The sequence below is a fragment of the Diceros bicornis genome, chromosome 3 (genome assembly GCF_020826845.1).
Source record: "Diceros bicornis minor isolate mBicDic1 chromosome 3, mDicBic1.mat.cur, whole genome shotgun sequence".
NCBI lineage: Eukaryota > Metazoa > Chordata > Mammalia > Perissodactyla > Rhinocerotidae > Diceros > Diceros bicornis.
Window position 1 is genome coordinate 84,367,134 of NC_080742.1, and position 144,179 is coordinate 84,511,312.

The 144,179-nt window shown below is 38.4% G+C and overlaps 1 protein-coding gene across 2 annotated transcripts; it reads right to left on the reverse strand.

The window, feature by feature from the left end:
• Positions 1 to 49,230: 49,230 nt before the first annotated feature.
• MTPN (myotrophin) lies at positions 49,231 to 110,971 on the reverse strand. 2 transcript variants are annotated; one of them, XM_058530870.1, is made up of 4 exons: positions 110,660 to 110,971; positions 72,938 to 73,051; positions 71,958 to 72,041; positions 49,231 to 52,449 (listed from the first exon to the last, which is right to left on the reverse strand). In XM_058530870.1, exons 1-4 carry the CDS (start codon positions 110,729 to 110,731, stop codon positions 52,363 to 52,365), a joined length of 357 nt encoding a protein of 118 aa, XP_058386853.1. In that variant the 5' UTR covers positions 110,732 to 110,971; the 3' UTR covers positions 49,231 to 52,362. The 2 variants fall into 2 exon arrangements, with proteins under 2 accessions (XP_058386853.1, XP_058386844.1); XM_058530861.1 differs by lacking the exon at positions 110,660 to 110,971 and adding an exon at positions 109,220 to 109,276.
• Positions 110,972 to 144,179: the final 33,208 nt, after the last annotated feature.

Below are 144,179 nucleotides of genomic sequence, written 5' to 3' on the forward strand. Positions count from 1 at the left end.
TTCCTCCTATAAGTGGGATTATATAGTATTTGTCTTTTATGACTGGCTTATTTCACTTAGCATAATGTCCTCAAGGTTCGTCCATGTTGTCACATGTGTCAGAATTTCCTTCCTTTGAAATAATATGCTTTTTTATGTGTGCACCACATTTTGTTTATCCATTCATCTGTTGATGGACATTTGTTCCACCTCTTGGCTGTTGTGAGTAATGCTGTTATGAACATGGGTGTACAAATATCTCTTTGAGACTCTGCTTTTGATTCTTTTGGGTATATTCCCAGAAGTGGAATTGCCGGATCATATGGTAATTCTATGTTTAATTTTTTGAGGAACTGCCAAACTGTTTTCCACAGCAGCTCTTGCATTAATTTTGATTTTTAAAAATATTGCATTAGAGTATTATTTATCTTGATTACTGAAATTTTCAGGACCTCCCTCAACCTAGTCCCTGCCCTGGCACACAATCCTTGACGCGCAGCAGCTCATCCATGACACTGTGCCAAATGGAGCCACAGAGCTCTCTTTCAGAACCACGGCAAGACCCCTTGGTTGGACCTTATTTGGGAAGATGATGCTTTGGGTTGTTTTTCTAGTTGTGAGACCAGGTTACTCAGACCCACCTTGTGACGCTGGCACAGATCTGTGAAGGAGTTGCCAGGGTTGGGGTCTGTGACAAAGAGATACCATTCTGATTGATGGGATGCTAATTGTTCTGAGCAGGAATTGCACCTGCTGGCACTCTTGATCCTAAATTTCATTAGCAGCACTTAATTCCACATGGTCCCCTTGGTTCTCTTATCTTTGCCAGCGAGTTTCTCTTTCATAAAACAAACCGATAAGATTTTGATCACTTTCTCCAATCTTTATTTTTTTTTGTTTCGTTTTTATTATCAGTAAAAAGAGAGTGGCCCCAGCCCTGGAATAAAACATGACCTGCATTCTGACACAACACATTTGGACAGCCTGAGCACATTCTGGAATTACAGAAACAAGCTCACCTGAGAAACAAAACACTTCTTTTCTATTTGTTGTTCCCAAAAGAAAAGTGAAAGTGCTCATTGATGCCCATGGTGGTCGCCAAGCACCCTCTGGGAGTGGAAGGTGCCTTTGAAGACTGACACATTTGGAGGCCCCAGACTAGTGCTCACCATTCACTTCTTGGGATTTCTCCCCAACAGGGCAATTCATCCCTTGGCTTTTTAGGTTAAATATGGGATTCCCAGATTGTAATTTCCACCCCCATTTCAGAATGTCTTATCCTCACGATGAAGGTCTGTGCTCCATGAAGCTTGGTGAATGGTCTCCTTTGTTCTTATGCTCATCCTAGGGCATAGGAGCTATCTGTTTACTCCTCATCTCACATGCAGGGATTTTCTATTCTTTTCTCACTTGGTTGGAAACTGGGTCGGGAATGGATATGGGAGCACAGAATGACATTTTGCCATTGACTTGAGGGTGGATGAGCCACTTAACAGCTTTGTGCCTTAATTTCTCCAATGGCTCAACGTTAACATCGACTTCTCACAGCCATTTGTCTCTATTGGGAAGAGTACCTTTGATATGAGAAGAGGAGATGCTGATTAAATGTAAGCGTATAAGGCTGGCAGTCTGCATATATAAATGCTACAAATAATTATGGGAGTCCCACTTGGAACCCAGCACCATTTTAGGCACAAAAAGTACAGGATTGCTAAAATATGATTAGGGTACAGTTGGGGACACAGACAAGAAAAAGGGTTTGATAAGAGTATATGTTTAGTACAGTGTCTGGTGCAGCTCAACAAAGGGTGGTCCTTATTTCTATCTTCCTCCTCCCCATCCCTCCTTCTCCTTATCATCACCACCATGCACTGTGCTAGGTCTTGGGGATACAAAGATGAGCTATAATTCCTTCACTTAATTTGCTAATAATCTATAGGGTGAGATAGCCATATTAACTACAAGTTATGTGCATATGAGTTAGAAGCTATCATACCCATCTCCTCCTCAGTTACCCCCCACAACACCCCTTTTACAGATTAGGAAACAAGGCCTTATAATAGTCATGTGATTTCTTTCAGACGTGCAAATAGTAAAATAAAAGTCAACATTCAAACTCTGGGCATTCTGATGCCAAAGCCTGAGCTGTTCCCTCTTGTGGAGACATTGGCCAATGTTTGTCAAATGAATATTCATTCCCAGAATGCACGTGAAAACGCCCAGAACAGGCAGAGCAGGGGACATAAAAGATGCTTGAAAGATTTAAAAAGAATATCTGCAATTTTTTTTCTCCTACAATGTGTACATATAAAGGAAAGAGAGTGAGAGGAAACAGCAACCAAGAATATCTTCTATGAATCAGTAGCAGAGAAAGACACAGTTAAAGACGTCAGATTTCGCAAAGCATTAGATTACGGGAGGAAGATTTCAGAATTGACAGCTGAACACTCTGCTAGGAGGATTTGGGTCTATTGTCCTTACGTTTACCCTGTTCTCTACAGGATAATCACCTCTTCTTTGTTCTTGTAAGATTTCAGAATTGACAGCTGAACACTCTGCTAGGAGGATTTGGGTCTATTGTCCTTACGTTTACCCTGTTCTCTACAGGATAATCACCTCTTCTTTGTTCTTGTAGCAGGGAACAAATTCTGGTGAGTGGCAGGGAAGCAGAGGTGGGCAGACAGCTGAGAGGAGAGGTGAGGCTGGTGGTTACTTTCCTTTCTTTGGAGTATCTGATGAAAGCTTTGCACTCTCTGGCTGTCAGGTCTGTCCAGGGCCTCAGAAATTACGTTAGCATATTCTGAAGTGACAATTTTTTCACCTAAAGGAAAATTGCTTTTTTTTTAAATTATAAAAGTAATACATGTTCATTGAAGAAAAAAGCACACAGAAAAGTATAAAAGAAAGTGAACATCCTTCATTATTCCATCACCGTGAGATGCACACATACACATACCCATACATATCATATTACAAAAATGAGATCATACAGGTAATAGATACCTCCTGGTATCTACATGCACAATAAATTTTCTTACTCTGGGAACATTCCAATAATCAGAGTCTAGTGGGTCTTCAGAACCATGTTTATGTTATTTGATGAACCAAAGTTGATTGGTTTTGGTGTAGACATCTGATCCAGCCCAGACGAATTCAAAACAAATTTGGAATTTTTTTTCTGCTGAGGTCCCTGAAACTATGCTGGTTTCTACCCTTTCCTCATTTTTAGTTGCTTTGTTCTTTCTTTAATTACATGAAATAGCCCAGCATTTTTCCAGTAAATCCATCCCTTTCCTCTCCTTCTTTTCCTCCTCTTCTTTCTTCTGTCTCTGTTTATGCTAGCCAGAATCAATTCCTCTTGTTTACAACCTGAAGAAACTTAATGAATACAATATTATGTTTACTGCTTTGTAAACTTTTTCTGCTTAATAATGTGTTATGGGCATTTTCTCATGTCAATAAATACAGAGTCACAGGTTCATGTGTACTGGCTGCATAGTATTGTACTGTATGGAGGTACCATAACTTACATAACTAGAAGAGAGCAGTTTTCAGCTGTCAATTCTGAATCCATTGCCTGGTAATTAAAAGCTATTTTTTGGCTTTTATAGACATTCCTGCAGCAAACATGATTGTATATGCATCTGTTTGTACTTGTTTTATTATTTCCTTATGACAAATTTCCAGAAGTGAAGTAAATAGGTCAAAGGGTTTATACATTTCAAAATTTTATGTATGCTACCAGATTGCTTTCCAGAAAAATCCCACCAATTTACATTACCAATAATAGAGTATGAGCACCTAGGTATTATATCTTTCCATTTATTGACAATCTGATGAGAAATCACTCAGAAAACGACAGTATGTTTTTATTTTCCTTATAAAAAGAAGTTTGAAGAACTTGAAAGAAGTTTCAAGGAGTATATACTATATACAGTATAGATATATAGTATATACTTGAAGAAGTATATACTTGAAGAAACTTGAAGAAGTTTCAAGGAGTATATACTATATAAAGAAGGCAGAAACCATCCCAAATCCACTACCCTTTTGGGTTAACTTCCTTTCAGATGTATATTTATGCACAGATAAATAGAACATATATGTATATGAAATTTTAGGTAAATAAGAGTTATTTTTTAAGAAATAAAATATAGTAGACACAACAGAAACACAGTGTGGATAACCCTTCCCACACCCTCTTTTAGAGGCAGCCAGTATCTTCAATGTGGTTTATACTTTTAATGCATGTTTCCATATCATAATTATAGGTGTGTGTAAATAACATATACTGTATTTTACCTATTTTAAACTTTATATAAATTACATACTGTGTTATGTGGCAACTTGTTTTTTCCACCCAACATTATGTTTTTGAGATTTATCCATGTTGACGGATGATGATCTGATTGATTGATTTTAACTCTTTTTGATTATTCTGTTGCTTTAACTTACTCCAAGTTTTAATTGTTGGTTATTTGTGTTGCAAATGTCTTCCTCCAGTGTACAGCTTATCTGTTCACTATATTTTGTCTTTATTTAAACAAATTCTTTTCGTTTTAATGTAAAATTTATTAATATTTTCCTTTATGGTTTATTTTGTGTGTCTTGTTTTCCTCTAAGTTCTAAAGACATGATGCTGTATTTTCTTCTGAGAGTTTTAAAGTTTTGTTTTTCACACGTAGGTCTTTAATCCATCTGAAGTTGATTTTTGTGAATGGTATCAGGTACCATTTGGACAACTAATTGTCACAACTCCTATTGATTAGTCCAACTTCTCCCTATGGATTGCTAAGGCCATGCCTATCATATATCAGAGTCTATTTCTGCACTTCATCTATTTTGTTCTATCAGTCTAGTTTTCCTTCTGCTCATATCACACTGTCTTAATTACTATAATTTTGTACATCTCATATCTGATAGAGTAAATCTTCTCAACTATTTTCTTTAACTAATCTTAACTATACTGGTCCTTTGTATTTTCTTATGAATTTTAGGATCAACTTGTCAAATCTATGAAAAAGCCTGTTGTGATTTTGATTGAACTGTGTTAGATAGAATTGACATCTTTAAGATATTGAGTCTTTCCATCCATAAACGTGATATTTCTCTCTGTTTAATTAGGAATTTTATGTTTGTCAACAATGCATCATAATTTTTCTCCCAGTAGGTTTTATATGTATTTTGTTATATTTCTCCCCCCTGAGAATCTTACCATTTTTATAGCTGTTTTGTATGGAATCCTTTTTTGAATGAATATTTTCTAATTTGTTGTTTGTGTATCTATCAGAAGGCTGTAGATTTTTCTATGTTAATCTTGCATCCAACATCTTATTGAATTCTCTTATTAGATATCATAGAATATAAATAGATTCTATTTTATTTTTTATGTAAACTATTTTAACACCTGCAAACAAAGATAGTTTTCTCTTCCTTTCCAGTTCTTATTTTTTTGTTGTTTCTTTTAAGAATGCCTTTTAAGGATACTTTATTACATTAGTTAGAACCTACAGACAATACTAAATAACAGAAGGGATAATGGGATTATTGTGCTATTCCTGACTTTAGTTGAAACGTTTCTAATATTTTACCGTGAAATATGATGTTTACTGTAGGTTTTTTGTTGTTAGTTGAATTGTGTTTCCCCAAAAGATACGTGGAAGTCCTAACTTCTGGTGCCTATGAATGTGACCTTCTTTGGAAATAGAATTTTTGCAGATGTAGTCAAGTTAACAGTTGGCTGTGCTGGGTTAGGGTGGGCCCAAATCCGATGACTAGTGTCCTTAGAAGAGAGAAATCTGGACACGGGGAGAAGGTCATGTGACTATGGAGGCAGAGATTGGAGTGATGCATCTACAAGCCAAGGAATGCTAAGGATTGCCAGCAACCACCAGAAGCTGGAATTGGCAAGGAAGGATTCTCCCTAGAGCCTTCAGAGAGAACCTGGACCTGTGACATCTTGATTTGGACTTCTAGCCTCCAGAACTGGGAGACAATAAATTTCTGTTGTGTTAAGTCATCCAGTTTGCGGTAATTTGTTATGGCTGCCCTAGGCAACTGGTACATTTTTGCTATATACTCGGCGTTAGATTAAAGATGTTTTCCTCTATTCCTAATTTGTAAAGGGTTTTATTTGTTCATGAATGAATGTCAAAAGATATGCTTTTTGATCATATTGTTTTCCACCTTTCAGTATTAATTAAGTATATTTTGTTAATTTGTTTTCTGATATTGAATGATTCTTGTATTACTGGGATACACTAATGAATTAAACATGATCATGGTATTTTTGTTGTTTAATATTGATATTTATGAATTTCATTTTCCCTATCTTTTGTTTAGGATTTTTGCACCCATATTCCAAGTGAGAATGGTCTTCCATTCTAATTGCTTACAATATTTTGGATCAAAATAATATGGTTAGATTTTGTCTTTTTCTATTTTCCTATACAGTTTGTATAAAATAGGGATTATCTGTTTCTCAAAGGAGGGTAAATTTGACTATAAAACCATATGGGCTTGGGGTCTTTTTTTTCTTTCAAAAATTGAGGGATATAGGGAGACTTATGATTACTAATTTGATTTATTTAATAATTATTGCTTTTGTGAGTCTTCTCTCTATTCTTGAGTCAATTTTATCATTCTGTTTTCTTTAGAAAATCACCTATTTTACCCTAGCTTTCAAATTTTTTTTGTATCAAAATTTCCATAGTATTTTCTTAGGATTTAAAAAAATCTCTACTGTAGCTTTTTTTGATGTGTTCTTTTTTCCTAATATTTTTTATTTGTGCAACTTTATTTTTCTTAATCATTTTTCAGGTTTTTCTGTTTTTAAAGAAACAGTTCTTGGATTATCTTCTCTAATGTCTCTTTGTTTTCTATTTTATTATTTTCCGCTCTTATCTTGATTATTTACTTACTTCTACTTTCTTAAGGCTTACTCTGGTATTCTTTTCTCAGCTCCTTGAGTTGAATTTTTTTCATTTTCAATCTTTTTCTCACTTATTTTTAATTTTGATGAATTTATTTAAAGCTCTCAATTGCCCTCTAAGTACAACCTAAACTGTACCCAGAAATTTTAATATGCACTATTTTCATTGCAGTTCAGGTCAAAATGTTTTACAGTTTCATTGGTGATTATCTCTTTAATCTATGCATGATTTAAAAGTGCATTGTAGGGGCCGACCCGGTGCCTTAGCGGTTAAGTGCGCACGCTTTGCTGCTGGTGGCCCGGGTTCAGATCCCGGGCGCGCACCGAGGCACCGCTTATCCGGCCATGCTGAGGCCGCGTCCCACATACAGCAACTAGAAGGACGTGCAACTATGACGTACAACTATCTATGGGAGCTTTGGGGGGGGGAAAAAAAAAGGAGGAGGATTGGCAATAGATGTTAGCTCAGAGCCGGTCTTCCTCAGCAAAAAAAGAGGAGGATTAGCATGGATGTTAGCTCAGGGCTGATCTTCCTCACAAAAAAATAAATAAATAGATAAAAGTGCATTGTAAGTTTTCAAACATATGAGCTGTTGATTGTTAGAACTGTGTCTTGGGTCCTCAAAGGAGTCTCAGCACATTTAAGAGTGTTGAGATCATACAGAACATGCCTTCCAATCCAGTATAATTAGGCTACAAATCAACAACAACCTCAAAAAAGGACTCAAAGTCCCTTTTATTTGGAAATCAAGAATCCTCTCATAAATCACTCATGCATCAAAGAAAAAAATAACAATAAAAATTTAAAAATATTTTTAACCGGATCATAATGAAAATATGACAGATCAAAACTTGTGGATTCAGTTTAAGCCTTGCTTCAAGGGAGACTTGTAGCACTAAAATGCACATAATTAAAAAGAAGACTGAAAATCAATAAGCTAAGCACCATCTCAAGAAGTTAAAAGCAGCAGTGGTGGCAACAAATAAAAACATTCATTTAAGATGCCTGTAGGGTCATCTTCAATGAAGATTGGTGTTGATTTATTTTCTCTCTGTCGTAATATCTAGAGTGAGTTTTGTTATTTTTGCTGCTACTTCCATCTGGCCTCTCAGGCTCCTAGCCCAGAATCAAGTCTTAACAGTGGTATTTTGGAGTTTCTGCTCCATGGAAATATTGGGGATGATACAGATCGGTAGCTTAATTCCTGATCCTGGGGCTCTCGCTTTGTCCCAGGCAGCATGTCCATAGCCTTGTTCTCAGCCTCTTTTCACAAGGCAGGAAACTCTCATCTTTCCCATCCCCAAGTCCGCTCCTTACACCAGGTTCCAACAGAAGGACTGAACATTTGTGTCCCCTCCAAATTCATATGTTGAAGCTTAACCCACAGTGTGGCTGTGTTTGGAGATGAGCCTCCAAGGAAATAGGTTAAATGAAGTCATAAGGGTGATGTCCTTATAAAGAGACATCAAAAAACTCTCTGTCTCTTTCTCTGCACAGAGGAAAGGCCATGTGAGGACCTAGTGAGAACTGGTGTGAGGAAGAGAACTCTCACACCAGAAACTGAACCCTGCTGGACCTTGATGTGGGACTTCCAGCCCCTAGGACTGTAAGAAAATAAACTTCTATAGTTCAAGCCATCCAGTCTATGGTATTTTGTTATAGCAGCCTGAGCTGACTGATACACTTTCTGCGGGAATGACTCAACCATTTGCTGCCCCTGTCAGCTTTGAGGCTCAGTGGCCTATATCCTTTGTCTTCACTCCTGATCAGTTTGCTTTGCAACTGCTTCACAGAGGTGTTTATCTTATTTTTGAGTCCAACTATGACTTTTAATTTTTCTTTTTTTTACGTATTTTGTGTACTGTGAGGTGAGCTAGGAAGCACATCAAAGTGTGAGCATACTGTTTAAGACCCTTTGTGTTTTCTAGTGAGAAAAGAGATAAGAACGAAGCTAGAGTTGATGGGATGGTTACCATGACCACCTCAAGGCTGAACTATGGGCAGAAATAAAAAATTACATTTTAACCTTGACTATCCCCAGATGGCCAGAGAACAATGCAGTCTTTCCCTGCCGTTAGGACATTTAGAAAGCCCCAGGCACATGTTACCCTGTAGCTGAAAAGGGCGACCAATGAGAACTGGACTCAGCCTTAACTTTGTGGACTCTGCACTTTTTGCCTTTAAAAACCAGCCACCCCAAGACCGAGGAGGGGCTCACCTATCAACTTGTGGGTTGAGGTGTACTTCCCCAGTTTGAAAAACTTTAATAAAGCCTCTATTTTCTTTAAAACTTATCTTTCCCTCGTAAAGCTGCTCATTTCGGTTAACACTAGTAAGACAAGATCACAAAGAGAGAGGTGTACCATTTAATTTTGCCCTAGAAATCAGTAAGAGTCAATGGCCTTACTAAATTGCTCTTTTTTATTGTGGGCACAAGTGTTTGGAATCAACTGGTTACTGCTTCATAGTTACTAATTAGTCCAAGCCTTCACTATGAGCCAATATTTTCCAGACCATCCTGGGGGAGGGCTTGTCAACCATTCCTTTCCCTTTTTTCATCCTCCTGGTCTACTGATCATGGCATCTCTCCAACCATAGCTCAATCTAGCTTCTTGTGTTTCTTTCTCACATTACCACCAACTCCAGGCTTCATCCTCCCAAGCGAAAATGGCAAAGTTGCATCTTTTTTTGTACCTAAGTGAGATGCAAGTTGGGAAATTAAGCTATGGGGTGTATTTTTTTGTGAATGTGAACATTTGTATGTGCCTGTGTGTTTACTTAAGACCACTGCTTTTGAAGTGTTAGATGATGGTATTGATTCTGCCCGCATAAGGAAGATGCACCTGGCCATGATTTGTGACTGTTGGTCCCCTCCCTCTGCTCACCCATTGGTGCTTCTTAGCTTGCGGATACAAACTGTTACTTACAGGCTCCATAGCCATTTGTGATCTGCCTCACAGACTTAAAGCAGAACTGGAGACTCTTCTTAACATTAACCTCTTTCTTTCTCAGTGCCCCAAGATTACACAGTTGTGTCTGTGGTTTTCAGCATGTGGTGTTAAAGTTGGACAACCAAGAATCAAATGGAACAAATGGCTTCAGATGCAATTCTTGTGAGTTCCAGGGGGGCTGTATAGTAAGGTGGAAATGTGATGGACTTTTGTGTTGCTCAAATCTTATTCATCCATCCATCAGCTGTGACCTTGGGCAAGGTCTGTGAGCTTAACCTCTGTGAGTTCACCTGTAAAATGGGCATGAGAATGCATACTCCACAAGGTTCGTGTGAGTGTTAAATATACGTAGAGCACCCAGCCTGTGCCTGGAGGTGCTCAAAATGTAATACTTTTCTTCTACCACCCCTAATCCTTCGATAGCTAGCTGCCAGACCTTAGCAGTCATCCCACCCCACCGCTCCTCGTCTTTCTAGGCGCCAGTGTAAGACGTGACCCTGTGGTTTGACCACCCTGATGTCCTTCTATTTCCACAATGTGTGACTCTGTGATACACAACTGTTATTTAGGCTCCTTAGGTGGTTTGTCTGGTTTGTCCCCCCACCCCCACCATGATTAATTCGTTGGCGAAGGAGCTATGCAGTTGTTTATGATTATATCAATTAGGGGAAAAGTAGAGATCATTTTTAAAAAGGCTTACAGAGGGCTTAGCGGTTCAGTGCGCGCGCTCCGCTACAGGCGGCCCGGGTTTGGATCCCGGGTGCGCACCGACGCACCACTTGTCAGGCCATCCTGAGGCCGCGTCCCACATACAGCAACTAGAAGGATGTGCAACTATGGCACAACTATCTACTGGGGCTTTGGGGAAAAAAAGGAGGAGGATTGGCAATAGATGTTAGCTCAGAGCCGGTCTTCCTCAGCAAAAAGAGGAGGATTAGCACGGATGTTAGCTCAGGGCTGATCTTCCTCACAAAAACAAAACAAAACAAAACAAAACAAAAATAAAAAGGCTTACAGGAAAGATGGGGGTGGACTAGAACCTGCCAGAAGAGAGTATAAAACTTGAAATTGCTGAACATAGCAATGGGAACAATCCGTTCCCTATGTGAGAAGGCTGACTATGTGACTCAATTTCTGTTCCTAGAGAATTCACTGGAAGGAAAGGGGAAAGGAACAAGCTTGCTGTTTTTGGCAATTCTAAACCCTGGGAAAACTACAGAAAAGTTGAACTCTGTCCTTGACACAATCCCATCTCCTCTTTTTGTGTGCTTCCTCCCTCCCCTTCATTCTGTGCTCTGTGGTACTCCAATAGGCCTGGCTTCCTCAGTTCTCACAAAATTTACTGCTTTTTCCCTCAAACTGAATATTCTCTTGGTGCCCAATTGTCAGACTTCCCACAGAGGAGAGAGATCCGAGAAATCAATTCACATCAAGGGTTCTCTCTATGGTCTTATATGTGAACTCTTCCAGAGGCATTTGCATTTTAAAAGAATTGCTTCTTAGTGGAATGATATATTTAATTGGGCTATTCTATACTAATTGTACAAAGACTTAAAAGTATTATGTGACTGACTTAAGAAGCTAATATGATTTCAGGCTGCCGTAGTATGAACACAATATCAAACACGAAAGAGGTGCAAATCCCAATCTGACTCCATGGAGATCAGACTTCCCTTGAGTTTTTACATATAATTTTGGACTCCCTGTTTAAGAAACTCCTACACATAATGGGATACATTTGGATCAGTGAAGAGTAAAGAGCAGATTCAGCAAGGCCTGGAGAGCTGCCTTGCACGCTCCAGGGGGATGTATTTTAGGAACGGGATAGACCTATTCAATATCATGGTGCCAAGAGGTAGAACTACGATCAGTGGATGAAAAGTACACAGAGAGATTCCCCCCCAGTATGAAGGTGGCAGCTGTTTGAATCAGAGCTGACCAGAGATGCAGTGGGCTGTCAGAAGGGCAGCCCTCAGGGGATTCCAGCCCAGATGAGTGACCTGACCCGTTCTCCTTCCCACCTCTTCCAGCTCGAGTCAACAAGGCTCTCCATGAGTGAAATCCCAGAGACCAGCCTGTGGGTGGAGCACATATTTGGAGTGGGGAAAGATTCCTTCCCAGAGATTTATATCATATTCCCTAGGCAAGTGTAAGGGTAAACCTTGAACAGGGCTGGTGTTATCTAGATGAGAGGAAAGAAGTGACTGCCGGGGGCAAGGCTTTTATTTCTAGTATTCACATAATGACCCAGCTGTGGGAAATGGACATTTCATTTACTTGCTGTAGTGGCAACTCTCTGCAGGCTCCTAAATGTTTATGAGTATGAATCATTTTAATTTTATCTCGGTGGACTGAGTCCCTAGCAAGATAAGGAGGCATCTTGCAAAATCTAGATATGCTGTTTAGGTGATGGAATGAATTTAAATTTTTTGAGGATCAAATTTTTACTTTTGACCCCAGACAACCTCTCTCTTCCAAAGGAAACTAATCTGAAAGATTTATATAAGGTATTCAAGGTTCTTCGGATCTTATGCAAGCCTGACTCGATCTTACTTAGATGAGATTTTAGGTATAGTGGCGCTCTGAGAATTAAATTTTCTATGAACTAGCAAGAAGTGAGAGAAAGCAGTACTTGATATGCCCTGGGGACTCTCTCACAGTCCAGGAACTTACAGAACAGTACAGTTTTGTGGGCAATATCTCTTAAGCTCTGTATATCCAATTGTGTTCTTTTCCTGTTTCTCCCTTATCAGAATTCTTTCTTTCAAGGATCTAAATTGGTATTAATAAACCATTATTTACCAGAATTCTATACAAAACTTTCTAAAGGGCTTATGACTCAAACAAACCAGACAATACAGCAATCAATCACATGAAATCAAATATATGCATGTTAAGTTACAACTTTGAAATTTCCACTTGACATTTCTGCTGTTGCTAGGTCCTGTAAATAATATTGACAATCCGGAAAATATCTTCTTTTACTGAAGTATAGTTGACATACAATATTGTGTTAGTTTCAGATGTACAACATAGTGATTCAACATTTGTATACATTATGAAATGATCCCCCTGATAAAACTAGTAACCATCTGTCATCATACAAAGTTATTATAATATTGTTGGGTATTAAGTATTTTTTTTGAGTAACAGAAATCCTTCCTAATAAAATTTTTATGGCGTTTTACTTATGGAAATTGTATAATTAGTATTGTGAATAACAAAATACATAACGATAAAAAGATAGATGCATGAAACCAATTCCATTATAATAAAAACTTGTAGCAAACCAAGAATAGAAGAGAACTTCCTCAATCTAATAAAAAACGTATACATCTACAGAAAGCCTATAGCAACATCATACTTAATGGTGAAAGACTGAATGCTTTCTCCTTAAGATAGGGAACCAGGCAGAGATGTCTGCTCTCACCATTCCTATTCAATGTACTGGAGGTTCTAGTTTGTGCAGTAAGGCAAGTAAAAGAAATAAAAGGCATACAGATTAGAAGAAGTAAAACTGCCTTTACTCACAGGTACATGATCTTTTATGTAGGAAATCCCAGGAATCTACAAAAAAAGCTACTAGAACTAATATCTTGCATTTACAGGATACAAGATTGATATAAAAAGTAATTATATTTCTATATACTGCAATTGGACATTGGAATTAAAAAATAATATTTATAATAGCATAAAAATATGAAATTTTTAGGAACAAATTTGATAAAAGATATGAAAGAACTGTATACTGAAAACTATAAAACATTGCTGCAAAAAATTAAAGAATGCCTAAGTAAATGGAGAGATATGTCATTTTCATGAATTAGAAGAACCAATATTGTTAAGATGTCAATTCTCTTGAAATTGATCTATAGATCCAAAGCAAACCTAATTAAAATCCCAGCAGGCGTTTTTTTTTTTTTTTTTTTTGTAGAAATTGACATGTCAATTCTAAAACTTATAAGGAAGTTCAAAGAACACAGAATAGCCAAAACAACTTTTACAAAGAACAAAGTTGGAGGACTTACACTACCTGATTTCAAGACTTATTACAAAGTATAGGAATCAAGACAGTGTGGTATTGGCATAAAGATAGACATATAGATCAATGCAACAGAATCAAGAGTCCAGAAAGAGACTCACATATATATGGTCAATTATTTTCAACAAAGGTGCCTTAGTTGGGAAAGAAGAAGCTTTTCAACAAATAGTGCTGGAAAAATTAGATAGCCATATGCAAAAACCAAAACCAAACAATCAAAAAACACCTTAACCCCTACCTCACACCATCTACAAAAGTAACTTGACATGCATCATAAACCCAAATATAAGAACTGAAACTATAAAATCTCCAGAAGAAAACATATGAGAAGGTCTTAGTATCCTTGAGTTTGGCAAAGATTTCTTAAATAGGACACACATAAAAAAATCAATTAATTGAACATATTCAAGAGATGTTTGTTTTTCAAAAGATACTGTTATGAAAATGAAAAGGTTCTTCATATACAGGGAGATACTCATAAAACATATACAAAGAATATGTATTTAGAATATTTATATATGTTTAAAAAACTTCTTACAACTCAATAATAAAGAGACAAATGACCCAATTTGAAAATAGATAAAAAATGTAAACAGATACTTCACAAAAGAAGATATATAGATGGCAAATAGGCACAGGAAAGATACTCAATATCATTAGTTACTATAGAAATACAAATTATAACCACAAAGAGATCCCCTTATATATCCACTAGAATGGTTAAAATTAAAAAAATTGAATATACCTAGTGTTGGCAAGGATGTGGAGCACCTGGAGTTCTCATACAGTGCTAGAGGCAATGGAAAATAGTACAGCCACTTTGGAAAACAGTTTGGCAGTTTCTTAAACAGTAAAACACATCTACTAAAAGACACAGCCAGGTATTTGTTTTCACTCCTAGATACCTATTCAAGAGAAATGAAAGCATATGTCCACCCAAAGACTTGTACACAAATATTCATAGTAGCTTTATTTATATTAGCCAAGAACTAGAAACAACCCAAATGTCTATCAACAGGTGAATAGATAAACAGTATCCACACAACGGAATACTACTCAGCATTAAAAATAATGAACTATTGATAACATGCAACAATGTGAATGAATCTCAAAATAATTGTGTCGAGTGAAGGAAATCAGACAGAAAATATCTATAGTGATAGAAGGCAGATCAGTGGTTGCCTGTGGATGAGGGGTAGAGGTAGGAAGTAAAGCATGGATTACAAAGGGGCAAGAGACAACTTTCGAGAGTGATGTTTATTGTCTTGATGGTGGGGATGATTTCACAAATATGTCCATATATCAAATCTCATCAAATTGCACACTTTATGTGTTGTTTATTGTACATCAATTTATGTTTCAGTAAAGCTATTTAAATCTAATAAAGATATACAGAGAGAAAGAAAGGAAAAAAGATAAGCCACACATACAAAAGGAAAATACGTAAGGATAAAACAAAACTTGCTGTCTTAGCTCACGCTGACATAACAAATACCATTAACCAGGTGGTTTAAACAACGGAAATTTAGTTTCTCACAGTTCTGGAGGCTGGAAGTCCGAGATCAGGGTAAAAGCACAATCAGATTCTGGTGAGGTCTCTTTTCAGGGCTTGCAGACGGGGCTGCCTTCTCACTGTGTGCTCACGTGACCTCTTTGTGCGTGTATGGGGAGAGAGGGAGAGAGAGCAAGCTCTCTGGTGTCTCTTCTTATACGGACACTAATCCCTTCAGACCAGAGCCCCACCCTCATGACCTCGTCTAACCCTAATTACATCCCAAAGGCCCTTTCTCCAAATATCACCACTTTGGGGGTTAGGGCTTCAACAAATGAGTTTTGGGGAGGCACAAACATTCAGTCTATAGCACTTGGTATTCAGTAGTGCTTTTAAATGGAATATATGTTTAGCAATGAGAACAGAGTAACCATACCTTTAAAAAGACCTATGTATAAGGTATCTTATTCCATCTAAAGATATTGTTTGGTGCACAAATGGATTTTGAATAACTCCCTGGACTTAGGTCAAGACCAGATGTTGGGAGCCACTACTCTATTTGTCTGTCCCACTCCATCAATGGAGCAGCACCCAGTCAGCGTGTACCTACTCAGTGCTGGGGCATTGAGTATTACACACCAGGGATACAAAGGTGAATACGCCATGGCTGCTGCCCTTATGGGGTTCACATCCTGGACCCCTGGGAGGCAGGGATGGTGTCTGGTTGATCTCTGTGCCTCGACAGAGCCTCAGCACAGTGCCTCACACCGAGTTGCTGCTCTGTAGACATTTAGTGAATGAATAAGTCTAAAATATGACAGTTTATACTGTTTGAGCAAGACCTCTTTCCCAAGCGAATGAAGAGGCCTCTTCCAATCTCTTGTGATTCCTCTCTTGCTTAAGGTACATTTTGTGAGTCAAATAATCTAGAAAATTTGGGAATAAGCCTCAAAATCCAGGCTGAGGCAAATGTGTACGTGGGAAAAGTTTGTCTCTGACTTCCATCTCCTTTTCTCTGTCCTATTCTGCAGAACTTTAATCTGTTCATCTAAGGTATGCATTACCAAGTGTTTTTTAGAAAGGGCCAGGTAGTAAATATTTTAGAGTTTCCAGACAATTGGGTCTCTTTTGAAACCCTTCAGCCCTGCTGTTCTTGTGCCACAGCAGCCTTGGACACTATGTAAACAAATGGGCATGGCTGTGTTCTAATAAAACTTTATTTATAAGGACAAGCATTGGGCTGAGTTTGGCCTGTGGGCCATAGCTTGCTGACTCCTGCTCTAGGGTTTGAATTCATTAGTCAGCATTCATCAAAGTCATGGGCACTACACTTCAGCTTCACTAAAGCTCACCTGCTTTTCTGAAGAAACTGCTCGAGACATATTTTGAATTGTACATGAGTGTACATGATCCAGAAGGTTGGAAAGCCATGCTGGGACTGACCACACTGACACTCATGACATATCTATGGTAGCCCGACTCACACAACTCATGTAGTGTTTGATAGAGATCTCCTCGGTAAGCACTGTTCCAGAGGAGCAGTACGGGTGGAAGCTGGATTGTATTTGGTGGCGGAGTAAATGGGAGGTGACACCAAAGTGAGAGGCAGATACAGACCATGCATCAGGGGTCCCCAAGTCCCCCACGTTCAGAGATGTGTTAGAAGCACTCACGAGACTCAGCATATAATTGCACTCGTTGCTAAGATTTATGACAGTAATGTAATAAGAATACACATCTAATCATAAGGGGAAAAGACACAGGCAGAATCTGGAGGAATCCATATGCAGGCTTCTTCATGCTCTCTCCCTCCCAGGAGGGGCCACAAAATGCTCACTTTTCCCCCATCAGTGAAGTGCAGATGTGTATGTGATGTTTCTGCCTAGGGAATTCCTTTACAGGCTCAGGGCCCAAGGCGGCTGGTCACATAGGTACCCACTGCGTAGCACGTACCAAAGTTCCAGGCTCGCAGAAGGAGAGCAGGTGTTTAGCATAAACCACATTGTTTGCACAAACAGTCCAGGCACTGTAAACCACCCTTATCCTTTAGGGAACTGTGTGAGTGTCTAGTTCCCAGATGCCAACCTTGCAAGCAGACTTTCTGAGGGTAGCGGTCTCAGATCTGGTATGTTAACTCTTTTCTACACATACCCCTACTCTGAGACGTTTGAATAAATAAAGGAAGAAGAATGATAGGGCAAGACATAGAGGCAAGGGTTGTTTGTGTCTTGTACGAATTTCGAGTCTGCATGATATCATAGAGTACATGCCCCACTGAGAGGGTGAGATGGTGCCACACCATCTCCCACACAACATTGTGAGTCTTCTTATTTACTGCTGTTCACACTGTTTTATTTGCCCTTAAGTTTTTTTTTTACTTTTTTTACTTTTTTCCACCAAAGCCCCAATGCGTAGTTGTGTATCCTAGTTGTACGTCTTGCTAGCTCTTCTATATGGGATGCTGCCTCAGCATGGCTTGATGAGCTGTGCATAGCTGCATGCCCAGGATGCGAACCGGCAAACCCTGGACCGCTGAAGCAGAGCGCCCGAACTTAACCGCTACGCCGCCGGGCCGGCCCGTGTTCACACTGTTTTAAAACAACCTCCTCCCAGGTCTCCCTGCCTCCGGCTCACTTGCTACAGTACCTTATGCACAGACCACCAGGACATGACTTCTTGGCTCCCATTTTTCTTATGATACTGCTTGTGTTAAAAAATCTAAACTGCCTATCTAGTGCCTATTTTATTGAGAAAGTTGAGGCCATTGTGTTTACTTAGTCTCATTTACTTATCTTGCTCCACCTTTCCCTTCTTCTCTCTTGACTCAGAGAATAAAGTCTCCCTCTTTCTGCCGAAGACTGACGCCACCATCCGTGTCCTGGACCCCACCCTCCATCCCTCCCCTCCCACCTCTAGGATCTTGCTCCATTCCTTATCTCTCTCTTCCATATTCAACAACCCCCTCTTTACTGGCTTTTCACCCTTAGCACACAAACATATTGTATTTAAGTCTTTTCCATCATTAAAAAAAATGCTCAAACAAAACCTTCCTGTGACCTCTTTTGCTGCTATTCTTTCTCATTCCATTCAAACTTCTTTAAAAACTTATTTTTTAATCATCTCCTCACCTCCACTTCAATCTTCATTACACTGCAATTTGACTTCCACCTACACGGTTCTGTTGAATGTTAGGAGCCTTTGAGCACCTAATTACTGAATCCAGTGGGCACTTTCTATTCATTATCTTCCTTGACCTCTGCTAAATCTAACACCATTAATCACTCCTGTTTCCTGAAAACTTGTATGTTCCCTTGGCTTCCATGACACACAGAAAAATGTCCTGGTTGTCCTCATCCCTATTTGACTATTCCATCATGAGCTCCACTTTCTTCACCCACCATCTAATTGTTGGTGTACTCCAAGATTCTCTCTGTTGTACATTCATCTTCTTATTATATGTATTCTCTCTGAGCAGTATAACCACTATCTAGATACTGATAACTCCCCAATTTATATCTTCAGCACAGACATCTCTCCCAAGCTGCAGACCCATATATTCATCTCCATCTGGATGTTCCGGAAGAACCTCAAATTCATCATATCCATAACTAAATTCATCATTTTCTACTTCTGGGATTCTCTATCTTGTTTAGTGGCACTGCCACTCACTAGATGTGCAAGATAGCAGCCATCAAGTCATCTTTATTTCATCCTTCATTCACATGTTCCATCTCTCTTCAATCGCCAAGTCCTATTGATTCTAATTCCTAAATATTTCTCAACCTATTATCTCTCCATCTCTGTTACCAATAGCTTAGTTTAGGCTTCCTCTTTTCTTGCCTGGATGACTCTAAAACCTTTATAATAGGTCTCATTGGCACCCATCTTGTCTCCAACAAATCCATTCATTCAACACATATTTATAAATCACCTACCATATGCACTGTTCTAAGGGCTGCAGATATAGTGGTAAATAGAATCGACATGGCCTCTGCTGTTACTGAGCTTATACTATGGTGATGTGTGAGTGTGCGAGTGTGTGTGTATGTGTGTGTGTGTGATGTATAAATGACTCAATAATTAAATCTTCATTAATTAAATCTAGATTAAATAAGATAATTCCAGATACCAATAAGTGCTCCGAAGACAAGATAATAGGATAGAAGCTGACTGATAGGGTGGATTAAATTTGGATATTCAGAGCAGGCTTGGCTGAGCAGGTGACATCTGAGCAGAGACCTGAATGATGAAAAAGAGCCAGTCTCTGGCAGATCTGCAGGATGAGCATTCTGGGCAGGGAGAACAGTAAGCAGGGGGGGCTCTAAGGCACGCCTGTGAACAGCAAGCAGAGGGGCTGGAGGGTAGCAGAGGAAGGGAAGAATATTCTGGGATGAAGTAGGATTGTCTTGGGCCTTATAGGCCATGGAATGGGTTTGGGAATTTAAACTGTAAGGGGAGCCACTGGAAGATTTTCTTCAGGAGAGTGACGTGATCTGATTTACCTTCAAAGCAGATTACTCTGGTTGCTGCACGGAAAATGGGTTGTAGCAGTGCAATTGGAAGTAGTTAGGAGGTGATGGCATTATTCCAGGTAAGAAATGATGGTGGCTGGCCTAAGGGGGCAGCAGTGGAGATGAAAAGAAGTGGATGGAATTGGAATATAATTTGGATGCAGTATCAATAAGACTTGAAAAGAATCAAGGATTTCTCCTCCAACCTCCACCAGTGGCTCCAGAGTGATTTTCTAAATACAGCTCAAGCCCTATTGCTTCCATGATTCAACAATAACCCTCAGTGATTCCTCACTGCTTATCAAACAAATTCTAAGCACTGTAGCTAGAGAAAGAAGGCCATCCCTAGTTTGTTCCTGCTTTTCTCTCCAGAAGACTTCGTTGGCACCCCTCCCTCCCTAGCTTTTAGATGTCTCTTCATTGTGCCCCAGCATATGGGCATTTTGGTCTCTATCACAACACTAACATTCTATTGCAATTGCCTGTGTATGTGTCTATAAGATCCTAATGTGTGAAGGCTTCTTGTTGATCATTTTGTTTTCATTGTCTAGACCCTTGCTACTTGAAGGTCAGTCTTTGGACCAGCAGCATAGGCATCACCTGGGAGTTTGATTGAATCTGCATTTTAGCAGCCAGATCCCAAGGGGACTCATATGCACCTTACAGTTTGAGAAGCTGGCTCATTTCGTGGATACAGTAGGCACTCACTGAATGCTGAATCAGCAGTAGAACCAATCCACACTTCTCAGAGTGCAACCGTAATTTCCTTTCGCTGAAATAGATCCAAGTCACAAAGTTTCTTTGAGGTGGATTAAACCCTACCAGATGCTATGGATGTGTTGAAAGTGTCTGTCATCACGTGGCTGGTGACATCTGTTTAAAGTAACATAGGACCAGTGGTTACATTTATTTCAAGCACAGGAACTAGAGTATCAGCAGTTTCAGACTGAATTGACTCAGATGTATTTTTCTTACGGAATACTCTGTAATTTTTTGTAAAGTCACCCATATAATCTAACACCTAACTTTTTTCTTTGAATAGTTAATACTCTATTTAATTAAGTGTTGAGAACAAACTTTTAAGCACCGAAGGCAGGTACTCTGTTCATAAGTGTTGAGAACGTATGAACTATTAGCAAAAAACGCACAAGTGCTAATTAGCTCATTTGCACTTCATTGTTGTTCTCTGAGATGTTCTCAATTATTTTTCAGCCTAAATAAATCCATAAGGTCAAAAGTATTCAGTTTTGCCTTGTCTTTCTTATAAATTGCGACAAATTGCTGTACCTCCTCTCCCACAAACCACAAAATGAGAGTAACAGTCCATTCACCACCCAGCTCCCAAAGCACTCAGGGTGATGAAGATTTAGGGCTCTCACATGCAGGAATTCTGATGTGCTTCCCAGGTCCCCAACACTCTGGTCACTCAGTGTCCCTCAGGACACTAAAGCCCAAGGCTAGCTGTGCCAGGTAGGCTTGTAGCAGAAGACCGGGCAGGGACATCATCTCCTTAGCATCTGCAGGTGCTCAGAGGATTCAGTGCTCTTGAACTCAGGGGTATCGCCTTGATATTAACTCTTAAGACTCCAGCAACCTTGACTAGCCCTGAAATGAACTGGATGTTTGTGTTCCCCTAAAATCCATACATTGAAATCCTAACAGCAATGCAGTGGTATTTGGAGGTAGGGCATTTGGGAGGTGATTAAGTCATGAGGGTGGAGCCCTCATAAATGGGATTAGTGCCCTTATAAAATGACCCCAGGGGCTGGCTCTGTGGCCTAGTGGTTAAGTTTGGCACTCTCCACTTGGGTGGCCTGGGTTCGGATCCCGGGCATAGACCTACATCACTCAACAGCGGCCATGCTGTAGTGGTGACCCACATACAAAATAGAGGAAGACTAGCACAGATGATAACTCAGGGTGACTCTTCCTCAGCAAGAAAAAGAAAAAAGACCCCAGAAAGCTCTCAGGCCCCCTTTCCACCATGTGAGGATACAATGGGAAGTCAGCAGTCTGCAACCTGGAAGAGGGCCCTCACCAGCACCCGATCATGCTGGCACTCCCATCTCAGACTCGCAGCCTCCAAAACTGTGAGAAATAAATTTCCCTAGTTTATAAGCCACCCAGCCTGTGGTACTTCGTCATAGCAGCCTGAACGACTAAGACAGGTTTGTTGTCTGCAGGCAGATGCTTCAGCCGCTCAGGGGCTTCCTGCTCAGAACAGCTCTCACTGCCCACCTGGAAATCTTAAGGGAAGCAGGAAGTGGCTCTCTTCCACAAAATGTTTGGGAAATTCTTGAGCCACCTGCTTCTCAGGTTGAGGAAAATTATGGTGAACCTCAAATGTTTCATTTTTCAGATGGGAAAATTTACTCCCAGAACAATGGAGTGAAAGCAGTTATTGTCTTCTGTTATTATTGTTTTTGTAGTGTCTTTGTGGAACATTGCAAAGGACAGTGACATGGAGACAAAGGACCTGGGTCTCCTCCTCTTCATCCATAACTGGCAGTGCGACATTCTTGTCATCTCCCTTGGCCATGGTATTTCCACCAGCTGACCTCTAGCATCTCTTCTAATCCCAACATTTTAGGACTTTCCATTTCTATCTTTCCTGTTCTTTTCTGGGGAGAATTAAGAAGTGAAATATCTCAAGCTCTGACCTCTGAGTGTTGATGAAATCCCAGGGATTCAGGAGCAAGCAGTGGTGTGCTGCTAAATGTTTAACAGCTGGCACAGATTTGTAGTATTTGCCAATTTCTGTGATGTCAATAATCTCACCATGGCTGATTTCCAGCTGTGAAGGTGATGTCACGGTGCTCACAAACTGCTGAACATTTAACAGTCAGCTTTCACGAGCTGTTTTGAGCTGGCTCCAGCAAACCATTGTGAACAAGCCTCCTCGTCCATTATTCTGAGTGGCAGGACTTTACATGGTAAGGGGCAGAGATGCTTGCTCATTATCTTGGCTCTATCCCTGGCTACTTGGAAAAGTCAGTGTGGACATCAGAAAATTGTAGAGGATTGGCACTGAAATGTGCGTCAAACACTGGGAAGAGGGATGATTCCTATTTATCAGGATGTCTGACAACTCTCCCAGGGCCTTCTGCCAGAAAGTCATCATTCCTTTATGCTTGTAGAAGGGCACACAATGACACTCAGAAATTGGGTTGCCAATAAGAATTGTTCCAAGTAGAGAGATAGAGTCTTTTCCCATGTGCCAGATGGAAGAAAGTGGGGAGTGGAGTGGCGCTCAATATTGTGTTCTGTGGAGTTTCTCTTATTTAGTCTTATACCCATAACTGAGATCAACTTTTCATTCTGGGCTGGCATCTCTTTTCCTACAGGTATGCATTCATCTCTTGTTGCTATTTCTGAGGGCTAGTACTCTAACTTTTCTGCCTTTGTTGACAAAATATTAGTTCTCAGGATACGCTCAGAGAGGGACTCATATTTCACTCTTATTTAACTGTAACTGAAAGCATAATGAAAGGTCACAGGTTCAATTCTGCAGCAGCTGGTGAGTTATACTGAGAACAATTTTCTCCCCTGGCCATGAACTGTGTGCTGTTTAACTGTAAGAACTTGAAGTTGAAAAGGTGTTCCTACATATTCTGTCTGCTTTGGGGGACACCAGTGTCAGGTGGAGCCCAGTCCTCAGTGAAGTTGAAGTATTGGCGGACCCAGAGCTTAGCAGGCCTGTAATGTCAAGATGACGCCCAGTGTGCAGACGCCGAGCACTGCCATGAGAGTTTTGGTGAAGACTGGGCAGGAAGTCTGGTATAATGCATAGCCCTGCAGTTCTTTGTCCCCTTCCCAGGACAGCATGGAGCAGCCATTAAAGTTCATGGTCAAGGCATATTAGAAACTAGGCAGGTGAACTAGGGGTCCATGTCTAGGTTAAGTAGGAGACAAGGGACAGAGACACTTACCCAAAAGTAAGAAAACCTTGACATAACCTCAACCATCCATCTTACAAATAAATGTTGTTGGGCTCAAGGGATGTATGGTAAGACTAAGTAAACTGGCTCAGTGAGTCCCATCTTCTTACTGGACAGACACACACACACCCCTCAAACAAAAGCATTCATTCTATCTTTTCCGGAGTGTGGATGAAAACTCCAGGAATAATCTGTGCAGAAAGGATAGTACATTAATGAGGATTTGCCTGAGAGATGGAGATGAAAATTAGCTTATGTGTGAAGAGGTGTTTTAATGAGAAGGAGAGTCTACAAAATGGTGCCTATGTTAAGATTACATTTATTGCAAATACGTATACATATGGATAAAATTTGGAAGAGGGTACAGAGAAATAAATTTAAAGTAGGCTGGTAGGATTATGGGTGAGTATTTTACAAACTTTTCTTTCCTGATTTTGTAATGTTGTTTGAATATATTTAAATCTTTTGTGAAAGTGTTTTTCCATTTTCATGGAGAACAAAATGAGCTGGAATTTCCCTGGAGAAATTGAAGTCAGATATAAGGAAGAATTTCTTTGTGGGATGATTAGACCCTGGGAATGCTTATAGGAGAGCTGAGAAACCACGTTCCAGAATGGTATCCCTCCTTCACCATGTGGAGATCTTTGGTGGCCCCTGGAATGATAAACCAGATTGCTGCTGGAGGATTCTCACATCTGGAGATTCTTATATTATTCCCATGTCACAGATGGGTGTCCTGATACATGGCAGTAACTGAGATGCAAATGTGACTTGGAAAATTGAGGGAAGAGCTGTAAACAGGCAAAGTGATGAAGTAGGGAAAGACTAACTTTGATGACTGCATCAGATCTCCTCAAGATGTGTTCCCCCATTCCTGCAATCGATCTATGTCCTCCCAGCAGCCACAGCAAGTACGAACCAGATTAATCCATCCCTGCCCTGGGTTGGTCTGACACGAGAAATTTACAGAGACTCCTGCCATCACAAACATCTTAAACAACCTAAAGGAACCCCTCCTTGGGCGCAGGGAAAGACCTCAGGAGTAGCTTTCTCGAGTGGGAAAGAATTTTCTTGCCACCACAGGGGGGCACTGCCTCTGCACCCCCCCACCTAGCCCATAGGTCTGCTCAAAGTTCAGTGCTTTCCAATATAAATGCACTCCATTTTTCCACACAGGAAAGTTGTTTTGCTGTTGTCATTTTGGTAACTTGAACGGTACTGTGGACGGGTCCAGTTAGAAAGATGTTACTTTCCTGACATACGAAGTTCTCTTAGAGTTAAAGGGCTCTTGTCTTCCTGTAAGGCACATTCGTGTAGCAGAAAGTTCACGTCTGAGCTTACACTATAGACAGGTTGGATTGGAAGCTAGGTGTCACCATTTGCAAGCTCTCAGAGCCTCCATTTTCTCATTTGCAGAGCGAGGATAGCAATACCTCCTTCACAAGGTTATGGAGGTGAAGTCCACCCATAAAGCGCCTGGCATATAATAGACCCTCATTAATCATTCGTACCCTTTGAAATTTTAAGAGTCAACAAGTTAAGATACACACTTGGTGTTCCTGCACTGCTTCCTGTACCCTGACATGACTCATTCTCACTGTTGACCAACACACAGAAGGTGTCAAACAACAGATCTCACCAGCTCTGAAAAGCCACACATATTTTGGTGACTGGCACCCCTTGCCATGACACTTGGGTGTAGCCACAAGATTGTTTCAAAATAACTGTGGGGGCCTCCTCCCCCAGAGCCACTTTGAAGTCCTGTGAATACATCTGTTCCTGGCCCTTAGTCAGTCTCCACTGGGGCCTGGTGTTGGCTCTGAGTGCTGGGCACGCCCTTGAGACAAGATGGCTGTTCTAGACTTCAGGGCCAGAGCTCACCAGCCCTCGCCTGCCAGTGGATGAGGACTGGCAGCATCAACGCTGCTTACCTCTGCCCAGGAGCCCAGAGTGTGGAGGCTGGTGCAGAGGAGAGAATGGGAGTTGTATTCCCGGAGTTGAAGCTCAGCTGGATCTCCTCCTTGTTGGGTTGGGAAGGACAAAAGAGTCCATCAGAGCAGAATACCCAAGGACAGCCCAAGGGGTTGACTATTCCAGATTGATGTAAGACCCGAAACAGTCACATCTTTCTAGAACAGTGGTTAAAAGCACAGAACAAATGGACTCCAGTTTAATAGTTGGCTTGGCCATTTCCTAGATATGTGACCTTGAACAGGCTACTTAGCCATTTAAACTGTGAGACTGGATGAGACCATGAGACTGGATGATATGACAAGGGAGGGAGCATAAATGGAAAAGATGACAGACTGCCTAAGGATGAACTCCAGGGTTCTCCAGCATTTATGGAAAAAAATCCAGATGAAAGAGGGCTCAAGGGGTCACACTCCTCTGGGGCCTCCAAGTTATAAGCTTTAGCCGAGGCAGTTGTTGTTTTTAGTTAGGCCAAGAGTAATTTTTTTATTTCTTGTTGATTTAAACCACAACTTGTAGAACCTCTCCTCAGTCTTTTGACTCCTAGGTCTTGTTTGTACCTGTCTCATGGCTGGAGTGGATCCTGGAAGGCAGACAGTGCAGGCCACACAGAATCTTGGACTCTGAGACCTGGCTTAGCCTTGCCGGAGAGTATGCTGAGCACACATAGTTATGAAGCAGCCTGTCTCTGTCAGGAACCAGCAAGTCTTTATGTCTCTGGAGACCAGCCTCAGTGGTTGTGTTAACAGAGAGGAAAACCACAAGTATCACTAGGGGCCTGGAGAGGACCATGAAGCTACCATTTACATGTAGCCCAACCCTGCAGGGAGAGGGCCCAGGGAGGCCACTCTGTGATGTGACAAATTGAGATGATTGAAGTAAACTTGGAGATGCAGATGGGGGATGGTTGGGGGGGGTGGTTTGGCCCACAAGATGATACCTGCCTGATTGCAGGAAGGGCCCTCTTTGGTTTCAGAGCTTTGAAGAGCAGAGACAGACAGGTTTTAAAAACCAAAACAGAGTTTAGTGTGCTTGTCTGGTCTTAGCTGTTGAGCCTGGTGGAGTCTAAAGGCCCTTAGCACTTTTCTATACATAGGCGCAGGCCACCTTGTCATTCCTAAGACTTGCTGGCAAGTGGGACGTGGCCTCTGTGTGTCCTTTCTGTGCAGCATTTCCAAGACGAGGAGCTGGTGGAATGGCTGGGGGCGTGGAGCTGTAGGTGGTGCACTGAGGCGGCATTATATAACGTTGACTCATAGGGACAATTAGTCCTTTCAGATCTCTTTCAATCTTTTTGGGTACATCAAACGACATAGCAGGGGGTCAGCCTGGTGGCGTAGTGGTTAAGGTCGTGTGCTCCGCTTCGGCAGTCTGGGGTTTGCAGGTTCAGATCCCAGGTGTGGACCTGCACACCGCTCATTAAGCCATGCTGTGTCAGTGTCCCACATACAAAATAGAGGAAGGTTGGCACAGATGTTAGCTCAGGGACAATCTTCCTCAAGCAAAAAGAGGAGGATTGGCAATGGATGTTAGCTGAGGGCCAAACTTCCTCACCAGAAAACAAAGACGTATCAGGATGCTAGTCTTTAACATCTCTCTGATCCTTGCTAATCTTTTCTCATGCAGAGAAAGACTCTAGGCTCAGAGCCTTGGGAAGCCAACAGGAGCTAGTTAGAACTTGAAATCATTGCTTTTATTTTTTAAATTTATTTTATTTTCATATTTGCTTTTTAATTATCATAAGTGATAGCTGATTTTCCATAAATAATTTATTTAAGCACAAAAAGTAACTCAATTTAAGAAAAAAATTAATGAAAAATAATACAAGCTGCTTGTGGTTATGGCAAAAATCATAAAGGTTGTATGTGAATGACTGAATTTTTGGGAAAACACTGCCACAGTGAAATCTCACATCTGGCTGCGTGGAGTACAAGTGCCTTTATAACAGTAGAGATTTCCAGGTCAGAAATCATTGTCCCTAAGAATTTCAAAGACATGACTCCATTATCTTCTAGCTTCCAGAGTTGCTAGGGAGAAACCAGGAGTCATCCTAACTCCAGACCCTTTATAGGTGGTTTTGTTTTCCTCTCTCTGGAAGCTTGCAGGATCTTCTGTTGGTCCCCAGTGTGCTGAAGTCCCATGGTGACGTGCCTTGGTGTGGGCCCCATTTCATCCTTTGTGCTGGACATGTGGTGGGCCTTCTCACCTGTGTCAGCTCAGCTCTGGGAAACTTTCTTTACTTTTTTTTTTTTTTTTGAGATATATTTGATATACAACATTGTGTAAGTTTAAGCTATACAACATATTGATTTGGTACATTTATATTACAATATGATTGCCACTGTAATGTTAGCTAACGCTAACGCCTCTACCACGTCACATAATTATCATTTCTTCTAGTGTTGGGAACAATTAGGATCTAGTCTCTTAGCAAGTTTAATGATTATAATACAGTTTTGTTGTCTATAATCGCTGTACTGTGTTTTTGGTCTCCAGGACTTATTTATCTACTAGTTGCAAGTACATACTCTTAACCAACATCTCTCCCATTCCTCCATCCCCCAGCCCCTGGTAACTACCATTTTATTCTCTGCTTTTACAATTTCAGGTTTTTTTAGATTCCGCATATAAGAGATATCAGACAGTATTTGTTTGATTTATTTCTGATTTATCTCACTTAGCATAATGTCCTCAAGGTCCATCCACCTTGTTGCAAACAGTAAGATTTCCTTCTTTCTCATGGTTGAGTAACATTCCATTGTGTATATCTATATATCACATCTTTTTTATCCATCTGGCATTGTTGGACACTTAGGTTGTTTCCATGTCTTGGCTATCGTGAATAATGCTGCAATAAACGTGGGAGAGCAGATATATCTCTTTGGTAATCTGTTTTCATTTCCTTTGGATGTATACCCAGAAGTGGGATTGCTGGATCATATGGTAGTTCTATTTTTAATTTTTTTGAGGAACTTCGATGCTGTTCTCCATGGTGGCTGCACCAGTTTATAATCTCACCAACAGTGTGCAAGGTTCTGGGAAATTTTCTTATGATAATAATAATTTATTTTCTGTTATGTATTTTATCATTATTTTCCGTTTTGTCTCTTTTCTATAGAGCTTTTATTTATTCAGATGCTAGCTCTCCTCTTCAGGATTTTTATTCTCTTTTCCCTCCTAGTTTTCATTTCCTTGTCTTCCTATTTTTTGAGTGATTTCCTCAACTCTTAACATGTTTGTTTATTGAGATTTTTATTTCTGCTCTCATACATTTATTTTCTTAGAACTACTTTTTTGTTCTCTGAAAGTTACATCTTTAGAGCATACTGTTCTCATTTTATACATGTAATATCTTCTTTTTTCTGTCTTAGGATATTCATTATTTTTGTTTTGCTTGTTTTCATCTTTCTGGATATTCTTTGTTTCCTCCAAGTTGACTTTTTTCTGTTTGTGTTTTGTCTTTCATTATAGGTGCTTTCCTCAAATGTCTGGTGATTCTTGGTTGTCATTCATTATTATGAAGAATTAAAAAGTGATTGGAATACTCCCCAAAAATTGAGAAGAGGAACTCAGATACTTGTACACCAATGTCCATTGATGCATTGTTCACAACAGCCAAAAGCTGGAAACAACCTAAGTTTCTGTCAACAGATGAATGGATAACCAAAATGTGGTCTATCCATGTAATGGAATATTATTTAGCCATAAAGGGAATGAAATTCTCATACATGCTACAACATGGATGAATCTTGAATATATTATGCTAAGTGAAATAAGCCAGGCACAAAAGGACAAATATTGTATGATTCCACTTATATGAAATATTTAGAATAGGCAAATTCATAGAGACAGAAAGTAGATTAGAGGTTACCAGGAGGGTGGAGGTGGGGGAGAAAGGAGTGGGAGTTATTGCTTAATGTTTACAGAGTTTGTGTTTGGGGTGATGAAAAGTTGTGGAAATAGATAGTGGTAGTGGTTGCACAACATTGTGAATGTACTTAATGCCACTGAGCTGTAAACTTAAAAATGGTTCAAATGGCATGTTCTATGTAATGTATATTTTACCACAATAGGAAAAAAAGAAAGGTGATTGGAAGCCCTGAGCCCATAGGTAGGGCTTATTGACCATGAGGGTCTCTGTGAGGAGTTGTGGCTGGGCCACTTCATGGGGGACCCTAGATTTCAGAATCCTTAGATTGAGATTCCCCAGTGAAGCTTTTTTCGAGCTGTCATCTGAAACATACAAACCTGGTTGCTGGGGTTCTGAGAGTAAGTCGGGGAAGAAGGCTGGGAGGAGGGGGTGTCAATATTCCATTAAGTTTCCACCAAATCTGCTGTTTTCAGTATGGTTAAAACCCTCAACTACGCCTGGTGTTCCCTGCACCAGAGACCCCCCTGCCTTACTTTCTCCAGAAAATGCATGTCCAGGCTGCATGGAGGGGAGAACGGCGGAGTGGGGGGTCACCTGGCTGTGCAAAGGGGAAGGCGCCCTGAGGTACACATGCTTCCTAAACCAATTTCCAGCCAATCCTCCTATTTTCAGAACTTTCTCCATCCTTGCTTCCAGAGCTTCCTGGTTCCTATAATGTCCAGATCTTTTGGGAGTCCTGAAGTAAAAGATAGGCTGATTCTCAGTTTTCCCTCCTGCAGCTTAGGAATAGATTTTGTGAATTTATATCTTAAAAAAAATCAGTTTGTCATTTTAATGAGACTTACTTTCTCTGACCCATGACTTATTTATGAGCACATTAAACTTCTTTTTTTTTTTTTGGTGAGGAAGAGTGGCCTTGAGCTAACAGCTAACATCTGTTGCTAATCTTCCTCATTTTTTTTTTTTTTTGCTTGAGGAAGATTAGCCCTGAGCTAACATCTGTGCCAATCTTCTTCCATTTTGTATGTGGGATGCTGCCACAGCATGGCCTGACATGTGGTGTGTAGGTCTGCGCCTGGGATCTGAACACACAAACCCCAGGCTGCTGAAGCTGAGCATGCAAACCTAACCACCACACCACTAGGCCAGCCCAGCATGTTAGTTTAAAACCAGTTTCATCTATCTTTTTTACAGCTGATTTCTGATTTAATTGCATTCTGGTCAAAGATGTAGTCTCTGTAGAGAGTCCCTGAAATTTTAGGGAACTTCTTTTGCGATCTACTATATATTCAACTTTGGTTAATGTTCTCTTGTGTAATTGACCCTTTGAAGTACACAAGATGGGATTATTGTCCCATACTATAGGCAGGTAATCAGGGGCTCAGAGAATTTTAAAGACTTGCCCAAATTCCCACAGTTAAGCTGGACCAGCACTGAGGAATGTGAAAGGGGTGGAGAGTGAGGGTTAAGAGCGTAGACTCCAGCCCAGTCGCTTGGGCTGCATCCAGGCTGTGCCATTTACTTACCAGCCATCTGCAAACCGGGGAGTATAATAGTTCCTACTTCACAGGGTTGTTGGGAGGTTTACATACAAGGCACATAGTAAACACTCAATAAAAGTTGACTATTATCATTATTTCTATTTTTACTTTTTATCCAGAGTTCATGGTGCATCTTGTACAGAGGAGTCGTTTCCTTAAAGACTGTCTTCAGAAACTCTTACAGCTACTCCTCAGCCCAGCAATTTATATTATATTCTGGCCACTGTGCATAGGAGAGATTATGGCCAGAAATACCACAGTCTAAGAATGCTGTCTGGATGTAACCCATAGAGGACCTTCAAGTCAATTCAGCAAGCTCTTGAGCGAGAGCCTGCTATGCGTTAGTGCTCTCTTCGTATCCAAGAGTTATTCTCTATCTTCTGGGGCTTATGTATGCCTGAAACAAGACAGGTACTCAAAAACACCTTTGTAAAATAAAACAACAGCAAACATGCTCAGAACCACAAAGATGGAAGATGGTTGGGAGAGTAGGGGGGGTGGATGAGGGGATTGGCCATCCACTTTATTGTGGATTGTCCTAAATAAGAGGAATTATCTGTGGTGCCCAGACTGTCAGTGGCTAATCCCTGCAATAATCAGCCTCCAGGCTCTCAGAGCCGCAGAATCGACTAGCTGGGAGGGAGAATGGTCAGCGGTAGACGTCCATTGGGCTGTTCGTGCGGAAGCAGAGTCCTCGCTTTCTCTTTTGTGGACACAAACAGCTGACAGTCTTAAAATAAAGGAGCTTGGTCTGCCTCTGAGCTGGACACCTGGAAATAGGCCAACTCCTGTCTCCCTTATTGCAGATTCTGTGCTCCACATCTGTCTCCACAAAACCAGCTTTTAAAATCTGTCTTTCGCTTTGAATCTTCCCAGCTACTGGCTCTCTCTTTCTTCCTGCAGGGTGGAGAAATGATGCAGTTACCCCTCCCCGCCAAAAAAGAAAACATGGTCGAGGATTTACTTCTCTACTCCCACCACTATTGCAAGGAGTGCGATATGAAGGGACATTTTAAAAAAGCTTTTTATTTTGGAATAATTTTAGACCTTGAGGAACATTGCAAAAATAGCACAGAACATTTCAGTATATCCTTCACCCAGCTGCCCTAATGTTAACATCTTACATAACCATAGTACAATGATCAAAACCAAGAAATTAACACTGATACAATACTCATAACTAAACTATAGACCTTATTCATATTTAACCCGTTTCCCTATTAATATCCTTTTTCTGTTAGAGAATCCAATCCCAGATCCTGTGTTGCATTTAAGGGTCATGCCTCCTAGTATCCTTCAATCTATGACAGTTCCTCAGTCTTTCTTTGTCTTTCATGACCTTGACACTTTTGAAGATTACTGGTCAGTTGTTTCATAGACGATTTGGGTTTGTCTAATATTTTTTCATGATTAGATTGTGGTTATGTATTTTTGGCAAGTTGCTAGACTGAATTGCATTCCCTTCAAGTTCCTATGTTGAAGCCCTGAACGCCAGTGTGACTGTATTTGGAGATAAGACTTTTAGGAGGTAATGAAGATTAAACGAGGTCATAAGAGTGGGGCCACAAATACCAGGGGGTACGTGGTATCAATATGTCTTATTACTGGTTCTTTTTCCTTGATCATTGGGTTAAGGTATATCTGAAGGTTTTTTTCCGCTGTAAAATTACTAAATTTCCTTTTGTAATAAATACATACCTTAGGGGAGATACTTTTAGAGTATGCAAATACTCTGTTTTTCCTCAAGTTTTTGCCCACTAATTTTAGCATCCATTGGTGGATTTGTTGCCAGCAGTAACTATTACTGTGGAGTTCTAATGGTGATTTTATATTTCCTTCTTTCCTTCTACATTTATTAATTGGATTTTTTTGTAAGGAAGAGCTATGCCTTATTGTCAATTTACTTATTTGTTCAATTATTTTAAAATATCAGAATAGACTCATATATATTTACTTTATTCTATGGATTACAATTAAATATTGTTGTTTATTTTATTCTCAAATTGTTCCAGCTTTGACCATTGGGAGCTCTTTCAGGTTGGTCCTCATCCTTCCTCACTTTCTGGCACCACAAGCACTTCGTCACTTTCTGGCACCACAAGCTACTCCAGGATCATCTTGTGTTTTTCTTGCCCAGACCTGGACTCAACTACTTCTTCAAGAAGCCCTGGCTTCTTTTGTTGGACAATGGTATTTAGAAACCAAGATCTGGGTGCTGTGTGTGCTTGTTGCTACTGGGGTGCCAGTGATAGAGAGATATTTTTTTTTTCCTTCCCAAAATAGTTTTCCTTGCTGCCATTTGCAATAGTGCCTGGAATTCTGAGACTTCTAGAAACCAGTGTGATTGAAAATAAGTCTACCTGCTACACTCCAGCTGCCTTAGAGATGGTCTGTTGGGTCTGCAAGGTTGTTCAGTCCCCAGTTAAAATGCAACATCCATGGATTGTAGGATGATGTGATGATGTAACACCAAGTGAAAGCAGGTTCCTTGTGAAAGAGGCCTAGGAGTAGCTGAGAACAACCATGACACTGGTGACAGGGAGGGACATTGAAGAGGAAGTGGGTGTTCACCTGTGGCTGTTATAGCTTACTCAAGCAGTACTCTAAGGCTAAACCTACCCTTCATCCCACCTTTTCACATTCCTAAAACAGAGAGTAGGCCTTCTTCACTGTCTATTTTGGGAAAGTACAAAGTATTTCGAGTATTTTGGGTCAGAAAGTTGCTGAGAACTGGCAAAAATATCTAGGGAATAACTTCAATAACTTATTTCAAGCCACCATAGGCCTAGACATTCACTTTCTAAAATGTTCCCTTGCAAAATTCTGTCCTTTATTTGCCCTACTCATATAATTCTGGTCCTTTAATTGATCTTTACTTCTGTCTTCTCTCTCAAGTGCATTTGATCAACTATAAACTCTTCTGATAATCTATACTTCCTTTCTTCTTAGTGTTAGCCTGGTATATTTTTCTCCATCCATTTACTTTTAATCTATATGTGCATTTACAGTTAAAGTGGGTTTCATGTAGACAACATATAGTTGGGTCTTGTGTTTTGATCCACTCTGACAATCACTGCATTTTTCTTGTCCTTTTTTTTTTGTGAGGGGGATTAGCCCTTGAGCTAACATCTGTTGCCAATCCTCCTCTTTTTGCTGAGGAAGATTGGCCCTGGGCTAACATCTGTGTCTGTCTTCCACTACTTTATATGGGACGTTGCCACAACGTGGCTTGATAAGCGGTGTGTAAGTCAGTGCCTGGGATCCAAACCTGTGAACCCTGGGCCACCGAAGTGTAGCACGCAATCTTAACCACTATGCCACTGGGCCGGCCCCCTGACAATCTCTGCCTTTTAATTGATGCGTTTAGACCATTGACATTCAAAGTGATTATTGATCTAGTTGGATTAATATGGACCATATTCCTTACTGTTTTCTAATTGTTGCCCTGTTCTTTATTCCTATTTTGGTGTTCCACTCTTTTTCTGTCTTTTGTGGTTTTAATTGGCATTTTATATGATCCCATTTTCTCTCCTCTCTTAGCATATCAGTTATACTTCTTCTTCTTCTTTTTTTTTTTTTACTTTTTAGTGGTTACTCTAGAGTTTGCAATATTCATTTACAACTAATCCAAGTCCACTTTCAAATAACAACATACCACTTTATGGGTAGTGTGAGTGCATTACAATAACCAAAGGACCCTACTTCCTTCCTCCCATCCCTTGTACCATTTCTGTTATTCATTTCACTTATATGTAAGCATACATAAGCATATATACAAATACATAAGATATATACATAAGTATACATAATTGAATACATTGTTGCTTTTATTATTTTGAATGAATTGTTGGATCAATTAAGAATAAGAAAAATGATAGTTTTTATTTTACCTTCACTTATTTCTTCTTTGATGCTCTTCCTTTCTTTATGTATATCCAAGTTTCTGTCTATATTATTTTCCTTCTCTCTAAAGAAGTTCTTTTAACATTTCTTGCAAGGCAGGTCTACTGGTAACAAATTTTCTCAATTTTTGTTTGTCTGAGAGAGTCTTTATTTTTCCTTCACTTTTGAAGCATAATTTCTCAGTGTACAGAATTCTAGGTTGGTGTTTTGTTTCTCTCATAAGTTTAAATATTTCACCTCTCTTCTTGCTTGCATGGTTTCTGAGGAGAAATCAGATGTAATTCTTATCTTTTTCCTCTATTGGTAAGTTGTTTTTTTCCCCTCTGGCTTCTTTCAGAATTTTTTCTTTATTTTTGATTCTCTGTAATTTGAAAATGATATGCTTAGGTGTCATTTTTTTTTGGCATTTTCCTGCTTGGTATTCTCTGAGCTGTCTGCATCTGTGGGTTGATGTCTGATATTAATTTGGGGAAATCCTCAGTCATTACTGTTTCAAATATTTCTTCTGTTCCTTTCTCTCTTCTCCTGATATTCCCATTATGCATGTATTACACCTTTTGTAGTTGTCCCACAGCCTTTGGATATTTCGTTGTTTTTTTCAGTCTTCGTTCTCTTTGCTTTTTGAGGATTCTATGGATATATCCTCTAGCTCAGAGATTCTTTCCTCAGCCATGTCCATTCTACTAATGAGTCCATCAAAGTAATTCTTTATTTCTGTTACAGTTTTTTATCTCTAGCATTTCTTTTTGATTCTTCTTAGAGTTTCCATCTCTCTGCTTACATGGCCCGTCTGTTCTTGCACACTGAGTATTTTATCCATTAAAGCCCTTAGCATATTAATCACAGTTGTTTTAAATTCCCAGTCTGATCATTCCAACATCCTTGCCATGTCTGGTTCTGATGCTTGCTCTGTCTATTCAAATTGTGTTTTTTGCCTTTTGGTATGCCTTATAATTTTTTCTTGGTAGCTGGGCAGGATGTACCTGCAAATAGGCCTTTAGTAATGTGGTGGTGAAGTGTGGGGAAGAGGAAGTGTTCTATAGTCCTGTGATTAGGTCTCAGTCTCTTAGTGAGCCTATAACTCTAGACTGTGAACTTCACAAGTGTTTCTCTCTTGTCCTCATCTGAGGACAGGCCTTGCTGAGAAGAACAACATGCTCTGGTGTATCTAAAAATGGTTCCTTTTCTCCCACCCCTGCTAGAAGCTCACGGGAATTTTTCTCAGATATTTGCTGCGGGAATCTCACAATATTGTGGGAGCTCTCCCGTGACCCAGTCCTCCTGGAGTTCAACTGTCAGAGTTGTCCACACTGAGGCTCCAGCAATTTGCATCAATTACTGTTCAAGTTTTCCTACCCCGGCACTGGTTTTCACAGAGGTTTCTGCTCCTAGTCTCTGTTCTGATAAATCGTGACTCCCTGTATTTGCCTGTCTCTCCAATCTTGGGGGCAGCAGTTTGTCCTGTGGCTGCCTCTCTCTTACAGATCCAAGAAGAATTGTTGATTTTTCAGTATGTTCAGCTTTTTACTTGTTGTCAGCATGGAGTGGCGACTTTCCTCTCCTTCCCTGGGGAACTGGAAACTGGAAGTCCCTCTTTTTCTTCCTTGGCTTCTAACTACCTTCCAAGGTGGGACTCCCCCACCCTGTACCTCTCCTCCCCCATCCTAACCCTCTAAACATCCAGTGGATGGTCAGAGGATTTGTTTTCTGAGAGTCAAGGTCAAGGCCAAGGGAATAGCTATCTATCAGGGAGGCTAATTCACATGCTTTGGAGATTGTGGCTAGAAAAGGTGAGGCTGCGGTGGGGAAGGGGCAATGGCAGGCAGAGTTGAAACAACAACAACCTTCCTCTGGGCTCCTTCCCCAGCTCTGACCCTAGAGTCACACGCTGGCCCCTCCAGGCTCTCTGGGTTTGGCATCCTGGAGATCTGAATGACTTACATGCCGAGCAACGGTATTCCACCCTGTGAAGGCTAGGGCTATTTGAAAAGCCCACTGCACAGCTCTGTCACCTGGAGACCTGTGACAGCACATTAGTCTGTCTGGCTCTGTTGGAAGGAGTCGGCACTTTGCATTATCAAGCATCTCTAAGAATAGGAGAGGACCAGAGCACTTGGCGTTTGTAGTGGCAAATCATGTCTTGGAAAGCTGTCAGGAGTCTCAGCAGCGACAAAATCCTGGGGAAAGGGGACCAGCCAGCTATCATTTATTTATGCTTCTAAAGGGCTCTGGAAACACAGGTAACAATGGGGTGGAAGAACAAGCCCTGTCATGTATTAATAAACAGGGAGCCTGAGAACTGGGTGGCGGCTGGGTCAGAGGGGACTAATAAGGCTCCCTGGGGCTCCGGGCTGGGGCCCTTCTAATGACCTATTAGTGAGGCTGCTGGAGAAAGAGAAGGGCATTTTTTTTCCTCTTCAGCCACTTTTGTCTGAAGAACTTTAATGTATCTCATTAGCAAGTTCTTTAAAAGAAGGCAGATGCTGCTTTACCTGGGATGGACCCAGAACAGATAGACCTGGAGGCTGGATTTTTTAAATGAACTAAGAAAAACATTTATCGAAAGTCTGTGAAATGCCAGACACTGTGCTGGGCACTGGGGACACAAAGGTTAAAGCAACGGTCCCTGGCACATAACTCACAGCCTACCTGGGTAATCCAGGTCAAGGGCAAAGCATATGCAAAGGCTACTAGATCAGTTAATCTACAAGTACTTCTAGAGTCTTTGTGTGCTGAGGGGAGATTAAAAAAAGTCATAGCCCGTTTCTCAAGGGGCTTGTGGACTGATAGGGAAGGCAGAAACATACGTGCTATAGTAAAAAGAGATGTTAGTGGAGACATGGGCAGCAGGACTTTGAAGAAGGGAGAGGTCAGTGTAGGTTGGAGTTTAGAGAAGAAATAGTGGGAGGATGGGATGGGAAAGTGCGGGGCCTCAGGAGCCAGGCCTAAGAACTGAACGTGACATGAGAGAATAGGAAGCCATTGAGGGTTTTAGAAGGGAAAGGGGTTGTATTAGTTTCCTAGGGCTGCCATAACAAAGGACCACACACTGGATCACTTAACACAACAGAAATTTACTGTCTCAGTTCTGGAGGCTAGCAGTCAGAAACCAAGGCGCCAGTAGGGCCATGCTCCCCCTGAGACTCTGGGTAGAATCCTTCCCTGCTTCTTCCTAGCTTCAAGCGGTGGCCATCAATCTTTGCCGTTCCTTGGCTTGCAGCTGCATCGCTCGAGGCTCCGCCTCCATCTTTACATGGTGTATCTCCCCTCAGCATATTATCTTCTTATAAGGACACCAGTTATCTTGGATTAGGGGCCTATCCTATTCCAGTATGACCTCGTTTTAACTAATTACATCTGCAACCCTATTTCCAAAGAAAGTCACATTCTGAGGTTCTGGGGGTTAGGACTTCAGTATATATTTTTGGGGACACAATTCAACCCGTAACAGGGGTGAATTGGTGGAAGTGGGATATTGATAAGGTTAGTCTGAATGGAGTATGTTAATGGATTGGAGTGGGAGGGCCTTCCAGCCCGGGGTTGGGACAGTATCAGGGCCTGAACGGGGAGGGGGAGGGGCAGTAGTGTGAGTAGAGAGTAAAGCTTGGTCACGGAGGGTTTTTATGGAAGAAATGACTGCAGGAGAAGATGAAACTAAGAGTGTGTAATCAAGCAAGCTTGATTAGGTTTTAAATCTACATGATTAAAAGAATGATATTGTGACATATTCAATTAATTGATTTTAATAAGCATTATATTTGGAAGGAATAAAAAGTTTTCTTCGTAAGGGTGGGTGGGCAGTGAAGATTGAGTTTAGTGTTAGATGCAGAAGGTAGTTGACGGTAAAGGCCCAGAGCTTGGGTGAGATTTCAAGAAAGATATGGATCCAGGAGTCATTTCCCCTGGGGGCTCCTGGAACCTTTGAGTTATTGTCTGTACCCTTGACCTGGCTTTTGGGTTGCTGTTTCTTGTTTTGATGTCAAACTTTTGTGTTAGGAACTCTTCTGGTTGTGCACAGCTTCTCTCTCCAATAGGGTCAAGACTCTGGTTGTAACAAATGAACACTAGGTACATTATGTTGATGGCTTGTCAGGCTTATTGTGGGGACTGTCTCCTTAAGAATGAGTTAAAAATGCTTTAGGAGTTAGGATGCAGAAGGACTATATCAAGTTGGCCTAGAATTCTTGTTTCCAGGGTACTATTGTTCATGCTTCCGCATTCCTGGAATCTTCACTTGGGGATTGGAAACAGAATGTTTTCAGATCTATAAACCTAGCACAACTGCTTTCTCAAAACATATTGCCTGTCTTGAAACATCTTGAATCATTTCATAACCATTTTGTGCTGCAAAATCAGTATTATATCAAGGCTCTCAGTGCTTTTTTCTCGCTTGATTACCCATGAGGGTTTCTAACTCATTAGTCAATCTAGTTTAAATCTGGTTCACCTGTGCTGCTCATCAGCTGTTCATGTCAGCTCATGGAGGCTGGAGTGATCTTAATTGAACCTTATTAGACCCATTAAGTGTCATCAGGGGAGGAAGCAGGATTGGTCAATGAGGACCTTGTAATTCAATTTTCGTTGGATGGATTTACTTTTGAATACAAGGAACTTGATCGTTGGTGTCAGAATTGTTTCTGGGCCTCTGGGAAACACATTTCAGCACAGCCAGCTGTGAGCACAAGAAATCTGGACAAGTTTATCTGGGATGCAAGTTCATCTGAATGCTAAGGACTGATGGCTCTCAATGCGTGCAGGGAAGAACATGACACGATGTGAAAAGGGAAGTGCTGCTCTACGGTGGTGAGCTTGAGTTCAACCTCATGTAGCGCATCATTCTATATTTGGAATCTGCTTCCCCCTTTGACTTAATTAGCTCATATGCTTATGAAAGCGTAGATTTCTTTCTTCTTAACAAGGAGACAATAACTTCAAAGAGAAAGAGTGGGGCCAAAAGATGTGATTTTTGGCAAAAAAGATTGTCAAATTGATTCATCACATAGCAAACCTCTAAACGTAATTCTTTCCTAAAGTGTGTCAGGAAGCACAAGGCAATCTTTAACCCAAATAAATAACTGTGGCAAGAGAAAAATAATAATAAACAAAGATTTTCCCTTTGTTCAACACTCCATAATTTAGCAGGCATGTTAAGTCATGTATTTGACTCTCATACGAAAATAGTGAATATCGTAGGAAAATTGAAATAAATTTAATCAAATGAAAATGTTCTGGGCCAGAGGTATTAGATTTTTTTTTCAACTCCCTAGTATGTAATCAGTAAGATCTCCTTTTAAAGTCATACCCTTTGATCTTCTGATCTTCTGAAAGATAATCTACTTTTGTCGCACAACCAAAACATATGTGTTTGGTTTGGTTATTCTCAGTGAATTCCTATTTTTGCTTCTGCACGGTCAAACCACAACAATACCTCCTGAGTGAGTAGTTCAGTTGCCTGTGGCAACTGGGTGACAGATGTCCAGTTTTTTTTTTTTTGGTCAGGAAGATTAGCCCTGAGCTAACTAACACCTGATGCCAATCCTCCTCTTTTTGGTGAGGAAGATTGGCCCTGGGCTAACATCCGTGCCCATCTTCCTCTGCCTTATATGTGTGATGCCTGCCACAGCATGGCTCGATAAGCGATGCGCAGGTCCATGCCTGGGATCCGAACCAGTGAACTCTGGGCCACCAAAGTGGAGTGCGCGAACCCAACCATTACGTCACCGGGCTGGCCCCAGAAGTCCAGGTTTTAATTGGGGTTTTTATTGATCATTATCATTATGAAAAGAGCTGTTAATAATGACATAAAACAAGTTAAACTCATGGATACTGAAATGAGATGAACTACAGGATTTACGTACCGGTATGTTCAAAGAGAAAAGGAAGGAGTAAGAAAAAGATGAAAAGCAAATTTCCAGTCCTTCTGTGCTTAATGTGAAGAGTAGATATTAAAGAACATATCCTCCTTGGGGTGCTAAAGCCCGGAGACCACATTCCTATTTTGTCAAGCAAGAGAGCTGCTGGTCATCCTCTCCCTGGACCTGGGAGCATTATTACCTCCCTACAGGGAGACCTAGGCTTTTGTCTCCTGTGTGGTCCCATTAGGGCAATCTACTTAGAGCACTCTGGAGCAGAACCCATCAGGGTGGGGCCCTGCTGCTGGTCCTGCACTATGTGAGTGCACATAGTGCAGAGAGATGGCCTTGGAGCATCTCGGGGCAGGCAGGGTCATTAGTGGGGGTGCCAGCCGATTCCCCCAGAAAGCCTGCTCTGCATCTACTCTGGTCTCAGTGCTGCTGCCATCACCACCTTCTCTCCTATGTCTTAGCCAACATCAGTGTTACACAACACCATAAACTGGAACGTGGAGAAAGTCTAACCACATGGAGCTTAGCTTACCTGAGTCCAAAGCATTTTATTCAGATGCACAAACACCTGAGTAGGATGTGGGTGCTTTCCTTCCATGAGCAAGGAGGCCTCTCTATGCCCCACTGTGTGTTCTCTAGCCCAGCTTGTTCATTTCCTCCCAGCCCACATCAGGAGCTGTCTTGATTTTATTTAGAGTAGACTTTGTTTTTTGTCTTTTCTCTCCTCCTAGGATGTAACTCCTATTCGGGCAGGAGTCACATCAGTAGTATTCACTCTTATATCTACAGTGCCCACAACAGTGCCTGACATGTATTTAGACTCAATAAATATTTGTTGAATGAATGAATGAGCTCACAATTTAGAGAACTGACTATCCTCACTACCTCCTTGCATTAAATTCATTATGAGATGAAATGGCCCCCGTTTCTTCTGTAATTGGATTCTCTGGGCATCTACTGGACATTTTGGCTCCTTGATTAGTTGTGTCCCACCTAATCATGTCTCTCCTTCCCCTGATCTTGAACTTTCCCCTCCCTTCTTGCCCCTGACCCCAATGCAATTTTTAGCTTCTGTAGCCACTGTGGCTGGTATGGGTCTCAAGAAGGCTGCTTTGAAAGGATCCCACAGGTCGTGGTTGAGAGAGAGAGTGCTGGGATGAAGTAAAAACAGTGGGAGGGACCTCTTGCTGCTGCTGCCACTCTGGATTCAGCCCTAACGCCCACACCCTGTGGGCTGTAGCCGAGGGGCCCCCTTGCTCTCATCTCTGGCAGGAAGGCTGAGACTGGCCCCTCCCTGGGGTTAGTGTGAGAATCTCAGCTGAGAGTCTTAGCCCTTGTGGCTCTTCTTTGTTCCATGCTATGATGCCCCCTCTTTCCAACTCTCCTCGCCCAATACTGTTTAAGCCACAACTTTTTCTTATTATCCTATTTTGCTTTGAAGCCACTAGCTTGGCACAGATGTTTGGCTCATATCAGCCAATCCCTACTAGCCTTTGATTCCTCCAGGAGGCAAGAAGAAAACCTACAAGGATGTGAGAGACTCCTTTTCTGTCTGGGTAGATAGAAAGGGATAAAAGGATTCTGTAGAAACACAAGAATTTATTATTTACAGCACCTAACTTTTCCTAGACAGAAAGCCAAAGGTTTTTGCTTTTAATCTATTTTTCTTCAAGATTTTGAAAGAAAAGGAAATCCTGGGCCCTTAATGGTAGTTGTTTGTTTCTCACAGGTGTGTGTATTTTTCTAGAAATCATTTTTCTTTTAATATTCAGACATTTTCTTGTCCCTAGGTGATGCTATTGGTCCCTCATCAGTAGATGTCATTCAATTAGGGTGTGTATCAGTTATCTATTGCTGTACTATAAAAAAAACAAACCCAAAACCTAGTGACTTAACCACTGTTTATTTGTTCATGATTCTACAATTTGGACTGGGTCCAGCTGGTGCTTCTTCTGCTGGTCTCACTTGGGATCACTCGTGTGGCTGCAGTTATCTGGGGGGGTCAACTGGGGTTGGATGGTCCAAGATGGCCTCACTCACATGGCTGGGCCACCTCAGTTTTTCCTGTGTTCTCTCCTGAAGTATGACTCTGGACTTCTTTCCATGGCAAGCCCCAATGAGAAAGAGCCTGTTCAAGCTTCTGCTGGTTTCCTGTTTGATGTCTCATTTGGTTCCAGCAAGTCACACAGCCAAGCCCAAGAGTCAATGGGGGAAGGGGTTACACAGGGTGTGGATACTGGAAGGCATGATAACTGGGGATCATTACTGTAACAATCCACCAGAGGTGTGAAGAGAAGTGCATTATTTGCGGGCTTTGCTTTTCATTTGCTTCAACTAACACATTACATTCTCCCACGACTTTGCTAATCACTCTGTAACTAGGTCCCTGCCAATCCTACATGGTATTTCTCAACGTAGCCCACCTGAACATCTATATTAGGAGCTGGCGAACTTTTTCTGTGAAGGGCCAGATAGTAAATATTTTAGACTTTGTGAGCCATACAGTCTCTGTTGCAACTGCTCACCTCCACTGCTGAAGTGTGGGAGCAGCCATAGATAAAATGTAAGTCAATGGGTATGAGCTGTGTTCCCATAAAACTTTATTCACAAAAACAGGTAGTGGGACAGGTTTGGCTGTGTACCATAGTGTACTGATTCTTGATCTATGTCATAATACTAGACTGCCAAAAAAAATGTATATTATACTCAAATATTGCTATTTCTCAAACTGAAAAATTAAATGTAGAATTTGATTGCGTCACAGGAAGTGATTGATCAATGCATGTTACATAGTATTTTTTATCCAATTGTTTAAAATCATAAACAAAGTCATAAAATATTTTCTAAGTATCTTTTTAAGAACTTGGAAAAAGCTGTATTCATAGAATAAAATGTCATGAGTTGGTCCAGTGAAAGTTGGAGAGGCAATAGTGTAGAGAGCGCAAACTTTAGAGTCAGACTACCTGAGTTCAAACCTAGCCCTACCACTAACTGGCTGTGTGACCATAAGCAAGTTACTTAACTTCTCTGAGCTTTAGTTTCCTCATTTGAAAATAGGGGTGACAGTAGTCCTATCTCATATGGTTATTAGGAAGATTAAATGAATCAGTTCACATAAAATACTTAGCGTAGTAGCGTAGTGCCCAGATCATAGTAAATGCTCAGTTAAAATGGTAAAACAAATATCATAAAACTGTAATTCCCTTAAATAGTAATTTTTGATAAATATGGGTATATGATAAAGTTTCCAGGTTCACAGTGTTGTGGAAAAAGTCCTTGAAACTATAACTTTAACTTTAAACTGTTAATCCAGGTTTGGATTAGGCAAATCCAATAAATTCACAAGATACAAAACTAACCTACAAAAATGAGTTCCATTTCTACACACAAACAACTATCCAAAAAGGGAATTAAGGGAACAATTCCATTTACAATAGCATAAAAAATAAAATACTTTGAAATAAACTTAATCAAGGAGGGGAAAGACTTGTACACTAAAAACTACAAAACATTTGACGAAAGAAATAAAGACAAATGGAAGGATATCCTGTGTTCATGGATGGGAAGAAATTACTATTGTTAAAATGTCCATACTTACCAAAGTAATCTATAGATTCAATCCAAGTCCTATCAAAATCCCAATGACACTTTTACAGGAAGAGAAAAACAATCCTAAAATTCATTTGGAACCACAAATGACCCTGAATAGCCAAAACAATTTTGAGCAAGAACATAGCTGGAGGTATCATGCTCCCTGATTTCAAAACATATTACAAAGCTAAAGTAATCAAAACAGTATGGTACTGGCATTAAAACAGACATATAGACCAACAGAACAGAATAGAGAACCCAGAAACAAACCCCCACATATACGATCAACTAATATTTGACAAGGAAGCCAAGAATACTCAATGGGGAAAAGACAGTCTCTTTGATAAATTACGTTGGGAAAATTGGATATCCACACGAAAAAGAATGAAATCGAACCCTTATCTCACAACATATACAAAAATCAACTCAAAATGGATTAAAGACTTAAACCTTGAAAGAATAAAATTCTTAGAAGGAAACGCAGGGAAAAAGCTTCTGACGTTGGACTGGACAATGATTTCTTTGATATGACATCAAAAGCACAGGCAACAAAAGCAAAAATAGACAAGTGGGACTACATCAAACTAAAAAGCTTCTGCACAGCAAAAGAAATCATTAACAAAATGAAAAGGCAATCTGTGGAATGAGAGAAAATATTTGCAGACAATATATCTGATAAGGGGTTAATATGCAAAATATAAAAGGAACTCCTACAATTCAATAGCAAAAAAAAACAAAAACAAATAACTTGATTAAAAAATGGGCAAAGGACCTGCATAGACATTTCTCCAAAGAAGACATACAAATGGCCAACAGGTATATGAAATGTGCTCAACGTCATCAGAGAAATGCAGATCAAAACCACAAAGAGATACCACCTCACAGAAATGCAGATCAAAACCATAGAGATACCACCTCACACCTGTTAGGATGGTTATTATCAAAAAAAAAAAAAAAAAACCAAACCCCAAAACACAAAGGCCAAGTGTTGGCGAGGATGTGGAGGAAAGGGCACACTTGTACATTGTTGGTGGGAATGTAAATTGGTGCCGCCACTATAGAAAACAGTATGGAGGTTCCTCAAAAAATTACAATTACCATTTGATCCAGAAAATCCCATTTCTGGGTATATACCCAAAGGAATTCAAATCCAGATCTTGAGATATCTGATCTGCACTCCCATGTTCACCGCAGCATTATTCACAATAGCCGAGACATAAAAACAACCTAAATGTCCATTGATATACAAATGGATAAAGAAAATGTGGTATATACGTACAATGTAATATTATTCAGCCTAAGAAAAAAAGAACAGAATGGTGGTTGCCCAGGGCTAGGGGCAGAGGGAAATGGGGAGGTGTTCGTTAAAGGTTACAAACTTTCAGTTATGCAAAATAAGTTCTGGATTGCTACTCTTTAAAAAAAAAAAAAACAAACTCAGGCCACAGAGCCTCCCCATAGATAGCAGCAGTGTTCTGCAGGGATAGGTGCGAGCATTGGTTTTGGATATCTAGGTGGGAACAGCTTTTATTTTCACTTAATTTGAAAGAGCATGGGCTCTAAAATCAGAACTAAATTTCACTGTCTATAAGCTATTTACTGTGAGCAAGTGATTTAACCTCACTTTGTCTTTTTAACATATGATTATTGTGAAAATGGAATGAAGGATATGGGAAAAGTTCTCAGCACAATGCCTAGCTCCTAATTGTCATATAATAAATGTTAATTAAAAAAATTTAGTTGTAAAATTAACATAAATTAGCTTAGATCTGAGTACTTTCAAGCTTTCTGCAATTTGACTAGCAAATCACAAGCAGTGGCAACAGTGCCAGGCTTGGTAGCTCGCCAAGGGGATGTGCATAAACATATGGAACTTTATTAGATGTCAGAAAGGGACATACAGATATACATTTTCAGATTTATTAGTAAAATCTTAGAAAAACATAGCTTCTTTAAAAAAATGACTTAGTTATCTAGTAGGATCCTCAAAATCAGCGTCCAGCGGCCAGGAATTGTCTATGCACTATTTTCCTTTGTGTGATAAGATGCTGTGGCTACGAATGTTGCCAGACGTGATGCATCATTCTATCCAAACCGTGTAATAAGACTATCCTTGCTGCTGCAGCTGCCGAATGCATAGATGTTGCTAGGGTGGCCAGACAATCCTTTGTTTTGCTACCCTATTTACAGCTGCGCTTTCGTATATGCCACAATGGCTCACTGACCTGCATTTGACCCCATGGTCAGCATTTCTTCCATGAATCGTGACTCTATGGTATTTGTCTTTACTTCATTGATTTGGGTTTGCAGTATCAGTAGTATTTAAGGCTACTTGGCCAGTATCTGGGTACAACGACACTCGATGTAGCCCCATGGTCCTAACAGCCAGTAATCCCTTAGCCAGTTACTGAAACAAAGCTTTTCTGACATTTGACTGTATAATGGTTTGACAGTAGTAGTTCAGAACAAATATAGTGACCGTCTACCATCTGTCAGGTGCTATTAAAGCTGCTAATAAATTTTCTTCTCAATCAGTAATTATATTTCAATGAAGTAAAAACCTTGAAGAATAATATCCTATGGCTGATGTGATGATCTGGCTAGCATCTGGGAAAGACAATTGACCCGAAACAGAAAATGGTTCGTTGGCACAAAGGTGGCTGTTCCTGAGAGAGTGATGCACCCACTGCAGTGGAGAACCCGTATTTACAGCACACGGCAGTGAGGTTGAGAAAGCAGCATTTGGTTTCCCAGAGTGGCTCTCTCCTGCTGCAGGACCGGCAGGCAGAGGCCAGCAGGGACACAGCTAAGTGACTGGAGCAACCCCACAGTGACCTACAATATGGCAAGCACGAGATAAGGAGATGCATGCCATATCTCCCCAAATTCCTTGCGTGCTCCCCTCACCGACTCCTTTGGAATTCAAGGAAAGGACTTAGGCAGGGCTTAACTCTCAGCAATTCAGCCATGGGGACTGTAACCCTGGGCTGCTACAGAAATACTGTCCACAGCAATTGACAGGACATCCTTCAGGGGAAAAACCCTAAGAATAAGGAAGGGTCATTCTTACCACTGTTACTTCTTCGGAGCCATAGTTACAGCTTACCCTGACTTCTCCCCAGAACATAACTTTGAAGCTCATCATAAGTTTCTTGGGTGTTGAGTTTTGCTGTCTCACGTGTTAAAGGCTTCCATTTACTTTCTCTCTAGGAAGCCACCTTTGATGACATCCTATTTACAGGCTTTTTGACATTTTTTTTCTCTCCTTTTGGTCTTGTACAAGGGTCCTCAAACTTGAGCGTGCATCAGAATCACCTGGAGGGCTGGTTGCAACACCGACTACTGGGCCCAGCCCCCGAGGTAGATCAGTAGGCCCAGGCTGCGCATTTCTATTAAGTTCCCAGGTTACAGTGATGTTGTTAGTCCAGGGACCACATTTTGAGAATCACTGGTTTTGCAGAAAGAAAAAAATCTTATTACAGTCTGATATACTGTGCTGCGTCAAAGTCCTGTGATAGCCCTCTAATCACTAAAGAATTTCACAGTAACTCACTCTAAGCTCTTTCTTTCCTCCAGATGTGGGCCTTTCATTGACATATACTGGTCTGCTCTTCAGTTGTTATATACGGGGCTCTGTTCCCTTTAAAATATGTTTAACCAGATTCAAACATTTTTATAGACCCTAATTCTTAAAATGAGAACTTCATTCCTCAAAAAATCTTGTGTGAGGGGCTGGCACCATGGTGTAGTGGTTAAGTTTGGCGTGTTCTGCTTTGGTGGCGCAGGTTCTCGGGTTTGGATACCAGGCACAGACCTACAGCACACTGTGGCGGCAACCCCACATTTAAAGTAGAGGATTGGCACAGACATTATTAGCTCAGGGCTAATCTTCCTCAGCCAAAAACAAACAAACAAACAAAAAGATTTCTGTGAACACTCCCACTTATAGCCACACATTTATACTTCAGTCAGCAACATGCAAGTTCTGAAAAATAGCTTTGCTTTTTTTTTTTTAGCATCTGAACTTATTTTTTTCCTATCATTAATGAACCATTTCAAAAGTAAACTACACAACAGTCTTAGGGTGTTGACAAGATTACCACAGAATCAAACTAATTTTATATAATCTTATTCAGTTTTTTGAGGGTCAAAGTGATTTAATGCTAAATCAGAACATTTGTCCTGAAAAGTACATCCTGAAAAACTGCTCACAGTCAAGTGAGTTGGGAAAAGTGAACCTCCAAGGAATGTGCAGCAACTTAAGCGAGCAAAGAGGTTTACCATGACCCTGTTTTCTTTACCACCTATTCAGATTCCAAAACTCTAGGATCTCCTCGCTACACCTTGCTCCTAGTAATGTTACTAAACATTTACAGTAAAACAAATCGTGTCAGGAGACTGATAGAGTAGTAGAGTTTATTTCAGTTAAATCTTTCCTGATGAGTAGAACAGTTTATTTCAATTAAATCTTTCCTATGTCTTCTTTTCTTTCCACTTATTTTTTTCTAGAAGTGGGATACAGCGGGGAAATTCAGATTAACTAAAAGTTCGAGTACTGATACCGCTGTAGAGAAGACTGAAGAAGGAAGGCGTGAAGAAGGAAGGTGACAGTAACTGAGGGAGAAATGCTGCTGACACCTCAGCTGTAGCACAATTCAAGTTTATTCCATTTGTTCTTGCAACACAAAACTTAAACACAGTATTATTTAGCATTCTGATGTACATGAACTAGGATAATATGAGAAACCCAATTGTGTCAAAAGTATTACATTGTGGAAAAAATGAACTCAAATATATCAAAATGCACAAAGCACTAGTCTTCTTCCATTACTGCTTAGAAAGATATGATTGTTGTTCCATTTACAAAATAGAACCAGGACAATTTAAATTTTTTAAATTTTGCATGCAAAAACACTGCAATTGCTTATGTAGGAGGGCACTCTCACCAGCTTCTTCTATACACAATCGAGGATACAATATTGCATGGAAGAAAACAGCAGCTAAGTTGAAGTTTCAGAAAAAAAAAATCAAATAGGTACATACAGATTTAAAATCCATTACTTGAGGGAAGGAAATCAATGAAAAAAGGGCCTACTTGCTTGCAGCTTCCATACACACTACACCCATCTACCTCTCCTTCTTGCCCCACTGGGTTCAGAAGGTGAGCTATGCATAGGAGAACTACTTGAGGATCCACAGGTGCTGTATTTGAACTAGAAGTCTATAGATACCTGTCTGAAGCTGCAACGGGGAATTTGTTAGTACACTAATGTAAACAGGTAAACCACCTGTTTTTACTTGATATAGTGCATACAAAATGACCGACTTAACACAAAACTACAGAACATGCAAGATTTTTTCTGAGATGTTAAATATTCAGTGGAGAACAAAACTTATTTAACCTTTCACTAATGCATGTAGTACCAAAAAAGCAGACATGGTTTTAGCTTCCTTTACTCAAAATATGAACATTAAGTGTTGTGAATTTCTCTGCCAAGTGGTTTAGAAATACATTATAAATAACCTAGTTAAGAAAAAAGAAGAAATTGTAAACCATCTTGGTCAGTCTGTTCTATGCTTATGTTATTTTCTCAAGCAATCACTTCATAATTACGGGGTTTACAAAATGGCTGAGAAAGAAGAGGGTAGGCGAAGTAGCCTCTACTGCACTACAAGGAACATCGGATAAAGTGTACAGAGAATCACGTGGTTTCTATAGCAGGTGCTGTAAGAAGCAGACCAGGTTTAGGAATGTTAGCATGATGCACTCTCTGCAATAGCCAACTACAACGAAACACTTTGAAAAGAAAGGTAAAAACTGTAGAGGGTAAAATCTAAGCCTTTTCAATAGCATTACACCAAGAGGTGAAAACAAAGATAACAAAACACCTTTTGTCATCACGTTGCTAGTTACAGACAGATAGAGTGCCCTCCATCTTCAATGAGGATAGCTCCCTGTTCAGTTCACTGATGTAATAAAGTACTGATTTCTGACTTTTAATCCAACTCTAATACGCTGCATTAAGACAGCAGAATTAGCCAAATATATCAAAGTATTTAAACCACTATTCTGTGATTGTTTTCTTGGATGCAGGAAACTTACAGGGTTAGGCTAGTTGTAAGAGAAAAAGCCACAAGATAAAAAAAGGGTTCATGGGGAAAAATATACACATACACACAAACCCACACAGCAACCAATCAGCAATGGATCAAAAAGATTTGTTATGAGCCAGCTGACTCACTAGTTTAACCCTGCTTTAGAATGCTACATTGCCTTAAAAAATCATCATTAATTCTTTATTATCCATAATCTGAATACAAGTCCCTAACCCAGCCTCCCCACTTTTTTAAAAATTTGAGGTACATTCAATTATTGCATGACATGGATAAAGAAAAACCCTAATATTTTTACTAAGCTTATATGGATGGCAAGTTAAAGGAATCTTAATATTTTAAATGCAAGATAGCAAATTTAAGGGTATATGTTTTAATTAGTTGTACTATTCATGAAATAAACATTTGAAAACGTGTCTAAGTATTTTCTGCAGGTCATAAGAACACCATTTTAGGGCACTGTATTTTAAGAACACAGAATACATTTTGAAGGTGTCACACTACGCAATGCATGATTTAGAAAAGAAACAAAAATATATTTCGCAGGTGGGTTGGCATATGTTCAGCAGAAGCCTATCAACAACCCAGGGAAACCTGGTAACAAGCATATTTTTGAAGGGATGGGGTTAAATTTGTCCAAATAGTAAATCTCACCCCAGTGATAGCTTTGGTGCAATAAGTAATCAGCATCCAAGCTGGGTCTGAGAGAGGCATTCCAAAGAATGTTCCTTGATTCTCCAAACATAACCGAGGCCAATCCATTCAAATAGCAAATGAAGAAAATCCATAGGTACTAAAACAACTGTTCTCTTTTTATATGATACTAATGGGCTTATGGCTATGATTCTATTTTTAAATCCCCTTTTACTACCAGCAGGAGTCTGAAAGTGTTTCAATGTTATATAAATGTCTGAATCTAGAGGAGAAAAAAATATGCATACTGGAATGATTTCTCCTTTAGACTTCCAAAATTTAAGATTTTATAAATAAAACTAGTCAGTTTTATCTAAAGACACATGAAACCCATGTGAAACGGGAGAGGAAATCCGAAGTTCAGCCGTCCAGCAATTTGGGAGTGCGCCCTCCTCCCCTTGACTGAGCGTCCACATGGAGCTGAAAGTCACCGAGGGGGGAGTGGCCATCAACCACAGGCAGCGCACTTCACTACGCTGAGAGATCCCAATAGAGTGCGTCTTAAGGCAGAAGGCTAGAGCTAATTGCTTATCTCAGCACCCTAAGTTTACATCACAGCAGCCACTACTGCTCGCACAGTTGGGGCTACCAAATATGTATAGTTGGCCTTTGTAGAGTCAGACCTTCGACACAATCTAATTAATAAGTTAGCTAGGGAGCTGAAAAGGTCAAATGGTACTGGTATATTTTGTCTTTGCTCTCCCTTCGGTATAAGCTGTATATTTTATTGGAAATGGCAAAGAGGCTGACTTGATCAAGAATCCTAGTAAAAGCCTGATCATGGTTTTTTCCTCTTCTCCAAAACATTGTTTTTTCTGGTAGTCTGATTTGTTATGAATTTCTCTCTCCCCTCACCCCTCTTAAAGTATTTAGCTGAAGAAGCTGGCAGATAGAGAGTGACAGACAGACAGGCAGCAGTGTGAGGCCACAGGAGAGTCATTCTTCCAGAGCTGTCAGCCCATCCATCCATCACTGAAGAAGAGCTTTGATTGCCTGGTTGTCAGTGGCTTCAAAGGCAGTTAGTCCATCTGGACCTTTCACAGTCTTATCAGCACCCTGGAAAAGAGGAAAGAGCCTTTATCATTAAATGAGCCCACAACTGACAGAAGAGAACGAAAGACTTGATTACTCAGCATAGGCTAATGTTTACATGGAGAATTAAAAACTCGTGTACTAATGGAGTCCAATCTATGGAAGAAAAACCCCCAAATAGTTGGCAAGGTTATGGATTAAGTTGTAAAAATGCCCGATTATTGTTCATGCACTAAAAATTGTAAACTACAAACACAACTTGCCAATAACATAGTCAAACGACTGGCTTTTATTTATCCAATTAATTAAGCTTTAAAAAAGAGTATCCCCATGCGTAGTATAAAATGGGGGGGGAATCACTTTTGATAAAAAAGAAAGTATTATTGAGACAGAATTATTATTTTTTTCTTCTTTGCAACACTTTTTGGAGAGTGCATAAATATCACATAAATATTTCTAAAATCTAGAACTTATAAACTTTTTATTTTAGACAAATTCCTAAAGAACACGTATAATATTGGTCTTTATATTTATAAAAACCTAGCAGTAAAGGACTGGGATGTGGGCTAGAAAAGGAGGTTCCCTGCTATACTCTAGGGAAATCCTCTCCAGTCCGCTCTCAATGCGTCACCTGGAGAGTGCTGTTCTGTTACATCTGTTACATTACATGTTACTTGCAACATGGCATTTTAGTTCTGAGAATGTGTACATATACCTTTGTGTCTATCTATTGTTTCTGTTTTCCTTTACTAGACTAAAAGCTCTGTGGGAGTAGGAACTTTGTCCTATTATTAACCTTGTCCATATTATTCACCATTGTGTCCCCAATACCTAGAAAAGTGCCTAGTGCATGCTAGCTGGATTTGCTCCCAAACCAGGTCTGAATCTCTTTAATTCCCAGAGACAGCAATATTCTACCATCTGAGGGTTCTCTTTGCTAGGTCCAGCCCAATCAGGATTTATTCACCAAAAAGCCTCTAGCGTCCTGCTCTCTCCCCCTTGCCAAATCTCCTTCTGTTCTTAGGGCCTACAGAATGGTCTAAACTTGGCATAAATGGTCCTTTGGAGACCAACTCCACTCAAACTCACCAGTTCCTTCTCCCATTAATCTTCCTATGCTCTAATACAATGGAATTTCTTACCATTCCTAAACATACCATGTGCCATGCCTTTATGCAAGCTGGGTTCCATATGGAATGCTTTACCCCCTTTCCCTGGCAAATCCATTCAATCATTCAACAAATATTTACTGACTGACTGATGTGTAGACACTGTGTAAGGGGCTGGAGAATCAAAGAAACACAAGAGACAGTCTGCCAGTCTGGCTGGTGCGGGAGGCAGACAAATCAACCAATATGACACAGTGGGATGAGACCAATAGCGTTATGCAGTGATGAGTGGCCCGTAAACCAGCACGGGATGTGGTAGGAGGGTGTAAGAAAGAAAGTCTTTCTGGATGAGGTAATGCTTGAGTTGAGTCTTGATGAGTAAGTACAAGTTGATTAGGTAAACCTGGAAGACTAAGATGACAGACATTCTAGGAAGTGTTAAATTATCACAAAGTTCTTGATATGACTGTAAGTCTCTATTTCCTCATTTTCTAATTAAATTTAACTGCTTTATGGAACACATGGAACTCAGTCAAGTGGGAGAAAAATGTGAGTGAGAACTTCAATGTGGTATGTCCTCCAACACAGTTTAAGTGACAATAACTGGGATCATTGTATTCAGAACAAATTCTTACTCATTTTGATCGCTATTTTTTCAGACTAGCATCATAAACCATAATTCTGCATTAACAAAAAGTTAAATACTATAGTGAACATCTGTTGCTTTGTAGCTGCCAGAGTTCATTTCCCTTCTTTTGATAGCAGCATCCTAATTTCATTTTGGGGAATCATTTGTCCTCAGCGTGTGGACTCCTCGGACTATAACTCAAGGTGCCATGTTATCCTTGAGTTATCACCTCACGGTCATCAAGTGTCAAAGATTTATTTGACTCAAGCAGGATGCTCACTTGTGGATTTTGAATCTTGATTGCAGAGATCAAAAGAGAGAGAACAAGAAGTTAGAGCTCACTGATCTCTGTGGCATCACCCAGAGGAGACAGTTGAGAAACTCCTGCTGTCTAGAGTCCTATAGTTGCTATAAGTCTGGCCTCTTCTGAGCCTGGTTCTCCAGCTTTCCTGTTGACCCTATGACTAGTTCAATATCTTCAAAAATTCCTTTTCTACTTGTTAGAGTCAATTTATGCTATTTGTAACTCCCAAAAATCTAGCTGATTAAATATTTTTAAAATTTATATAAATCATCTTTTTCTAATTATAATAGAAACTCATCACAGAACTCAGAATACACAGAAAAACATAAAACTCATAATTCTACAAGCCAGATACAACTAATGTTACAGTTTAGTGTTTGTCTATTCTTTTGTTCTAAACACGTATATGTATTTCTTTTAAAAATAAATGAGTAACCATAAGAGAACTAGAGTGACTATGTATCAGACAAAAGAAACTCTAAGATAAAGAAATATTATGAGAGACAAAGAGGGACATTTCAAAATAATAAAAGGTTTAATATTCAAATTTCAAAAATGAAACCAAGAAAACAATTCCATTTATAATAGCATTAAAAAGAATAAAATATTTAGAAATAAATTTAACAAAGTCAAACCAGTTCTTCTAAAAAAAAAGATGAACCAGTTTTGTCAATGTGGATAAGAATATTGAAAGAAAATGACTCTCTGGCACTTGATGCAGTTATTAGAGAATTTAAGTACATTTGGCCTCATGCCTTCCTTGAGGAAAACATTTTTAATCATTTGTTATTAGTTCTAGTGATTATTTCCATAGCTCTAAATAATATATTCACGCTACTACTTGAGTTAACTCGATTACCTTCTGACTTCCTCTACAGAGAGGCGGCCTTATCTTACCACCACCTTTTGCAGACTCTCCCAATTTCTTACGCTTAAAATACCAGTTTCTGTTTCTTTATAAATTTAAATGACATATTTACTTAACCCCATATTTCTTGTTCCATCAATTCTGACAGTATCTCATCCCTCTACTTTATAAGATACTTTCTCTACCTTCCCATCACTCCCTCTACCTTTTAACTTCCCAGCTTTTCTATTTTGTGAAGATTAACTTTTATATTCTGTTCTATAACAACTGTTTCGTTTATTGATTCTTTTTTATACCCCCTATAGTCATCATGCTGTACACTGCATCCCCAGGACTTATTTTATAACCGCAATTTTGTACCTTTTGACTATCTTCACTCATCCACCCCCATCCCCCGCCTCTGGCAACTACCAATCTGTTCTTTGTTATCTATGAGTTCAGTTGTTTTTTTTTAAGATTCCACATATAATACAGTTATTTGTCTGTCTTTGTCTGATTTCACTTAGCATAATGCCCTCAGGGTTCATCCACGTTGTTATAAATGGCAGAATTTCCTTCTTTTTTATAGCTGAATAATATTCCTGTGTGTGTGCATATATACACATACACATATATATGTATATATATATATATATATATCACATTTTCTTTATCCATGCATCTGTTGATGGACATTTAGGTTGTTTCCATGTTGTGGCTACTGTACATAATGCTGCAGTGAACATGCGGGGTGCAGGTATCTGTTTGAGTTAGTATTTTTGTCTCCTTCAGACAAATACCCAGAAGTGGAATTGCTGGACCATATGGTAGTTCTATTTTTAATTTTTTGAGGAAACTCCATATTGTATGCCATACAGCCTGCACCAATTTACATTCCAGCCAACAGTGCATAAGGGTTCCCATTTTCGTACATTCTTGCCAACACTTATGTCCTGTATTTTTGATAATAGCCATTCTAATATGCATGAGGTGATAACTCACTGTGGTTTGGATTTGTATTTCCCTGATGATGAGTGATCTTGAAAGACCTTTTCATGTACCTTTTGGCCATCTGTATGTCTTCTTTGGAAAAATGTTTATTCAGATCCTCCACCATTTTAAAATCTGATTTTTTTCTACTGAGTTAGATGAGTTCTTTATATATTTTGGATATTAACCCCTTATCAGATATGATTTGCTAATATTTTCTCCCATTCTGTAGGCTGCCTTTTCATTTTGATTGTTTCCTTTGCTGTGCAGAAGCTTTTCAGTTTGATGAAGTCCCACTTGTTTATTTTTGCTTTTGTTGCCTTTGCTTTTGGTGTCAAACCTGAAAAATCATCACCAAGACCGATGTCAAGGAGCTTACCACCTATGTTTCCTTCTAGTTTTATGGTTTCAGGCCTTATGTTCAAGTCTTTAATCCATTTTGTATTGATTTTTGTGTATGGTGTAAGCTAGTGGTCCAGTTTCATTCATTTGCATGTGGCTGTCCAGTCTTCCCAACACCACTTATTGAAGAGACTATCCTTTCCCTATTGTATATTCTTGGCTGCTTTGTCATAAATTAATTTACCATATATATGTGAGTTTATATCTCGGCTCTCTGTTGTGTTCCACTGATTTATGTGTCTGTTTTTATGTCAACAACATACTATTTTGATTTCTATAGCTTTGTAATATAGTTTGAAATCAGGAAGTATAATACATCCAGCTTCGTTCTTCTTAAGACTGCTTTGGCTATTTGGGGTCTTTTCTGCTTTCATACAAATTTTAGGATTGTTTATTCTATTTCTGTGAAAAATGCCATTGGAATTTTGCTAGATATTGCATTGAGTCTTGTTTTGGGCAGTATAGACATTTTAACAGTGTTAATTCTTCCAATCCACTAGCACAGAATATCTTTCCATATGTGTCTTCTTCAATATCTTTCATTAATGTCTTATAGTTTTCAGTGTACAGGTCTTTCATCTCCTTGGTTTAATTTATTTCCAGGTATTTTATTCTTTTTGATGCAACTGTAAGTAGGATTTTTAAAAAAATTTCTCTGATAGTTATTAATGCATAGAAACACAATGATTTTTGTATATTGATTTTGTATCCTGCAATTTTACTGAATTCCTTCACTAGTTCTAACAGTTTTTTGGTGGAGGCTTTGGTTTTTTCTACATAAGATCATGTCATCTGCAAACAGGCAGTTTTACTTCTCCTCTTCCAATGTGGATGCCTTTTACTGTTTTTTCTTGCCTAATTGCTCTGGCTAGGACCTCCATTAATACATTGTATAAAAGTGGTGAGAGTGGGCATCCTTGTCTGGATCCTGATCTTAGAGGAAAAGCTTCCAGTTTTTCCACTGTTGAGTATGATGTTAGCTGTGGGCTTATCAAATATGTCAATAAAGTTTATGTTGAGATATGTTCCCTCTATACCCAGTTTGTTGAGAGATTTTTTTTTTTTTTTTTTTGTGAGGAGGACCAGCCCTGAGCTAACATCCAATGCCAATCCTCCTCTTTTTTGCTGAGGAAGACTGGCCCTGGGCTAACATCCATGCCCATCTTCCTCTACTTTATATGGGACGCCGCCACAGCATGGCTTAACAAGCGGTGCGTCGGTGCGCACCCGGGATCCGAACCGGCGAACCCTGGGCCGCCGCAGCGGAACGTGCGCACCTAACCACTTGCGCCACCGGGTCGGCCCTGTTGAGAGATTTTTTTAAAACATGAATGGACGCTGAATTATGTCAAATGCTTTTTCTGCATCTATTGAGATGATATGATTTTTAGCCTTCATTTTGTTACTGTGGTGTATCACATTGATTTGCAGATGTTGAACCATCCTTGCATCCTTGGAATAAATCCCACTTGATCATGGTGTATGATCCTTTTGACGTATTATTGAATTCGGCTTGCTAATATTTTGTTGAGGATTTTTGCATCTATGTTCATCAGGGATATTGGCCTGTAATTTTCTTTTCTTATAACGTCCTTGTCTGGTTTTGGTATAGGGGTAATGCTGGCCTTGCAAAATAAGTGTTCTCATCTCTTCTATTTTTTGGAAGAGTTTGAGAAGGATTGGTATTAATTCTTAGTTTGGTAGAACTCACCAGTGAAGCCATCTGGTCTTGGATACTGATTGATTCTTACAGTTAAAATACATAAACAATGCTTAGATTACTTCTAGGTAAACATTGTTCACCACGGCACCTGGCAGACTACTGTGATTAGTTTTCTTTCTATTGTTCCAATATCATAACCCTGTGCAACCCTCCCAAACGACAGAATCAGGAGATCAACATCCACAGTAGTAGCCTGAGTTTTCCCAAGTCCTGTTCATTCATTTATAAATAACAACTTTTGACCCTACTTGTTGTGGTTTGGTTAAAGTGCAATAACATAGAGTCTAAAACAGAATAGATTACACTGAGTTAATTTATTTCTCTCTCATAAAACAGTCTAATGCTAAGTGTATCAAGGTTAATAGGGTGGCTCTGTCCTGTGAGGTCATTTAATGATCTAGGTCCTTTCTTCCATGTTACTGTTCTCATCTACCTGGCTGAAGCTGGCTTACCTCCACATCTGCTTTCAGCCTGCTGGATGGGAGAAAAAAGTCCACAGCAAGCGGCTTCACATTTTAGGTGATGATCTGGAAGTGGCACACATCATCTGAGCACATCTCATTAGCCCAAGCTTAGACACACAGCCATACCCACTGCAAGGATGTTTCCCTTGCAGAGATATAAGGGCTGCCAAGTGCCCAACTAAACTTGGGGCTCTCTTTCTAAAAGGAAGAGTGAAAAATGGACATGGAAGACAATTTGCAGCCTAACCTATACTGTCCTGAAAACACTTCGGAGTAAGTCACTAATGTCCTCTAAATGACAAGTTCAATCAATGACAGTCTTATTCCTAACTCATTATAGCCCTAACTCTAATGACAATATTATCTCCAAGTTCTCCTGTCTATCTAGCCTGTCTCTTCTTCCTCTTGTACCAACTCCCTCTACTCCACCTTGCTCCCCTTCACTTTCTCTCTGGCTTTCTTTATACGCCAGTATTCTCCATGGTTCTGGTTTTTGGCATGCCTCACTACTTGCTCAACATGCTTTTGCCTGATCATCTCATCCATGTTATGGTTTAACCTCCACCCCCCTTTATCCTCATCCTGAACATCTACCCTGAACTTTGAGCCCACATATATATATATATAAAGCCTTTGACACTTAACTACTTAAAGTCCCACAAATACCTCAAACTCACCCTTTCCTAAAATGAATCCATAATCTTTTCCTATAAACTTGCTGTTTTTCCAGTATTCTTTATCACGGTAAAGAACACCACCATCTTTCATGAAATGTGGAGACATTATGCAGTTTTTCTTGTTTACTTCCCATATAATCAGTCACCAAGTCTTTAGACCATGATATTCTTAACATTTCTCACCTGTTCTTGCTACCATTACTTCCTTGGTTCAGGATTTTCATATAAAGATTCTAATCCAACAGTTTCCTATCTTTTTTCACTTCTAACACCACTCCAATTCGGACGCCACATATCTGGGTGATCTTTGTAAAATCCAAGTCTGATCATACTACTCACCTACCAAAAAACCTTTAATGGCATCCTCACAGAACAGGATGAAGATAAATAACATAACACATAGGCATAATCTTTTCACTACCTACTTCTCTAGTTATATTTCTTGCTAAATCCCTGTTAGTCTATGTTGTAGCTGTGCTGAACAATTTTTTTAGCTTACCCTAATGCATCATGGTCTCTCTTTCTTGTCCCTGTGACTTTTCTCACACTGTTGCTTCCGCTTGGAATGAAACACTAATTCTCTATTAGATTCTTGGACACTAAGTTTCTAACATTCAGCTCAAGTGACAACTGCTTTATGAAGTTATACTTGTGGTATCTGAAGTTGTAATGACATTCTTATTTACAACATAATACTATTCATTAAAGACAAATTACCGTGAATAGATCAACAAAGCATCGCCATTGCGAATAGGCTGCTCATTAGCACAATATATAAGATATTTAATTATTTTCAGGTAATTTCAACACTAAAGACTCTTCAGTTTGACATCTGACTAGAATCAGGGCTAGGTTCATCTGCCTATATTTAAAGCATGATTCAGGTGATCAAGTTTCCCGGAGGAGAAAAGGTTGCTCTGGTCAAGTTAAGTGGCCCAAGTAGATATAGGCCGTTTGTCGTTCTAGGGAGTAAAACTTTTAAGGCATTAAAAGTAATTTCTTGATCTTCAAAAGTCACAGTTTTAGATAATCAAGTATTATTTGATAGTAAGTTGTAGAATATAGGGAATGCTAAAAAAAATTCAAGTCATGCTATCTCTGCCCTTGAATAGAACAGCAAAAAGATAAGATACATAGGCATGAAACAACAAGAATGTATCTTTATCTGCTGTTACCTTTATCTACTTCTTACTTCAGATAGCCCAATTCTGCTTTATATCACCAGTTCTTCATATGTACCAATAGGCCAAGAAAACTGGATTGGTAACATTTTAAGAATGAAACTCTTAAATGGGTACTGAGGTTGTCTCTTTATATTGACAAAAGGCTTTTGTGGTGAAGATGCTGATTATAGTTATGCTAATCAGTCAGTATACCAAGCAGCTTTGTTTCAATGCAATATTTATAAATGCAATTAAAAAAAACAGCACTTGTGGGGCCGGCACCATGGCTTAGCAGTTAAGTGCGCATGTTCCGCTACTGGCGGCCCGGGTTCGGATCCCGGGCGCGCACTGACACACCGCTTGTCTGGCCACGCTGAGGCGGCGTCCCACATACAGCAACTAGAAGGATGTGCAACTATGACATACAACTATCTACTGGGGCCTTGGGGAGAAAAAGGGGGAAAAAAAAAGGAGGATTGGCAATAGCTGTTAGCTCAGGGCTGGTTTTCCTCAGCAAAAAGAGGAAGATTGGCATGGATGTTAGCTCAGGGCTGATCTTCCTCACAAAAAACAAACAAACAAAAAACAGCACTTGAATATAAGTATATGTATATACACACCCAATGTCTTGATGGATATTTTTTTTTTTTGTGAGGGAGGTCAGCCCTGAGCTAACATCCGTGCTAATCCTCCTCTTTTTGCTGAGGAAGACAGGCTCTGAGCTAACATCTATTGCCAGTCCTCCCCCTTTTTCTCCCCAAAGCCCCAGTAGATAGGTGTATGTCATAGGTGTACATCCTTCTAGTTGCTGTATGTGGGACGCGGCCACAGCATGGCTGGAGAAGCGGTGCGTCAGTGCACGCCCGGGATCCGAACCCGGGTCGCCAGTAGCGGAGCGTGCGCACTTAACCGATAAGCCACCGGGCTAGCCCTGGATATTTCTATATATGGTGCTAGACACTGTTTTACAACCTTAGCATATTACCATTACCTCGGAAATAAAAATTTAGCAATCATGGTTTGGAACAGTCAACTCACTTTTGGAAAGAAAGCAAATTAGAATCAAACACAAAATGAATGCCTAAATGAATACAGTGTACTTCCTTTTATCTGATGTTAAATGTCTCATAAGGACTCTTAAAATGTAAAGGAACAAAGAAATTCTTCGTCTTCTCCCTTTAACCACTGAATTAACTCTTATTCAGTTGTTACATTCTCTGTGAAGCCCTTCCGGAATTTCCCAGGCAGTTGGCTCCTCCTTCTCCTGTAGGCCCCTGGCATGTTACTGATCATACTTCAAGGCAGATACTGTAGCTTGGCTCTCCCAACGTCCAGTGCAAACCCCTTCTTCTTTGCTTTCCTCTAGTACAGAGGCTGAAAAGAAATTGAGTCCCCAGACCCTTTTAAAGCTACAGGTGGCCATCTGACACAAATTTGGCCTCTCCCACGGAGGGCTTTCCTTTTCCAATAAAGCCCCAGGAGAAGAGAGTCCTTAGCTCTTATCCCTTCTTCCTGCCCAAAACACAGACACAATGCCTGGAGGGCCAGCAGTCATCTTGTAACCATAGGATTGGGGAAGATGGGGGAGAACGGAGTGGGAATACTGATGCCACAGTGTAGCCAAATGCTTAGCCTTACAATGCATACCTTCAGACGTCTTGTTATGAGCCACTTGTTTAAATCACTGTAGTCCAAGTTTTTGTTACAGCTGAATTCCACTTCTCTTATGGCACTTACCATAGTCTGTAATTGTCTGTTAATAGGCCTGTCTCCCCCAAATTAGGCTGAGCTCCATGAGGGCAGAGGCCTTGTTCTGTTCATCTCTGTATCTTCTAACACTTAGGATAATGCTTGGTATACAGTAGATGCTCAACAAATATTTGTTAAATAGGTGAAAAATTCACATCTGGGTCACAGTGCGAATGAATATTTAGTAACATAAATCTTACCTGTGGTGATCACATGTACCCAAATTGAAAGAAAAAGCTACCTTTCTCCCATCTTGTGTACGTATATACCACATACATATGTATGTATGTATATCACTGTATTAGAAAGAATACAGCAAAATATCTACTTTGAATTAATTCATATGTATTTTAGAACAGTTTTGAGAAATTGCTCATAAAGAATTCCATTATCTCATGAATTGGGACCATGGTAGTATGATAAAATGTTCAGAACCTGAGCATTTTCAACTGTTTGAATATACACTTAATATTACCACTACCAAAGAACTTACTGATACAACTCCATTTTGGAGTCTAGTAAAAACAGTGACATTAAAAAAAAATTATTCAAATACCTACAGCTACACATGTTGTGTAATTTTATTTACTGGTATGGGATTTCACAGCACATTTAACCTCATACTTAATTTACACATTGATATAGGACACAGTGAAGAGAATTTCTGAACACCCCACAGCATCTAACACAATACTCAACACAGCAAATGTTATATTCCTTATGTTTTTGTAGTAGTTTTGAGTTTTTAACATAATATTGCAGATACATCATCTCCTTTTATCTTCACAGCAGCCGTGTGAGGTAGGCATCGTTATCTCTATTTTATAGATTCTTAAGCTCCGAGAGGTTGAGAAACTTGCCCAAAGTCAGTCAGCAAGTCAGAAAAATTAGAGCCTTCTGACTCCAAATCTTGTGTTCTTTGTTACCTTTAGTAAAAATTACCTATGGTTTTTCCCCTAAAAATGTCAGGATGAGACTCAGATTCTAGAACTTATTACCTTTAGATAGTCTCAAGTTTTTTGAGCCTCATACAGGAAAATGAAAAACCTCGTACAACTGTACATACTATTTGTCGTCTGTTGAGCCATTTCAAGCTAAAGAACATTTTAACAGACATCCAATTCACAAGTCAATTCAACAAATATTTACCGAGTTTCTATTAAGTGCCAGACGTAGTTTTGGTGAATAAAGTTTTACTAGAACACAGCCACGCTCATTTGTTGACATGTTGTCTATGGCTGCCTTTGTGCTACAACGGCACAGCTGAGTAGCTGTAACAGAGACCATGCAGCCTGCAAGGCCTGAAATATTTATTATCTAGTCCCTTACATAAAATGTTTGTCAATTCCTACTCCAGGGCATTAAGGTGAATGAGAGACTGGTTTTCTGCATATTTTCACAATCTACAGGGGACAAAGGAAAGGATCACGTATATAAATATAATTCAGTGTGGTAAATACTAAAAACAGAGGGACAGACCATTATCCTCTTTGATCCTCAGAATAATCCTACAATGTTAATACTATTAGTCCCACTGAGTTCAAATGTCAAGTGATTTACTGGCCATTAAGTTACAGGACCAGGCCTTGTATCTTGCTTTTCTAAGTTCAGTGCCACGCTCCTCCATCCACACCACTCTGTCTCTCTGAACAATGTGCTAACCATGTACTGGGGAATGACAGACCTGAAGGCCAGCATTTGCTGAGAACTTTTACTTATCTGTGGGCTAACTGTTGCTGTTGTTGTTTTAATATCTTCCACTTTAAAACAAAAAATTGATTCTTATAACCTCAACGAACTCTTAAAAGGCAGGTAGCCATCCCAACTTATTCACAAAACAAAAAACTAACAAATGAAGACCCACACATATATATGGGCAATGAGAAACATTTTACATTTCTTTTCATTTTATTTTTTTATTTGGACATAGTGACTATAGTTCATTTTTAGTTGGATTTGTTCTTATGTTAACCCTTGTGAAAATACGATTTTAACATCTCTACTGGAGTTGTATCTAGTAAGGATAGAAAGATCACTTCAAGATTTCAGAGAAAAATTCATCATGGAAATACGGGGATAAGGTAAAGTATAAATGAGCCTTCAAATTACTTCTCTCCAAAGACCTTCAGATATTGAGCTATGAAACTATTTATGAGGTGGCATGTCATAAGTGTTAGATGAAAAAATTTGTCTACATTTGAAACAGTTATTTTCATAAAACTTATTTTTCAGGGAACCCTCATTCTTGGAGCAAGTCTTCCCTTTTCTGAGAAATACATCTAAGTTACCTGCATCAACGCTAACTGGTCTTAATATTTACTGGGAATTGATGATGAGCTCAGTGTTGCAGCAAATGACTAGTACATATTATCTCACATAACTACTTGGCTATACTGACAGGGAGTATAATGCAGTGGTTAGAGAGACAGGCTCTGGAATCAAAGTGATTGAGTTTGAATTCCAATTTCCCTTCTTACCAGCTGTATACCTAGGCAAGTTTCCTAACCACTTGGTGCCTCAGTTTCCCCAATGGTAAAATGGGGGATAAAAATCATACCTACTTCATAGTATTACCATGATGATTAAATGAGTTTATATATGCAAAGCACTTAAAACAGCACTTATACATAGGAAATGTCATTTAAATGTGAGCTATTTTATCCTCTCATCAGCTCTGTGTGATACGTACTGGTCGCCGTGTTGCAGAAGAGAAAACTCAGGCTTAGATGTTAAGGAACTTGCTCAAAGCTACAAAGCTATTAAAAAGCAGAACTGAGAACTAAACTTGGAGGTGTGTGGCGCCAGAGCACATGATGTATGTCACTAACTAAAACTACCTAAAATGATGTATTCCAGACTAAAACATCTAAATGAGTAAAAACAATGAGCTTACAATGGGCATATTTGTGTACGAGATTTGTGAAACACATCAAAGCAGTATAATAATTGGTTTCTTTAGTTATTTAGGTGATAAATTTTGTAGCTATATCAATTCTGGCAGGCCTTTTATGATGCAGTTTCTTCTTAAAATATAGCAATTCAGAAAGGCAGTGCTGGGTTCTTTGAGGGTCATCTGTCCTAAGAAGTTTTTGAAACCAAACTTGCCCACATTAAATGGAACAGAACTTGGGGGTTCCAAGTAATCATAAAATCTGTGCTTGAGAATATATAAAGCCGTTTAGATTTTATTGGGGGTGGAGTAGTAATTCAAGTGAAAAATGTTGGTTCTACCTGCAAGCACATCTACTTGTTTATGTTGAAAAGGGTTGACCTCCCAACCCTTAACTCTACATATTTGATTCTCAGTTCAAGCAGCAAAATCTGCACCATTGACACTTCGAGGATTTGACGATGCTGGTATTTGAGAGGGGTGTTTAAGTTTTACCAACTGGCTGCTTGTTTTTTTCTTTTTTCTAATATAGCATAGATAATACATGTAGCAAAAACATGAATGTTATTAGATAAGACGGTTTTCTATATTTTCTTAACAGACTGATTATTAGCATTTTTTACTCTCTATAGCAATTGTACATAAGACATTAAACATTTTGACTTCTGTTTTATAAGAGGAAGGTAGCTGAGTAAACCTTTGTTCTGCATCTCCCTCATTTATCCTACTCAAACCAGGAGCAGTTAACTTACAGAGTGGTCTCAAACAGCTGAGTCACTAAAATTAGTGCTGCACAATAAACAGTGATTATATATTTTTGTTGTTGTTGTAAGGTTTCAGTAGACTTCCTAAGGAGATAAATTCTTTGACACAGCATGAAGCAGAAAAAGAATGGAAAACAAAAAAAGCAAAGTTTCTTTTGGACTTTTTCCCCTCAGATACAGCTTAGAAGGCTAAACATCACTAAGAACAAATGACAGTTTATAATAACAATTTTAGTATGCTGTCAGTTTACTTTTGTAACATAAAACAGCAATTACACTGTTTCGAAACTTTCGTTAACTTTTCAATTCATGAGATTTTGATTCTCTCATGCTGGGGTACAACTTTTTCTATTTATTTAAAAGAATTCTTGTTCTTATAGGAAATTGAGTGGTCATTTTTAATAACAGTATATACATATAAGGGATGGAATGTGAACAGACACTAGAGTAAATGACATAGCTTATCTGTCTAGATTCTAAATTACAGCAAACTTAATTTAAGAGTGATAATAAAAGTAAACATTTATAGAAACTTTGATATATATTAAATACTATATATATGTTAATATTATAGGAAATGTCTAATATGACAGGGTATTAACGCTACATGCAAACTATTATTTCTCAGAATTGTCTCTTTCTAGAAACTAAATTAAGATATCAAATTATATATCTATCTGTGAAAAATAAATGACTTTCGGACTTATGAAAGTCCACTGGCTAATATTATAGTTTAAGAGGACCATTTCACGATTAACTCTTTCTACATAACGTGTTCATGTTAACACTGCTATTATTCAGGTATGTGAGACTTTAATCAGGAAGACAGTTCAGTAGCTAATAATGAAAATTCCATATCACTGTCCTATAAGCTCTTGTTGGGTTATATCAATTGATAATAAAAATTTTCAACAAAAAAGCACTAGCATAGTCTAATAAAAAGTCTAATAAAAGCATCCAGAATGATACACACTTAACTTGTATCACTTGGGAGGGGTCATTTTACCACTCAGGGTTAGAGTTTTAAAATGATGTGCACTATAAATTTCAAACTATTCTTGAGCTAGAACAGGGGTCAGCAAACTATGGCCCAGACTTGTTTTTGTAAATAAAGTTTTACTGGGATGCAGCTATGCCTGTTCGTTCTGTATTGCCTATGGCAGCTTTAGAGCTACAGTGGCAAAGCTGTGACAGCGACCATATTGTCTGCAAAGTCATATTTAACACTTTAATAAAAAGTCTGCCAACCTCTGAACTACGGGATATTTTTACACTACCTTTTAAATACCCCTGTTATTCCCAAAATTTCCTGGTTAAGACTTCTCAGGTTTTAAGAAAAAAACGTAACTTTATTCAACTGAGATAATTACAATTCAAAAGGACACGTGCTCACACAGACTGTTTGTTTTGATAAAAACAGGCTGAAGTCTACCAGGCTTGGCCTTTTTCCTGACTGCTGTGCCGATGCCTGCCACTTCTCTATCATGGACGTCTGTTTCATATTCTCACTTGGGCTTCTTACTCCTCTGTTACTGCTAAATTTCCCAGGATGCTTCTCAACCCTGCATTTTTACCTGTTTCATTACAATTCAAAAGGACACGTGCTCACACAGACTGTTTGTTTTGATAAAAACAGGCTGAAGTCTACTAGGCTTGGCCTTTTTCCTGACTGCTGTGCCAATGCCTGCCACTTCTCTATCATGGACGTCTGTTTCATATTCTCACTTGGGCTTCTTACTCCTCTGCTACTGCTAAATTTCCCAGGATGCTTCTCAACCCTGCATTTTTACCTGTTTCATTTGTCTCCTTTCTCTTGTCTCTTCTCACTAATGTTTTTCATGTACTCTGGATTTGGCGAAAGGTCCAGGAGCTTTGATCATCCCTCTTCCAAGTTATTATTTAACAATTCTATAGTTTTAGCTTATTTTTAAGAAATACTTTAGTGTTTGTTTTGTATTTTAATATTTGTTTAGATTTATTCACATACTAATTTCTTGCTTACCATCCTTCTTGCATCTCAGTTTTTCCCTTTGGGTTGAATTTATTTCTCCCTGAAGCACATCCAACTCTACCCTGGTTTGTTGCTTAGTGATACCACTTCTGGGCTTGGAGCAGCCTTAGATCAGCTCCTACTATTTGCAACAATACTCTCTTGCTCATGTTAGGGAATGTCTTCTTCTTCAACCCTATCCCGCCTAATTTCTGTGTCTCAAGGATTCATTATAATTTCTTGTCTAACGAACCTCTTCTTATGGTCCACAGCAAATATTGATTCACTCATTTTAAAAACATCTTTCCTTCATAGGAGGGGCAAAAAGGGCTACTATGGCATGTGCTCAGACCTCAATCTTGAAGTGGAAGTCCCACCAGTGTTGATCTCTGTTTGTTTCATTACTAGCTTACCAATTAAGTCAGGCCAAATAGCTTTTACTTACAGAAATATACATGTTCCACTTCTCATAACTGTCCACGACAGTAATTCTGAAAGGTCATCTTAAGTAGTAGAAAGAACATGGGCTTTTGAGTCAATCTTGGAACAAATCTTGATTCCATTATATTCTGTTTGACTTCAGATAATTACTTAATTTCCCTGAGACAAATGGTTTCCTTATCCATAAAATGGAGATGATTATACCTATGTATTTGGGTTGACAGAAATTAAAGGACATTACATAAACAAAGTGCTTGGTACATATTAGATTTTCCATAGATGTTAGTTTCCTCTTTTGCTATATGGACCATCAAGAATTAAATGTTTTAAATTCCTCCTTGTGTCATAAACTTTATCTTCCATTGCGTTACATTAAAAAACCAAAAAACCTGTCCAGCAAGTGATACAGCATATCACACAGAATTTGATTTCATATATTTTAGCAATCTTCTTTTTTTTTTCCTGAGGAAGACTTGCCCTGACCTAACATCTGTGCCAATCTTCCTCTACTTTGTATGTGGGTTGCTGCCACAGCATGGCCCTACACCAGTGGTGTAGGTCTGTGCCCGGGAACCGAACCCGGGCCGCCGAAGCGAAGCGTGCTGAACTTAACCACTAGGCCATCGGACTGGCCCTACAATCTTCTTTCTTTTGTTTTGTGATGTTTCTTTTTGTCTCTATTAGCTGTGATCATACTGAGTTTTTAAAATTTCTGTTTATTATTTTGCCTTTTTTCCTATGCTAATGATATCCCAGTTGGATAATATATTAGAAATGTCAATGAATCTGGTAAACTTCTTATACTAAGTACTTTTAAAATTAATTCATAATAATCTATAAGGATTCTGCTTTTAATAAAAGGTAGAACAAACCAGATTTCATAATATAAATATTGATTGCAATGTTAAAAAAAATGCACTAGCATAGCCTTATTTTAGCAACTAAAGATGTTTCAAAGAGCACAATCAATTTCCAAAAAAAAAATGTGGCTAACAAAACTATAGGGTATCCATTAAAGGAGCTTATGCAATAATAAAATCATGGTAATCAATTTTGAAAAAGCAGAACTAAATTTTACTAAGCTGCTTTCATAAAGGTTAAAAAAAAACCTTTCATCTAAAATAAATAACAGCTCTACATGATCAAAACTGATCTGCCAATTTAGAGCCATCTCTGACTGTCACTTAGCTACAAAAATCAAGGCTCAGACATAAATAAAAGAATGATATTACAGGCACAAGTAAAAGAAAAAATAAGCTAGTTAAAAGTCAGACAACTCAACTTCCAACGAAAAATTTAGCAAGAGAATACACAATTATAGAGACCTTTCTAGGATAGCATATTAGGGTCTGATCTATAGTTTGAGATAGGGCTAAAAGGAAAGAGCATTCTTAGGGGCATCTCATTTAGTAAATGACCAGAGAGCCCTAAGCTAAAAGGATCCCATGGAAGTTTTTATTTTCAGAGAACAAAACCCTTGGTTGGGTAGAAAGGTCCGGGAAAGAGGGAGAAAGAAGAGGAAAGAATGAATCATTCATTTCTTTCTGTTTTTCTTTTGACTTATGAATTTATTTTTTAATTGAGATATAATTGACATATAACGTATTAGTTTAAGGTGTACATCACAATGATTTAATATATGTATATATTGTGAAATGATTATCACAATAAGTTCAGTGAGAACTTTTAAGATTTACTCTCTTAGCAACTTTCAAATATACAACACAGTACCGTTAACTGTTTCTTTTATTATACACTTAGCGGATAGGTTGAAGCCAGGGGAATTAGGTCCGTGCTGAGCAAGAGAGCTGAGAGACAGACAAAAAGAAATCAGATCCTGGTCATGTGGCTTAAACCTAGGTCAAGCTGTGCCTCAACTGTAGAGTTATGTGAGCCAACAAGATCTCTTCACTGCTTAAGCCCATCCGAGCTGGATTTAGTTACTCGCAATACAAAGAGTTCTAACTAATAAAATATTGGAATTATATAAATCTTTCATGAACTATAAGTCAATATTTGTAACTATGACAACCAGTTTTTAATAGGGTAAGCAAAAATATTCCCCTAGGGATGAAATTATCTAGTAGTTTTCAAAAGTACTTTTAAATCTTTTCATAGGTGTGGAAGAAGGGATGGACAGTAAGGAGAAAGACATAATACCTAGAAATCTTTGTGAGCACATCCTACCAGATTCTGGATCCACCACAGTGGCAAAGAATAGTATTTCCATTTATTTTGGCTTTTGGAGAACTGCATCATTCATATCAGTATGGATGCAGCATCTAAAAATTACTATTGCTATATACCAAAAAAGACTCCCCCAAACCCCCAAAAATCACAAAACCACCACCACGACACATTTAAAGAAATGCAGTAATTGTATTTAATTTGAAGCTATGGGTAAGAAACCTTAGTTTTAAAGGACCTGAATAAATTGCTTTCAGAACAGTATCTTTAAAAAGTTGTCAATATAATTGTTAAGAGAGAAATGTGCAACCTTCTTTCTCCATTTTCTCCAAATCTTACTAAAGCTGACTCTATGAAACATAAAATCCTCCTCAGCCTTAGAATAAAAGCCACTATTTATTGAGCATTTGTTATGTGTCAGGCACTACAGCAAAATGCTTTCTATACATTTAGTCTTATTTCTTTCTTGCTTCTTTTAGCAGGGCTTATTTTAAAATCCCAAATGAAATGTTATAAATAGCACTTTCCACAGTATGGCCACGAAATGAAAAGCTTGGGATTAATATTGGTGCCTTATTTTATGAAGATTTTTTTGTCTTCCAGTGTCTGCAGGTTCCACCTAACACAGCTAAACGGTTGCAAATGATTGGTTAATTCCTGAGGCTGAATCTAAGAGCTTATAATAGCAAAGACAAAACATTGGGAAACTCCAAATTTACCAGGATCTCAAGCACATCAAGACACCAGATGACTTGGAGAGTCCTTACTTAGAGCAAACTGCCACTAATAATCTTGCTCAGTGTACCACAGAAAATGAAGCTTACGAATTTCAAACCAGGGCTTCTCAAAGTGTGTTCTGTGAACCTGGTACCAGTCTGCAAACTGTTACTAGCCCAGGGCAAATTTTCTACATCACTAAGTACAATGCTTCATTCGGCTACTTTGTTTTCTCATAGCAAGATATTCTTGATGAAGGAGACTGTGTTGATTTATATTCTATCCCAAGGTCCTTATCCATCATGAACTGGTAACAAACAGTTTGTGGACCAGCTATTTTGAATAACACTGATCTAAACCTCAATTTTGGATATCGTCTCGTTTTTTGTCCTTGATGCCACACAAAATTTAAATTAACAACCAAATACTTGGCTTAAACAGTCACAGAGCAATGGAAAAAGCAATGAAAATTAGAAATTGACCTCACCTTTGACAGAAGCAATTTCACACAGGAAACATGACCTTCATAGACAGCAGACAGAAGAGGGGTAATATGATGTTTATCTGGAGCCTATGAAATAATAAATAGAGATATAAACCACCGTACCCATTTTTCATTTCTTCCTTCTTTCTAGATCTAATTAAGAAACTCTTGTGAATATTTCAAAATCAGTGTTTACTTATTTGCCTTGCAATACAAAATGACTCCACAGCTACAAGTTTCTGAGTCTCCTAGAGAGCTGCCAGAGGCCCAAGCCTCAAGCACTTTCCCCTTGGGGGTCAGTACCGTGAAGTAGAGGGAGCTGGGCTTTGACCCCAGTCAAATCTTGGCTCTGCCACTTACTGCGTAACTAGTCATTTAACCTCTCTGAGCCTCAACTCCCCACTATTGTAGAAAGGCCAGTGAGGTCCAGGAGGGGAAGAGAGGGGCAGAACACAGCCAATGAAGAGGTAAAAGACTGCCACAATTGGGCCAGGGGACATAGTGTCCCCTGAAATGTGAAGAGTTCATCTCACTTGCTCTCATGGTTACTTAAACATTTTTCCAAAACCCTGAAACGCAGAAGCTGTAACAAGGAAAAGTCAGAAGATGACTGCTCCTGTCTGACCACTTGCCTACTGACCTTTGTCCAAAACTCCAGTTTAGATCTATCATACGACTGCAGAGTCCTGTGCTCCGTTGGGTGACAGCCATTTGTTACCCACAGATAGTGCTAACTCGCAAGTTGCTTTTAGAACTTGAAAAGGAAACATCCTAACCCACAGTTTAAAAAAGTCAGTTTGTTCTGCTTATTTAAAAATATCCCAATTATATATTTCTAAGTTACAGGAAATTTGGTATAATTTCAGACTATTCTTATTTAAAATGAGGTTTCCACAAGTAACTATTTTACAAATCTACTAGAAAACAATTACCCAAAGCATAAAACACAATTTTTTTCTAGAATGATGATGTTCTTTACATACATTAATATCTGCTCCTTTCAGCAGGAGAAATTCCAGGATTTCAAGCTGCCCACAATCTGCCGCATAATGAAGAGGCTTCCTTCCACCTTCTAGTGTCCGGTTGACATCTTCTCCCTTATAAGAGAAGCCAAATGAAAACAATATTTATATGGATGGTAGACTGAAGGAGGGAAATGAGACACCTAATATTTTTACTTTCTTAAAGCCGTAAAAGTTTCATGAAACAATTACATTTCCTGCAAAGTGAAATAAGTAACCAGGAACTAGAAATTAAATTCTGTACAATAGTTAGCACACGGTATGACAGTAATCCAAATCATGATTAGTCAAGCTGAAAACAATACACAATAATGCTAAATGTAACGAAATATATTACCGTGATCTATGTCTAAGGAGTTCAAGCAGCATAATGTCAAGATGTGCCCACAAAAGACTGGTGAGTTCAAATACTGAGATTTTACGCAGATCATATGACATGTATTTTAATTCTTCAAAGAAAGCATCACTACTTTAATGGAGGCAGATATCATTATCACAAGGTAATCAGTACCAGCTATTAAGAATTCATTTCATTCATTCATTCATTCAACATTTACTAAAGCCCTATTGTATGGTAGGCACTGTGCACAGAGGGGACAATGGTGAGCAAATCAGACATGCTTCTGATTGCATGAAGCTTACTACCATCTAGTGTGGGGAGGCAGATATTAATAAAATAATCACACGATTAAACATATAATCTCAAAATATAACTGCTATAAAGGAAAGGAAAGTGCTATACAAATACTTATCAGAAAAACATGACTTATTCTTGGTGATGGATGGGGGGTGGGTACTGTCAGAAAATAAACTTACGGCCTCAAAAAGTAGTCTTCATTCATTGAGGATTAATAGAGATTCTAACCATAACAAACACAACCACTCTCTCTATTGACTAGCTACTACAGGTTTGGCACTGTGCTACATGCATTATCTCTAATCTTTAAGCCATCCCAAAAGGAGAAAATCTCCATTTAATACATGAAAAGTCTGAAGCTGAAAGAAGTTAAATAACTTTTTACCGTGGCTTAGTTAGTAACAGAGTAGAGATCTAAACCCATTCTCTTTCTATACCACCATGTTGCCTCCAATTCAGTATTCGCCCCTTCTTTCTTCAGGAAAGTTTCGATTTTACAGAGGAGCAAAGTGTCTGAAAGAACTTATTTTCTCAACTATTATATTATTCACTTAGCTTGATTTGGTCAACTCATCAAGCCATATCCTGAATTGAGATGTTAAGACCCCTACCATTTTACAGCCATTTCAAGCTGTTCTTTCCAACATACTCTTTACGGGTATAGAAGGAAGGTGTATAACATGCTTAAGAGATCACTGGAGACTGGGTGAGAGCTCCAAATCTATCGCTTAGTTGTGGGATCTTAGACTAGTTACTTTCTAAATGTTAGTTTCCTTATTTGTAAAATGGGAAAAAAATACTTATACCTCATAGAGTTTTCGCGTATCATTAAGACAATCCATTCAAAGTATCTAACATAGTACCTGAGACAGGGTAAACTGTTTCACTATTATTTCTGTGGATCCCTGTTGTTGGCTTACACTAGTTCTAAAAGGCTATCCAAAATTGGGTTAAGGCAGGCTTCTGCATAACAGTTGAAATATAAATAAAGATCTGATTTAATGTAATACACTTTCTATTCAGAAACAAATTTAAACCAGTAAGGGGCGATTGTGGTGTACCACCTTAGTCTTTATTCACAACTGCAGAAATGCAAGGCTTTGAGGTGGAGAGAGATATTGCTTAAACTATTCACAGATAAAACTAGTTTTCCTTTCATTATTAACATTAACTAGAGAGGATTAACTGGATGTGTTCAGTGAAACAAAGCAAAGAATTACCTGTAGTAAGAAATTGATAAGATGGCTTCGTCAAAAAGATATTTTCCTGAATCAAAATATGTGACATGTTCCTTCCCTACTTAGTATAAGCACGCAAAATGCATGTGAAATGGAGCTGTGAGTTTAAACTTTCTCCTTCACAATCCTTATTTTAGCAAACAAAAAAAGACAAAACTGGAAAGGCTTTATGTGACTGACAGGAACGAAAGATTCCTCTTCTTCAGGGCCATAGCAAAAGCAGTACCATGGAGAAATTTATAGTACTAAACGCTTGGACTGGAAAAGTAGAAAGGTCTCAAATTAATGATCTTTGTACGTTCCACCTTAAGAAACTAGGGAAAAAAAAAGTACAGGGAAATCTCTGTACCTTCTGCTTAATTTTGCTGTGAACCTAAAAATGCTTTAAAAAATAAAGTCTATTTAAAAAAAGCAAATTAAATCCAAAGTAAGCAGGAGGAAAGAATAAAAATCAGAGCAGGAACCATTGAAATGGAAAATAGAAAAAAGAAATCAAAAGCTGATTGTTTTGAGATCAATACAATTGATAAATCTCTAGCCAGAGCAATCAGAAAACACAAAGGGCTAATATTAGACTCTACAAATTACCTTCCCGCAAAGAAACTCCCAGGCCCCAGATGGCTACACTGGTAAATTTTACCAAACATTTAAGAAAAAAGAATAATACCAATCTTACACGTGCTTTCAGAAACGGGAAGCATCACAACTAATTCTATGAGGTTAGCATTACCCTGATTCTAAAATGAGACAAAGACGTTACAAAAAGAACACATAGGCTAATATCCCTCAGGAACACAAGTTTTACACAAAATTTTAGCAAACTGAATGCAACAATATATAAAAAGGATAATATACCAGGACCAAGTGGGATTTATCCCAGGAATACAAAGTTGGTTAAATATTTGAAAAGTCAGTCAACATAATTCACATTTTAACAAACTAAAAAAGAAAAAACATATGATCATCTCAGCAGATGAAAAAGCATCTGACAAAATCCAACAGCCATTCCTGATAAAAATTCAGCAAACTAGGAAAAGAAGGAAACTTCCTTGGCCTAATAAGAGGCTTCTACAAAATAACTACAACTAACATCAAACTTAATTGGTGACATAGTGAATGCCTTCCCCCTAAAAATCAGGAACAAGACTGTGTGTCTCTATTCATCACCGTTTCTATTCAACATTGTACTGGAGGTTCTAACCAGTGCAATTAGGCAAGAAAAAAAAAGCCTTCCATTTTGGAAAAAAAAAAGAAGTAAAACTGTCTTTATTTGCAGATGATATGATCATCTATGTAGAAAATCCCATGGAATCTACCAAAAAGCTACTAGAACTAATAAGTAATTTTAGCTATGTTGCAGGACAAAAGATCAACATATACAATCAATTGCATTTTTATATTTACTAGCAATGAATAACTGCGAATCAAAACTAAAAATATTTACAATAGCATCCAAAGATATGAAAGACAGTGATAAATCTAAGAAAAATGTGAAATATCTATATAGTGAAAACTACTAAACATTGTTGAGAGAAATTAGAGATGTCTTAAATAAATGGAGAGATTCACCACATTCGCAGGTACTCAATATTGTAAAGATGTCAATTCCCCCAAAATTGATATATAGATTCAATGGAATACAGCCAAAACCCCAGCAGCCTTTTTTAGAAATTGACAAACTGACCCTAAATTTCATGTGGAAATACAAACAACCTAGAATAGCTAAAACAACTCTGAAAAAGAATAACAAGTTGGAGGGCTAACACTACCTGATTTCAAGAATTACTAAAAACTGCAGTAATCAAAAAAATGTGTTACTAGCAGAAAACTATAAAATATGCAAACTAATTCACAGTGATAGAAAGCAGATCAGCAGCTGCCTAGAGGGGAGTGGGAGGGGCAACAGAAGGAAGGGATTACAAATGGGCACTTGAGGGTAATGGATATGTTGATTGTCTTGATTGTGGTGATGGTTTCACAGGCGTACACATATCAAAACTTTTCAAACTGTACACTGTAAACATCTGCAGTTTGTTGTATTTCAATTACACCCAATAACACAAATTTTCCTGAAATCAAATCACTGTGGCTCTATCCTTATGAGATGGTAACAAATCAATATTTGAGGTTGCATGGGAGCAGGGGTGACAAAGTACCTTCATGGGAGACTTACAGAGCAAAAGCTATGTGAGGTCAAGTTCCTTCACTGTTAGTGCTGAAGGAAAAGCTCTTGACTTCTATATCCTGCAACTCAACTAACTACATGGAACAAGACATTTTCTAGTGGGATAAGAGAGGATCGATGTGACCCCTACCAGCTAGGTGGGCTTGAGATCAAAACAACTGTCTGGATTGCTGAAAAAAATCTCCTAATTACTATCCCAACTTCTAGCCCCATTTTGCCTACTCCATTCTTTACTCTGCAGCTACAGGACCTTGCTAAACACAAAATGTGATCACATCATTCCCTTTTTAAAAGTAATCTGTGACTGTCCATTGCTCCTGGAGAATAAAATCTGAACAATTTAACATAGTTTAGAAGATCTGGAGTGATCTATCCAGTGACTACTTTTCCAACTTCAATTCTCACAGCATTCCTCCCCCATGTCCTTTGTTTAGTTAACTCCTACTAATCCTTCAGAGACAAGCTTTAATAAAACTTCCCCTGGAAAGTTATCTCTAACCCCTCAAATTTGAGTAATGTGAGCCTCACACTTGTGCCCAAAGCCCCTTGTATTTCCCTGTGTCATAACACTTATCATATTCTACTCAAACTGCCTATAGCTGTATCCTCTGTGAACACAGATCAGGTCCATGTCTCTATTATTTACTTTTGCATCTCCAATGCCTAGTATAGCTTCTGACATACAGTAAATATTCATATAATAGAAACTTTTCAATTGAACAGTGAAGTTGCTCAAGCAACAGACTTCAAAGTAAGTCATAATGACATCAATTTCAAACAAACACTGATAATGCATTAGTTATCTAGTTAACAGCAGCAGTAACTTGAGATCAATGGTGTGTTTACCGATGTAGCGGGTTTGAATGACAATTTCAGAAGGTTTTCAGCAGTTTGAATAGGTGGTAACTTCAGTAGTGGTGGTGAAATAGGGAAGGAAGACAGTGCTCTATCTAGTTCCTTTCTCTCCATCCTCCACCTACACTCTAGGCATTAGGAACACCACTGGAGAGGAAGTTAGCTGCCTATTCTGTAATCTTAATGGAAGTTAGACACCTATTCTGTAATCTTGATTCTAACTTCAAGAAATATCAGCGTTACAGAGAAAAAAAATCTAATCCTAATTTTGCCTCCCAGATTCTGGGGATAGAGGAGAGAGATGCACAATCTCAACAGGTCCTTTAGCATTACATGGCAATCTGATTATGTTTTACTTTTTCTCTTGCTTTTCCACTTTCAAGACACCATTTTAAATCTCTTCCACTTTTTACAGATCTGAGACTTCTCTATCTCCTCCTTCCCTTTCACCCTCAGCAAATCACCTCATATCCTTCTTACACAGAAGACTGCCTTCAGACATGAACTCCCTCAGGAACTTTTCACCACCACACCTTCCTGCAACTGACAAACCCTCTCCTCCCACCTAAAGCCAATCCTTCACCTATGCTTTGGATGTCATCCTTCCTTGTTTTCCTAGAAAAGTTACTCCTTTGTTTATCCCTTTTCTTGCCTGTGTTTTCACCTTTACTGCTCTACTGGTTCCTTCTCATCAGCATATGACATTCACAACTCTTCCACTAAAAAAGCAAAATGCAACACAAAAACTTCTCCTTAGACTCAACATTTATCTTTTAGTTACTGTTCTCTCTCTTCCCTTTCATTGTTAAACTTTCCAAAAGCACTGTCTATATTTGTCTCCAATTTCTCACTTTCCATTCTAATCTGGCTTCTACCCTCAACTGTATCATAACCATTTTTGCTGAGGTTAATGACCTCCATGTTGTGAAATGCAAAGGTCATCTCTTAGCCCTCACCTTAACTGACTTCCCAATAGTGACAAAGGTGATCACTCCTTTTTTAAACTCTCTCTCTCGGCTTCAGTGACACCCGGTTACCGTAGTTTTCCTCCGACCTCCCTGATTACTGCTTTGCTATTTCCTTTCATGACTCATTCACTTCTACTAGATGTTTAAAACAAATTTTTGGAATCTTGGTTATGATTTCAGATTGTCATCATATATAATTCAAAGTTGATAAATCTGGTTATCCTTATACAGTCTTGTAATAACATCTATATAGAAATACCTTGATTATAGAATTTTTTGAGAATACTTCCTTAGGGATAAAGTTTATATATGTTTTTAAAGACATTATCATGCAGTAATATCCTGTGTCACCGAGTTTGGCAGCAATAATATTTTCACCATGATGTGTGTGTAAATAATCAGGCAGGTCACAAATAACTCTGCACACAGCTTCTATGTACCATCTATAGTTGAGGTAAAGCAGGCTGATAAACCTAACATCATATCCAGGCTAGTCTAGCTTCACCTTTCCCTTTTAACAAGAATAATTTATCCAGTTTCATTTTACTCTCCTTCCTTTCATTGCAACATGAAGCCTGTTGGTTTTAAATACATAACATAGATTTTTATTATATTAAAATTGTATTTTTACCATATTTTTCTTGTAAGTTGCTTTGAAGCTATTCTTAGTTTCTCTAAATATTGTATATTCCAGATATGTAATATATATTATATGTAATACTGAGATATGAAATAATATTATTAAATAATATTTTCTGTTTAAATTAAATATAGTCTATCCAGAACCACTGTAGTGACCATGAAATGTTTTAGGATGGGTTGACTCCTGGTGCCTCTCAAATAAGAAGGGGGTTTAGATTATGGCAGGAAGCAGAAAGTCTATGTGAAATTCTAAATCAAATGAACCCAAGAAGAGTCTTAAGATTACTGTATATTCTAACAACTCAAGATTAGCTTCTTCGAGTTTTCCCTGGTCCTAATCAGAATTATTGTTAGAATTAAAAAAAAAAAAAAGAGTGATAATGCATGACTAGTTTACATAAATAAGTTGGTGAATTCTATGTTGGGAGGAGAACCTAATTATTTTAATATCATTTATTCCAATGCCAAACCATGACATTTTAGGGCTGGATACTGGACAGATTTTTCAACTTTCTGAAAATTAAAGGACATTATTGGATATTGAGAAAGCTAGTCATATTTCATTTCCCAAGTACCACTGTTCTAAATAACCAAGAGCCTCAGCTATACCGATAAATTCTCTTATTTGACTAGAAACTCACTGGTGTAATGGTCTAGTTCTATCTTTAATATCAATAAATCAGCTAGTATTACTGAGAAACCATGTTCCTAGCCTTGTGCTAGGTACACCAAGGGTACAGAAAAGTGGAATCGTGGTTCTCTGCCCACAAGTTATTCTTCACTGATTAACTAATTTGACAAAATATAACTGTCATACATATATCTATATATCTATATATATAATCCACTCCCTCACAAAAATAATAGCCTGCCCCACTAATTCTCTACCAAGCACTTCTCAAACTTTTTCACTGAAGTATTTCAAATAGTAAAGGAGAGAATACGTGCTTTCCTGAGTCTGAAAGTGGAATCCTAAACAACCAAACTAAAAATTCATACAAATATATCTGCATGAATACGCATGTATCATATGTACATATGAACATATATGTGTTGTTTGTTTTAATATAAAAGCTACAACCCCAAATCCATAGCTTTTGTTCCTCCCTCCTCATGGATACTTTAGGAATTTGGGTCATGTTTACTCTATAGCTTAGAGTAACTCCTTAGAAGACAGGTGACTATTAAAGAGCACAATATTCTAAAATCTAATTCAGTGCTATCTATTTCTAATGTTACGGATACAGTATGATATATTATGTATATAGTATGATAATTACTGATTCTGTACCTTTCCTCTTGAGATCTACAGACCACTAGACAATCCATGAACAGACTTTCAAAGAGTCTACAAATTCTTTAGTGTGTGTACAAAATTTTCTAGGTACAGAGTCCAGGTCACTTTTCATCAGATTCTTAAAGGGGGCCATGACCCGAGAAGTTAGGAACCACTTCCTCTATTAGAATGCACTTTCCTAGCTATCTAAATCTTACCTACCTTTTGTTTTGTTTTGTTTATTGCAGTAACATTGGTTTATAACATTGTAAAAATTTCAGGTGTACATCATTATACTTCTATTTCTGCATAGATTACATCATGTTCATAAATCTTACCTACCTTTCATTGTTTACCTAAAGTTCTACTTTTATGAAGAGAAGTAGTATTAAATAGTGGGGAAAAAACCAGACAGAAGCCCTCAGCTGCAGTTACCTCTGCTACTGCCCACAATGGGGAAGTAACAAGCTTGGTGGACCAGTTTCCTCACTGGAAAATCAGTGGTTGGACCTCTCAAGTCTGTTTTTACAGTTAGTTTTTGTGCTCTTTACTTTTATGGGTTAAAGGTATCTGGTGATCATGTCCATCTACAATTGCTCCCCCCACCCCCCTTACACTCTAGACCAAGGAATTAGGTTTTTCTGTACTTCTCGCTATGAAAATTAAGTAGTTCAAAAGAGTGGATGCAGAAGATGGCCACTACAGCACACTTAACTTTCCACATAAGGTGGATCAAGCAAGAAGATTTAATTCAGTCTTGAACAATGTAAAACACTGTAAAACATGAACAATGTAAAAAAATTATATACATACATTTCAAATTCAAAATATTTTTTTCTTTTAAATCTATTATTACTCTGAGTTGTTTAACAAAAGTAGACATGGATTTAAAAAGATAAAGAAACGGTGTATTAGACACACTATTTACAATTAGATTCAATTCAACAAACATTTACTGAGTCTACCATAAGTTAGGTACTGTGCTACTTACTTGGGATAAAATAAGAGAGCCTGGCTCTGACTCAAAGAATTTGCTGCCTTCTTGGGAAGCAAACACACAAATTAATGAATGCCATTTAGTTGAGTACTACAAGATACAGAGGAGCCTCAATGAAGGGAATGCTCAACAACTTAATTGTTCGCAATTTATCTTGTATTGCAATTTAGCTTTCCATGCATTTATATCTTGTGTTGTTAATTAGAATTTTAAAGGTCTTTAGGGGTCAGAGACTACATCTTATATTTGTTTTATTTCTAACACAATGCCAAATATGGTACTTTTAAACCTCAATAACAATTTGTTGTGATTGCTCATTATGATAGCATTATTATAAAATGCTAAATTAAGAACTAATAGTATTCGATGAGGTGTCTATTGATTTGGAGAGTGTGGATGTATGCACATACGTGTACATGAGACAATGTGCGTAGAGAAATTAAAATATATTATGTTGTATGGAATTCCCACAGGCCAATTGGAAATCCAGGAGGTGCTATTCCGGAAGTCCCTACCACACAGCGTTGTTATGAGGCTTCACTGAAATAATGTAAGGTGCCTGGCATACAGTAAGTACTCAATAAACGTCAACTGCTATTATTAATATTATTAGGGGCCTCAATAGTTCTCATTTGAATCTTTCTACCCAATTTCTCCACCTTCAACAATTCAACAAATGTAAATCAAGTAAATCAATATTCCTAAAGAGTAACACTGATCACGCCACTTTCTCACTTAAAAAATTTCAACTGCTCCTGAATAGAAAACTCTCATGGCAACCCTCAAGTCATCCTAAATTCAACACCAACATACCATTCTGGCCTTTTACTCTCATACATACACTGCTCCCAACACTTCACTCCTCCCAACACTTCACTCCCACTTCTGGGAAACCTCATGTTGTTGCCTTTCTTTGGCATGGTTATCCCACTTCCACTCATGTCTTGATTTACTGAAATTCCACTTACACTTCAAGATCTATTTTCTCCATAAAACTTTTACCTGATAGTCTTTTTTTCCCTCAATACTCTTGATACATAATGCCCTCCTTTTAATCCTCATGGTTTTTGTTTATATGTGTCTTACTACATTTACCTTTATTCAATTAGATATTTGTTATTTATGTACTTCAATGAAAACTCCATTAAAGAAAGGACAATGTCTTACTTATTTATACATATTGCCTACAATGTCTATGGGTGACTTGTGCATAATAGTCCAACTTAATGAATTAGTGTAGTCATTTAAACTTTGTCACATCTTTGTCACACTACATAACCTGTTGCTTACCAAAACAACTACCACTTCACAAAGAGGTATTTTAAAAACGTTATTAGAGTGTCTGAAAGCCAAAGAATCTGCAGTATTAAAAAGGACTCTGAATGTCATCTAATTCAACCACTCATCCTGTGTTTGAATCTTTGCTTATGTATGCCCAACCCACAACTGAACCTCTCTAATAAAAGGCAACTCAAAACCTTACTGATCAGTCCATCCCTGCTTTAAATGCTGGAAAATTCACTCTTGACTGATTCTGTTTCTATCCTATGGGGACACATGGAACAAGCAGTCTCCATTTTCACGTTAGATTATTAATTGTGTTTAGCAGTCACATCACACTGCAACTAAAATAAAATCTTTTCTATATGATTTGCTGTTATCCTGAACTTCAGTTACTGATTTTCTGAGTATATATGTAGGGCCATTAAATGAATTGCTATTAAATTTCATCTTATAATGGTCATCTTATTTTTCCAGGCTGCCAAGTTCTTTCTAGACTCTTGTTAAAAGGAATTTGTTAGTCCTCATCCTCCCCTCCCTCCACCTGCACTTCTCCTGTCTTCATTATGGTTACCTAAGACATGTATTAAAATATTAAATAAGAAGAGACTTAGGAATGAGCCCCACCAGTGTTCAGGAAACTTCCTTCAGTTTGCTAAATAAAGACATATAGGTAGTGTGTTTGGATACCACCATTCAAATAGTCTTGAATCTAGTTCACTACACTCTCATTCAACCATCCACTCTCATTCAACCATCCTTTCCCATCACTCCCCGAAGCAAATCACTGAAACATCCAAATTTCAATGAAATGTTTGAGATTTCCTTTATCTAACAGTCTGGGAACCGCAAAAAAGGAAATTATTATAGCAGGACTTATTTCTAAGTGATCCCTTCATAAGTGTTACAAACAACCCCACTGCCACCACACATACACACTTAAAAAGTAACATGTTCATTAAACAAAACTTGGAAAATAAGAGATGTTTCTTCTAGTGAGTTCTGCCATCCAAAATACAACCATTATTACTACCTTGTTGTACATCTGTTTAATTTTTTTCTATAAAAGTAGTTGCTTAAAAAAGTTATAATCACACTATTTATTATTTAACATATGAGATATCTTGTTATCAATCTTGAAAGCTACACGATATTCTGTCAAGTAGATATACCATAGTTTACTTAAATAGTCTCCTAATTCTGGACATGCAGAGTAATATCAAGTACCCTGTAACTTCAAGTTCTTATTTTATAGAACATAATATCATATGTCATTGATTCCAGAGCACACATTTTCCTGTATCTTAACATCTCTGAAATTGGGTCACAAAATAGAAAAAAAAAAAGTCTTACCACTTCGTCTTGGTGAGTGAGGGAAGGGTACTTATGGGTCGATTATGTACTTTGTAAAAACACTAACAGTCATTGCCTATGCCTGTCTCGGCAACAAAAACTAATACATGACTGAGCCAAGATGCTAGAATGTGAAGTACAGAATTAGATTATGTTGAATATAGAGAACATAAAATGGTGAAGTTCACTGAAAGTAATATTGCCAATATTATTCTCACGAAAATTGGGTGAGTGTGCTATCAATTTTAGTTCAGAAATTAAATATTAAATAGAATATTTCATATTTTTAACAACGTAATGACGATATTAAAACCAAAAGGAACACAGTAAACCCTAATGCTAATACTGCAATTCTGACTTCATCTGAACTGTGTCCACAAAGCAAAAAGGAAAGCAAACTGACCTCCAGTATAAGTAATATATTCTCAGAGAAACATTCCCTGATATTCCTGTCCCAACTTCTGTGAAAACAAACAGAAAAAGACAACTCAGAAAAGCTCAGAAAACCAAGTGTACTGGCCAACGACTTGTATATTCATTAAGCATGGTGTTACCGAAGCATGCCCTTGTATCTATTCACACATTACCATATTGTACTGCTACTGCAGTCAAGACAACACCTACTCCATCACCACTCTACCCTTCTTCTTTATTAACATTCTGACTTTATTAAGGTTGGCAATGTGCCCAGCTACCACACATTTCCCAGCAACTGAGTACCTAGGGGTAGCCAACAGGTGAGAGCACAAGTTGAATGGTGCCTTAATGATCGACTGGAAGGTATACTTCTTCCCTTATTCCTGTTTGAATATAAGAGTAGTGGCTGAAACTCCAGCAGCTGTTTTGGATCATGAGGTGACCCTGAGGATGGAAGTGATTCACAAAGGACTGGAGGAGCATGACGAGAGGAGGAGCTGAGTACCTCATGACCAGCGAGCCACCACACCAGTCCTGGACTGCCTACTTCTTGATTTCTTTTACAAGAGAGAAAAATAAACCCCTCTCTTATTCAGTCATTTATTCCCTTTGGGAAACAGTTATAAAGTTTTTTCTCCCCCACCATCTCTTAGCTGCAGAATCTGCTTCCCCATCACAGGAAAAAAAAAAGTGATCACCATTGCTCTACCCACAAAGGATCAACTACCTTATGTGCAGAGTCACAGAGAGACCTAAGGCACATTCCTGCCTGAAGCTAGAATTTTTTACATAGCGTATTAGAATTAGGCAATAGAGAATATAAAAGATCTCATATCAGGCCCGCAAAGCCACCAGAAACTAGAATTCTTCTAGTATATAGCAGGTGATAAGTGTGGTCAGGAGCAATCCTCACAGCCCATCTATCCGCACACCTTGAATGTGGACAGCTTTCCTCTTTTAAAGGATAAGTAACAGAAGAAAAACAATATGGGGGTGTATGAAAACCAATCATATAGCAAAAGAAAAGAAATATGCTAAAAACTCAAGAAACTTAATTTTAGGAAGCACTTTAGAATGATCAAAATAGAATCCAAAAGACACAGATTCTATGAAAAAGGGATCTTAAGAAGAAAACAGGCAAACATGCAAAGTGAACAAACCAAAATGTAGGCTGATAGGAAAAGGAAGCTGGCTGAGAAAGTGAAATATAGCGAGGAAACTAAAACTGCAATTGCAAAATTAAATTCTGCACCAAAGTCAGTAGAGTTAGGTAACACTACTCAAATTTTAAAAACTTAATAAAGAATTGAGAATAAGCTTAAGAAATTCTCCCAGAAAACTGAGGTGATAAACAAAGAAATAAAAATGATTAAAAAAAAAAGATGATTTGCATAACGAGTGTAAAGTTCAAACTTATAAATAATACATAACCAGAACAAAGGGAACTGAAATAGGTATAAAAGCAAACTTTTTTTGAGCTCAAGAAAGACCTGAGATTGCAGATTGTAAAAGCTCATTGTATTACAGACAAAAATTCAATAGATCCCCCATTAATACAGCTTTGCAATTTGTTTTACAAGGATAAAACCAAAAAAAAAAAAAAAAGTAAACATATTAACAATAAAAAAAAATAAACTAGCCTGGTCTCTTATTTTTGACCCCTCTACAACACTGAATTCCACAGGACAAGAGAGAAAAACTATCTATAGTAATGATATCTGGAGAGGGTTTGGGGATCAAGTATAATCCTCTGAGGAGAGTTACTGACACGAAACTAATACTAACGGGAGATGTGTGAGGTGTCCTTTAAATATGTCGAAGGTAGGCAGAAGATTGAGAGTCTCTGATCTGCAGTTTGGAGAGAATAAATTGACTCATGCATTCCACAGCAAGCAAATAAATATTCATGTGTAAAGACAATCTTGGGTATCAGCAAATCAGAAAATATACCACACATGCTCCCTTAAAGGTGGGAAGAAGAGGTGAGGAGTACCTTAAGACTTCTAGTGCAGTAATTCTCCAACATTTTAGTCTCAGGATCCCAAATAGTTTTTTGTTTATATGGGTTATATCTAAGGGTACTTATCAAATTAGAAATTAAAGTAGAAAACCTTTTAAAAATTTATTAATTCATTTAGAAGTAACAAAAAGAAATACATTACATGTTAAACATACATGAGATTTTTAAAAATAAAAAATAACTATACCCCCATCCCCCGCCAAATGTGAGAAGGGTGGCACTGTATTACATTTTTGCTAATCTTTTAAATGTTTGTTTTAATAGAAGACAGCTGAATTCTCATATCTGCTTCCAAATCCAATTTGTTTTGACATATTGTTTTGGCCAAAATATAGTCATGCGTCACTTCACGACAGCAATACATTCCGAGAAATGCGTTGTTACGCGATTTCGTCATTGTGCGACCATCACAGGGTTCTTACACAAACCTAGGTGGTACAGCCTACTATGCACCTAGGCTATATGGTACTAATCTTATGGGACCACCATCGTATATGTGTTCTGCCGTTGACTGAAATGTCCTTATGTGGTGCATGACTGTATATGAAGAAAACTTGGCCTCCACAGATATGTAGGTGAACAAGTAAAAAAATTTTAACAGGCTTTTCAGTCTATTATAGATATTCTTTGACACTATACTAAAACTCAACAAGTGGCAGTGTGTTAAAAGTTATTTACAACGTGGAATCTGAAACTGTTATTAATGAACTTCATACTCTGTTAGGTTAAAATCCATCAGTCTACTTACACTTTGAATGGATCTTATATCCATGTATAATTTTGTAATGTCATGCATTGGTCATTTAGAAAATATTGGTTATTGAGTTATGTAGATCTTCCAAATGCTGACAAATTGCTTTACATAATATAAAACAATCACATTCATTGATATCACTTCCAATCTCATCAGAAAAGTCTTTAAGTACTGGGAAGCTGTCAAGATCAAAATAGCCAACATAAATGCTCCAAAATTTGAATTTTCTCCTAAAGCTAGAATTTTACAATTGGCAATAAAATCTATCAGCTGTTTTCCATGAACTGACAGGCTCACTAAATTCACTTTCCAGAAAATATCTGCCAAATATCCAAGTCTGAATAACCAAACTTATAATCTGTCAGTTGTTTTTTCCAAACAAAAATGGTATTCCATAAAAAAAGCAGCTAGTTCAGGCTGCAACTCCAACAACTACATAAGTGCTTCATGAACACTTTCCATTTCTTCACACAGAATATTAACGCAGCATACTCCATAATCAAGATTTAATAAAAGTGAATTTTTAGTGCTTCACTCATGCTGAAGTGAAACTGGCATATTTTTTAACTGTGCATGTGTGGGGGTAAAGTTCACAATGACTAGCAGTTGCACAGCTTGGTACCGGTGCCTTGATTCACATAGCAGTTTTAGTCACCTTTGCTTCTGCACCATCAGTAAAAGTGTCATCACAGTGAAAAGAGCAAATAGTCTTAATATTATTATGAAAATAGTTTTGACCTCATGGACCTCTTGAAAAGGTCTCTGGGGCCCACAGAGATCTACAATATTTCAAGAACTGCTGCTCTAGTGAAACAAAAGGGATGAATCAAAAATTAGAACACAAGAGCAGGGAGTTTTGGCATAAAAGAATGAATGATAAAAAGTAAAACCAAGTGGGCACTGGCCAGGTGGGGCAAGCGGTTAAGTGCGCGCACCCCGCTGTGGCGCCCGGGGTTCACCGGGCAGGCACTGACGCACCGCTTGTCAAGCCATGCTGTGGTGGTGTCCCATATAAAGTGGAGGAAGATGGGGACGGATATTAGCTCAGGGCCGGTCTTCCTCAGCAAAAAAAGAGGACTGGCAGATGTTAGCACAGGGCTGATCTTCCTCACACACACACACAAAAAAAAGTAAAACCAAGTGAGCATTTACTTAAGGAAATATGGTTAAAAGCTAGATATAGATGTCAAAATAAGTCTTGAGAGAGAAGATACACAATTAACAAGTATATACAATCACATATTTATATAAAATAGAAAGTAGATGAGGAAATAAAAAACCTACCAGATTTTGTCAAATGTAGGGTCTTATTAAGTGACACGTTCACAACTAAATGCTGTATATGGGAAGCTTTTAAATAAATGATCGGGGCCGGCCCTGTGGCATAGCGGTTAAGTCCGTGCGCTCCGCTGCTGGCGGCCGGGGTTCAGATCCCGGGCGCGCACGGATGCACTGCTTGTCAGGCCATGCTGTGGCGGCGTCCCATATAAAATGGAGGAAGATCGGCACGGATGTTAGACCAGGGCCGGTCTTCCTCAGCAAAAAGAGGAGGATTGGCAGATGTTAGCTCAGGGCTGATGTTCCTCACCAATAAATAAATAAATAAATGATGGCATACCCTTTATGAAATACTATGCAGAATCATTTAAAATGAAAATGAAAACAGCTTATACTCCTTGAATGCTTACCATGTGCCAGGCACTGTTACAAGTACTTTCCAGGTATGAATTCACTTAATTATCACAAAAGCTTTAAGAAGCTAGTACTACTCTTCCCATATAAGGAAACTGAGGCACAGAGAAGGTGACTCCTCCAGGTTGTGTATTGCTGACACGGGGAAATGACCATGGTATTGAGTGAATAAAGCAGGTATGATCCCATTTACTTAAAAACTTAGAATATGCTTATATGTAATCATAAAATTTTAGAGAATATATACAACAAATTTACTAGTAGTCAGCTTTAGAGAACAGTATTATGAGGATATTTTCACTTTCTGAATTTAAATATTATATTATTAAAAAATGAGCATGCTTTACTTTTATAATCAAAGTAACACAAATATTTTTGTTTTGAAAAACTAAAACAAACCAAAGGCTACTGTTTAGCAAAATTTAGACTCAAACATTTTTTATGATGAAATTTAAGTTCTAGTAGACCTAAAAAAGATGAATACCTTTCAAGTCATGGAACAAAAAGAAGCCAAGAAAATAAAGTCTTACAGCTAAAAAAAACGGCAAAATGAAAGTAAGTTTAAACAAACTAAATTAAAAGTCTAAAAAGCAGAAAATTTAAATTGATCAGTTACGTCAATAACTGTGAATAGGTTTAACTATAAAATCGAAAAATAAAGAATGAATCTTGGATTTTGTTAAACAACAACAAAAAGAAAAGCAAACAAAAATCCAACTAGAAGCATGCCATTGAGAGACACACCTAAAAAAGAAAGCAATATGAGAAACTGTGAAAAACATAAAAGAATGCGCAAAAATATATCAGGCACATATACCTAAAAAACTAAGAAGGGTAATATTAATATATGACAAAGTAGAATTCAAGGCAAAGAAAAGTAAATGGGAAAAAGATGTTCATTTTACATTTTAAAAATGTGTAAGTTAGTCATGAATCTTTATCTGAAGAATATCAAGAAAACAACTGACAAAAATGGCATTGTAGTCAGGGACTATCATAATAATCTCAGTCTTTTGGAGGTAAAGATAAAGCAGGCATGATTAAGAATTAATAAGACTGAATTAATATATATCAAACTTTGGACTCTATGGAAACTACACTTTATTTCACTGAATATTAACAAAACTTGATTACACTAGACCAAAGAAAACCTCAACACATTCCAAAGTTTAAAACCTTATAGAACCCATTCTCCAATCCCAATGCAATAAAACTAAAAATTAATACCAAAAGCTTTAGCACACACACAAAACAGAAGAAAAAACCAAAAATGAACAAACAACAAAAATAACAACACACAAAACACACAAAGACACACACACACAACCAAACCAATACTAAATGTCCTAAATTACAGATGAAGCAAAGAGGCACTGAATATTAGAATTACAGAGTATTCCGAAAATAAAGGTAAAATATTAAGTTACTGTATTCAAGGTAAGACTATTACTTATGGATAGAACTAAAACTGACTGTGAAAAACCAAGTGAGCTTGTGTGAGATGGTTAGTTAAACTGATATGAAATTACATGGCTTTTTAAAGTCTGCAACAGTTCTTTTAATTCACATTAGACTTTGAAAACATTCATAATTTTGCTTAGATCTTGCAACAATAATAAAAGAAATTTTAAGTATACTAATTCTGATAACTCTTCAAATTAGCTGATAGGTAATGACAATCCTTACAAATTTAAAAACCCATAAATATAACATCTGTATAGAAACATCATCCAATTTATCTTGCTTCCAAAGAAAATTAACCTCAGAACATTTGAATTCAAAGATCTATTACATATATACACACACACACACATAAATATACATCCTCCATTAATATTTCCTTTAGAGTAATTATTCCCAAACCTGACACTGTTCAAAACATATCCTTATAAAAATGAGTATTCAGAAGGGAAACAAAGAACTAACAACAACATACAGCACTTTTAGGACTAAATGCAGAAAAATCTCCAAGCTTATTTAAAAAAATAAGTCTTTATATTTCAGGGCAAAGCCTAGGAGCCAAAGTAGTTGTTGAATTCATCTTTCATTTTAAACAAAACTGGCAAACTAACACCTGGCTTTGGTGGTATTGTGTAATAATTTGATTGCTTCCTCTTGAATAACAAATTATGAAAAAAATAATATCTTTACCTTTCTATGTCAAAGGTAAAGAAGTCTTACAATGATTTAAATTAAATTATTATTTAATTACGAAGCTTGAAATGATGAACCACTTTTTTACACGATAAACTCAAAGGGGCCTGGCATCCTTTTTCGTTGATCTCCTTGTCCTCTGTATCACACCTTAGAAGTTGTTACAACTATCTAAGAACACAGAACACTCCTAATGCAGTGGGGGACAAGAGTTACATCCTATGACGATGTTATCTCCCCCCACCCATTCAGATCCCTTTTCTGCCAGTTTTTGCTAATACCAAGAGGAAGGTGAAATGATGGTGAACTGGAGGTGAACTCTGTTCTCTGCTAACACCCTTTTTCCTCTTCAGACTTGGGACACTTCTTTTCCTGCCATTTAGACTCCAAATTTTGCCAATGACTTTCACCTCAACCTGATACTCCTTAGTATGATTATGATTTTGCCTTCTGGTTAGAGAATAACTGCAAGTTCTTTCTACATAAACTCCTCTTACTCTGGTATACACAGCTCTAGATCTTTTATAAGACCTTAAAACTTTAAAGAGTTTTTCATTCAGTCAGTTATCTGGTCATTCATTCAATCAACAAATATTTATGAGCTCCTACTACGAGCTAGGCATTATTCTAAGCGGTAGAAACGCAGAAGTGAACAAAAAGACAAAGTTCATCAGGTCAAATAAAAGCTGTTAACTCACTCAGCATTAGCTGGACTATGGTCACTGCGGTTTTAAAAGTTTCTCCTTTGACAACAGGTTTGTGCTAAGTCACACAAACAAAAATTGAAACTCCATTCCACCTCTACCCACTAATTCTTCTAAAAAATACTCATGTTCCTGTAATGGAATGAGAGTGGTTTCTGGAATCTGACAGATCTAGAGACAAACCATGGCTCTGTCGTTTACTAGCTTGCTTACCCTGGGCAAATTACTTGAATTTCTTCAAGTCTCATTTACCTCATCTGCAAAAACAATCTTTCATGGTGTCTTTTTTTAATCAAATTTTTATGACAATTAAATGAGAAAATATAGACAAAGCACTCAGCAAATAACCTAACATTAAATGGTGGCCATTAGAATATCATTATTATTGTTACGTTTATTTCATAACACAGGGCAAGTATTAGGTATTCTAGGGATATTATTGTTGTAATCACTTATATTGTCCAGAGAGTAAATTTTCTTGTGATAGGCTGCTTCATTGCAAGTATAGCTCCTGGAAGTTTAAGGCAAACAAGAGGCAACAGGTTAGGTATACTGCTGAAGAAACAAAATCATTCCAAGGGGCTTTGTGATATGAAGTATTTTATCTCTAACATCCTCAATCCAAATACAGCGTCGGTCAGGAAGAGTCTTGTTTACTTAGTATTTCTACTTTTCTAGATGTCTCATACTTCCTCTCACTAGATTTTTCCCAGCTTTTTCCAATCTTTGCCTTCCCTACTCTCCTAAATGGTTTTAATACAGAATAAAAACATATTTACAAATATGTGGTATATTTTTAATAGTCTGAGATATTTCCCATCCTTAATGGCAAAATCTGTTATATGCATCTTGAAAGTGTGGTTGGGTGGGGATATTTACCAAATCTAGTACTTCTCACAAGTACTTCAGATGAGATCACATTCTTTATAATATTTCTAAATGAAATGACCACTTGACTCCCGCAGAGAACTTTTCTTTTAGGCCTTTCTCCAGGTGAAAACAAACAAATAATTCTCTTCCTTTGATCTCCAAGATATGGACAGGTTGCTGCAACTGAGTTCTAAGGCATAAGTACATACTGTACTGTCACAAGAAACCAGTGTCCTCAAAAGCTACTTAACAGTAGACTAAATTAGCACGTGTGACCATTTTGTAGCACAGTATGTAAATTAATACTGGACACCTGACTGATAGTAAAACGCAACAAAACTAGGAAACTGAACAAACTCTATATAGTTGAGTCAATGTCCCCAATAATTCACTTACAGCTAAGGATTACCTCTCCCCATTTAGAATTCAGAATTCCTTAAGACTGTGGTGTTTAATATTTTTATAATGACAGATTCTTTTGAGAATTGGATGAATGCTGTGGTCCCTCCTTCTACGACTCTCTCTGTCCTCCTCCCTGCCCTGCCCCTCAAGGTTAAAAGTCCTTACACCTTAGGATATAACTTTGCTAAAAAGAATCATATATTACTGCACTGGTGACATCAGTGAGTAAAACAGCAACAGAGTTATAAGTTACAACACAGTAATGGATTCAAACGCATAATCTACCACTGAGAGGCAAAGCAAACAAAAAAGGTGATAATACTATAATACTTTATCTGGAACTTCACAATACAGAAAAAACACAGCACAACAGAAAGGTAGAAGGTCTGAGGAGTATAAAATCAACTTGTTCTTACTCTACATTCTTTCTCCAAAGTTAACAGGAAAGGTCTGTCACACCAAATGCATCCAACTTTCAATATTATAAATATGAACTAATTTCAAAGTAATGAACAAAAACAATACCCATAATTAATCATTTAATGAGCACCTGTTTAATAAATATAATATACGATAATACATCCTCATAAAACACTTTAAATGTGTTCTGAAGAACAGTTTCTTATTACTAGTTAAAATCCATACTAGGCTGATCCTGACCAGTGATCACTTCAAAAATCTAACAGATCAGTCACCTCAGACATGTTTCCAATTGAGGGTTATTTTCACTAACAAAACTACTACAAGACACACTTGAATGGTAGCGATGGCTGAGAATCTGGCAAAAAAAAATTGTTCATAGTAAAAAACAAACAAAACACATATGCCTTGTTTAAGGATGAAAACTACAAAATAAAACAAAGTTAAGTCCTGTGCTTTTAACACAGTTATATAAATAACTATGTATTTCTGTCTCTAGGATTCTTAACCTAAAGGTTCTGGAAGTATATATTCAAATTATAGGTTCATTTTCATTAATTTATGTACCAGCATCACAGAGAACTAATGGAAGTCAAAGAAATAAAATGTGAACTAAAAAAATTTTAAGAGCAAACGTAATGCATAACTCTGTGTAAGTATTTTTAACCAATACAAGTGTTAAGCACCTACCTTTCTTACTAAAAAAAAAGTTCTTAAGCGCAGGCCGGGTGGCGTAGTGGTTAAGTTTGCGTGTTCCGCTTTGGATCTCGGGCACAGACCTACTCACCGCTTATCAAGCTATGCTGAGGCAGTGTCCCATACAGAAGAACTACAACTCTACATCTATGATACACAACTACGTACTGGGGCTTTGGGGAGAAAAAAGATAAAGAGGAAGATTGGCAACAGATGTTAACGCGGGGCCAATCTCCTCAAAAAAATTAAAAAAAAAAGTTTTGAAATGGAAGCCCATGATAGTTAAGGCCCTAAATCTTATGGTATATTTCCCCATCTACATAGAACTTTTAACTTAAGCTTTTTCTTTCTTTTTTTCAAAATGACTACTTCAGTCATTTAAATTAGTTTTATATAGCTGATTTACTTATTAAAAGCATATTTTAATTTTCTTCTTTGGAAGGTTTAAAAGCAATTATTCACACTTAGACAATTTCTAATTGAAAACAGTGAAGTATTAAAATTTTTACTGGTGGTATGAAATTAAAATTTTTTTTTGTGAGGAAGATCAGCCCTGAGCTAACATCCGATGCCAATCCTCCTCCTTTTTGCTGAGGAAGATTGGCTCTGAGCTAACATCCGTGCCCATCTCCTTCTACTTTATATGGGACGGCACGACCACATGGCTTGACAAGCGGTGCGTCAGTGTGCGCCCGGGATCCGAACCTGCGAACCCCAGGCCACCGAAGTGGAGCATGCACACTTAACCACTGTGCCGCCAGGCAGGCCCCTGAAATTAAAAATTTTAATTTAACGAAATACATATATTTATCTGAAGAAAGACTACCAAAATTAAGAAAATCCATTCAAAGCATAATAGTAATATCTCAATTTGGAAAAAAGATTAATATAATCAAAAAGTAGCTTCATTTTCAAGAAACTAATTCATGGCACCACAGTTGGAACTTATTCCTAAAATCTTATGTAGTCTGGGAAATATCTTGTGTCATGATCCAACGCTTTGCATTCGTCAAAGCTGTATCTGTAAATAAACCCATGATAGGGAGGGAGAGGGAGAAAGGAAGGAAAGGAGGGGGCAAGAGAGGAGAAAGAGAGAAGGGAAAGAAAAATTCAATCCCTAAAACTTCAGGTGATCTCAGTAGAAATCCACTGAATGGGAAGAGGGTATATATTTTCTTAAGATTGTTTTTCTGTCACCATCATACATGAATGACAACTTGAATATATTTTTTCATATCTTTTATTCCTGACAGAATCGTTTGTTTCACTGTTTTCCAATACAATTATAGAAAACAGTCTAAAGGTAAGATGATTTTACCTCTTGAAACTAATATTATTTTGCCCAGAAGCTTACAGACTAAACAAAAAAACCCCAACTTCATAGATAATCATTTTAGCTAGGATGTGTCTTGTTCCTAATTAGTGTTTTTTAATTTTGAATATGCGGGTGTGGGGACCCTCTATTTCCAATCTTGGGTCTTCTTTTCAGTTCTGAAAACTTCTATTTCCATTTATCCTTTCAAACTTGTATGTTCTTCCCTACCTTTTGCTGGTTCAATCTCAATGCTTTATCTACTATAACACTTAATCTTCAGTTTTTTCCATCTATGTATTTCATTTGTAGTGCTGAAACATTTCAATGCAAATGATGGGAAAAGAATACTCTTTTGGAATGAGTCAGATCAAATTCTGTCCTTCCACTTATTAGCTGTAGGAGCTTAGACAGGTTACTTAATTTTGATTTCCCTAACTATAAAATGGAGATAGAGCCCACCTGGGTAGATGTGAGGATTAAATTATATGCATATCTATATGTATATTAATTTACTATGTAGGACCATACTTGGCATAGAGTAAGTACTCAAAGAGAAGGCATTCTGTTCCTATTATCTTCCATTTTGAATCTGATGTTCTATAGTGTTGATTCTCCTCTATATTGCAACCAAATATGACGTTTTCTTGGCTCTTAAAGCAGTCTATTCTTTTTATATAGTTGTATGTTTTCTTAACACATTTGTATAGTTGCCTTAGTTTTATTCATATATCATATATTAAATAGGGAAATAACCTATTCAGAACCCATACAACTATCTTATTTGTTGTTTGTCCTGTACACAAACGTTTTTACTTCACCTTTTAACTGAACCTTCTGAAGAACACTCATCCTCAGAAAAATTATTCATTATTGTATTCCCATGCCTAGTAATACAGCGGCCAGGACTGCAGGTGCTCGAATGATATTTGCTGAATGAATTATGAATGAATCAATGAAAACTGTGCTAACTAGCCTTCTCTTTCACTTCTAGAGTTGGAAATCAAGCCAGGTCACAGGACTGGCACAAGGGCTGGAGAGAGAATAATTCTGGAACATTTTTGGTGAAAGATGACCTTTGATAGATGAAAAGATTTTACGGAATTCCCTTTCAGTTTAAGGATCTAAATTAGTTCCTGTTTGCATGTTTATAAGTAACGATTCCTGGTTTTCAGAATAATCCTAGGCCTCTCGCCTAAAGTTCAAATTTACTATAAAGACTCTATGCTTTTTCTTTTAGAGAATTTCATTCAACCTCTCTGTCTCTTCCCCTTATCCACATATGGATTTTCATGCCTTGCTTTTCCTTACAGTTCAATACCTTTAAACTATAAAGATTCCTAAATCATATTTTTGGAAATGCTGATCCCCCAAAATAAGTTTTATATTTGACCATACATTTTAATTATTTTATTTATTTATTTTTGTGAGGAAGATCAGCCCTGAGCTAACATCTGCCAATCCTCCTCTTTTTTGCTGAGGAAGACTGGCCCTGGGCTAACATCCGTGCCCATCTTCCTCTACTTTATATGGGACGTCGCCACAGCATGGCCTGACAAGCAGTGAGTCAGTGCACGCCCGGGATCTGCCCGGGATCCGAAGTGGCGAACCCCGGGCCGCCGCAGCAGAGCATGCGCACTTAACCGCTTGCACCACCGGGCTGGCCCCTACATTTTAATTATTTTAGATCTCAAAAACTTGAGGAGGAAGAAGTGAAATTTAGTTTATTAGACAATCTAGTTTTTGTAACTTGAGTGTTACGCAGGAGTGAGCAAACTATGACCCATGGGCCAAATCCAGCTTGTTGCTTGTTTTTGTAAATAAAGTTTTATTGGAATACAGACATGCTCATTTGTTTACATATCATCTATGGCTGCTTTTGCACAACATCAGAGATGAATAATTGTGATAGACACTGTATAACTCACAAAGCCTAAGAGAGCATTGGCTTCTTTAAGCCTCTTCTTAGGAAAGGATCTACATAAAAACAAGAACACAAATGGCAAATATTTACTATACAGTTACAATGTGTTAAGCACTGCTTTGTTGAATTTTACATTCACTATCTCTTTTAAAAATTAGATAAAACATGAATTGGGTATTATCGTAATTCTTATTTGCAGATGAGAAAGCTGAGGTTTGATGAGATTAAATAACTTGGTCAAGGTTAATAAGTAGTAGGGTTGGGAGTTAAACTCAGGTCTCCTGGAATCCAAAGTGAAAGTACAGTCATGTGTTGCTTAACAACTGTGATATGCTCTGAGAAATGCATCATTATGCGACCTCGTCGTTGTGTGACCATCGCAGAGTGTACTCACACAAACCTAGATGGTATAGCCTACTACACACCTAGGCTATGTGGTACTAATCTTAAGGGACCACCATTGTATATGCGGTCCATCGTTGACAAAAGCATCATTATGCGGCACATGACTGTATAATTACTCTTCTATATAGGGCTTTAAAATAACAAATAATAAAGGTGTTTACTAACGACTTAGTTTGCAGCTAGAAAGCTTTCAATTTTATTGGTTTGATGGTCCACATGCTTTTATATAGTTATAAGTAGTGCGGCATTAAGTATAGGTTTTAACGTTGGTTCATTAATACCAATGAAAAAGCAATGATAATTTTTATTCCTCACAGGGAAACTAGCGTAAAAACTATCTTAACTTTTACTGAGCCTGTATGGTTTTCAACATTCTTAACTGAAATTCTAAAATGATGGCCATGAGAGGTTACAAGTGGAAGCTGGTGTTATATTTATAAACTACTGTCACTATTATTGTACAGGTCTACCTCGTTGTGTTGCTCTTTGCTTTACTGTGCTTCACACACACTGAGTTTTTTACAAGACCCTCCACCAGCAAAAAGATTACGACTTGCTGAAGGCTCAGATGATGGTTAGCAATTTTTAACAATAAAGTATTTTTTAAATTAAGGTACATAGTTTTTTTAGACATAATGCTGTTGCACACTTAATAGACTACAGTATAATATAAACATAACTTTTATATGCACTGGGAAACCAAAAAATTTGTGTGACTGGTTTTACTGCAATACTTGCTTTATTGCAGTGGTCTGGAACTGAACCCACAATATCTCCAAGGCAGCCTATATTCCATAACTATTGTAGTAGTGTGAAAAAGCTGGACAAAGTTCACTAAGTTTAAAACAAAGAGTTTGAAAACAGAGCTATTCTGAAGAAAGAAAATGAAGGAACATCATTTATACTAAGAACATCTGTTACAAAGAGATATACGGTAAAACAACTTTGAAAACAACAAAGGAAGGGTTAGTTCCTAGAAATACAAATTCAATCCAAATTTAAATAAACTATATGGCAGATAAGTGACAATGGGATAAATATTGAAAATACAAAAATAATTTCTATCTTCAAAAAGCTCATACACAACAACGGAGACAGGCAGGTAAAAATTAATATGGAGTTCTTAATTGTAAGCAACAGAAACCAATTCATATTGATTAACAGAAATGTAATGCATTAAATAGATATTAAAAGTAGCTCTCCAAGGGGCTGGCCCGGTGGCACAGTGGTTAAGTTTGCGCACTCCTCTTTGGTGGCCCAGGGTTCAAAACAGGTTTGAATCCGGGCACAGGTCTACACACCGCTCATCAAGCCATGCTGTGGTAGTATCCTACATACAAAATAGAGGAAAATGGGCACGGAGCTAGCTCAGGGCTAATCTTCCTCAGCAAAAAGAGGAAGATTGGCAACGGATGTTAGCTCAGGGCCAATCTTCCTCACCAAAAAAAAAAAAAAGTAGCTCTCCACATTGCTGGGAAAGTTGAAGAACGCTCAGTAAATGGGCAGGAACAAAGGAGGCTTAAAAGCAAGAGTAAAATCAAAAGCTGTCACAAGAACCTCCTGGGCACAGAAGAGATGCCACAATGGGCACAACACTACTTCTCTTTTTGGAAACTGGATGTTTTATTGCCACCACTACATCCTTTACTGTGCCTGAGTCTTTGTATCAACTCCAGATAAAAGCATCCAATTAGCCATGTTTGGGTTACGGGCCCATTTCCTAAGCACGAGCACAAGAAAGCAATTTATTTGTCCTTTTTGGCTTTTGTGGTGATAGGAGCCAGGTCTTGCATTTTGCCAAGATTCATAATAGCAGGGAACTCTTCAAACACAGGAAGGGGCTTCAAATACTGGGCAGCACCACCTCCAAGAAGACAAATGCCCCACTACAAACACTGTACCTTAAACCAAGATCTGCAGGAATATTTTGGGGAGGGGAACCTCTGAGTTCTCAAGTTTGAGAGGTAACAAGTGATCCACTTCTATAAACGCACTTTTCTTTTTTTAACCAGTCATTAAGATAAAATTCTTTTTGAACATTCAAAACTTAAAGACATATTCCACAGAGCAAGATTTGAGTTTCTTAAGCCACTGTTTTTCAAATTCAAGCCCAGGGACTTGTCAGTCAAGTCAGGAGCACATAGCTCTCAAGTTTAGGAAACTTCTACACTAGAGCATAAATACAATAAGAAAGCTCTATATTAGATACCACGTTGGCACAAACGAGGGATTAACTGCACAAATAGAGAATGCTACGCAGAACAAAAACTTTAAAAATAAGCAGAAATTTACCAAGTAGATGGGATAGGACAAAAAAGAATATTCTAATAGAGGTAATAGCTAGTATAAAGTACTTCATTAGAAAACACCACAGTGAAGTAAAAAAAGCACTAGTTACAGTCCTAATCCTAAAAAGCAGTGTATGATCTGCGTAAAGCCCTTTAACATCTAATTTTTCCTCATCTACAAAATAAGGGAGGTAGACTAGATGATCTTTAAGTAGTTTTGCTTCTGAACAAATTTATGGTTATTATTAGTAGTAACAATGGCTAACATTTATAGGCACTCAAGAAAACTGGTAAATAGTTTACATATATTAAGTAGGTATTATTATTATTATCCCTATTTTTCCCAATTGAGGAAACTCAAGTTCTGAGCAGTTTAACTCATCACTCAAAGTGATCCAGTTAGGAAGAGGGTCAGAGCTGGAGGGTTTAATTCCAAAGCTAATAGGTTTAATCTCTACACCATGGTTAAACCAATAATGAAATTCCAAATTCCCTAAACAGTGTTATAGCTTCTATTATACTATGGGTAAAATGTTTATTATCCATAACCTTTTTTTTTTTTGGTATCTAAACTTCTCAGATAGCCAAGAATTTAGACCTAAGTATCAAAATGTTCATTATTTTATGCAGTCAAATAGAAATCTTTCCAAAATATATCTTACATATCTCTGACTTTTTAAATAAGATAAAAGTAGACCAAATTTAAACTTGTCTTGAAGCTCAAGATGACATTTATATATATTAATTATTGTACAGGCCTCTGGAACTTTAAGATAACATGACTCTTTGCCCCTTCATTTTCTTGGGTTAGCTTCCTATGTTTTTGTTTCTTCTCTCATTGTTTTCAGTAATCACAGCTCCTCTCTACCTTGTAATGTTTTGTAGACTAAAAAAAGACAAACTTCCAACCTTATCAGAACTATTTGTATAGTAAGATTCAGTTGCAAAAAAGTTACTTTCAGCCATATTTCTCATTACAAGGTGGCCTTTGATGTAGCTGTGATTTGATTACCTAAACACAACTTCACTGTTTCAAATACTTTGATACGGACTATTTCCATAGGGGGCTAGCCCGGTGGCATAGCGGTTAAGTTCGTGCGTTCTGCTTCAGTGGCCCAGGGTTCGCCAGTTCGGATCCTGGGTGTGGACCTATTCACCGCTCATCGAGCCGTGATGAGGCGGCATCCTACACAGAAGAGCTACAACTCTACAACTATGATACACAACTATGTACTGGGGCTTTGGGGAGAAAAAAGAAAAAGAGGAAGATTGGCAACAGATGTTAGCAGAGGGCCAATCTTCCTAAAAACAAAACAAAACAAAAGAATTTTCCCATAGTGCATTATACCCTCCTATCCTAAGATATTTCATAAAGAATTAAAAGCTAAAGTATTATGTTCTTCAGACCACATGATGCCAGCATTCCAGATAAAAATGTTTAACATTTATAAAGACATAGGGGTTAAATGTGAGGTAGGTTCAAAAAAATGCTCATATTTCCCCTGAGATTATGGAAAAAAGGAAAAAACCTTAAAGGAACCCTCTTGCAAAGGTTAAAGGGTTAAAGGTTCTTTAGAAAAGAATGTATGAGAGAAGGTGGCTCTATCCTGTACTAAAACATATTATGAAGCTACAATCATTAAAACAGTTTAGTGTGGATAGAAAAACAGCAAGAAATCTAAACACATATTGGAATTCTGTTTACGAGAAACATAATAGTTCAGATGAGCAAAGAATTGTACAACAAATGGTGTGGAAACTGTTAAAAAAACAAATACACAAACTATATTCCTACTTCACGCCTTACTTCAAAATATGTAACAGAAGGATCAAATGCCTCAAATGCAAAAAATGAAAAAAAACCAGAAGTTCTAGAAGACCAAATTTATTTATAATCTTCGAGAGAGAAGAAATAGGTCTCTGTAAACAGGACACAAAATCCAAGTCACAAAAGGGAGAAAAAGTGATATATTTAACTACGTAAAAACTAAAGATTGTTGTAGAGCAACAATAAAATGGATGAAGTCAAGAGACAAACTGAGAAAAATGTTTGCAAAACATTATAAAAAACTAACTTAATTTACAGAGGGCTCAAACAAATAAAAAAAAACAGACCAACTACCTAATAGAAAAATGAATAAAATATACAAACAAGCAATTTGGGGAAAAGAATACAAATGCTAACAAAGTTCTGTGGTTTGATTTCCTCATTAAAGAAATGCAAATCAAAGCCACATATCATTTTTCACCTATTCAAATGGCAAAAACTAAAAAGAGTGATGATGCCCAGTGCTGTCGATGTTGTGAGGGAATGAGCAGTTTCATGTGCTACAGAAATGTAGCTAAGTTGATAAACTTATCAGGAGGGTAATACAGACATAGGCTCAAAAGCTGTCTAGGTATATATACAGAGGTAATCACAATAATTGTTTAATTACAAAAATAAACTGGAAAAAAATGTTTACCATTGAGCACTAAATAATTTATGGTGTATCCATAAACTGGAATACTGTGTACCATTTTAAAAATGGAGGGATGAAAAAAGTTCAACATGGAACATAAATTATTAACAAATTTAAAAAAGCAAAGTGCAGAAATATGTATAGAATTTTTTTTAAGTGGGGAAATGAATAAGTGAATTTCCAATGTTTTTCTGAAATTAATTATGTAAAGCTGTTGAGAATGGCTAACTTTGTTCACAGAGACTAGGGAAGGGAACCATAGCTGTTACATTTTTTAATCTGTATCTGAATTAATTCCATTTTTTAAAGTTAACAGGAATTATCTAGATAGAATTATGGGCCAATTTTTATCTTTTTATACTTTCCTGTCTTAAAAATACCTACTAAAATCTATATTTTAAAGAAAGAAATCACCTGGGTAGGTGGAATGGGCAATGGGACATTTTGTTTCGCTTTATTCCAATCAGTACAGCTTTGTCTTTTAAATAATAAGCATGTATTATTTTTATATTTTAAATCAGCTTTAATTCATTATACTTTTAATTGTCTGCACTAGTGTAAGGATAATGTTTAAAATCTCAAAGCAAAACACTATACATAGCCTATGGACATCTTAGTGAACACTTGCCTTCCAATATAAAAAAGATCTTCCTTTATTTTATATTCAAAGAAAAAAGATTAAGAGACTAATAAAAAGTATCCATACTAAACTTCCTGTGTCTGCTGATGGTACCTATATCTTATACAAACTGATATACAGTAGTTCCCCCTTATTCCCGGGGGATACGGTCCAAGATCCCCAGTGAAAGCTTGAAACTGAGGATAGTACTGAACCCTATCCTATGTTTTTTCCTATACATACATACCTACGATAAAGTTTAATTTAAAAATTAGGCACAGTAAGAGATTAACAACGACTAATAATAAAGTTGGCTTTGGGGCCATTATTAAGTAAAATAAGAGTGACTTGAACACAAGCACTGCAATACCCCCAAAGTCGATCTGATAACCAAGATGGCTACTAAGTAACTAATGGGTGGTTAGTGGATACAGTGTGGATAAGTTGGACAAAGGGATGATTCACGTCCTGGGTGGGATAGCTCGAGATTTCATCACGCTACTCAGAATGGTGTACAATTTAAAACTTACAGTTTATTTCTGGAATTTTCCATATAATATTTTTGGACAAGGGTTGACTACTGGGTAACTGAAACTGTGGAAAGCAAAACCATGGATGAGGGGGAACTACTTTATTTGCTTTTTGACTGAGTCACCAGCCCTGCTGTAGAGAGGGAATCACACAGTGACAAGTTTTTATGAAAAGAAACTGATAATTTAAAAAAGGAAGGAAAAAAAAGGAAACTGCATAAAACTAATAAATGCAAGAAAGATTGAACTAGGACTTCTTTTAAATTGCCTGTTTTATTAGGAACGTGAAAAGTGATCCCAATAAGTCTGACAATTTCTAAATATTAGAGCTGATACCTTTCTCAAGTTCAAGAGACCCTAACCTCTCACACGGTGCACAATTATTACTTTTCAAACCTACTACAGTATCAAAGGCAAATGTAATTAGAATGGGGGCTGGAGAGGGAATGGAAACCACAGAGAAAGGGAAGTTGGAGACCTGATGTATAGTATTTCACAGCAAGTGAAACAGAAGCACATGTAAACAAGAGAATGCATATATCAGACCTGCTGGAGATTATAAAGGAGTACTTATCAACACAACTCACAAGTATTGACCTCTACGAGAAGTGGATTCTCAAAATCTATCACAAACCTCACCTCTAAGTAGTCTCAATGGATAATTCCCTCCAGTTGTGATTATTTTTAATACTTACATACTCAATAATATAGTACCCCTTGCATTATCTAGCATTATTGAGAAATGAAGGTCAATGGTATGCTGAAGTATAATAGCAAGGAGCTTTGAAGTCAGAGAAACAGAGTTCAAATCTTAGCCTCACTACTCAAGAGCTTTATGACCTTGGGCAAGTTATTTAATCTTTGCTTCAGTCTCTTCATCTCTAAAATCTCTAAAATGGGCTTAACAATATTAACTACACTCACAGGTGTATGTGATAAGTAAATAAAATTATACCTGTTACACGGCATCACAGTGCTCAAATAAAAAACTGCTATTTGTTTAATTTAAACCATTCTGAATAGAAATCCTAATGCTTCAGTTAATTTTTCTTTCTTCTTAAGGCAAACAAACACAATCTAACTTTTTCTGTACTGTACAGGATCATAATTACAAATATAAATTATAAGATTGTGTGTGACTATGATTCCAAAAGTTTCTACATGCTATCAAGCAATCAGTCTCTTTATCGCACACCTTAAGCAAAGACAGCCCCTGACAAGATTTAAAGTTTAGAGATGTCTCTGTGCTAATTATTTCCAAATTGTTAGTTAAAATTTTTTAAATTGTAGCCATTTTTCTATGTCTTTATTCTTAGTCAGAGAAAACTTGTTGTACTTGCCTCTTGCAAGCCCCTTTGTCATTTTCTTAATGTGCTGATGCTAAGCTGCTGTGAGCTAAGAAACCGGATAACCATTTCAAGGCAGACTGATATGGTGAAAAAAATATGGGTTGGAGATTCAGACAGCTCTGGGTTTAAAGCCCAGTTATGATACTCACTTTGTGACCTTGTTAAGTTACTTAACTACTCTAAGCTTTGCTTTGCTCATCCTTAAAATGGGAGTACTATTGCCTATATTGAAATGCTGTGGTAAAAAGCAAATGAAAACTTAGGTAAAATCTTGCAGACTGCTTTCTAGTACCTGGCGATAGAAGTCATCCTGTGAATGGTAATTATTATTATATAACTAATAAAGTATGTTAAAACTGTAGCTAAGTTAATAAAAAAGAATTTCTTACTTGGAACATATGCTTTTCATGTGTCAAATTCCCTGGCACTATACTGGAGATACAAAGACAAAAAAGAATATAGTACTACCCTCCAGAGACCCAGAGTCAAATTAAAGACAGACATGTAAACAAAATCACAGCAATTTGATAAGTGAAACAGCAAAAGAAGCGGCACTCCATCTGAAGTCAAAATATTTTTCTGGAAGCGGTGATACTTAAGCCAAGAAGATAAACGGGCACTCATGACGTTGGGGTTAGGGATTGAGGTGAGCAGACTTGGTCAAGCAGGATGAAAGAGCACATGTAAAGATATACAAGTCAGAAACAGCATGGCAGGGTCTGGAGCAGAGCGCTTATAGAGAGGCAAGTTTAAAAAGCCAGGTGGAGGGGCCAGCCCCATGGCTTAGCGGTTAAGAGCTCGCGCTCCGCTACTGGCGGCCCGGGTTGGGATCCCGGGCGTGCACCGATGCACCGCTTCTCTGGCCATGCTGAGGCCGCATCCCACATACAGCAACTAGAAGGATGTGTAACCATGACATACAACTATCTACTGGGGCTTTGGGGAAAAAAAGGAGGAGGATTGGCAATAGATGTTAGCTCAGGGCCGGTCTTCCTCAGCAAAAAGAGGAGGATTGGCGTGGATGTTAGCTCAGGGCTGATCTTCCTCACAAATAAATAAAACTGTTTAAAAAAAAAAAAAAAAGGGCAGGTGGAGACCAGATCATAAAGGCCGAGTATGCCAAGCCAAGGAGGAGATGGCCCTTTGTAAAATAAGTAATGGGGAATCACAAAAGCATTTTAAGGGCAGTGCAGGAGGTTGGCTGAAAAAGATAACATGCTCAGACTCACATTATAGAGAAATCCCTCCAGCTAAGTTGTGCAAGTTGACCAGGAAGGAGGAGAAAACCAAAGTCAAGGAAAATACAGTCCAGGAGGGAAAGAAGCAGCAACTAATCTAAAGTAGCAGCGATAAGAATGGAGAGTAAGGAATGGATGAGAGAGACGAAGCGGGGAGTCTTGATAACACTCAGAAATCTAGGAAAATTTCTCAATTTCTAGTTTGGGCAAACGGCTGGGTCATGATGTCATTAGTCAAAATGGAGACAAAAGAAATAGAAACAGTTTTTGAGAAGAAAATGTGAGTTCAATTTGGAATTTATCTGAACAGATCTATCCATTAGGCAGTCTGGAGCTCAGGTGAGGGCCGAATTAACTCTAATGGGAGATATCAATGTAAAGCAGAAATGGAAAACATAGACAAAAGTAATGTCACCCAGAGGAAGCATATAGGTTGAAAATGAGACTATGAATATCTACTATCATTGCTCATGAATATCATACTTTCTGGCTTTCACTGTTTTCCAACTGGACAAAATGAACTTTATGCAAATGAGATGTTACTTATAAAGATGCTTAAGTTTCCTGAGCATTGTGTCCAACTTGTTCACTATCATGACAGGCTTGGAACCTGAAAGGTGCCCAATAAAAATGAATGAATTAGGGGCCGGCCCGGTGGCGCAGCAGTTAAGTGCGTGCGCTCTGCTTCAGCGGCTGTGGGTTCGCAGGTTTGAATCCCGGGTGCGCACCAACGCACCACTTGTCAAGCCACGCTGTGGTGGCGTCCCACACAAAGCAGAAGAAGATGGGCACGGATGTTAGCCCAGGGCCAATCTTCCTCAGCAAACAGAGGAGGATTGGCATTGGATATTAGCTCAGGGCTGATCTTTATCACACACACACACACACACACAAAAGAATGAATTAACTAAATACGGTCTTTAGGTCAGTCAAGACGCCAAACTGTTCCAGATATTGTTTTAATACTATAGATGAACACTAAATATGGAAATAATCTAAAATTTTTTTTATATGCTGCTTTTTCCATTTAGAAACATACAATTTTCAATGGTTTGGGAACTCAAAACCAATTTTTCAGAGTTCAAGAACTCACCCAGAATTAACAATTTATGCCTATCCATATTTCAGATTTCTGTATAGAAGTCAGAAGCAGGCAGAAAAGTACAATTATTGATTTTTTAACAACAATAATTTTAAAAAAGGGAAAATACTAAAATGCTTCACCTACAGGTCCATTCTTTTTTTTTTTTAATTTAATTAATTTATTTATTTATTCACCCCCCAAAGCCCCAGTAGATAGTTGTATGTCACAGCTGCACATCCTTCTAGTTGCTGTATGTGGGACGCGGCCTCAGCATGGCCCGAGAAGCGGTGCGTCAGTGCGTACCCAGGATCCGAACCCGGGCCGCCAGCAGTGGAGCGCACGCACTTACGGGGCTGGCCCTACAGGTCCATTCTTATATGTTAATGTGAGAGATCTTCACAGGACTACCGAGGAGGAGCGAGGAGAGTATTTTAGAGACTCTCACCCCTTAGAAGGAAAACTAGACAAGTCCAAATGTTTCTTTATGTACCTTCTTTGTACACACTTACTCAGATACATACATATTACATAAACTCAGAAAATAATCACGAGTGTTCATAAATTGGTGGATGAAAAAGGTGAGTCAATGTGCAGGGAAGATGACTGCTGAGCAGAAGAAATTATGTTATAAGGACTTGAGAGTGTTAAAAGGCACAATAAGCGAGCTCAGTCAGTAACAACTGGATTGTGGGTTTTTGGTTCTTATATTTTTTGTTATTTTTCATTAACAAAGCAAAAGATATTTTAACAGATTCAAGTTACTCAATAAAAACTAAGAAAGGAAAAAGCTCAATGTTCTGTTCATAGGATTACATTACAGTCAAACCCTTTTGGATAAACCAGTTCTTAGCACTTCTTTTTACTTTTCTTTGAATGTCTATCTTCCCTCTCACGCACATCTTTTTTGTTAATGAGAGGAGGCAGCATGGTAGTAACAGGGCAATACAAAATAAAACTGAACATAATGACTTAATTTAAAAAACTAACTGAAAATAAATTAATCCATTATTATTGGCACATATTTTCACATAAACGTTTTTGTGTGATTCTGAATTCTTTGTGCATAATTTATCTGCCTGAATATGGACCTTGGGAACGTCCCACCAAAAATCCTGATACCATATGCTTTCACAACTGCATTTTAGATTGTCAGAGACTGCATGGAGTAGTTAAAGATGTAAGTCTGGAGTCAGCAGTTTACTTCTGGCTTCGTCATTTGTTATCTATACGTTTGGATTTTTTTTCTTAAGTACCCTGCATCTCAGTAACCTTATCTGTAAAATGGGAGTAATAAAAGGATTTACTTCACAAGACTCACAAGGATGATATAAAATAATGTATTAGGAAGACACTATATAAACTGTGTTATTTTTGTGGCTGTGAGATCAGTTAGTACTTATCAACTTTTCATATTTCAAAGACATCAAATAACCTAGCTTCCCCCATAACAGAAAAACAAAAGCCCACTCACTTCCAGAGTACTGCAGTGTCCCACCACTGGAAAGTGCACCATGGATTGAAGTGTTCCAAGTAATTTCTTCCCTTTAATCTTACACTGAAACATCCAATAAGTCAGGTTTCAGATTGCCACTAGCTGAGAAGGCAGTGAATGGCGTCCTAAAAATCCACTGCGAATAACAACTTAGCAGATAACCTGCACGCAAAAAAGTCTAAATCGTAAACAGTAAAACCTATCAACAGCTTGCCTTGCACAATCCTGCAAGTTTAGGAAACTCCGCTTCTGCTTACTTGCTTCCTAACACAGATCTCTGAAGCAAAAACAGACCACCATAACAGTGGTCATATTCTTTGAAGAACTCAAATCTAGATTGGGTTCTCACATTTTTAGAAGGTGAGCAAGATGCCCTCCATGGTTATGTCAGAAAGTTACACTTTTTAGAAGCAAGATGCCCTCCATGGTTATGTCATAAAGTTATAGTGTTGTTTTGGAAGATTTCTTTCTAGATTATCATCATATTAAAATCAGATGTTCTCTCATAATTAAGTTCTCTCATAATTACAAAGGGCACAGTTTCAGGGTCCAAAGGCAGGCCAGCTTAATTTTAAGTTTACCAGTCCACCACAATGTGGATTCAGGCTTCTATGCTGGGTTTAGGTTACAGATTAGCTTTCTTCATCATGATTTTACCCGCGAATATACTGTGACTAAACTGCATTACTACTTATTACACATGCAAGCATTTCAGATGGAATCAAGGAGAAAGATGGAATAACTGAAGTTAACATGCTTGTCTGAAAACTACTCAGATATCTTAAACACTCTCAAATGCTAACTGACAATCCTACCACTTGAAGCAAATAGGTACTTGTCGAAGTGGGGGACAGGAAAAGGACCACACCCAAAGTTAAGACATGACAGCGAAGTGATACCAAGTGTCAGAATTTTAACTATTGCTATTTTCGGTGCTCTTTTTCACGGTTAACGACTACCTGAAATTCCTAACAGGCCCCAAGTTAAAGACAAACGTTCCTCTGATTCTAATCACTCAGGTTACTTCATTCAGTAATGGGCAGGTCCAAGATGGAAAATCACCTCATTCAAAGAAAGATGTGACTAACTCTGCCGAAGAACAGGGCCAAACTCAGGGATCCGTGCTCAGAAGGGACGCTGCAAGAGCGGGTTAGCGCTCCTCCCCTCCCCCAAGGGGTCAGGGAAGGCAAGAGAGCCTGACTGTCTCCCCACGGCAGTTACCCGGCACAGGACGCGACCTCGCTACCTGGACCCTCCTTTCAGTTCAGACGCTCCCTGACTCCCTGCCTCCTGGTGCCACCTCCATCCAGGATGTCTCTCCGCCCCCCGCCCCCGCCCCGCCAGCCGAGCTCCCGTCAGCTTCCTCAGCCTCACCTCCATCCCACCTCCGCGCTCGCCTACTCCACGCATCCCGCTTACCTTGGCCACGTAGTCTTTCACCTCATCCAAGTCTCCGTTTTTCAGGGCCCACATGAACTCCTTGTCGCACATCACCGCAGCGGGGCGGGCCGGCTGGCCGGGCAGAAGACGAGGAGGCGGTGGCAGCAGCAAGCGGACGCCGCCGGGCGACAGGGAGACAGGGCCGCGCGGAGCCGGAGAGGAGAAGGGAAGGCGGGGTAGGCTGCCAGGAGGGCGAGGCAGTTGGCCGCGGCGACCGTTAGGGCGGGAGAAAGTTCTTTTGCGGCCACCAGGCCCAGCAGAGCAGGTTCCGCCTGGGCGAGGGGAAGCAGGAGCGTTTACACTTCCGGTTCACTCCCAGCTAGGACCCTCCCCCAACTTCCTCTTCCTCTTCCCCACGGCGGAACGCCCTGCGCCGGACCCCGCCCCGACGGGAGCGCCCGTGTGCGCAGGCGCAGTGGCTAGACTGCTTTGCTAACGGGTGGGGGGGAAGTGGGCGGGGCTAGGAGGCCAGCGAAGGGGGTCGGAGGTCAGGAAGGGCTGAGAGCAAGAGGAGAGAGAATTTCAGATGGGGTCTGGACGTTTCTGCACACCATAAGTGGGAAAAACTTTTTCTTTAAAACACAACCTTGGAGGGCATCTTGCTCACCTTCTAAAAGTATCCAGTAGGAGTGTTTGATTTGAATTCCTTCCCTTCTTTCTTTTCTTTTCTCCCTATTCCCTTCCCTTCCTCCCTTTCTCCCTTCTTCCCTCCCTCCTTCCTTCCTCCCCTTCCTCCCTTCCTCTTTCTCTCCATCCCTTCCTTCCTTCGCTCTCAAGCATCCCTTGGTCTCCTAGTACATGCCAGACTCTGCTGGGCACCAAGGATATAGTAAAAAGATGGAATAAAACAATTCCTGCCCTCAAGGAGCTCTTTGGTACTTATAACAATAATGGGAACTCACTGTGTCTATACTATGTATAATGTTCTGTGGGGAGAAAAACGTTAGTGTGTGGCAGGGAAAAAACTTTACTCATCTCCTTGACCAGCAAATGATGTCCAGGACTAGGAATTCTGTTTAATGCCATGGGACAGAGCAAATCTAACTGTCAGGTACAATTTGTGTTTTTAAAATTTTGTGTTCATTTCTTTTTAATGGTTTGAAGCTTCAGGACTGTTCTAGTGAAGCCAGTTCTACTCTTCCTAGAGTTTGGCTGTATTAGCTTGGGGCATATCCACCAGGTAAATTGTGCCTCATCCCTAATGATTCAGACATGCACACATGAACAGAGAGATCCCATAAAAACGCTTATTGGAGGTATTATATATATAAAGTCTATTATTTATGATCCACTAAACAATTAAACCAGTCTACTTGCTGTGCTTGCCGTATAGTAGGGGGGCGGAGAACACAGACTCTGGAACCAGATTGCTTAGTTTTGAATACAAGACCCAACCCTTACTAATTTTGTGTCACATCTGTCAAGTTACTTAACCCCTCTCTGTTTAATTTTCCACTTGTGTTAAATGGGGCTAACAAAGTTCAATAAATGTAATTTTTTTTGCTATCATTTAGAAATAGCAAATAGAGATTTCAAATCAAAAGAAAAGTCTCTGAATATTGAACAGCTACCTTGATTGCCATTCTGTTGATTTTCCTTTCTGACAAATAGAAATACAAAATCACGTACCTGATGGTGATACATTTCTGGAAACAAAGCTCCAGGAGGAATTTGTTAGGCAAATCCTGGAGTCCCCATCTCTTCTCTTACACTCTCACCTGTGTGATCTTTGAGTGACGTAAGGCTGACAGCTCTTGATTTAGATCTCCAGCCCAGACTTCTCCTTTGTGATCTGTTCTTATATTTAACCTCTTACCCATTTGAATGTCTGAAACTTAACGTGTCCAAAATAGGATCTAGTCTCCTCTAGATTCTAAACCTAGTTGTTCCCTAGACTTCTCCATCTCTATAAATGACATCAGCAACCATCCCGTCACTAAAACCAGAAACATGGTGACAAAGATTCTCTCTTTGACTAAACTTGAACCAGGCTCCTCTGAGCCCTCTTCTCGAGTAGGCCTCAAATCTTGGTCTGTACAGACTTGAACAAACACTAACATAGTTCCTAACAGCTCAAGGCCACCTCTCTAAGATGACCCTAGTCCCCTTTAAAGTGCCTGCTTGAGAAATCTCAAAGCTGTCCAAATTTTCTTAGTGTTTGTCCCACCCAACACCTGAGGATAGGGCCTCTGACTCCCAGTCTCTGTAGGAGGGTAGAATCCTAACTTCGATGATTGCCAGCCGATAGGCACAGCTGGCCCAATCGCATTCACACTGACTAACTTTTTCTAATTTGTCACTTCCCTGACTCTGCTGAGCCTGCACTTCTCCCTCTTCCCACTCCCTCATTCTCCCTTTAGAACACTCATTTACCTCTGTACAAATCCAAGCTGAGTTCAGTTCATGCTAGGCTCTTTTCCCTATTGCAAGAGTTACTACTGAAAAAAATCTGTCTTGACCACTTTCACTAGTGTCTGGCTTTGTTTATCTTTGAAAATGGGAGTCATCAACAACTCCTCCCTTTCCCAGTCTTTCTCTCTTATTCAATCCGTCAGTAAATCCTTCAAAATATATCTTAAATTCTTCACTTCTTGCCATCTTCACTACTGACTATTCCCGCCACACACCCCTTCTCCACCACTGTCATCTCTGTCTGCACTGAGATGGTGCCTCCATAATATCCTCCCGGCTGGTCTACCCATTTTCACTTTTACCCTTTTCCAAGTAATTCACCACATAACCAGAGTTACCTTTTTGAAACATAAATCAAATATGCACTTCTTGTCCTAAGACCGTTCAATGGCTTCCTATTGCATTTAGGATAACATCCTAATTATTTGCGATGGCCTTCAGGGCTTTCTGTGATCTGACCCTGAGAGTCTCTCCTGTCTCATTGCTTCCTTGGTTCCCAGAGATCTCGTCTTCTGTCAGTTTCAGGAAAAACCAAGGTCATTCCAGCCTCGGGCAGTTATGCTTGTTGTTTCCTGTCTGGAATGTTCTTCTAATTCTTGCTCACTTCTTCTGAACTTTGAGGTCTCAATGCAAATGTTACCTCTTCAGGCCTCCAGACCACTTACTTTAAATAGGTCCGTCAATTACTTCTACCATGTAACCCAGCTTTTTTTCCCCCCTTCACCTCACTTATCACAAATATTTTCATTATTTTTTTGTTGATCTATTTTGGTAGGTATTTATGGTGTTCAGAAAATATTTCCTTTTGTCTGCCACCCTGGGCACAAGAGAGAATTACTCTTCCTGGCTTCCTTGTGGTTGAGTAATGTCATGTAACTAATTTTGGCCTATTAGTTATGAGCAGAAGTAATATGAGTCACTTCTAGGCTTGCCAATGCAATACCCTTCAGAGCTCTTTTTTCCCTCTGGGACAGCAACCAGCAACATTCAAGACAGTGACTACACAGTCTGCCTGGGTTCCTGAGTGGCCACAATGAGCAGAGCTCCTCTGCCATCCTGTAAGGGATATGTAGTATGAATAAAAATTAAACTTTTGTTGTTTCAAGCTACTGAGATTTTGGTGTTTATTACTGCAGCAACACTGAGCCAATCTTGACTAGTAGAGAAATTGTTGTCAGAAGGGAGATGTTACTAGAACAAAAACCTTATATAGATGGCATTGGCTTGGGGACTAGGTAGTACATAACAAAGGAAGTGATATTAGAAGCTATAAGGATAGTGATTCATATTCACAGGAGTGAAATATTTGGCAAAGCAATCTCTTGTAATAGCATGGTGACGCATGGAGGGCAGATAATGTACCCTATAAACTTGTAGCTTTAGTAGAATAGGCTGGAAAATGGAAAGCTGGTGGCTTGTGTTGGTAACTATTTTTTGTGTGTGGGGGCATTATTTGTGTGTGGGGTTTTTATTTATTTTTTCCAGCTTTATATAATTGACATATAACATTGTGTAAGTTCAAGGTATACAGTGTGTTGACTTCATATATGCATATATTGAAATGATTGCCTCAGTAAGGTTAGTTAACACATCCATCACCTCACATAGTTACCTTTTTTTTTGTGGTGAGAACTTTTAAGATTTTTTCTCTTAGCAACTTTCAAGTATATAATACAGTATTGTTAAATATAGTCACCATGCTGTACATTAGATCCCCAGAATTTATTCATCTTATAACTGGAATTTTGTACCTTCTGACTGCTTTCACCCCCACCTTCCTACTAACAACCACAAATCTACTCTCTGTTTCTATTCAGTTTTTTTAGATTCCTCATATAAGTGAGATCACATAGTATTTGTCTTTCTCTGTCTGACTTATTTCACTTAGCATAATATCCTCAAGGTTCATCCATGTTGGCACAGATGACAGGAATTCCTTCTTTTTTAGGGCTGAATAATATTCCATTGTGTATGTATATATGTATATGTGTGTATATATATATATATATACACACACACACACACACACATTTTCTTTATCCATTATTCTGTCAATGGACACTCAGATTGTTTCCATGTCTTGGCTATTGTAATTAATGCTGCAGTGAACATGGTAGTAAAGATATCTCTTTGATATCCTGGTTTCATTTTCTTTGAATATATACGCAGAAGTGGAATTGCTGGGTCATATGGTAGTTCTATTTTTAATTTTTGAGGAACCTCCATACTGTTTTCCATAGCAGCTGCACCAATTTACATTCCTACCAACAGTGCACAAGGGTTCCATTTTCTCCACATCCTCACAAATGTGTTATCTCTTGTCTTTTTGATGATAGCCACTCTAACAAGTATGATGTCTTATCTCATTGTGGTTTTGATTTGTGTTTCTCTGATGATTAGTGATGTTGAGCATCTTTTCATATATCTGTTGGACATTTGTATGTCTTCTTTGGAAAAAAGTCTGTTCAGATCCTGTGCCTATTTTTTAATTTGATTATTGGTTTTTGTTTTTTTTTTTGTTTTTTTTTTGCTATTGAGTTATATGAGTTACTTAAATATTTTGAATATTACTCATATATATGATTTGCAAATATTTTATTCCATTCCATAGGTTTTTTTCATTTTGTTGATTCTTTTGCTGTGCAGAAGCTTTTTAGTTTGATGTAGTCTCACTTGTTGATTTTTGCTTTTGTTGCTGTGCTGAGAAGCTGGAGTTGGTGTATTAAGAATATGTGGGTTACGACCTGCTGAATGCAGAGGCACAAACCATTCCCATGTGGGTGGCAGGTAGCTGCCGGAGCATCTGATTTTACTTTGGGGAAGTGAAACCCATGATCGTTCTGATGGAAGACTTCCATCAAAGCTTCAGTACACCCACACGAAAGAAGTAGAGTCACAAGATTTATAGCCTACAGATCCCAGAAGCAAGGGGGCACAATGAGCCAGGGGAAGGGCAGTCCTCTGTCTCAGGTCTCAAGTGAGCAGATAAAAGAGCAAGGTAGCAAGCAACTATTATTTATATGGTGGTTGAGGTGGAGGTCACTAACTTTTCTCAGGCTTAACTCTAAGTGATTATTTAAAAATGTGCCCCGGGAAAAGTAAAATGAGAACTTATGGCTGGAATCCTAAGCTCAAGTCCTTATCTAAATGTTCAGACTGTGGGTGTGAGCAGGTTATTATACTGTAAAATGCCTGGGGAGTAACTTGTTTTTCTCAAAAGTTGTTTTTCTCATCACAGTTGCCTGAGTTTTTGGTGTCATCTCCAAAAAATATTGCCAAGACCAATGTCAAGGAGCATTTTTCTTATATTTTCTTCTTTTTTTATGATTTCAGGTCTTATATTTAAATCTTTAATCCATTTCGAGTTAATTTTTGTAAGTGGAGTAAGACAGGAGCCCAACTTCATTCTTTTGCTTATGGCCGTCTAGTTTCCCAACATCATTTATTGAAAAGACTATCTTTTCCCTATTGAGTATTCTTGGCTCCCTTATCATATATTAGTTGACTATATATGTGGGGGTTTATTTCTGGGCTGTCTATTTTGCTCCTTTCGTCTGCATTTATGTCAGTACCATACTATAGCTTTGTAACATAGTTTGAAATCAGGAAGTGTGATGCCTCCAGTTTTGTTCTTCTTTCTCTGGATTGCCCTCAAGGTCTTTTGTGGTTCTATACTAATTTTAGGATTTTTTTTTTTTCTAATTAGGATTCTTTCCTTTTTTTTTTTTTTTGAGGAGGATTGGCCCTGTGCCAACATCTGTTGCCAATCTTTCTCTTTTTCTTTTTTCTCCCCAAAGCCCCAGTACATAGTTGTATATCACAGTTGTAGAGTTGTAGCTCTTCTACATGGGATGGTGCCCCAGCATGGCTTGGTGAGCGGTGAGTAGGTCCGCGCCCAGGATCCGAACCGGTGAACCCCTGGCCACCAAAGCAGAATGCGCGAACTTAACTGCTATGCCCCCGGGACGGCCCCCTAATTTTAGGATTTTTTAAAAAAAATGCCACTGGAATTTTGATAGGGATTGTATTGAATCTATAGATGGCTTTGGGTAGTGTGGACATTTTAACATCAATTCTTTCAATCCATGAATATGGAATATCATTCCATTTGTTTGTGTCTTCTTCAGTTTCTTTCATCAATGTCTTATAATTTTCAGTTGTATAAGTCTTTCACCTCCTTGGTTAAATTTATTCTTAAGTATTTTATTGTTTTTGATGCTATTGTGAATGGGATTGCTGTATTTCTTTTTCACATAGTTTATTGTTAGTGTATAGAAATGCAACTGATTTTTGTATGTTGATTTTGTATCCTACGCTTTGATGAATTTTTTGATCAGTTCTAACAGTTTTTGGTGGAGTCTTTAGGATTTTCTACGTGTAAGATTATGCATCTAAAAACAGAGACATTTTTATTTCTTCCTTTCTGATTTAGATGTCTTCTATTTCTTTTTCTTGCCTGATTGCTCTGAATAGGACTTCTAGTACATGTTGAATAGGAGTAGTGAAAGTGGGCACCCTTTTCTTGTTCCTGATCTCAGAGGAAAAGCTTTCAATTTTTCACCATTCAGTATGATGTTTGCTGTGGACTTGTCATATATGGCCTTTACTATGTTGAGGGAAGTTCCTTATATACCAAGTTGCTGAGAGGGTCTATCATGAAAGGGTGTTGAATTTTGTCAAATGCTGCTTCTGCATCTAGTGAGACGATCATATAATTTTTATCTTCCATTCTATTAATGTGATTTATCACATTAATTGATTTTTGTATGTTGAACAGTTCTTGCATCCCAGGGATGAATCCCACTTGATCATGATGTATGATCTTTTAATGTGTTGTTGAATTCAGTTTGCTAGTATTTTGTTAAGAATTTTTGCATCTATAATTCATCAGGGATATTGGCCTTTATTTTATTTTATTTTTTTTCCTTGTCCTATCTTTATCTGGCTTTGGTGTCTGGGTAATGCTAGCCTCATAAAATGAGTTTGGAAGTGTTCCCTTCTCTTCTAATTTTTGGAAGAGTTTGAGAAGGATTGGTATTAATTTTTCTTTAAATGTTTGGTAGAATTTACCACCAAAACCATCTGGTCTTGGGCTTTCTTTGTTGGGGAATTTCTGATTACTGATTCAATCTCCTTACTCATTACTGATCTGTTTAGATTTTCTATTTCTTCATGATTCAGTCTTAGTAGGTTGTATGGTTCCAGAAATGTATCTGTTTCTTCTAGATTGTGCAATTTGTTGGTGTATAATTGTTCATAGTAGTCTCTTATGATCCTTTGTATTTCTGTGTTATCTATTGTAATATTTCCTCTTTTATTTTTTACTTTATTTGAGTCCTCTCTCTTTTTTCTTGGTTAGTCTAGGTAAAGGTTTGTCAATATTGTTTATTTTTTCAAAGAACCAACTCTTAGTTTTGTTAATCTTTTCTATTATTTTCCTATTTTCTATTAATTTATTTCTGCTCTAATCTTTATTATTTCCTTTCTTCTGCTAACTTTGGGCTTAGTTTGTTCTTCTTTTCTTTTTCCTTGGGGTGTATTATTAGGTTGTTTATTTGAGATCTTTCTTTTTTCTTGATGTATGCATTTATAGCTATAAACTTTCCTCTTAGAACGGCTTTTGCTGCATCCCATAAGTTTTAGTATGTTATATTTCCATTTTCATTTGTCTCAAGATTTTTTTTTACTTCCCTTTTGGTTTCTTCTTTGATCCATTGGTTGTTCAAAAGTCTGTTGTTTAATTTCCATATATTTTGAATTTTTCAGCTTTCCTCCTATTTCTCATTTCATACCAGTGTGACCAGAAAAGATACTTGATATAATTTATATATTCTTGAATTTGTTGAGACTTGTTTTGTTGCCTAACATATGACCCATCCTAAAAACCATTCCATGTACACTTGAGAAGAATGTATTCTGCTGCTGTTGGATGGAATGTTCTCTATATGTCTGTTAGGTTCATTTGAGTGTTGGTAGCTATCAATTACACAAGATAATACAGGAAAAGATAAATTCGGAAAATAGTTGTCCAGCTTGCAGTAAGAAATGAAAGAGATTACAGAGTCCATAAATTTGGAGACTTGCACAGTTGGAAGATACAATCACGTCCTCAATCAGTAAAAAATAATACGGAGATGAGCAACAAAGGCTGATTAGAGCTCTTTGTGTCATGGATCAAATCAAGGATATGACTGTCACACTCAAGACTAAAACCTCTGAGTGGATTAAAGTGGTGCCCAGTAAATCCTTTCAGTTGGATAAAATGGTACAGATTTTCACACTGACAAAGCCTGATGGGCTCAAGGTACCCACAAGAGAGAAGTAAAATAAAAATTTGTGTCTTAGAAAGTACAGTGGCTGTGACTATGGCACATGGAGCTGACTTGAATCAAATATAGAAGAAGATGACTAAATTTTTTAGAGTGGTGCCAAAATATCTACCAGTGAGTATTAAAGGAAGCTATGAATGAAACTTAAAATGACTCTTGGGCCTCAATCTTCTGTGGGTAGGAGGTAGTCTGAGAAAGCTGCCCCAAATCCATGGAGGACATATTCTCCAGTGCTCACTTAATATAAGGACATGGAGGATAATGGAAAAGAACACCTCTAGAAGGTGGACGGTGGAGCTAAGAACCACAGAAAACAATGCAGTGGGGAAGGGAGTCTGCCATGGATTAGAACTGGAGCCTAATCAAGGAACATTCCTCATCCTAGTATAGAGGACTCTTACAAAGTCTTCCTGGCAGGATTCCAGAATTACCACAGACTAACGATTGCTTTCTGTATCTCATTATTCTCCTTTTCAAATGGGCATGTTTATGGTGGTTATCCTGTTCCTACTCTATCATTATATGTTAGTTATGGGAGAGAATGCAGATATTTTGTTTATTTAGTTCATATGTCTCCAAATGAAGAGAAGATACATCTCTGCCTGACTACTGTGAGATCTTGGGCTTTGATGCTATGATAGAACTTTTTGGGTTATTTCCCTAGAAGAGAGTATGCATATTTTTTGTATGTGGGAAGAAAGATAAACCTAATATCTAATGATCAGAAAGGCTAACCGTGGTAGTCACTGGTCTTGCCTGCTCATGCTTCCTCCTTTGGGGCACTTTATGGCCCACTAGTGGTTGGGCAGGGCCATGTGACTAGTTCTGGCAAATGACTTGTGAACAAAGTGATATAAATCACTTCTAGGCCAAAACATTTAAACACTTAAGTGCCATTGCACTTCTTCCAATAGTGTGACAAGCCTCAGCCTGAGTTCCTGAGTAACTGTGAGATGCAAATTCCCCTGCAACCTATGATAGATGTGTAGCATCAAAAAGAAATAAATATTTTGTTTTAAGCCACTAAGATTTTGGGTGTTGTATGTTATTGAAGAATAACCTAGCCTCTCCTGAATAAAATGCCTGTATATTTTCTGCCTCTTGCATTAGAAAGTAGGCTTAATGAGGACAAGAATCTTGTCTATCTTGCTGTAAGTTATATACCAGATATTTATCACTACACTGGCTCATAGTAGGTGCTAAATAAATATTTCTTGAATTAATGAAGGGGTGAATTATCTTAGCATAATTAAGGACCTTAATTATCCAAGATTCATGCCTGAATAGACAGTCACCTCAATTTGCATGGTGATGGGGCAACAAAACTCCCACAAGCAGGGTCTAAATAATTTTCAAAAAGAATTTTGAGGTCTGCTTCAAAATACATAAAAAGAGAATAATCTTAAATAAGGCCATGACAACTTTAATGGAGGCCATGTTCTTTTATTTCCATATTACAAAATTAATACATAAATGCATGCTTATTTTTAAAATTTTAAGAAAGCATCATTGCATATAGAGTAAAAAGTGAAAATACCCTTTATTGCATCTCTGATCTTCCCCTTACATCACCCAACTTACTTTCCCATAGGTGAGTGCTGACAGGACAGTGTTCAGCAGAACTGGTGAGCTAGGGTATGCAATTTTAATTTGAGATAGTAAAAACATATAAAAATGGATATATAAGAATATTACTGTGATAATAATACCCTTGGAATTTCCTAAGTGATGAGAGCTATAAAGGTATCTTTTTTTTAGGTTAATGAGGTGACTTTTGGACCCCATCTGAGGATGGGGGCTGTTTGCCAGGAGAACCAACCATGTGATTAGAGGGTTGAAACTTTCAGTCCCACCCCTTAAGCTCCAGGGAGGAAAGAAAGGCTGGAGGTTGAATCAATTGCCAATGGCCGATAATTTAATCAATCATGCCTATGGAATGAAGTCTCCATAAAAACCCAAAAGAGCGGGCTTTGGTGAGCTTCTGGGTTGGTGACTATGTGGAGGTGCTGGGAGAGTGGTGTGCCTGGAGAGGGCTTGGAAGCTCCATGCCCTTTCCCCATGCATTTCCCTATGCATCTCTTCCATCTGGTTGTTCCTGAGTTATATTCTTTCATAATAAATGGGTAATATAGTAAGTAAAGTGTTTCTCTGAGTTCTGTGAGCCGCTCTAGCAAATTAATTGAATTCAAGGAAGAGGTACTGAGAAGCTCCAATCTATAGCCAGTTGGTCAGAAGCACAGGTGATAACCTAGGCTTGTGACTGGCGTCTAGAATTGGGGGGTGAGGGGAGTCTTGTAGACTGAACCCTTAACCTGTGCAATCTGATGCTTTCTCTTGGTAGATAGTGTCAGAATTGAGTTGAATTGTAGGACCTCCAGCTGGTATCCGGGCATTGCTTGTTGGTGTGGGGAAAACTACCCCCCCATACACATGCATGATGGAATTGGGTGCAGGACCCTTAATTACATGTGTACACACACACACACACACACACACGCACACACATTTAGAAAAAAATATCAGAAGGAATCAAATATTAATCGTGCCATTCTCTGAATTGTGGGAGTATGGTTGATTTTTTGCTTTCTTCTCTATACTTTTCTATATTTTTGAAGTTTTCATCAACAGATATTAATTTAGAAATAAGAAAAATTAAATTATTTTTATTAAGTCATATATCCATGTAGAGCAGAAGGTATATCCAATTCACTTGAAGGAGTTTAGTTTCAGTCATTGTGATAAAAAGTTTATGAAGTGAGATAACAAGAAAGAGTAATAAAGTGGACATAGCTCTACCAGATATTCAAACATGATATGAATTTACAGCAAATAATTAATTCAATAAATATTTATTCAGTTCCCAGCACTGCTTTAGGAATCAAGAAGAGAGTGGTGACTAAAACAAATAAGACCCCTGTTCTCATGGAGATAAATATTCTAGCGGGAGAGACAGATAGTAAACAAGTAAATTAATAAGATTATTTAGATGGTATTTAGTGCTATGAAGAAACTAAAGAAGGCTCTTATAACACTGACTGTTGTTGGAGGGGGGCAATATTGGCTAGATATGGTGGTCAAAGGAGGGTTCTCTGAGAGCAGAATATTTGAACTGAGACTTGGATGAGAAGGAGTGAGCCATTCAAACTTCTGCAGGGAGAGCATTCCAGGCAGAGGGAACAGCAATTGCAAAGGCCAAGGCAGGTATAGGCTTGGTAGAATCAGGGATTGGGTGGGCCAGCGAGTAGGACTTTGTAAGTGAAAAGTCATGGTAAGTCCTGACAATAATGTGGACTTGCTGAATGTGTTGTTTGGATTTTCTTGGGCAAGAGAAACGTATGACCTATAGAATATTACTGACAAACTTTTCAAATGTGGTAAAAAACAATGCAGTGCTTAAATGGCATTAATATCACAGGGAAAGTTTAATGAGTATAAAATTCAGTCTCCCATTTCTCTTGCCTCTCACAAGTTCTCATTTAGATTATGTGCCTTAGGTAGATGCAATGTTGTGAACAGATAAGACCCTTAGAGGTAGTTAAACAATTTCAAGATGAGGTTTTGAGGAACCGCATTCTTCACCATGCCCTGATTAAGCCCTCTAAAACTAATGCATGGTATCAGCACTGAGTGCCAGGCAGCAGGTGCTGATGAGTGATAGTCCAAGACCAGAACTGGGCCAGAGGGGCAGCACACAGGCCATTGGTGTGTGCTTGTGTATGGGGGTGGGTGGTGGCAATGAATCTGGGAGGCCACAGTGTTTGGCTGGGCACACAACTGGAGTGATCGACTATGGCGCTAGGGATGCCTAGGTCATTCCATTGCAAAGGATCTAGATTCATTTTTAGAATGGAGTATGCTGAGCTTAAACAGCCTCAACTATTTTAGGAAGATAGTGAGTTAACTTGACCAAACAGAGACGTTTAATTTAAAGATAAGGGGAGGGCCGGCCCTGTGGCTTAGCAGTTAAGTGCGCGTGCTCCGTTACTGGCGGCCCGGGTTCAGATCCCGGGCATGCACCGACGCACCGCTTCTCCGGCCATGCTGAGGCTGCGTCCCACATACGGCAACTAGAAGGATGTGCAGCTGTGACATACAACTATCTCCTGAGGCTTTGGGGGAAAAGAAAATAAAATTATAAAGATAAGGGGAGATCCTGACTTACTGTAGAGGTTTATTTGTGAGCAGAATTTACTGAGACTTGAATTTCTTCTTTGTTCTGAATTATATTTCACTTTTTATATCTAATTATTAGAGGATAATTTATTATTACCTTTATATCTAATTATTAGAGGATAATTTATTGTTATATGGTTTATAGAAACAAATATATTGTTATAGACAAAATACAATCAATTGGAAAGTATGCTGTTTTTCCTTTTATTAATCCATACCTATGTGGATTCTGGTGCCAGGCACCACTACTCACCTTTGGCAGTACCTGAATTTTAGGGCATATCCCTGGGTTGAGATCATTAGTCTCTGAGGTGTTAACTTTGCAATCTTGAGCTTATAATAGAAAAGGCAAATGTCATACTGCCACAAATGACAGCAATCACTGAAATGGACCCTTAGGGAACTATACCAGACTGGATGGATTAAGAGACAGAGATTTAGCTTGCAAAGTCTGCCACATAAAGTTGAATTCGTCAGGGATGAGAATTGGCTACCCAAAAATGTGTCTCTTTGGCATAAGGATTATTTGGGGCTGGTTACTTTTAAAAACTGCAGACATAGGAAAAGCTCTGAAAACCAAGTAGAAGTTACACTTTGTAAGAGACATTTACATTTGTAAGGGAAGTCTCCACTTGTAAAGATGTCTCCTTCTCTGTACCAGGAAGAAAGGGGGACGACATTATCTCTGGAAACTCTTATCTATGCAGAGGGCAAGGACTTAAATCTGCATAATAACCTTACTCTTGTTTACTGTGCTTTTCTGGTAATCTCCCCTAACTGACTCCCCCCAACCCCAACATCTTCCTTTGTCTTTAGCTAAAGATAGTATTTAAGGTAATAGCCTCTGCCATTTTGGCAAGTTACTCAGGTTTCCTGGGTCTCTCCCAGTATAGATGTTATAAATCTTTGTTTGATTTTCTCCTGTTATTCTGACTCATGTCAATTTAATTTGTAGCCCAGCCAGAAGGACCTAGAGTGGGTAGAGGAATTTTCTTCCTCCCCTACAAGTTCATGACACAACTAAAGACCTCTTAAAGCAAGAGCTAAAATCTCACAGGACTATTAAACAACAATCTACCTTCAAGAGCAGGCATCAGTAAATTTGCCAGTGCTGATTACAGTAACAATATGGAGACAATATTAAGTCTAATCATATGCATCAATAGTAGCTTCCAAAAACATGCTTGTAGCTGGAGAGAAATGGATTTTCCATTCAAGATGCATTCATTAAAATGTCTTCATCTATGACATTCCTGACTATAATAATTCAGAAATGTCTTGCTTCGTACATACTTACTAAAGAATAGACATGGGGTGAAGGAATCATATTTTATAAAACTGGGAGGTAGGTTACTAGGAAATACTAATGTGTATATAGTTAACACCTATAATTCACTTCATTGTGAATAGACTCACTCATTTCACAGTCTCTGAAGTAGTGTTTCATGCTGCTATCTCAGGGGAGTAATATGATGAGGGGAGAGAATGCGTCTCCGTCTCCGTGACCTGCTCCTCAAAAAGCTCTGTGCTTCATCAACAGGCAACTCATTAACACCTTCCAATGCTCACGGCCAAAGCACTGGGATTGTCCTTTATGCCACTCTCTTCTTTATAGCTTTCCTTATGTGGTTTGTTTTCCCATCCAAAGCTGGAGGATAGAGGCAATGGAGAACTAAAGTTCTTTGGGAAAGCTTCACATGCTTAGATCCTGCAGTGACTCTGTGAATAATGGGCTCAACGTTGCAAGGCCCTCCAAGACAGATGGAAAGACTTTGGTTATTTCTGCTAAGTTTAGAGAAACATACTAAGGGAAAAAGAAGACAGTAATTCAAACTTCCATGAGCTGTGTGTTTTCATAAAACATAAACTATCCAAGTCATCAATAAAAAAGTCTTATAAATGTTAAGACTAACAAAAATATGATGTGTCAATATGTGCAACACATTCATGTTTATTTTTTATGGTTTGGAGTGTATTTATGTTTTAAAGATTATAGAAGTTTGTTTATTATTTATTCTTTGATTTATTTGATGCCTTATTTTTTCAACCACAAATCATAAGATTGTTCTTATAAGAAAATATGGTATTTTATAATGATTCATTTTGTTTTCAATCCCCAGGCACCATATAGTAAAAATCCTGAACCATCTATAATTTTTTTTTTCTACTAGATTTGGGCATGGTCCAATTGCAGTGTGACCCCTTCTCTACTCTTCAAAACATGTGACTTATGTAGATTCACTGTCTATATGGGTAGGAGCAAGTGTAATAAAAATGCATGTTATAGATATGCTGATTTTGTTGCTAAAAGCAAACACTTAACAGGTATGCTGTGTGACATCCTTATCAGGGAGGCCTACACATATTAACCATAGGGGAGTAGGGTATGGAAAGGAATTGGAGAGCAAAAGAATAATAATGGTAAAAACAAACATTCTACTGTTTTATAGATTATTAAATGATTTCACATTATTTCATCTGATCATTGAACTACCCTATGAAGCTAGTTTTATTACATCATTTCACAGATGTGGAAATGAAGCAGGGAGAGCTTGTGTGACTTTCCAAGGCCCATAGGCTGTAGGTGGAGAAGCTGGATGCCTTTGGGGCTTTAGGACTATACTGTTTAGAAAAACCACGGGCAGACATTCAGTGTGGTGAGAATAGGAGTTGAGTTTGTTAAAGTTCCAGGTTCAAATACACATAACTGAGTAAAAGTGTTTCAGGAAAGGCTCAAAACCAAGGAATATTTACTGATGTAAATTTGTTCAAAGAATTTTCAGAATGGGAAATCAGCATGTGGCTTCATCTTCTATAGTTCAGGCTTAAGGATGAGATCTGGGGTGACCACGCAGAAAGCATCTTGCTTCTTTAAGTACCTGAGAGCTAGAAGAGATGTCTCTACACCAGGAAGGGAAAGAGCTATGGAGTAAGGAAGGAAAACTGGAAATGCCTGTGAAAGTCATTGTGTTCACATTAGGATTCCTCAGCCTCGGCATTATTGACATCTCAGGTGGCATAACTTTTTGTTGTAGGGAGCTGTCTTGTTCATTGTAGGGTGTTTAGCAATATCCCTGGCCTCTACCCACTAGATATCAGTTGCATTGCCTTTCCCCCTCCCCGGCTGTGACAACCAAAATGTCTCCGGACATTGCCAATGTCCCCCAAGGGGCAAAGTCATCCCTGATTGGGAACCATTATTTAAGATGAATCAAGCTGAATTAAGTAACCAATATTTAAACCACAAGTTTACCAACCTACACACGGATTGCATCTCAACATTTTTTTTCTCACACTGTTGTAAAATATTTTTAAAGCAATGTGATCAACTTGCCAAGTGTATGCGTATTGGACAAGCTTCTACAGATGTGTAGTATCAGAGAAAAATAAAAGGAGAAATTATGGTCTCAAGGTAAAAGACTAGAGAAAAATTCCAGATTCTTGGGATAATGGCAGGAGAATATTACCTGGAGCAGAAGTTTCCCAAGTCTCCTTCTTTTACATCAAATGTAAGCTGTTGATAGGCGTGTAAAATGGTACAACCTTTTTGAAGGACCATTTGGCCTTGACCTTGGTGTCAGGGTCTCCTTCTCTAGTGCATGGGGAGACTCTACTTCATATCAAGCTCACTGATGTCAAATCACAGGGGCCCAGAGCCATTCATTCTGAAGTTTCTGATGAGAGAAACTCTCATGATTGTCTCCTAGAAAAATAAAATTAAAATACCACAAGCAATAAGATTTTGAATTTCTTCCGAGGAAGTCATGAATAGAGACAACTTAATTTTTAAAGGGCAAGAGGCTTGCAATATCACAGCTTCTGAGTGCCGAAAGAACATAGGCTTGGTGGAGAAATAGAATATGCAATTAATGATTTTCTGGTGAAGGAAAAGTCATGGGTGAAAAAATAATAATGCAAATAAATCAGTCAAGCAAGTAGTATTTTGACCAATCTTTCATTCTAGCTCCAAGACTACCATTTCAACCTAGAAAGGAATATAATGAGGGATATAAATCCTTAAAAGAACTTCCTTGCCGGAACTTACTGAATATTTAATACATGGATTAAAACATCATGCTCATCATGGAGAAATCATTAATGACCACTTTAGTAGACATTTGCCTTTAAAAATTGTTTGGGTTGTCTAGCACTAGAACGCTCATTTTATGTTTTGAAAATTCCCCTTTTAATGAATCTTGGAAGGAGGCAGGCCTAGTTGTAACCATAGAAGAAAATGTTGAGTCCCTGCCTTTCTGGCATCTCTTGGAGACCTAGCCTCCATCAGTCAGTTGGAGCCAGCCAAGAACCCAGAGCCCATGATGTAGGGGCTGTGAGACTCAAATTTGGTGGTGGTGACAGTGAAGGAAGACTGAGTTCCTTAGGGCAGTTGGCCATATGCAGCATCTGGGACTGGGACAAGCCATGGCCTCCAAGGTTCAGAGGTTACAGTGGCAGTAGTGGGGACAGAGGGGAAAGGGTGTCTCACCAGACAGGTTCTGTCTCATGTTTTTGGGTGTTGTTATCGGCTGCCCAGCCCCAGGCCAGTTCTCCAGGTCCTTCAGTGATTCTGGGAGCCACTCCCTATGTTTATAATAAATTCCATTTCCGCTTAAGTCTGCTGTAGTTTTTGTTGCCTGCAACTCAGAACCCTGAGTGATACAATCATTAACTTATAAAAACCACATTAACAGTAATAGAAGCAGAAAATTTGTTTTCATAACAAAATTCAGTAGTAGAAGTAGTAATAATAACAATAATAGTTAACACTTCTTGAGTGCTTACTCTATGCCAGCTCTGCTCTGTGTTCACCACACTTATTAACTCACTGAATCTTGATGACAATCCTATGAGCAAACTGAGGTGCAGAGCTGGGAAAATGCAGGGTCGGGCTTTGAATCTGAGCAACTTGATGCCAGGGCCCATGGTATTTACAGTTACCAAGTAAAGATCTCTCTAATTTGCTAAGAAGCTTCCTTTCCCATCGCTCTTTTAATTTTTCAGATTTCTTCAGGGAAAGATTCTCTATTCATTTATTGATAATTTCTAATGCAAGAGGCTTTACCTTCCACAGTGAGGAATAAAAGTGATACAACTGGTGCAACTACTCAGCCAGAATAGAGTCTCATTCACTCACTCATTCATCCATTCAGGGAACATTTCACACCCACCTGTGCCAGGCTGACTCCTGAAATGGCCCCTTGTGATCTCTGCCTCCTGGTATCTATGACTTGCTTCTAACCAACAGAATACAGCAAAGGTGATGAGATATCACTTCTATGATTGGTTTACATAAGATTGTAACTTCTTTCTTGCCAGCAAGATCTGTTTCCTTCTTGGCTTGCATGCTTTGATAAAGGAAGCTGGCATGCAATAAGCTGCCACATGGGAGAGGCCAACATGGCCAAGAAAAGAAGGCAGCTTCCAGCCAACAGCCAGCTAGGAACAGACCCTCATTCTGAGAGCCCTTAAAGAACTGAACTCCGCCAACAATCACATAAGCTTGGAAGCGGATCCTTCCCCAGTCAAGCTTTCAGATGAGACCCCAGCCCTGGCCAACACTTTGATTGTGAGAGACACTGAAGGGGAGCACCCAGCTAAGCCATGCCCAGGATTCTTGACTCACAGAAACTCATGTAATAAACATGTGTTGTTTTAAGCTGCTGAGTTTGTGACAATTTGTTTTGCAGCAATAGATAACTGATATAGTACCTTTTATATGTCCAGCACTTTTTCCAAGTAGACCAGATCCCTGCCCTCACGGAGCTTACAAAAGAAATGAACATGATAACTTCAGGTAGTTATTAGTACACTGAGTAAAATAAAATATGGTGATGTTATAGAGCTGTTCTGTCCAATAGGGTAGCCCCTATCTGCAGATGGGACTATTTATATTAAAATAAATTAAAATTAAATAAAATGAAAAATTCAGTTCCTTAGCCATAGTAGCCACATTGCAAGTGCTCAATAGCCACATGTGGCTTGGCTCGTGGCTACTGTACTGAACAGCACTGATTATAGAACATTTCCAACATTTCCATCATAGGAAGTTCTATTGGGCAGTGCTGTTGCAGAGAATGACTAGGGGAATGAGGGACTTCTTGAAAATGAGAAGCTAAGGAAAGCTTCCCTGAGAGAGTAGTATTTGAAGCATGACTTGAAGGACAAGAGAAAGGCAGACCTGCAAAGATCGGGGGACAGGACACGAGGCAGAGAGAACAAGAGGCATGAAGCCCTTCAGGTGGGAACTATTGCAATGTGTTTGAAGACAGTGTGAGGGGAGCGTAGTAACACAGGAGGAGAGGAGTAGGGGGTGAAGTAGGAGAGGGAAGCTAAGGGACCAGGTGGCGTAGGGCCTCATGGTCCAGGGTCAGGGGCTTGGATTGTATTCTAAGTGCAGTGGGAAGCACTGGAGGTTTTAAGCAGGGGAGTTAACATGATGTCATTTATGTTCATGTTCTCAACAGAACACTTTGGCTGGTGTGTGGAGAATCGATTGTTAGGGATAACAATCAACAAACGATTGTTGGAGGAAACAGGTAGAACATTTAGGAGACTATTGCAGTAGCCCAGGTAGCCCAGGTGATTCTAGACTGACTTGGGGGGAGGGATGGCTGTTGAGATAGAGAAATAGACAGATAAGGGATCTATTTTAGATGTACTGCTGACAAGACTTGATGGATTGGATGGGGGAAGGCATAAGAAAGGGAGGAGTTAGGGATTTTATCTGCAATTTTGATTTGAATAAAAGGTTGGATGGTGGTAGGGATAGGGAAGACTTGGGGAAGAACAGGTTTGGAGGGCAAAAACGACTGGCTCTCTCCTGGTCATATTAATTTGAGATACCCATTGGACACGCAAGTAATGATGTAAAGTGAGCCGTTAGAGATGCATCTGGAGCTCAGTGAAGCCAGAGCTGGAGATATAAACTGGAGTCATTGGCAAATAAATGCTTCATAAAGCCATGGCACTGAAGGAGATTATGCGGGAAAGCACAGCAATAGGACTGAGCCCCCAGGGCATGCCAACATTTGAACAGAAGGAAGAAAACAGATGAGCATTATGTATATCACACTGTCCATCTCTCCCTTTCCCCTCTTTATTCCATTGTAAAGAACTGGATTAGTAATAACAAGGTTAATTCCTAAGATGGAGACAGACTAGACTTTCATGTGGTGGTACCTATCTGTTATTTGAAAAACAAAACTGTCAGGGCTGGCCTGGTGGCGTAGTAGTTGAGTTCATGTGCTCCGCTTCAGTGGCCTGTGGTTTAAGGGGTCAGATTCCGAGTGTGGACCTACACATTGATTATTGAGCCATGCTGTGGTGGTGTCCCCCACATAAAATAGAGGAAGATTGGCACAGATGTTAGCTCAGAGACAATCTTCCTCACCAAAAAATAAAATAAAATAAAGAAAATAAAATGAAAATAAAAATAAAAAACAAAACTGGGGCTACAGGTGGTAGTATAACAGAGAGGAATTAAATTACAAGAAAGATCCAAACCATTGACCATGAAGTCCTAGAAGGGTCACCTCTCTACTCTCATCTTGTGCCACACCACCCTTGGCGCACCAGGCTTTAGCCACTCTGGTCTTTCAGGCCCTCAAACTTGCTAACCTTTCCCACCTCAGGACCTTTGCACATGATCTTTCCTCTGGCTGCCTCTTTCTTGATTACTCTACCTATAGTAAGTCCTCCTTTGTTTTTCTATCTCAGCAATTTTTTTTGTTTCCTACATAGTGCTTATTACAATTTACATTATTTTACTTTTTAGCTGCCTATCCCAATGGAATATAATCTTTACAAATGAAGAAGCCAATTTATGTCTTTTTAACCCTAGTATCCTCAGTGCTTGTGGATAAGTACTTGTTGGATAAATATCCTCAGTGCCTGGGGATAAATATTTGTTGTATGAATGAATTTATTTACTGAGTGTTAGATACTAAAAGTCACTTAATAAGTTTTATTTTATTTAAGCCACTCAAGTCTATGGCATAGATATTTTTATTCTCATTTTATGGACGCGACAGCAAAGGCTGAGAAAGTTTGCGTAACTTGGTAAAATTCGCACAGTAACAAGGAGTCGGGGCAGCATTTGGAGCCAGATGCAGGTATTCTAAAGCATGCATAGCAGAAGTAGCAGGAACGTGGGCAACCTGGGGAAGCAGAGCTGGAGCAATACGCCAAACAATAAGACTCAACTGCCACCCGAGTGGCAGAGCCCAAGAGGACTGCTGACTTAAATAGAGTCAGGGCCTGGGCTGAGTTTCAAATGCAGCTCTGTGATGGCAGAAGCATGAGATGTAGGTTGTACTGTGTAACAGAGCTGTTCAAAAACAAGAAGGGGAAGGGTGGGGACCAGGACTTTTCTTGGAAATAGGGCACAAAGGGATCAGACAAGCAAGTCAGTACTGTTCACTACCGCGGTAACCAAGCTGAGTCCTTCTTGTCACCTGGGCAAAATAGAGGACATTAATGCAGACATTAGGAAATCTGGTAGATAAGCTCATGATTTTTAGAGGAGCAGTCATCCGTCGTGCATTCATATCATGTTTATTATTAGATATTTGTGAGAATCCTTGATTTGTGTTTGTGTCTCTGTAGATTTCGTGAAGGCTGTTGTTTGCTTTGCTCAATGTTGTTTTATAATGCCTAGCTTCAAAGCACTAGCAGAGATTAGTAAATATTTAATGAATGAGTAATAACAGAAAATGATAGTAATATTAATAGGAAACACATTGGGTGTATGCTATGCACCAGGCACTGTTAAGTATTTCACACATGTTAACTTAATTACTTCTTGCAACAACTCTGTGAGATAGGGACAGCTATTGTTCACATTTTATTGATGAAGAAACTGAGACGTAGAGAGATTAAGTCAGTCACCCAAGGTCACGGCTAATAAGTGGCAGAGTTGGGAATGGAATGTTATTCTGGAGACCATGCTTTTACCACTTTGACATATCACCTCCAAATGAACCGACACAGGCATAAATGATGGTCCTAAGGACCACTTGGCATCTCTGCTGTTGAAAAGGGAGCATTCTAAGACTATTTTCAAAGGCAGATTTTTCTTTTGAGGATGCAGATTGCTGATATCCTGTCTGCCTGGCCTTTCTTTAGTTCCATGCAGGGAGCAGCTTGGCCTGCAGATAAGAGGATATAAAAGGGGAACAGCTAGGATGCAGCTAGAATAGGGTAGGGACTGGCAGAAGGGGCACACCACACATAACAGCTGACTTCCAGTAAGGAAGTTCTGAGACTATAGTTCAGGACTAGTGTCAAGTCAGAGGAAATGGGCGTGGGGCCCCCAAACGTGCGGGTCAGATAGTAGGGCTGGGAAGGAGCCTGCAGGTGTAAATTGATCAGCATTTCCTAAACATGATTTTTTTTCAGACGTAAAGAGATGATACAGGATGAAAGAAATTCAATTATGTTAGCATCAAAATGAACACATATACATTTTATTTCTATAAAAAGGAAAACTTTGGATTAAAATCTACATTTAAAAATGCTATAGTAACAGTATATCTAACTGTATACAGAGATATTATAAAATGTGATTGATAATCTCACTTCAATAATAGACTGTTGTGGCCTTTGTTATGGTTTATGGAATAATGATAGAGTTTAAGGTCCAATGCTTTTAAAAATTCATTTTCCTTTTTCTGTGACTATGCTTCCATTTCCTAATCTATTATTGATACTGAGAGTTTTACCTAACAGCCATTTAATATAATATAATTTAGTCTTCCACATTACTCTGAAATCTAAATTGAAAACAAATATTTCTTAAAAAGCAGTTACATATTTCTGTGCTTATTACTTGCTCCACGTATATTATAAAAGTTGAGTGCTTTTGGGCCGGCCCCGTGACTTAGTGGTTAACTGCTCGCGCTCCGCTGCTGGCGGCCCTGGGTTTGGATCCCGGGCATGCACCGATGCACCGCTTCTCCGGCCATGCTGAGGCCGTGTCCCACATACAGCAACTAGAAGGATGTGCAGCTATGACATACAACTATCTACTGGGGCTTTGGGGGAAAAAAAAATAAATAAAAAATTAAAAAAAAAAAAAGTTGAGTGCTTTATGTTAGAAAAGTTAATCTGAAATCAGCCTTAGCTAAATTCATTGTTCTCTGTACTTGTTAGAGTAAGTAAAATAAAATGGTAGGAACATGAGAATTTAAGCATTTTTATTATATGTTTAGCAAACTACGAAAATTAACATTTGAAAATTCCTTCACCCTGTTGACATCTTGTTATTGTCTAACCATAACAAAGGTGAAAATATTCCTTTGGCTACATCTTATGAATAAAGTGGAAAATCATATCAACAAAGACAAAGCTTAATAATTATTATAATGTTCATATAGGACTTTGAGAAATATTTTTCACATATATTTTTCTTATTTAATGCTTGTAACAACTCTAGGAAGTTGACATTATTATTTTCATTTGAGGCTTGAGGGAATAGATTTCAGGGAATAACTTACCTACATTAGTAGATGAGGGTGGAGTTAGAACCCAGTTTTTTGACTTCCAACTCTGTCCAATTTTCATTACATGAAGCTGCCTTCATGTAGAAGAGCTAATGGGAAAAAAAAAGCTAGTGGATTTGAAGAAAAGCTAATGAATTTGGATCTCAATGTTGGGTTTAAGGTGATTATAGGATTTTAAAAAATAAGCATTTAGGAAGGGGGTATAGATATTTAGTTTGGTGTTTAAGGAAATTGTCAAAAGTAGAAATGAGTCCTCCCCAGCCCAGGTACTGTCTGCTCTTTCCAGGTGCAGGACACAGAGCCATAACCCGGGTCCCCTCTTCCTTAGTGAGAAGCATACTCTATGAAGTGTGGTACTTTGCATGAACTCTGGATGCAGCCCTGGGATCAAATCCCAGTTCTGTCACCTCCTACTAAGCGACCTTGGATAAGTGAAGTCACTTCTCTAAAACTCAGTTTCCTCATCTGCAGAATGTGGACAAATAAAGTACCTATATGAAAAGATTTGTTATGAAGGCAAAATGAAATAGTTTATGTAAGGTACCCAACAAACTGCCTTAGGTACATTGTTAGCTATTATCTTGATGTCCCATATATGGGGGCTAAAATGCCTCCAGAGAAAGTAAATTGAGTGTGAGTGCAATATTTTAATAGTTTATGCATTGAGGTACTATCTCAGTAAATTGATCATGGCCCAAGTCCAAACGGGGACAAATAATAGTAATGTGACTTCTGAATTTTCTGAGGATACTAATTCAAGTATTTTGTCTCATTGTTCCCATAAATCAACATATTTCTGACCCAGTGAATATGGTCACTATAAGCCCCTGAAACTCGCACCAACACTTTGACAATAAGCTGAGCCTGTGGCTGGTTTCTGGCTGAAAAGATGAAGAAGACAATCCATGTAGGTTGTTGGGGGCTAGCGTCCAATTCTGAGTATCTGGCAATATTGATTTTCCAGCCTCAATGTGGGACTATTTTAAGCGACTCCTGAGCTACTCAAAGTATCGTAAAGAGTTTCAGCAGGATTGAGGACAGTGGATTACTTTTTAACATGGTTAATTAGCTAAAACTAGTTTGAGGAACTAGATGTCATTTGGAAATTGTTGAAATGGGCATTTTTTACTCATTGATTTGCATAAACACATCCACATATTTATTAATAGAAGTAATTTGCATTATTGCGTCCTTGGTGGGTCTCTCGGCGTGCTTATCATTTGAACCCAAAGAGCCCTTATAGTTATGCCTCTAGATACTGGAGCATATGTGCTTCATGATACTGTAGTATCTCCAAGAAAGCACTGATCCTCTAGGCATTCATTGATCCATTTGGACCCAGTAAATCCTGAGCCCAGGCCCTGGGACTTCGGGGTAGGAGGGTGGTGTTTGGAATTTCTGGGTTGATTTATGTTTCTATCATATGAATGAAATGTCTTGATTTTTCTTTTCCAAATAAACTCATTTTTTATACTGGAAAAGAGGCTAGACTGAAGAAACCTTCCACAGATTGAAATGGTATGAAAGGCAGTTTTTCTTTTAGTTGCTCAGAGTGAGTACTCTTTATTCTCTCATCAATAGGTAAAATATATTTTCTGGGAAATGGACATACTTTGTATCTTTGTATTTACCACTGTACTCACTGCTTGTCAGACTCATCTGTAATAACATTTGGCGTCACATTTTAGGATCTGGATGGGATTTGAGGATGTCAGGAGAAACTACAGCATTTGGAAAATGGCTGGAAAACTGAGGATGTTTAGCTTGGAAAAGAGAACTGGAGTCATTGGTCTTAAATAATGGCAGCGCAACTCTTCCTATAGATGCAGTCAACAGAACTCGAAACAACGAGGAGTTATCTTTGGGTCTGATGTAAGACTGTTATACAATGGACATTGTTCAGGGATGGCGGGGGCTTCTTTGAGGGATGGAAGGCAGTTAGCCATCTTTCACTGCTTGGATGACATCTTTTCAAGGGTTCTACCGCAGTGGCTTTCACGTTGGGCAGAAGGTTAGATTGGTTGACTTCCTAAGATTCATTTTAACTCTAAGATGCTATGATTTCACAGTCTTTAAGAACTAATCCTGAAGAACAGATACCCTGAGAACTCAGTGTGTGACAGGTCTCGCCTCCTCTCTGGGCTCTAGATGTCTAATCTATAAAATGAGATGGCTGGACACTAGATCAATAATGTACATCCCTTGGCCTTTGGGCCGCATCCAACCTGAAATGTTAAGAAGAAAGATTAGAAGCTGCCACCACGTGTTACCTCTCGAAGAACGTGTTAGCGGTTCATAAAACGGTACCAATCTTCTCATTCACATTTAACAAATTCATTAAAGTGGATAATCCAAGTTATAAGAATGGTTTTCTCCCATAAGATGCAATGACGTCATTTTCATTTGGAAGGAAAATAAAAATGTAATCTGAGAAATCTTGATTTTTCTTGAATCGGTCCTTATACAGAACCATTCAACTGCCATTGTACTAGATGATGTGCATGGTCTCTGCATCTTGAATATTGTTTCTATTTCCCTCATTGCTCTTAGAATAATAGATTCTAAGACTAGAAATTTGAAATTTTTGGCAGAGCAAGCTTCTACCTCTAGAGTAGTCATTTCCTATCAGAACCCATCATTGGCTGGATCTCAGGAGAGGCTATCAAAAGAACAGAGGCAATTTCTCTTCTAGTTGCAGGAGGGAATACATCTCTCAGAGCATGGTGGAGAACAAAAGCAAATTTAATGTGTACTCAAGTCGTTTCTAAAGTACTTACTTTCTCATCAGACAGGATCACCCCCTCTCCAAATGAATGTGCTAGTACTGACAGCTTTTACTTAGGAAACAGTGATTATTTCTAGTACAGGTGGCTAAAAATTAGATATCAGATTCTAAGTTCCATGAGAACAAAGGCCTCCCTACTGTTTCCCTGGAAAGTAACAGAATTTGGCAGTTAGTAGGAACTCAATGATATTTTGGTGAATGAGTAAATGAATGAACGAACACCTGAGTCGATCATTTTTTATAAATGATCCCAGCTATACTTCTAATGATGCGAGAGCCCCCTGCTGGAAGAATGGATATTATATACACTATCTATAGCTATGCACAGTGTACTGAAAATATTTCAGTTAATCACTCCTGTTTCTAGACCATGTCACAAAGAGCAGGGGGCACTTTATTAGACACAATATTGTAAAAAGCTCTGTGAAGAGTCACTGGATAGAACAGGACTGAGTTTGCACTAGTTGGATATGTTATAGTTCAAATAATGGACTTCAAAACTGAACCTCATATACCAAAATTTCTGATATGCTGTTACAAACCTATAACCTGTAATATGAGTAATACAAGCAGCAGTAAGCATCATTGTCAAATGAAATTTATAAATTAATCTGCTATATACACATATATATTTATGCAGCAGAAAATGATATATATAAAATCTTCATGCTGCATAATAATTATGCAAATAATAAGCAATTCATGAAAATTACTTGGTATTACTTTTTACGGAATCAAGACAAAATGTTATAGTGTTTCTTTCCATTAGTTATTCAAAATGAAAACCACTAACACTTTTTACACATGCAGTTAACACACACACACACACACAATCTCAGTCTGGAGCTAACCTCTCAATTCTTACAGTTCCTTGTGCACCTGTCTTCTTCCTGTGTTTTGTTCCATGTCCTCGCTTTCACCCAGGGGTCTGTAATTGTCATCCGAGTGTTCCTTCTGCTGCTCTGCTCTGGGTACCCTGGATGCTGGAGGGCTGAAAGAGACTGGGCTGAGGAGGTGGGAATGACCTTTCCAGAAGGCAAAAGCAGTCACCACACTCTGGGAGGAGGCTAGGATGGGGGAGAAGAGATTTAGGCAGCAGCTTCTATCATGAGGTCGAGTGACAGGTCGGTGAGATAGTACTGGATCCTGGTAGCTTGGAGACTCGGCTCTGAATGAGGAGACAGAAGAACTTGGGTAGAGGCAGTAGGAGGAGGTGCCTTTCATCAGGGAATGGAGGAAACAGTACAGGGTTGAAAAGTATCTGGAAGTAGAGGGCAGCCAATAAGGAGAGCCCCAAGTCTCTTCACCCATTAGGAACACTTCCTCTTTAACGAAAACCCACTGAAAGAGGCCTTCACTAATCACTAGGTTCTTACACCACGGGTTTTCAAACTTGGCTGCATGTGGGAATCATCTGAGTAACATTAAAAAATCCTGATGTTTCCCACCTTGAGAGATTCTGATTTAATTGGTCTGGGGTGTGGGCTGGGTACTGGGAGGTTTTACAGTCTTAGGTGACAGTAACGCGTAGCTAAGGCTGAGAGTCGCTGGTCTGTACTCTGGTGAAACAAGGACTTTCTAATTTCAGGTGCATAGAGTTGAGTTAATAAGCACACTATTATCTCTAGTTGTTAACTTATCTTTGTCTTGCTCTATTTTATTCTTTTCCCTTTTATCACTGTGGTGGGCAAATTAATTGCATCCTCCCGCCAAAAGATGTCCATGACCTAATCCTGGGGACCAGAGAATATGTTACCTTACATGGCAGAAGGGATTTTGCAGACATGATTAAATTAAGGATCTTGAGATGGGGAGATTATTCTGGATTATCTGGGTAGACCCAAGTGTAATCACAAGTGTCCTTATACATAAAAGAAGGGTGGAGGAGAGTCAGAATCAGAGGACCTGTGATGACAGAAGCAGAGGTTAGAGTTATGAGATTGCTGGCTTTGGAGGTGGAAGGAGAACATGGGCTGAGGAACACTGGCAGCCTTTAGAAGCAGGAAAAGACAAAGAACGGATACCCCCAGAACCTCCAGAAAGAAGACAGCCCTGTTGACACCTGGATTTTAGCCAACAGAGACTCATTTTGGCCTTCTGACCTCCAGAACTATAAGAAAATAAATGTGTTATTTTTAAGCTACTAAATTTGTGGTAATTTGTTACAGCAGCAATAGGAAACTAACAGAGTAGCCAATCCCATTTTTCTGTACTTACCTCTTCCGCCACCATAAGCAGTCACGGTAGGGTGTTTACTATGTATACTTGGATATGCATGTATCCTTAAAGAATATATGTGTTTCGCCTAAAGGAAATAACCTAGTGTGACTACGGAACCTTTTCCTAAGCTTTCCAAAACCTTTAATAGGAAGCAAAGCCTTTCTCTTCTTAATGTTTATAAAAGTTTAAATTACAAATGCTAGAGACAGAGATTGGATTGGTGGTTACCAGAGGGGAAGGGGGGAGGGAGGAGGGCGAAAGGGATAATTCAGCACATGTGTGTGGTAATGGGTTGTAAGTAGTATTTGGGTGGTGAACATGATGTAATCTATGCAGAAATAGAAGTATAATGATGTACACCTGAAATTTATACAATGTTATAAACCAATGTTACTGCAATAAACAAAAAATTAAAAAAAATTACAAATGCTTGCAATGTGCCTTGGCTCATTTCTACTAATGTACACCGGATAGGCATAAGAGAACGCAGCCAAGTGACATCCGGTGTTACTGTGGGAGGGGGATGGAGGACTACTCCAGAGCAGGACAGGAGACATTGGAGGCTGTGAGGCAGAGAGAGTAAGGAAAGGAACAAGAAAAGGGAGGCAAAGGAACCCCCACACAAACTTCTAAGTGCTTCATGGTTAACTCTCTTCAGTTGTATGCCAATCATCAGAAGCCACATGCAAAAATATTCCTCCAAGCACAGCTGCACATGCACAGAATTTAGCAGGAATGTTGGTTTGTACAGCATAATTACCCTCTTATTCAACATTTGGTTTTTCTTTGGTTTGCTTGTTTCACTAAATATACGATCATTTCAATATAATTTTTTGTGCATTTGGTAGAGTGGGGGAGTGTTGAATACATATGGTAGAAGGGAGTTTAGATTTAGTGCAAAGGACAAGAATTGTTTAAATACAGTACAAGCTATAAATCAATAAGTGGCAACAGATTGGGTAAAACAGAGGACTCCTTTAAAATGTAATTTCTTTACATTGAAAAAATTGTATAAAATTCACCAGAATCAAGAGAAAATTATTGATATGGAAATTGAAAGTTAATAGGATCCCTCTCTCCCTCTCCCATTTCTTTCTTTGTAATAAATTTAAATACAGTAACCATCTGAAATGTTTTGGTGTAATCAATTAGATAATCTTGGAACCCTCTTTCTCTCTCATTGAAATTTTTATAGAAATAATTGTAGGTTCACATACAGTTGTAATAAATAATACAGAGAGATTCCTTGCACACTTTACCCAGTTTCCCCCAAAGGCAACATTTTGAAAGCCTATAATATCACAACTAGGATGTTGACATTGATACAATCCATGAACCTTAATCACATTTCCCCAGTTTTACTTATATTTGTATGTGTGTGTGTGTTTATCTATTTATTTTTAAATGATTAGTCAGTTGACTCAATATTCTGGTTCTTCTTTTACCAAGGGATTTGAAATGCCTTTTAATCATACAATGAATTCCTTTGTATATTTTGAACTCTGCTTTCCCTCCATTGACCTCTTTTTTCCAATATTTTGTGATGCATTTTATTATCTGGTAAATTAGAATTCTCCTCATTACCTTCCTTTTTAGGAAATTTCCCGGCTTTTTTCACATGGTTATTCTTCCAGATTAACCTTGAAATAATTTTATCAAGTTCCTTTTGAATCACATTACTTAGAATTTAGAGGACGAATTTGGAAGAATTTATATTTCTACCATGTTGTCTTCCCACCAAAAATCTAGGTATGTCTCTTCATTTATTTAATATTACATTTCTACATATGTTACATATGTAGTTCTTATATGTTACTACTTAGAATCAGTTTAAAAAATACAGATTCCTATATATTTCATTATTTCCTGTATTTGTTGCAATTTTGCTAAACTCATTTTTTAAAAAAATAGACTATCTTTTAGAGCAGTTTTACGTTCATAGAAAAATTGAGTGAAAGGTACAGATTTCACATATATCCCCTTTGCCCACACACATGCATAGACTCCCCCACTATCAACATCCCCATCAGAGTGGTACATTTGTTACAAGTGATGAACCCACATTGTCAAATCATTGTCAAATCATCATCCAATGTCCATAGTTTACATTAGGGTTAACTCTTGGTGTGGAACATTCTATGAATTTTGACAAATGTAAAAAGTTTTACTGCCCTAAAATTCCTCTGTGCTCCATCTATTCATCCCTTCCTCTTCCCTAACTCCTGGCAACCAGTGAATTTTTATTCTCTCCATAGTTTGCCTTTTCCAGAATGTCATATAGGTTGGAATCATATAGTACGTAGCCTTTGAAGACTGGCTTCTTTCACTTAGTAATATGCATTTAAGGTTCTTGCATGTCTTATCATGGCTTGATAGCTCATTTCTTTTTGGTGCTGAATAATACTCCATCGTCTGGATGTACCATAGTTTATTTATCCATTCACCTACTGAGGGACATCTTGGTTGCTTCCAAGTTTTGGCAATTATGAATAAAGCTGCTATAAACATCCGTGTGCAGATTTTTGTGTGGACATAAGTTTTTAACTCCTTTAGATAAATACCAAGGAATGCGATTGCTGGGTAAGAGTATCTTTAGTTTTGTAAGAAACCACCAAACTGTCTTCCAAAGTGGTTGTACCGTTTTGCATCCCCACCAGCAATGAGAGTCCCTGTTGCTCCACATACATCCTAAAAAGCTTTTTAGCTCATTCTTTGGGGCTCTCTCAGTATACAGTCATATCATTTGCAAATATTTGCCCCTTAGTTTTCTAAATTTATACTTCTTTAATATTTTTAGTTATTGTAGCTCTTTAATATGTTTCAACATCTGATAGAGCTGTTCTCTTTCAGTTAGTCTAGTTTCAAAATTTTCTTGGCTATTCTAACTCATTACCCTCCCCCACCAAACACACACACACCTATTCCTTCGGGAATTCTACAGAAACTAGAGGTGAGTAATTATTTTTTAAAAATAATTTTCAGTTTTCCACAGCAAGATAATTGTCTTGTATTTTTTAAAAAATTTACTGCATGAAAATATTTTTAAAGACCTTTTTATACATTAAGGTAATGAGACCTTTGTGTTTCTTTTTTTTTTTTTTTTGTGAGGAAGATTGGCCCTGAGCTAACATCTGCCAATCCTTCTCTTTTTAGCTGAGGAAGCTTGGCCCTGGGCTAACATCCATGCCCATCTTCCTCCACTTTATATGGGATGCCGCCACAGCATGGCTTGACAAGCAGTGCTTCGGTGTGCGCCCGGGATTCGAAACTGCGAACCCCAGGCCACTGCAGCAGAGCGCGTGCACTTAACCGCTTGCAGCACTAAGCCGGCCCCCGCCTTGTGTGCTTCAAATGGTTTTTTTCATTTTGTCTTTTGACTTTTTATGGCAATGTTTTCCATGTAAGGATGGGGAATGGAGGGAGGCAGGGAGGATATCCTAGTCACAGGGAGCCACAAGTGCAAAGGGCCAAAGGACCGGAAACCTGCGATGGAAGACAGTGTGGGATGAGTTGAGGTTGGAGGAGTAAGTAGGAGTCCTACCAGGGCGGGAGAGGTTGGTTGGCTGTGGTGAAGAGAAGAGTTTAGACTTTATGTTTCTTTCAAAGGGAAGCCTTTGGAGGACTTTAAGCAGAGGAGAGACGTGACGTGATTTACGCTTTAAAATAATCCTTCTGGCTGCTGTGCGGAGAATGGGCTGTGGGGTGGGGGATACAACCAGAGTGGAAGCAGAGAGACCTGTTAGGAGGCTGCTACAGTGGTTCCAGGCTAGAAATGATGGTGGCTTGCGCTACACTGGTGGTAGTAGAGACAGAAAGAAATGAATTTCAAAAATATTTTGGGGGTACAACCAAAAGGACTGGACAATAAATTGGATATGGGGAATGAGGGAAGGGGAAGGATCAAGAATAATTCAGCTTTTGACTTAAGCAACTGCGTGTTTGGTGGTGGTATTTATTGTGACAAAGAGTGTGAAATGAGTAATGGTTTGGGGGGCAGAGAGAATAACAAGTTCTATTTTGGGCGTGGTAGTTTTGAGACGCCTATTTGACATGCAAGTGGAGATGTCAATAGGGGAGTAGGATACGAGGAAGGAGCTTAGGAGAAAGGTCGAGGTGGGCTCTTTTAATTTAGGATTATATAGATGGACTGGATGAGATTACCTGGACAAGAGTTTAGATAAAGAGAATCTCTGAGACATCTCCAACTTTTAGAAGTCTGATCAAAGAGGTATATACAGCAAAAGACTACAGTGAAGGAGAGGCAGGAGTGTATGGTGGCATTAGAAGCCACAAGAAAAAAGTGCAGAGAGAGAGATAAGCTATGTTGACTGCTTTTAAGAAGCTCAGAAAAATGAGCATATACAAGTGTTGAGTTTATTTCATGTAACTGAAAAATTACAGTATGTGTGTCTGGTATCAGCCAATGCTGGCATAACTCCTAATGGTGAAAAGTATTTGGAGTAAAAGTAGAAAATGAGACAATGATGAAAACTCACCATTATTATTTAGTTTTGTTCTGAAAGAATTAGCCAATGAAATTACACAAAAGAAAAAAATTGCAATTTCACAAGGTTAAAAGCCTTTCCAGTATTTTCATTTGGATCTTACTAAATTTATAGATTAATCTAAATAGATTTGACATCTTTACAAGTTTAAGATTGTTATCCAAGAACAGGGTATGTGATTTTTTAAGTCTTCTTTTATGGACCTCAGTAGAGATATAGCTTTTCTTCAGAAAGATTCTGCTCATGTCTAGTTAAATTTATTCCTAGGTATTTAAAAAAAATCTTTCTGTTGCTACTGTTAACATATCTATGTCTATAAATATTGCTATTGATATTGGTAGATACATAGAAAATATTTAAAATATACAATATGTATTTAAATGATTATGCTCAGAAAGATTAAACTAGAAACGAGCAGGATCTTCCTGAAGAAAGCATGCATTTTCTCTCTCCATGTGTATATTATGGGTATATGGTATACTCACCGATAAGCATGTATATAGATATATGTATTATGGTATATATATCCATATCCATATATATATCCATACAAACATATGTATACATGCACACACA

What these genes read in the sequence shown, in the direction of transcription:
- MTPN (XM_058530870.1), bottom strand. Translation starts at nt 110,731, where the DNA reads ATGTGCGACAAGGAGTTCATGTGGGCCCTGAAAAACGGAGACTTGGAT. An exon ending in TGAAAGGAGCAGATATTAAT is followed by an intron (nt 72,042 to 72,937) that starts GTATGTAAAGAA and finishes ATTATTTCATAG; the next exon opens with GCTCCAGATAAACATCATAT. An exon ending in TGAAATTGCTTCTGTCAAAG is followed by an intron (nt 52,450 to 71,957) that starts GTGAGGTCAATT and finishes CCTCTTTTCCAG; the next exon opens with GGTGCTGATAAGACTGTGAA.